This window comes from Phyllopteryx taeniolatus, chromosome 21, assembly GCF_024500385.1.
Source record: "Phyllopteryx taeniolatus isolate TA_2022b chromosome 21, UOR_Ptae_1.2, whole genome shotgun sequence".
NCBI classification, from domain to species: Eukaryota; Metazoa; Chordata; class Actinopteri; order Syngnathiformes; family Syngnathidae; genus Phyllopteryx; species Phyllopteryx taeniolatus.
The window spans coordinates 7,366,005-7,510,183 of NC_084522.1; the positions used below are offsets into that span (position 1 = coordinate 7,366,005).

At 40.2% G+C, this 144,179-nt stretch overlaps 1 protein-coding gene across 3 annotated transcripts; it reads left to right on the top strand.

The window, feature by feature from the left end:
• Positions 1 to 13,936: 13,936 nt before the first annotated feature.
• khdrbs3 (KH domain containing, RNA binding, signal transduction associated 3) lies at positions 13,937 to 105,094 on the top strand. 3 transcript variants are annotated; one of them, XR_009786206.1, is made up of 11 exons: positions 13,937 to 14,285; positions 55,041 to 55,159; positions 60,199 to 60,315; positions 67,151 to 67,297; positions 67,908 to 68,047; positions 69,996 to 70,176; positions 80,747 to 80,829; positions 91,334 to 91,386; positions 92,599 to 92,737; positions 95,388 to 95,428; positions 104,767 to 105,094. XR_009786206.1 is itself a non-coding variant. In XM_061760863.1 (9 exons), the coding sequence occupies exons 1-9, from the start codon at positions 14,195 to 14,197 to the stop codon at positions 92,688 to 92,690; spliced, it is 1,023 nt and encodes a 340-aa protein (XP_061616847.1). In that variant the 5' UTR covers positions 13,937 to 14,194; the 3' UTR covers positions 92,691 to 95,364. The 3 variants fall into 3 exon arrangements, 1 of the variants encoding a protein (XP_061616847.1); XR_009786205.1 differs by lacking the exon at positions 104,767 to 105,094 and adding an exon at positions 96,710 to 100,816; XM_061760863.1 differs by lacking the exons at positions 95,388 to 95,428; positions 104,767 to 105,094 and having other exon boundaries at positions 92,599 to 95,364.
• Positions 105,095 to 144,179: the final 39,085 nt, after the last annotated feature.

Genomic DNA, 144,179 nt, shown 5'->3' on the forward strand with positions numbered 1-144,179 from the left:
CGCACGTAAACACCCTTCCCTCAGCCACTTCTGCAGTGGATTCCAGCTGAGTGTAGGATGTTTACATGAACTGAGCCCGGATTTGAGAGGCAAAGTCGTCTTCGTCGTCGCCTGCGGACACTGGGATTGGAAGTAGCTGGTGGCGGCAAACATCAGACTGAAAGCTCTGCTGGGAAGACAGCTTCCAGTCGGGGATGTTTACAGCCCCTCAACTACCTAGTGCCACTGAACAGTTACACAAAATAAAAAAAGTTGCAAGAACAAAAACCTGTAAAGTAACGACAAAGTCCTAATATTCCAAGAAAACAAATTTAATCAGAATTTTACAAGTCAATGTTATAAGAATAAAGACATTTTACAAGAAAAAGTAATGGGCAAAACTTTATTTACTTGAAAAAAATATGAGAAGTTGTAAAGTCATGAGAAGTCATTATAAGAAAAACGTTGCAAGATTACAAAGTTGTATTTTCCCGAAAAAAAAAAACAGAACATTGCATTCGTCATATTGCAAAATATATTTTTTTAGAAAAGTCGGAATTTTACAATAAGAATACAATTTACCGTAAAAACTAGTAATATGCAAAAAAAAAACAATGAGATGAAAAGTTATTAGACGTCATTTTGGAAAAAAAGTTGTAATATTACAAGAATATGTAGTCATAATTTTAGGGAAAAAAAGTCATATTACAATAAACAGTTGCAATGTTATGCAAATGTTTTTAGAAAGTCTTAAATTTCTGACAAGTCATTCTAAGAAAGTTTTAATATAAAAACTACTTTTTTTAACTTGGAAAAAAAAAGACAAGACATTGAAAAGTTAAGTCATGAGAAAAAGTTGCAACATCACAAGAATAAAGTTATGTTAGTCGTAAATGTATAAGAATATGTAGTCATGATATGAGAAAGTCAAATGTTTTTTTAGAAAGACAGAATTTGAGAATAATGTTCTGCAAATACGTTAAAATATATTACGAGTTTACGAGAAGTTCTCTTATAGTTATACAAGTCATAACAAAAAAAGGGTTGTAATGTTACAAGAATAGTTATTTTTGGAGATGTAAATTGACAAGTTATAAGGAAAAGAATAAATCTGAGATCTTTTTTGGGGGGAAAACAAAGTCATAAAGAGTAGTGATGATATTCAAACAAAAAGTAGGAATGTTTCAAGAATAAAGCCCGTAAAGTTACAAGAGACAAAAGTTATTTTTGAGGAAAAAATGCCAGAATACTATGAGAATAAAAGTAGTAAATGTTATGCTAATAAAAGGTCTATTTTATTTTTCTAGAATAAGAATTATAGTTATGCATGTTAAAATTCCAGGACAACATAACAGTTGTATTTTAAATATTTTATATTGTTTGTACAATTTATATTTTTTCAATTTTAGAATACATTATTATGAAATTATATTCTATTACATTAATTTTGTAATACTAAGTATTTGTTTAAAAAACACGTATGAAACTTGTTACTTCTAACATGACATGATCCTCTTAATATTACACCTTTATTCTTAGTCTTAATTTGCATCGTTTTTTTTTGTTTTTTTTACATTTGGCTTTTTAAAAAAAAATCGCAAAAAAAAAATCTAGTCTGACGTCACTGGCGTCGTTTAAAGCCTTTCTCTGTCACCTTGGCAGCTGTGACTGCGTGACCTCTGCGTGTTTACATACGTTTTATTTTAAATGCTTTTGTTAACCTGGATAAACGTAACATTGGAACGGAGTAGGAAGCTAGAGTGCTCTGACGTCATCGTATGTACACCGCTAGGAAAGACTTGACGAAAGGCCAAAAAGCCACTGTCAAAGGCTTGACCCAAAACAGCCCAAAAAGACCACTTAAACGCTCACGCTCTCGCTATTTGAAGGCGTCAATCAGTGAAAATACCCCGCTCGTAGCGGGTAAACGATCGAAAGTAACTTTATGGAGCCAAACGGCCGCTTAAAGGCACAAAGTCAAAGTGTTAGCTCATGCTAGGCTAACGGCTAGCTCGGTGACTTAGCCAGCTTCAGCTAGCTTGTCCGTGACCCGAACCTTCTGTTGTCTGACGTCTCCTTACCGGGCCGAGTAAAAAAACTCGTTCCGCCAAGTCGACGTCCACCCGAGACCGATGCCAAGTCGTTCAGGATACGTCGCGTCCACTTTGGGCCAACCTGTTGTTTATTTGCCTCCCACCATCACGCGCACACGCTACCATCTTCATTCACTTGCCTTTATTTTGACCTTATAGTTACTCGACACCAACATTGACGTCATTGTCATGGCAACGTAGCACCGCCCACCGCCCCGGTGATTGGATGAGACAAATTTGAGTTTATATTTTGACACCTGGCGACATTTGTCTAACGGCTCAAATAACATTTGAATAAAAATATCAGTATGAACAAAAATAAAATTATACTGTGCATACATGCTTTTAAAATTTGTTAGAATTAGGACATGTTAATAGTAGAAATGTTTTTTTTTTTTTTACAAATATCCATCCATCCATTTTCCGAAGTAAAAAGATATACAGTAATAATAATATACAATGGCATTAAAGAAATAGTAAGCTTTACTCGTTAATAATTGTTGGCTCATGTACACCAAACCAAAATATATTAAATACAATTACAGATAAATGTGCCAAATGACTAGAACTTGACTCAATAAATGAAAGCAATTAGGTAGCAAGTGAGCCATTCAGAGTTGAATACACATGATTTATATCTCCAAAAATGTGTTCTGTTCGACACGGGTAGATATAATGCATGTCCAATATGACATGTCTCTCAGCAGATGCCCATTATTTGTCATTAGCGTCACTGTGACATTGTCACCTGAGTCCAAAAAGCACCCTTCCCCCCAAGGTGGTTTTAAGGCTGTGTGTTATACGATGGTTATCATTTTTGACACATTTAATCATTTGTGCATCCATTATTTTAATTCAGATCTTAATTAGAACACCTTGTTGTCCGTTTTGACAGGTTTGACCTCCTCTTTACCTTTGCCTTAGCGCATTAGTTACCCGATGTCAAGTACATGTCATTGTTCATGCTGCTAGCTAGAACTGTGGAGCCTGCTGCCTTGCCCAAGGACATATTGATTGACAAATAGAGTATTTGAAGGCAGAGGGTAAACGTCATTATTTGATCAGGTAAATAGACATGGCCTCAGTTGAACCGTTTGTGCTCTGTACAAAAATCCTCCACAAGGCGTCAGCCTGGAGCTGATCTCCTCTTCATTTGGACTGGATGGCATCTAGGTATTTTATAGCCAGTATGAGCTTGATTACTTTTCAACAATCATGTAGATGTAAGGCAAGATTAACAAATGCATTAAGTTATCTTCAAATTGGCATCCACTGCGATCCACTGGAGAGGAACGTGCGCTCTGTACCTCTGCTTTTCCCAATATTTCTTAATATTTCATATGACATATCTTCACTCCATCCATCCATCCATTTTCTACCACTTATCCGAGGTCGGGTCGCGGGGGCAGTAGCTTTAGCAGGGATGCCCAGACTTCCTTCTCCCCAGCCACTTCATCCATCTCTTGTGGGAGATCCCGAGGCGTTCCCAGGCCAGCCGAAGGACGTAGTCTCTCCAGCGTGTCCTGGGTAGTCCCCGGGGTCTACTTCCGGTGGGACGTGCCCGGAACACCTCATCAGGGAGGCGTCCGGGAGGCATCCGAATCAGAAGCCCCGGCCACCTCATCTGGCCCCTCTCGATGAGGAGGAGCAGCGGCTCTACTCTGAGATCCTCCCGGATGACTGAGCTTCTCACCCTATCTCTAAGGGAGACCCCGGACACCCTGCGGAGGAAATTCATTTCGGCCGCTTTTATCCGGGATCTTGTTCTTTCGGTCACGACCCACAGCTCGTGACCATAGATGAGGGTAGGAACGTAGATCGACCGGTAAATCGAGAGCTATCCCTTTCGGCTTAACTCCTTCTTTACCACAATGGATCGATACAAACTCCGCATCACTGCAGACGCTGCACCGATCCGCCTGTCGATCTCCCATTCCATTCTTCCCTCACTCGTGAACAAGACCCCAACATACTTGAACTCCTCCACTTGGGGCAGGATCTCATCCCCGACCTGGAGAGGGCACGCCACCCTTTTCCGACTGAGAACCATGGTCTCAGATTTGGAGGTGCTGATTCTCATCCCAGCCGCTTCACACTCAGCTGCGAACTGCTCCAGTGAGAGTTGGAGGTCACGGCTTGATGAAGCCAACAGAACCACATCATCTGCAAAAAGCAGAGATGCAATACTGAGGTCACCAAACCGGTCCCCCTCTACGCCTTGGCTGTGCCTAGAAATTCTGTCCATAAAAGTTATGAACAGAATCGGTGACAAAGGGCAGCCTTGGCGGAGTGCAACCCTCACCGGAAACGAGTCCGACTTATTGCCGGATATGCGGCACTTCACTCGTACTGATGAAAAGCTCCAGTGTCGAAAATCCATCTATAACCTAACCATGAAAATTGATTCCCTTGTTGTTCTGCAATTGCCCGCAGCTATTATAAGAGAGACTGATTTTCTCGGTGCACTGGAATGGAACATGCACTCCTTGTAGGGCTTTTTGCCACATGTGAACAAATTTACTAGCAATGGCAATGTTAAGGAGTCGTGCTGTCTACTCAAAAAGAGGAGAAGTCATGATCTTTTTAAGCCAATGAGATCAGAGACAAAGCGGCATCATTTAGAAAAGGGGTGTCCAACCCTTTTGAAAGAGAGAGCTACTTCACCTGAAGTGCTGCCAGTTTGATACACACTTCCAAAAATAAAAATGCTCAAATTACCTATAATTATCTGTTATTATTGATAATATTCTCGTAAGTGAAGAAACTGATCATGTTAATGATTTCTCACAATAATTATTTAAAGGGGAGGTGGCACGGTGAGTTACTGTTTAGCATATCAGCCTCACGGTTTTGAGGTCTTGGGTTCAAATCTGGCCTTCCTGTGTGGAATTCGCATGTTCCCTTCTTGCTTGCGTGAGTTTTCTTCGGATATTCCGGTTTCCTCCCACATTCCAAAATCATGCATGGTAGGTTATTTGAAGACTGTAAATTGTCTGTTCGTATGAATATGAGTACGAATGGTTGTTTGTCTGTGTCTAGGAATTGAGTGGTAACCATACTAGGGTGCAGCTGGAATAGACGGCAACTCAGGCGTAACCCTAATGAGGATAAGCGCTGTTAAAAAAATGGATGCATGGGTACTTAATGTTAACAAATTCACGTTCTGTAGATGAATCACAAAGGTATACCAATATTTCTTTATACTTTATACTTTATTTACCGTTGTGCATGTGATGCAAGGCCGCGACAACAGAACGTCGTGTCAAGTCGCGTAGCGATGCTTAACGTGGGCATGTGCCGTCACGGCGCCCATCTGGAGTTAAAAAAACGTTCAACTTGGGAGCAGCAACGCTGTGACGTCAGACGGCGTATTAAATAAGAGAGGGATTGAGACGAATATGAGTGAACAATTCTTTTTTAGTTTTGTTGACATAATAAAAAAGAAGCACTGATATAATGTGACTGCCCAAAATCCCAGGCAAGAAGCTTTGACAACTCACTTCCTGTTTTGCCTCGAGCCTCATTGGTCTTACGGATTTATGTTTTGTGTTAAGTAAGTCTGAAGCTACTGATGTTACTTCACTCCATCAATAGCAAATACATTAACAATATCTAGTCGCTGCAAGCACACTATTAATTTACCATGAGTTGTCCCTACAGGGGCCAGATGATTGTTGGAGGCAATGAGGTGTATCTGCTTACCCCTCCACGGGACACAGTGTCGCTCCTGGGCCAATCGATGACCATTGAGTCCGAAGAGGGAAACGGGAAGGCAGGCAGGCAGCCAGGCAAGCATCTGGCTGCATTAGAGGAAGACCTCCTCCACCTCAGTTCGAGTGACGCCACCTTAGACCGAAGAAGGATTCGCCTCCTAACCTGGAGCCTTTTCCTCTCGCGTGGGGACATCATCCCTAAAAGGGTGATATGTTGTATGTTGTACTCACTTTTGTGTCAATACAAGATGGAGCCTTTGGAAAAAAAGATACCGGGGTTATAGACGATGTTCGCCACAGCAAATGTCAACCAGACGTCAGCCTGCAAAGATCATTTACCAGTTTAAACTATGAAACGTGAGACAGGCAGAAAATGGTGACTTTCATTCGTTTTGCCAGAGGCATCACTCGGTTATATTTTAAGAATACCGTCAACAGGAACGTTTAATGGAAGCGGTCTTATTAAATCTTTTAAATTTTGCAGCATTATTTGTGACATATTATGTGTGTGTATGCTTTTTGCTTGTTTGTTTTTTAGCGCAGGGTCATTTGACAGAGCTTTTGTCTTTAGCTGAGGATTTGGTGTGTAAAATAATATTTGAAGTGATTAAAGGCCATCGTTGAGTGGAGCTGACAGTTCTAATGGAGAGCAGAAATGACTGGTCCAGGCCTACTAGCGACGCAGGCCTCCTGACAACTGCTGAGAGACAGCCTGTCAAGGCGAACGTGCTTTGTACTCTTTGTGTTTAAAAATAAATAAAAAATACAAAGACACGATTTGTTGTGATGCAGGTTGAGCCACAGGCAGGTTTTAAGTCAGTTTGGCATGAAGTGTATTAGTGAAAGAAGCTAAACATGGATACAATTACCTTAACAAAGTTTACAATTTAAAGTGCTGTTTGGCTTGCATTAAGATAGAATGCTGACTGTGTGAATCAATGAGACGCACACTCAAAATTAACCAGCAATTTCAGTAGAGTGCCGAACCTCTGGCAAGCTGATGAGCATTTTATTAAGGGGGGGACAGTTTGACATGCAAAAATACAAAACAATTTCCACTCACAAAAACAGCAGAATCACATTTTCACATTCTGAGCCAAACCAAGAGCAATCATGTAAGCAGTCTTTAAAGGAATGTCATTTGGGTGATATGTTTCACAAAATCAAATCAAATCGGACCTTAAAACGGAACAGGAACCGGAGTAAATGATCATCCCTCCCTCGTCCAAAATATTTGGTAGTATGTGTTTATGGTGAAGTTTTATTGTCCTAGCCCCCCTAAAACCAATCTTCAGCACCCCTAATCTAATACTAGTCTCCACACAACTCCATGAAGATTCCATTTTGGGACAAATTAATTTTCCATCATCACCTCAAAACATTAGGTACGAACACCACTGTGAAGGTGCACCTCATGAACTGTCACGTTAAAGTACGTTCATCCAGTCATATATGACTGGTGAAAGACTGCATCAGAAACGGTCTTTTTAAAAGATCAAAGGTTTTTTTTAACTGCTAAAATCCTAATCTTGATTGTGCCTTTAACACCGACGTAAACGATTCACCCACACCTTTAACTCCAAGTTTGTTTGGTCTTATTGCAGTGTGTGAGTGTGTGTGCGCGCGCGTGTCTATGTGTGTCTGCTGTCATGACCTTGGTAGAACCGCTGGGTGCCATTGATTTGTTTACTTGTGCACTGCTGACAGTTTCTCATTAGGTTTCTTTTGCACAACATTTCCAGGGCAGGAGACGTGTGTGTGCACGTCAAATGCGACCATGCGTGATCAATGTAACTGATGGATGGGCCCTGGCAGTATAATTGTGCTGAATAGCTGCTTAATGGCGCCGTTTAGTAGCCACAGCGGTTGGTGACTTTTGTGAGGGAAGCAGAATTTCATGTTTGAACTTGTTATTGTATGAAAATAAATGGATCTTTTTTGGTATTTTGCTATACATTTTGGGTTCAAGTTGCAAGAGAATCTTCTTCTTTACCTTTGGGCTTGTCCCGTTAGGGGTCGCCACAGCGTGTCATCCTTTTCCATGTAAGCCTATCTCCTGCATCCTCCTCTCTAACACCAACTGCCCTCTTGTCTTCCCTCTGTACGTCCATCAACCTTCTCTTTGGTCTTCCTCTAGCTCTCTTTCCTGGCAGCTCCATCCTCATCATCCTTTTACCAAGATACTCACACTCTCTCTCTACTCTGGACGTGTCCAAACCATCAAAGTCTGCTCTGTCTAACTTTGTCTCCAAAACATCGAACCTTGGCTGTCCCTCCGATGAGCTCATTTCTAATCCTATCCAACGTGGTCACTCCTAGAGTGAACCTCAACATCTTCATTTCCGCCACCTCCAGCTCTGCTTCCTGTTGTCTCTTCAGTGCCACTGTCTCTAATCCGTACATCATGGCTGGCCTCACCACTGTCTTAAAAACTTTGCCCTTCATCCGAGCAGAGACTCTTCTGTCACATAACACACCCGTTCCAACTTGCTTGGACTCGTTTCTTCACTTCCTGACCACACTCACCATTGCTCTGGACTGTCAAACCTAAGTATTTATAGTCCTCCACCCTCGCTATCTCTTCTCCCTGTAGCCTCACTCTTCCCCCTCCACCCCTCTCATTCATGCGCATATATTCTGTTTTACTTCACCTAATCTTCATTCCTCTCCTTTCCAGTCCATGCCTCCATCTTTCTAACTGTTCCTCCACCTGCTCCCTGCTTTCACTGCAGATCACAATGTCATCTGCGAACATCATGGTCCACGGGGATTCCAGTCTAACCCCATCTGTCAGCCTATACATCACCACTGCAAACAGGAAGGGGCTCAGGGGTGATCCCTGATGCAGTCCCACCTTCACCTTAAACTCCTCTGTCACATCTACACCACACCTCACCACTGTTCTGCTGCCCTCATACATGTCCTGTACTATTCAAACATACTTCTCTGCCCCTCCAGACTTCCGCATGCAGTACCACAGTTCCTCTCTGGGTACTCTGTCCTATATAGGCTTTCTCTAGATCTACAAAGACACAATGTAGCTCCTTCTGACCTTCTCTGTACTTCTCCATCAACATCCTCGAGGCAAATAATACATCTGTGGTACTCTTTCTAGGAATGAAACCATACTGTTGCTTGCAAATACTCACATCTATCCTGTTTCTAGCCTCCAATACTCTTTCTCATAATTTGATCGTGTGGCTCATTGACTCTATTCCTCTATATTTCCTACAACTCTGCACATCACCCTTGTTCTTAAAAAAGTCACCAGCACACTTTTCCTCCATTCCTCGGGCATTTTATCACCCGCTAGAATTCTATTGAACAAGCTGGTCAAAAACTCCACAGCCACCTCTCCTAGATGCTTCCATACCTCCACAGGAATGTCATCAGGACCAACTGCCTTTCCATTTTTCATCCTCTTTAATGCCTTTCTAATTTCCCCTTACTAATCATTGCTACTCCCTGGTCCACCACACTTGCCTCTTCTACTCTTCCTTCTCTCTCATTTTCCTCATTCATCAATTCCTCAAAGTATTCTTTCCATCTAGCTAGCACACTGCTGGCACCAGTCAACATATTTCCATCTCTATGCTTGATCACCCTAACCTGCTGCACATCCTTCTCATCTCTATCCCTCTGTCTGGCCAACCTGTATAGATCCTTTTCCACTTCTTTAGTGTCCAAACTGGCATACATGATGATGGGCCACGACCGATCCGGTATGGAATTCTTTGGATGAACGCTTATATTTGTTTGGCCAAGTTTTATGCCGGATGCCCTTCCTGACGCATCCCTCCGAATTTATCCAGGCTTGGGACTGGCCTACAGTTTGCACTGGCTTGTTACAAGTTTCAAGAGAATAAGATTATACACAGTATGCATTGGCTACATTAAATTTGCCTTTACAAAGACATTAATTTTCACGTTTGATTTACAGTGGTGTAGAAGTGCACGGCATCATACTAAGAGCTGTTTCTAAGATTTTGCCACTCCCATTTAGCTAATTACGATAATCAAAATAATAGAAATACCTCTCAGTATGATAGAATCGAAATTATTAGATTAATACCTTTCTGAAAGGCAAAATTAGTATCATCACTCATACTGGTTCAGGTCAATAAATGAGAATGTCGTGGAAAAGTTCATTTATTTTATTAGTTTAATTCTCGGTTCATAAAGACTAGACACAGACTAAAATGGGATTTTTAAAAAAATATTATTTTGTTGATTATAGCTTGTTACATACAAAACAATGAACATTTTGATTACGGTGATTGATTGTTTATCTGGAAATTAGGTAGGAATTTGTCTGCTGAAAATTCTATTCCTATATGTGTAATGACTCTACATAGTATGAGTTTCTCTTTCTTCTACTATATTGACATTTATTGAGATGCACCTGTAAATATTTTTTTCATTATAATTGTGGGTAGCAAGCACTGCAACTGCGAGATAAATGCAAACGAAGACTACAATACACCCAGATAAATGCACTTTTACCATTTAGAAAATGAACCTAAATATCGTTTTGGTACCACACGACAACATGGGTAATTTATGAAGGGTTAATAAATCTTGATATAGTTTATGCTTCATAAAGTGTAGTAAATTGCTATAAGTCAGTATCAGTAGGTTAAATGTAGCTACTAGTGAGACAGCACTTAATTTTGAAGACTATAGTAGTTTCTAATCTTATTTTGTTAACCCTTGCAATTTACAAGTACTGTAGTGTAACGCTGCTGTACATTTTTCTCAAGAATCTTTACAGGATTTGACATGGCCACTGAGAGGCAGTGTTGTCACTCTGCCTACACTGCTACTCAGTCATGCATAGAAAGCCACTTAAGGGTGTTTAGAGCATCCCCGATAAGCTAGTTTACACTTATTTTGTGTTACAGAATTCAACGCAAAGTGAGTGCACATCATTTGCACCACTTTGTGTTGCTTCCACAATACAAAGGGACACGGCAGGTTCGCATCTCATGATTCCTCAGATGACAACAATTTGAAGTGAAACAGCCTTTGTTGAAAAACTGACTAGACAAGTGAGTCCATTCTAATCATGCAGAATCCCTAACATGTCAAAGTGAGGAAATTGGATCTTTTGACATCTTCTAGTGGCATGCAGCAGGCTGCGGGTATTAGACTAATACATCTGTTTTCCAATGTTGAAAATAACACTTGGGTGTTAAAGCCTACTATTCTTCTTCCCCGGCACCCATCTGACAGGATATTCCTCATCGGTTCTGTTTGCACTGCTGCTCCTGGCCTTGTAGGACTTAAATAAAAATATCTTGGAGGGGGGATTTGATCAGCGTCTTAGATGGCGACTACGGCGCAAGGGTTTTTGTTTATGAAGACAGGGAGCAACAGATGGCAAGCATATCTATAAATAATGTGCTCCCTTGCACGGGAGATTAGTGCATTTGAGCTAGTTTTTAATGGTCTCCGGGAAAGATTAAAAAGTAAGCTGATTCATAATGCGCTTCTCTTTGCGGTGAATCACTCATGTACCCAAGAGGGAAGTGAGGAGAGAGTGGGAAGTTTACATGGATAAAGAGGAGCATGTTGTCTCCTGGTGGCTGCAGTTTCATTAATCACGCACTGTTAGCACCTGAATGTATTCATTAAAGCAGTTTTACAGCTTTTATTAGTTCCATTCAGACTGCTTCCCCAGATATCTAACAAGCTAAATAAAATGCATCAGCCTTCTCCCACATCACAATTTATAAATAGAGTACTAGCACATATTTCCATCTTGGTTTATGCCTCTGTGTCACATATTCTCCACATACTGTAATTGAATTTTATGAAAAAAAAACAGTTCCAATTATGTAACCGGTGTTGATCGTCCTACATATATACTGTATCTGCCCATCTGAGGCTACATCTGCATCCTCCACAAATATTGACAGGATTCTTATCTCTTTTTTCACACTATGTAACATATATATATATATGTATATATATATATATATATATATATATATATATATATATATAGCTTGTATATGAATTTCCAACAAAACACATGGCTATGTTTGCAAAAAAGACAAGTTGATTGGGGCTGTATCTCAACATATCTCCCATATGTTATCATACTGCTGTCCCATCATTAGAAAACAAGCACATTCCCTCTAAAACAACCTTATACATCTGTCTTCTTATTTCATTAATTCATAAACACGGCCGTGGGTAAAGCATGCATGACCCGTGAGAAGGTGATTGGATTCCCTGAGAACTATTGACAGCATGTACTTACAATTACAAACAATCGATGGTTTCAACAAGCTAAGAGTACAATTACAGCGTGCAGGAGGCTTCTGGTTGTTAATTTTGAATTTTACACGTCGACTGGTTCCTGAAGTTGGTGCATATGCGAAATGTAGAGGGTCATCTCTAAAGCAATTCATCTTGCAAAATAGGAATACATTCACCTAAACCTGATTTATGGCTCTTAATCACAGAGGCTGGATTATCGGCCTAGCAAAGCTGTCCCAAAGGTCCCGATCCGCTGTGTGACCTGTGCGTTTCGGCGCTCAAATAACATCATGTACAATATGTTAACCACCAAACAACAAGTATCTGCCGTAACTGAGTGATGTCATTAGTCAGATGAAAAAGAGTTTTCGAACACTCATCGGGCACACTAGTAATTATAGTATGTCATAATAATTACAACGTAAGCTGGTTGACCTTCCATTATAAATATCCATTCACCCAGCCATTCATTTTCCATAATGCTTATCCCCATTAGCATCACTGGTGAGCTGGAGCCTATCCCAGCTGACTTTGGTATGCCCTGGACTGGTGGCTGGCCAATCGCCATTTGCAGGTAATAAATATCGAACAAATAAATACATTACATTCATAGGACCAGTATATTGTTTTTAACTTGGTGTATTTTATAAAATTAATATGAATGTTCATCCGCCCATCCCTGTTGTGATGTGTTGCTTTTTTCTGCATGGGCACAGCGCATCATGAGTTATTCACTACTTTTTAAAATGCATTGTGGGATACATTGAGGGCATTGGGAGAAGATGCAAATTCCACACAGGAGATTCTAACCTTCCACCATGCTGCTTTATATCATAAGATAATAATACAAACAATATTGAACGCCCCCTCTTAAGGATTAATAAAGTATTTATAATCTAATTTTCCTAACTTGCTACAAGTTCTTTCTTGAACTCTAGTGTGTTTCTAGCCTTCTTTATCAAGTGGCCGTCACTCTCACACTTTTCCGTCATATTGAGTAAAATTGGCTGAAGAGACGGCAAGGTGTATTCCACAATGAAAGCGTTTATTAACAAGTTAAGGCAATAACAAGCCTCTTGGTCTGCTCTGCAACACTGACAAGTTGAGGCAACATAGGCGTAACATTCTGTCAAAAGTCTGGCCTTCAAAATAAAATCCAGTATACTAAAAGATTCACCACACTTTCTTTGTTCCCATGGTGGCTTTATTTATTTATTTATGTAGCAGAAGCAATGAAAACTCTTTTTGTGCTTGCTTATTGATTTATTACTGCTAGATAAGCCACCAAGCGGTCAAAAAGTGTGGTCAAACTGTGTTACTATCCTGTGGGCTTTTATTTTGAAGGTGCTTTGGATAGATGCCCATCGACTGAATGGCAGAGTCACGCGTTTTTTTGTTGGTGTTTTTTGAAAATCGAGCTGATTTCTGAAAACTGGAACAAAATTTAGATGGAGGGGGAATTTTTTTTAAAACCAAATAACACAAACACCAGGGTGTACAAAAACCAAGATTCCACAGTGTAAGAGCACACAGCTTAGTGTAACACATATATTATAGTTTTGGCTTGTGCCAATGTACAGTAAATACATTATATAGAAACGGTTTATTGCTTTATATTGTTTGTATTGTTTTATATTGTGGTTTTATTCAATACAATGCTATATTTCCAGTGGTAAAGATTGTGGTGTCTTGTGGGGGGCTAGAACGGATTAATGACATGTATATACATTTCAATAAGGGGTATTGATTTGTTATACGAGTATGTCGCTGGTACGAATCAGCACCGTGGACAGCTCAAGCCAATAGCCCCGCCTCCTTTACGCCCACACGGTCCAATCAGGAGGCGGCGTGGCTTTTGCCGCTGGATCCGTCAAGAGCGAGCTTCAGGCACACTGTCAGCCCAGAGACGATAGGGCAAGCACGGCCGGGGACCACGCGGCGGAGCTCCACTCGGATGGGATAAATACAACCACATAAAAGCTCACAATTAACCCCACTTTGTGTATTTGTGTGTGCGCACGAGCTCAGGACTGGAGGGGACCAGACATTTGCGTGGCTTTCTCTTTCTTTTAGGACAACCGCTTGTTCAAGTTTTCCTCGAAGTGCACCTGAATAGGTTTTTGATTTGGTTTGGCCAGGGACGACATGGGGAGCGAACAATACTTGCCGGAGCTTCAGGCGGAGAAGGACACGCTGGACCCGTCTTTCCAGCACTCTCTGCGGCTACTGGAGCAAGGTAAGGGCGAACACTTGACACCTCAGATACGCAAGCAGATCCAAGACAAGAGTTGTATCCGAAATTCGAACCATGCTTTTAATGAACCGGGCTAGTATGATTGTTTCATAAAAAAACATAAAATAAAAAATAAATAAAAAGATTACTGCACCAAATTGTGACCTGTGTATTGTAACTTGCATCCCCTTTAAGGCATATTATAAATATAAATATGATGCAGAGCAGTTTTAAAGTTTTTTGATTTATTATTTTCACTGGATCTCATTAGATGGTTGCATGCCTCCCCCTTACTAAATGAAGATCTTTTTGGGTCTTTTAGCCTCACATCTACCGGAATTAGTTCACGTTTGTTGTTTTGTAGTCCAAGTCACTACTAGTTTGGTGATGGTTTACTCACCTGGCTTCTGTGTTAGGCAGCGTGGCTTGCAATTCCCACTCAGTGAATGTTAGTGTGGATGGTTATCTGTCTCTATGTGCCCTGCAATTGACTGGCGATAAGTTGACAGTGTAGTCTGCCTTTCGCCTGAAGTCAGGAATAGGCTCGATCTCATCTTGACACTAATGAGGATACAAGCACTATAGAAAATGATTGAATGGATGGATGGACTAGTGGTTAGCACTACTGTCTCACAGGTTTTAGGTTCAGGATTTCCAGTTCTCTCAGGCTACTCCAGCTTCCTCCCACATTCCCAAAACATGCATGTTATGTTCATGACAGACTCTAAATTGTCCATAGGTGTGGTTGTGAGTGCAAATGGCGTTCTTTCGCTACTTGCCGTGTGATTGACTGGTGACCAATATTGGGTGTACTGTAGTTCGCCTTTTCAGCTGAAAGGCTCCAGCTCCCTGTGACCCTGAACAAGATAAGTAGAATTGGCAAGTTTTTTTTTTTTTTTTTGTACAGTTTAGCACCGTTCATACACAAAGAAAATGCACAATGCTTTACAGTGGCAAAAAAAGAGCGATTAAAAACAAGTTTAAAAGAAAAGATGGAACAAGATAAAATCCCAACATAAAATTAATAAATGCTATTCAAGTTTAAACAGCATGATGGTCCATTAGATGTTCTGAAGTGCCAGAGACGTGGTCCTCCTCATGTCCTACCCTGGTCGGTCTATGCATTAAAATGATAAAAGATATAGATCGTCAAGTTGAAAATGATCAAGTCAAAGCAAGATGGTGAAAGCAAGAAGTATGCAGCAGTGGACCATAAAGTTTATAGGCCAGATATAGATGTACAGACAGTTTGAGGAAATCTCAGTTGTTCAGGAAGTTTGTTCCATAGTTGAGAAACATAGAAAGTGAAACAAAATGCTGCTTCACGTTGTTTGGTTCTGGTTCTGTGAACACTCAATAAGCCAATAAGTCCAAGAACATTTAGATCTTTGTGGGCCAACAGTAAGATTAGAAATCGATTGTTTGAGTCACAGGAATCCACTGCAGAGATTTTTGGAGCAGTGTGATGTGGTCCAGTTTCCTGGTACAGGTGAAAACTTGAGTAGCAGCAGTTATAGAAAATGAATGGATGGAGATTATACAAGTGCTTTACATGTAATGTAGAAATAAGCACAGGACAGCAATTTGGACCAAGAAAATGGCTCACACTTCCCAAACTTTTATATGAAACAATGGACCCTATACGATGGAAATGTTGCATCTGGAGCCTTTAAATTTAGGTTTTGAGTGATGAATGACATGTGATTGCCCGGCGACCAGTCCAGGGTGTCCCTGCGCCCAAATTCTAATAATCGATTGATGAATGGCAATTTAGACAAATGGATTCACATTTGTCCTTAACATATGCCTTTAAAAATTGCAACGCAACAAAGAGTCACTTTGCACTTTGCAGCGAATACAGGAACTCAACTCCAACAAAATAACATTGGTGTGAAAGTGCAGTTTTAAATGGGAAGGGGCAGCCTATGTTCATTTGTACATTGTCTTTCCTAATTGTGGCGTGGCAGTAATTTACTTGGACGTAGCCCTGCGGAACGCCTCATGCAGGAAGCACACGTGCAGTGTAAACATTGCTTTACTAATTCATGCTTACATGCTCTCTGCTTGGCCTGTGTTGCCTCTGCTTTTCCAAGCTGGGTCCCTCATGGGCCATAAAAGTCTCCTGAAAAGTGAGGCAGAGTTATTTGCTTCCTTCCCAGCTACAGTATATGCATATTCATCTTCTTGTATGTATAATTATGCCTCCTAGCAGCATTCCTAACAGATTCCTTGAATCCATATAAACTGCAAGTTTGGTATAAAAAGCTGCCAAAATGTCAATCAAATGTACTGTATTTCTGAAAATAGAGGCCAGGGGCTTTCATTTACTGGACTGCAGATAGCGTGAGGCATCTAACAAAACATTTCTGTCAAGTGAAACTAGAGTTCAAGACAAAGAGGAGGAGTACTATGGAGGAAATGCAACAAAAAGAAAGAAAGAATATAGAGAAAGCACATCAGTCTACTGGAAGCTAATCGTAGTCATAACATTAGAACTGTTTATGTGGTTCGCTTCTGCTGTTCTGGTGAGCAATTAACCAAAACAAACGTCAATGTTAACAATAGAACGGAGATAATTACAGTTACTACCAGTTTAGAGGCAACCCGTGACTAAAGGGATGGCCCCCATTTGAGTAAATATAGTACTTTATTTCACACATTTGTTGTTTCCATTCTGAAAGATACTCACTTTATCAGAGATGAGCTTTTCTCAGGTATAATCACATTTACGTATAAGCTTATCAGAATTCTTGGAAATGCGTTGCATTTATGGTAAGTGATGATATGGAACTTTTTATTGTCCTCTCAGATCAATGGCTTAGCCATAAAATATATTATTCTTACTCAGTGAAGTGTGGGAGTAATGCTTTCATGGCTTGATCATGTTGGGCTAATGCATAAGCAGGCGAGCGTATATCTATGTACAATAAATGTGTGCTATTATTGCAGGAACACTAAAAGGACAACCTACATATATACATATACATGGATATATAAAGTCTACACACCTCCATTCAAATGCCATGTTTTTGTGATGTAAAAAAAGAAAAAAGACACCATATGAATAATTTCAAACCTTTGTCCACCATTATTGTGACCTATACCCTCTACAACTCAATTGAAATTTAAAAGAAAAATCTTTCAAGGATTGCAAAAAAACAACAACCCAAAAAACATACACTAACCTTGTTGTATAAACATGCACACCCTCAAACTAATACTTTGTTGCAACACTCAGCATTTTTGGGTAGGAGTGTATAAGTGTGGCAAATCTTAATGTGGCAATATTTGCCCACTCTTCTTTGCAAAAAAATTTCTCCAAAGCTGTCAGATTGTGAGGGTCTCCTCCTGCACACAACCCTCTTCGGATCACCCCACAGATGTTTGACAGAACTGTTCATAATTCTTGCCACCTTGATGAAGGCTTACAGCTCCAGCTGAACCAAAAAAAAAAACAACCCAAAAGCATGATGCTTGACGCCACCATGCTTCACTGTCGGTAAGGTGTCCTTTTGGTGATAAGCTGTGTTGTGTTTGCACCAAACATACCTTTTGCAACAATAACCAAAACGATCAAACTTGGTTTTATGATAAGACCAGAATGCATTTTGCCACCTTTGGGAGATTTCAAATATTTTCGTAAAATTTAGCTTTGGAAAATAAGGCTTTTGTCTCACCACCCTCCCCTTTAGCACAGACATATGAAGAGGACAGGAGATTGTTGTCACATATACTAAACAGTCAGTACTTGCCAGAAATTCCTGCAGCTCCTTCAATGTTGATGTTGGCCCCGTGGCAATCTCCCTGACTTGTTTTTTTCCCCCATATTTTTCTCAGTTTTGGAGGGATTTCCAGTTCTTGGTCATGTCACTGTTGTGCCATATGTTATCCACTTGATGACGACTGCCTTCATTGTGTTCCATGCTATGTTCATTGCTTCATTCTTTGGTGCACTTCTCCTGACTGAAACCTTGAGATCCCACTGATGCTGTGGAGGCTCTCTGTCCATGGATTGTGCTGTAAGTAGGCCTGTAATGATGATATTTTTTTTTTACAGGGGTGGAGGTTTCCTTTTTTTACAGGGGTGGAGGTTTCCTTTTGTTCAGACGTAAATGCGCGTTGAGTCATCGTTTACGCACAGCGTAAATATGCCGGCTCCTGACGGAGCTCGTATGTGACAGAGACCTTGTTTTTAACTACTTATTTTTTTAATCAAGCGTTTAAAAAAAATAAAAGTATAAAAAAAGTCCCAATTATTGTGCTGAACAGATGATGGACCTCAATCCTGATAAATGACGTGACGTTCACGACAAAGTGCGCATGTCTCTCGGTTGTATCATGTATACACCCAATTGGACGAGATCACGACATGTAAACAGCTGACCAGAGATCTTTAATCAAAATGATTTCAATCGGAATGACAAAAAATGTCTCCATGTAAACCCGGCTACTGTGTTGTTGGTCCGCTGAAAACGATGCCTTCACCTGTCAATCAAATTTATGTTGACGTTTGCTGTCGTCAGCCACTGGCTGAATATCGTGTGCCACTGAGGTTATGCTTAATAAACAGTTAACGTTCCCGTGTTTGTGTTAATTTGGGACTAACACACACAATAACGAGGAGCGAAGCGCTGATGTTTTAAATGACATCGCTGTGGTGGAGTGAGCTGGTTAACTCGCTAGCTCATTAGCTCGCAGGCTAGCTTGCTGTTTAAAAAAAAAAAACAGTTAACTTTCCCTTAAGTGTCTCTGTTGTGTGAATCTATGCCGCAAGGCTGTGGAGTGTGGAGAACTGGACGGAGCCAACACCGGCAAGAGTTTACCGGTCCACCGGCGTTAAATGAGCCCACCAGCGATCAATGACACAGCCGTCCAACTCTGTAGACTCACATGCTTGCTCACCACAACAACGAAAATTTATCGAGTCCGGAAAAACTATCGTGTCCGTTTTATTTATCGAACGAAAAGTCGATATATAGTAATTATCGTGACAGGCCTCGCTGTAAGGAGTGACTACAAAAATGACAGGAAAGTCCACTAAAAGTTTATTTGGGGTTTACCAGAGGCACTTTAAATGATGGCAGGTGTACGCTCCCTCCCATTTAACATGAGTTAATTCTGAACTCTGCCACATCCTCAGTTATAGGAGGGTGTGCGCAACCTTTTCCCACTGTATTATATCTGTTTTTTTTCCACATAAACACAAACAAATTACTTTGCTCTGCAGATTCTCTTCAAAACACGGTGGTGGACTTTTTTTCCCTAAAAAGTTTCAATTTGGAGGTTCCACTGTGGTTTTAGCTTTGGCTGTGAAAGCTTTTCATCAAGTGAGTTTGTCCTATTTGTGTTGGAGCAAAGAGTTCAGTTGGACAACATGGCAAGTGGAAGATTGCATCTGTGACATCTTATGAAGTAAGCACAATTTGCAGCCCAGAAAAATTGTCCGAAAACAGCCACCACTCTAAAACTCGCAAATACTGTTATCTTACTCTTACACAACAGATGGAGCACGCCGCTGTTTTATACAGAATTTCTTCTACACAACTTTTTTTCAACTTGACAATGGCATACCATTGGCAAGAGTAACTGCATTTAGTGCATACAAATGTGGAATATGAGATTATGCCTGGTCCGGAGAGAGATATTTTCAGACGAAATTAAGGGAGTATTATGTATTAGAAGTCCCGGGACTGCTTTGATAGTGTGGCCCTTCTACAGAACTCTTCTCTCACAAGAACCTTACATGTGTCCCTTTAACAAGCCTCAGATGGGCGGCAGCGCCGACACTTCAAGTCAGTGGCCATGTGAATTTCTTGTGATCTTTGTCCAAAGCGCTGCTGCAAAACTGCTTGGTTTCTTATTAATTGTTTCTACAGTCTGCTTTCGCTTCTTTGGTTCCTTCGAGTCAAGTCAAAATGCATCATAAACAAACCAGTAAGCCTATCCCAGCTGACATTGAGCGAAAGGCATGTACACAGTGGACTTGTCGCCAGCAAATGACAGGACCGAGATAAGACAAACAACCATTTTCACTCGCGTTCGCACCCAGAGACAGTTTAGTCTTCAATAAACCCAGCATGAACAATTTTGTAATGCAGGAGGAAGCCAAAGTACCCAGAGGACAGGGAGAACATGAGCTGAGGTTTGAACCTGAGACCTGCTGACTTCAATCTCAGTTTGTAGTCTACAGAAGAACATGGTGTGAGGAAGTCCACACTGACTTCTGCTATGTAACAACTCCTCCATATTAGTATGGAAAGAGTAGTTCAGAACATTCAGATGGAAATTGTACCATCCCATTAAAAATAATGCTTAAAAAATAACAAACTTGATTGTTTAATTTTCTAATTAATTTTCTTCCCTAGTCACTATTAAGATGCAATCCTGTTCAGATCTTCAACAAGTCCTTTTAACATCTAACTGCTAGATTGGATATGCGTTACCTGGTCAAAACCAACATTTTAGATATCTGTAACTGCATTCTTCATACCCACAACTCGCATTTTGGATTTTACATTTTAGTAATGTCATTTCGCCGACAACAAATGTCGCCATTCATGTGTACGGGCTCTGTCATTGCAGATTTACTACTATTTAGTTGCAGATATACACAATGTGAATCACAGATATCTGCAACAGAATTGTAGATACTGTTACTCCAATTTAAAGTATCTACAATTTGATTTTGACGAGTCATGATTCCCTTTCAAGATATCTCTATTTCACCTCAATTCAAGATACCTACATGTACCCGTTCAGATATCTTAAATCAAGTTTTAACTAGGCGAAACTGTAACAGAAATTATGACTACAGAAAATGGCATTGTAGCTATTGCAAGCTAGTGTTACAGATATCTACGATTCAGTTGCAGATATCCGTAATTCACTAGCGGATCTCTGCAACTGAATTGAGAAAACTGTAATGACGAACTTCATACACATGAATGGCAAAAGTGATTGACATTTTTCCTAGGCGAAATGATGTTGCAGATATCTGTAATTCATTTATGACTAGGACAAACTGAATTACACGTATCTCAATTTGTCGTTTTTGACTATCACCACAATTGTCTTTTGACTGAAAATTCCAACTATTCAAAATGTAATTTTGACTAGTCAAAAAGACTTTTTAGATATCAACAATGTTAATTCGGCATAGCCAAACTTATCTTTTAAATGTTGAATCCGCTTTCTTAGATTGCTACTTGGTCTATGCCGATATCTGTGGACAAAGGGATAAAACAAACTACAGTTAGATTAAATCCGAGCCAAAGGGTCCTAGTGTGAAAGCAGAAAACTTACCCAGTTTGTTTGTTGTCACACAAAGTATTTATTTATTTTTTAAATCAGATATTCCACAGCAGCCAATATCCAAGTAGTGCTTACCCAACTTCCTCAGCTCGCTTGCCCTCAAAGCCAAAAAACAACAGCTACTCCTAATCCCTTAAAACTGTCAGTTTTGGGATAAGTATCCTCATTTTTGAAAAACATGCCTCATCGTTAATTTATACATTCCCATCTCATCAACAGAGCAGCGAGGTATTTTTAGCCACGCTTGAGTTTGGCCTCAAGTGAGAGCACTTCCTGGGTTAGGATGCCCAGAAGTGAGCGAGAATCAGCTTTGGCACGGGATCAAAGGAAAAAGATAGCGATTTGTTGGGGGGGGAAACAGTGCTTGCTCATGATAATGATCTTCCGATCCCCTGGCTTGCTGATGTGCCGAGCCACACAGCGAGCAGTCTTGAATGGTCCCTGCAAGAGCGCCGACTGGAGACTCGACCCCCCGCCTGATGTAGTGAACTTGCTGTAAGAGGGCAGACGGGGAGCTCCGACTAGCTGCTTTGCATTCAGAGGAGCTGGGCGAGCGAGAGTGTTTGCACAGCTCTTTGCCTCGCTGGGATCCAAGGGGGAAATGTAGGCCAGGACCAGCAGGCAGCTGCGAAAACCAAACAGAACCTCTTTTACACTGGCACCCTCGCATTGATTTTCCTGCTAATGCGGGTTGCAAGTTCTCCTGTATTATAGTGCCATTAATGAGGCCCAGATATCACATTCGTGATGCGTGTAATTGTTCATGTATAACATAATAACATAATAAGAGACGCAAACGTAGATTTGATTAGAACTTACACATTTGAAAACAATCTTGTTCGGTTTTAACTGAAGAAAGTGTAAAATGTAAGTTTTTACACACTATAGTATTGTAGATTTGATTGCATTCTTGTGAGTACCCAGTTACAGGTCCAATGAGCAAACTTCTTATCTGTAACGTTGCCCAAATTATTCTACATATAAAATCTACCATACCAATAGACATTCCATTTGCTTGGCCTGGTTGTCAAACTTGAACACATTTAAAGTAAGTGCATTAGTCAGAGCTGTGCGCACGTTCGTTTCCTCTTGGAGTACCAATGTTGTTGTCCAAATAATCTCTCATATTGCAAGGATACAATTGCCATTTGGTGCAAGCTTACTATGTGCTCATATTATGAATTCAACTGTCGAGACTGTCAAATTTGCCGAAGCTGCCTCAGGCTGTCTGCAAGAGAGTAGACTCTCAATCAAAGCAACCAGACAAGGCGCCTTAAATAATGCATACTTCTGTGTTCGGACGAGGACCTGCAATATGTTTGTCGTCAGTAGCACATTGGTTTGCCTCAATGCCATTTTAGATGTGACCTAAAAATATGGAATTTGTAATAATTTCTCATTGAATGGGAAGAACAGAACAGACACTTCCAAGACAATTTCCTCATCAGCCTATAATTAAAACTTGTCCAGCACCACCAAGAGCCATTAATCAGACTGCTATTGATGAGAATTCTTGGTTCTGCACTAATGCCCAAGACAAAGACTGACACCCACTACATTAACATCGCTAACTGGGTTTGAGACTTAAGTAGAAGACAAAGCTGGTGATAGTAAGTGCTGTAGGGGTCTGTATTCTGAGGGATTTGACCTACAATGGCTAAACAATCTGCAGAGAGAATGAGACATACAAGTGCATTATAGTGCTTTAGCAATTTGTATTTAGTCATGTTATAGTGAACATGACCAGTATTTCTATATTGGTTTATTTGGTATTCTATCATGTCCTCGTCTTAGAAAATCTGTATTCACATTGAGCAATGCACGCTTTAATCCAAACACAGAATGACAGAAACTGCATATTAGGTGAGGTGCAACAATCTGCGGATATTTGAAATTCTTGGAAATGCTTGAATTTGAATGAAAAGCATTCCAATTTATGATGTCTGGAGAAGTGATCTTGAAGTAGTACTAAGTGCTTCAAGTTGCTGCCCCAAAAATGGCATTTCATGTTGGCCGAGTGACACCACAGATTCCAGGTAATAGACACGTATCATGATAAAGCCCAAGATTATAGTAGCGCCCAAATAGCTCCGCTCTAATTTATTACATGATTTAATCACTGTCATTACTGCTGTGATGAAACGACAAGTTACCCACCCTGACTTGCTCCAAAGGCAGCAGTGGTCTAATGGTGTTATTTTGTCATCTTTGATCGCGAGTAAGCCCCCCACACACAAAAAATAATCACTGTTCCCACAACAATTACAGGAACATTCATGTATGAATAAAAAGAGCTACAGAAGAGGTACAGTACAGTCAACATTTTATGTTTTACATTTAAGGTTTATAATGAATGTGAACGGCCTTCCTGTTGAACTTACCATTTTCTCCCTGAATCACACAATTTTTCGATGATTTTCTTGAAATATCCAGTGTTTTTATTCCATTCACAAAGCATGGGACTATTCTACCTTTTTCATCAAAAGAAAGATCCTTTTTTTCCCCGTTATGCATTAAAAATAAAGAAATAAAGAAATAACTACTTCCTTAAACAAATTCCTTTAATAGGGAGGAACTTGGAAACTAGCAATCTAGAAATCAATCGTGTACGTGTTTACACAGGTATTTATTTCTGATGTTTGACTTTGGAAAACGTCTTCATCCCCCTGTGACAGCCACCGTTTCACCTTCCTTCACATCTTTATTTCGCCCGATTTTTGTGTGGCTGGCACGTCTATAGAGAGGATTGCACTGGATTAGCTTCTCCACCTTACCAACTGATCCCATCCGTTTTGTGTAATCCAACAAAATTTAATTATGTTTATCGTTCCACCTCGCCGGCGCGGTGAAGCGGCGGCACACCTCAGCCAAGATAAACCCGTGTCCTGCGTCTGCCTGATCCTGTTGGTGTCTAAACAGATGTTTAGAGTCACCTACACACATAACGCGCTAAATCATACCCTCAAACATTCATGTGACACTGAGAAGAATATCTGAGGTTAAAGATCATAACGTGACATGTTTGAATTCGGGAATTAGCTTAGGTTAGCAGTTTCTTTGTGATATATAAAGGTTTATTTATTCATTCATATTCATTCATATGTGTGTTTAATTAAAAACCTTGTGCTCTGCTTAACGGATGGATTTATTATGCATTTTTTCCCCATAATTTAAAACTGTTCCCAGGTGTCTTAAAAATGTGCTCTTGTCAAAATACCCAAGGGACTTAGAATTAAAGTACATTTGACACCGCATTATTTAAAGACCGGCTAAAGTGAATTCAGAGATTTGTTTCAAATACATTATAGACGGAAGAGTGAGGGGGAAAAAAAGGCAAAGCTGCTTTAGAGCACCTCGTTGTCTGCCCTGAGTGTGTGCACGTCACTGAAAGAAAAACGGAAGAGCGAGGAGAGGGGGAAATAAAAGTCCAATGTGACAGTCAATGAGTGGACAGTAGTTTTGCACTGACGTGGCCACTAGAGAGTAGCTCGTTGTCGCTGGGTGGATTAGACCTGCGAAGCACAATGGGATATAGTCCAGCCATCCGAGGCTTTAAGTGGATATATTTTCATGGCTCAAGCATGTAGTTATGTGCAGGCATAAGAATGATCCAAGACGCATCCATTTTCCAGGTCATATTTGATTGACATTTGACGTTGAGTGGGGCGTGGTTTCAGCGATTTGGTGGACACGCACACAGCATTTGTGTGGTGAGGGAATGCTTGAATTTTTCATCATTTTGAAGCCCAATTTTATGTACTTAGTGCTTTCTTTGTGTGTTAATCATTCAAATTTGGCAGGGTCTTTTCTGTAGTTAGTCAAATTTAGAAGACTGTTATTTTCTCCTTTGAGGGAGTTTAAGCCTCTAACAATTTAGCCTGTTTGAAGATGTGATCTTGTCTCATGAAAATGAGCGATGGCTCACCCTGCTCAATACACCGCAGAATCAATGCCAAGTATGGCTTTCATTACCGTGACAACGGTGGTGGACCTAGGTGGTTGTGACGAGAAGAGTGGCTACGAATTGCAGATGGAACCCCCCCCCCAAAAAAAAAAAAAAACGAGCACCCCTAAAGACAATAAAAGCATTTTGACTGGTGGAGGCAGAACATAGTGCTTCAGAAGGTATACCCCGCTAGTGGCTTGATAGTGGTGGATCTTCACCCAGCCTAGCTCCAAGTCATGGGCAGAGAACCTTGGTGTGGAAGCAATAGGTAGATGACAAAAAGATTACTCAGTTGTTTCACATCCTTTTTCACACTTATTGTGTGGGCAGACCCATCTATTTGTAGGTCTAAACATGCTTCTCGTTTAGAGAGCCACAAGACAAGATATGTTTAAGTGTGGTGACAAGTTGTAGAATAAATGCTGATTTCCCACCACAACCATGAGACCTTTACTGCATCCTGCTGCTTCGTTGTGTGTCCCGACTCTATTTTAACACCCTGATACTAAAAGCTAATCGTGCCGACTTTTTAAAGGACGTTGACTTTACCCCCATTTTTAACGTGCCGGGCTGCCATCCAAACCATTAAAACTGAGTAGCATGCCAAACACAATATGTCCTTAATTTTTGTGAGGATCTGCTTTATAAAAAAAAAAAATGTTTATTTGATATTTCTTCTGCACATTCTATTACACATTCCCAATAGGACAACACAAGCAGTGTGTATTGTTGCTATGTTAACAGTCGGCTAGAGTTGCAATTGGCTGTAAAACATTCATTAAGTCTTACAGCGGAACCATAAACAAGAGGTCAGATCAGGGAAAACGAGCATCATAACAAGCACGCTATGCACTCTTTCCCCCGTGTTACACAATTACCGTAACCGTTGCGAGTTTGACACTTGAACCGGCAGCTCATATGTTCTTCTTACCGTGCCACTTGGTCACGTCTCGTTAAAATTCCAGCAGGGCTTTGACCAATAAAGGGCTCGTTAAAAAAATAGATGTACATCTGTGCCTGCTCGTTAAATTCCGAGCTGCAGCCACATCGTTAGTTACTGTAGTGGCAGATGTATGTGAATTTTAAGGAGATTTCACCGTATCCCCAGCAAAAAAAATATTTTGCATCTTGCTGTGTGAACAAAATGGACAGGATTTTATTGTAGTGCATTACATGAGGTGAAATGGCAAACAGTGCAGAACTTTGCCACAGCCAAACAATGTTCGTGTAACAGTTAATGTATTAATGTAAAAACTGTAGATGAAATGGGTTATGAAACAACTGGGTACATGGAAGATGGGGAAAAAACAGCAGTTTTATTATTTATTTATTTTTATTTTCATTTTAGCTGGTCAAAAATACTAAAGGAAGTGTGTTTTCTATTTAAATATTTTGTATTAATCGAAAATCCGAAGAAGTCTGCATGGATGTACAGTAGCCTATAGCTGTTTATGTTATGTTGTACGTCTTTAGACAACAAACTAGTTGGGACTGCATCAAATGAGTTGTCTGTTTCAGGTGTGGTGTTCTATTTATTCAATTAGAAGATGACAAGTGGGGGTACGGTGTCAGAGGCTATTTTTATTGTTGTTATTCCTCAAACGGAAACTCAAAGAAAATCGCACACAACAAAAGGAAAACTCTCACAAAAAAACATGCACATTGGATCTGAAAGAAAACAGAAGACTGCAAGAGAATTATTCTTGGCCATGGCAAAGAGCTGCAATGTTATTTCAAATGAATGATTCCATGCACTTCAGCATTCTAGGTCTTGACATGTTTCTATTGATTTTTTTTTTCTTTTTTTTTTCTGCAAACCACAACATCTCCGTCACTCTGGCTGACAGTTATGAAATTACAACCACCCCGCTCCTCCTCCTCGCTTGAAGTTGCAGCTATTTATCAAACACCTCATTCATTAGTGATCGGATCACAAGTATTGCCGCTCGACTCTCTTGTGCCATAAGTAATACGTGTCCGCCAGAGATGAGTGTAATTACAACGGGCGCGCATGTCAACACAGTAAATGTGTTGATGAGAGGCTGTGGGAGGTGAATGGATAGAAATCAACTTTATAGATCTGTGGTCCACGCCCGCTCCCCACTGGAGGGCTGAGGATTTAATTGCTGTCTGACCAGGGCGGGTCCTGTGTGAAGATTGGCCACGTTGATACGAAGCGGGGGGAAGGAATGGCTTTCTTTCACTGCGGTTGTTGTATTGATGGCTTCGCATCCTGGAGCAGCTGATAAGGACACAAGGAGGCGCATCGCTGCTGGGAATCTGAGCTGTTTTATATATATATATATATATATATATATAAAATTGTTTTTATTATTATTTTTTTTAATTATTATTTTTTTTTGTGGGGTGTATGGAAACTTTGAGGTCTTGCACTGGCGGTCTTAAATTTGACAGAACCTAACAATGTTACCGCGAGCCCACAGCCGTCAATGAAAGTAGCCTCGCAGGTGGCATGCATGAGCCAACAATAAAAAAAACTCAGACACGTAGATGAAACAGCTGCCCACACTTGAAGCGTCTTATTTGGGATCAGTGTTGGAAAGCGTATTGATTTACGCAACAAAACACAAACAAAAGGGATTGATGCATGCTTTGTGTTAGGTCAGCGCTTCATTATATAGGATTTTATAGAGGAATGTGTACTCTGACACATTCATAACAACTGTGTACTATAGTCAATTGATTAAAAATTGATTGCAGTGCAATAGGGAAATATTGAGCACTCATAATACAAGAATTTAGTAGGGAATTGTACAAACATGACAATGTAATTTCTGTTTTTTTTTCCAGCAACATTTTGCTGTGGCTGCACAAGCAAAAGCATGCATTGAATCCAAAACCACAAACATGGAAGACATGCTGCATCGAAAAATGCTGTAAAACGGAGCCTCGAGATTTGAATACCACCAAAGTGCATGCGATTTCAACAACAAATAACAAGATTGAAGGCCAACAATGACAACTTTGATGCCGACCATTTGAGCAGAAATGGAACTTATTGCAATGGTAGCATCGCAAGTAACAAACCCAACCCTAAACCTTTTTGTGTTATACTAACAACTGACAGTAGTTAAAATATTACCTGAAACATTCCTTACCTGTACAGTTAATAAAGAGTTTATGACTTTTATGACAATTTTACCGTAAACCGGTTTATGCGAAAATTGTTCAGAACAACGCTATGAACCAATCGGTTGTTGATGTTGACACTAGCAGTTCCACTGTATTCAGCCATCGTTTCACTATGTTTAATTTCGCAAATGTATTTGAGAAAGAAGCAATGCTCTTTCAGTTAAATATATTAGTTTACCAATTACACAGCATTCTTTTTTTCAGCACAAAATCCTACTGTCTCATTAATAATGTGTTGGAAAAGCAAATAATATTACAGAAATGTGACCGTCATGCCTGACCTTTTTCTAGTCAACTTCTATTTGGAACTGCAGGACACTTTGCTCTGTACGTGTCATTGATGTCACTGTCAGAAGTACACGGACCCCCAGTTGCATTCCTGCAGTCACACAGCGAGGGGGAATTGTCAGCCTGCTGTCGGGGACGAGTGCCACATTCAGGGGCCTCCTTTCATTCATCACGCAGCATGGAGCTGATTCCTTGTGTGTCACTGTGGTAATCCCACGTTGTGCGATATCCTTTTTTTTTTTTTACACAACATTTAGGTCCGACCAAGCAATTTGATTGGACAAGAGTCATTGCATGCGTGTTGACTCTGACTTTTAACCTTACATATCACTGTACCTCACAGGTGTTCTAAACAGTTAATTTGGCCGACATCAGCAGTCATTGGTTATCTGCGTGGCAAACAATTTTATCATTTTGGGTGGATGGGTGCCAACAACCATGCAAAATGTTTTTAAAAAGACTTGGAATGAAAACAGCTAACCCGTGCATTCCATTTCCTTTCGACAAAGCCAACATTTTGCAGGTTTTGTATTTGACCTGAAGGCGAAAAATAACCGCTGTTGGTTAGCTAGTTCAGTGGAGTGAATGACGGGCAACTTGGAGCGTAGACTAGCTAGCTACTAAGCACTGCCAGTTGATCGTAGAGTAAACTTTATGATCTAGTATTTTCTGTTAATGTTGCTATTAGTATATGTGGAAGGCTAGATGGCCCTGATTGCATTGCTGTGATGAAGGCGGAACAATGTAAATAGACTGTATCCCTATTAATTAGTTCGTTTCTGCTGGCTTTATGTCAAGCTATTTCATTCTATCCTTTTTAAGATTAAATGGTGAAGAAGATGAGATACAGTGCTAGCTCAACAGCTTGCTGGCTAGCGATAGCGTTCAAATGCTCCATCACCAGTTGTGTGAAACATCACAGTTAACAGATTGCTGTCAGCCAGCTGATACAAAACTACCTCACTGGAATCACACAGGCCGCCAAACTTACTGTTGACAGACTCGTATTTCACTGGTTGGAAGCAGTAGCGGAACCATTTGTGTTGGTGGAGCCAAAATGATGAAATTATCCAGAACGGTCCTGTTGCCATCGATTCAATGCCCTGAGAATGAAATGACCTGGAAGAATAAGAATATTCACAGGCATGATTGAATGCACAAATAATTATTTGTTGTCGCTTATTACTGTTAACTACTAAATGGCACTCGTAGAACTTCGATTAAAGCAAAATCACACCGGAGGTCGTGATGTTGTACTTCGGGGCTGTGATTATATGTGATTATCTGTGATTATCTTCAGCATATGGTCTGCGGCCTCGTGCCCATGACCGAATCACCGCCATGATACATATAGAGTACAACATCATTTCCTCTTGTGCGATATTGATAAATTATTACCCAGCCATCAGATATCCAAATATGAGATGCTTCGGGTGTGTACATATAAGAATCCAAGTTGTTTAAGCTTCAGTCATATTGACAAACTTGACCATGCATGCCATGTTGATGCAAGTTATTTTTAATTATAAGAATATTTTCAAGCCAGCTTACCCCAACCCCCACCCGCATCCACCCTGGCCTTCCAGACACGCTGGTAATATGAGTATAACACACCTTCAGAAATCACTTCTTTAAGGCATATTACAAACAGATAAAACAGTGTGACTAATGTAATCATGGTAATTATGGAACAATCATGCAAATGATTTCAGTATTTAAGCGCGTGCATATTCATTTTAGGTTCACAGTGCTTCTTCCCGCTAAAAAAGTTAGCAAATGCGGATCCAGACACAAAATTCTCATTTACACATAAACAGGGCAAAGCGTATTATTCACTACCAGGCCTACCTACTGTTACCGTCACATATCACAAATAATCCCCTTGGGCAAGTTGCTTCTGTCTGCCTCATTATCATATTTATTTAAAGTATCACATGACCCATTTCATTCCAACATGGGATCCTCTTGTCATGATTGAGTGGTCCCATATTTAAGGACGGTCTCTCCGGAGATACTACTGTGCATAATGGGAGCATTACGATTAAACATAATCTTGACTCTGTCCTTGCCAATGCGATGACGGGAAATACCTCCAAACTAAGAAACTGTTTGTGAAGGAATAGTGGAATTTCAATGCTTATTGCCTTTAAATATGGTATCCTAATGAGTTCGATACAGTGTAAACACGTCCCAAATAATTATGCATGTACAATTTAAGGATTTGACTTTGAGCTTGTCTGGGTTTTTGCATGTTGATCTCTGCTCACTGAGATCAATTCCCCCCAAAATATTTTCCACGCAAGACAATGCATCATCCCACGCTGCAAAAAAAATACAATTACTGTATTTGGCTCTGGCTGCTATAGTATAGGTATAATGGGAGAAAAACTGTAGCCACCATCATTCCCTGACCTCAACCCTATTGAGAACCTCTGAAGCATCCTTAAAAGGAACTTCTATGACGGTCGACAGCAGTGAACCTCCAGACAGTGATTGGGAGACGCTTCTCACGTCCTCAAATGAGATACAGGCAGAAATTGTCTATGGAATTGGATGAGAGTTGTTAAGGTGATATCGCAAAGGGGCTGCTATATAAAAAAAAATGTTTTTTTTGTGGTTGAAATTTGATTTTTTCTTCAACAGAAATATGACAGATTTTATACTGTGGTGTAAAATAATTTGGAACACTTTCGTTTGAGTAATTTTTCAAAACAATACTGTTCTCATCGTGGTAGTTTAAAAAAAACAACAAAATACAGATTATTATAAAGCTAATATAATCGTTGATGATTGAACATTTTTATTCACTGTAAATTGCACTGACTATTCAGGAACATGAACAAAAACAGAATATGCTTTTAATTTGGAAGACGGTGTTGAGTGATGTTGATGAATGTAAAAAGGGAGTTGGGTCCTGCCCTTTGGAACATAAACACTTTAATGGACCGTGTCTGATGATTGCAGCAATAACACACAGAAAAATCCATCCAGTATCCAGCTGTACATGTCAGTGTCAGCCTTAATAGTCAAATTTGTCACTATAAAAAACTTGTAGTGGCTGTTGGCCTGTGGCTGGTAATGGAAGATGAATAGCAATCCAGCCGTCAGGTTCAGCTTGGAGTTATTGAATGGTTTCTCTGGATATGTTTCTCCAGACTAGACCGAGGCATGCCTGTATTGATCTGCCGCTTGGAAAATGTACGGTTATTTGTATACTGTTTTGAACGAATGCAAAACTCTGTTGTCGGTCCTTGACTTCGGACGCGGCAGAAGGGGCCAACTTGATCCGTCCCGCGATCCCGAGAGTTACTGTAGGCCATCTCTTTTTTTCCCCCAAAAGCACAGATGTCATCGCTGTTACACTATCCGTCTAACTGACCGTGACCTTCTCAAGGATTTACATTCAAGAAATGTTTATCGATAAGTGCTAGGCTTTAAATACATCAGAGGCTGATACGATACAGTGATTTGAAAGATTTTGGATACCAGAGATGCCACATGATCCCTTTGGAAACCCTCGTCTAATATAACTAGCTCTCGACTCCTTGGCTTTATCTAAATCAGAGATTTCCAAACTGTGGTGATTCAGTTAAATGACAGACTAGTATGAAGAATATTGCATTGTTTTTTGTGATTTTATTCATAAAACAAAAAGATAAATATGAGCATTTCCTCTATAAAATATCTATATTTTAAACTACTGTGCTCCAAATTCACTTCAGCTACTTCCATTAAGTAGGCATTCCTTCTTCTTCTCATTTCCACCACCTCGTGTATTTCATTTTAGCAATATAGTGAAACCTTGAGCCTTGTGATTGGCAGGTGACCAGTCCAGGATTTACCCCGCTTCTCGCCCATACTCAGCTGGGATAGACTTCAGCTTACCCACCACCCTAATGAGGGCAAGCGGTATAGAAAAGGAATGACTGGATGAATTGTGGTGCCTTTATTGGGTATAAACAACTTTGAGGGGGTGTGCCAACTTCCCAAAAATGTGCGAAAAGCTGCTCTAAATGACGAGGATACTTAAGCTCCAGCCGTCCTCTGTCCTACAGCGTTCCCGTTTAGCTCCGATGCGCAAGGTTGCATTACCCCTGCCTGAGTCAAACGGCCGGGAGCTATGGACTGATACTTCAACGGAGACATAATTAATGAGTTGCGCATGTCTGCTCCGCTCTCCCCCCTCTAAGCAAAATCGTGTTCCGCATCTCCTCGGAGAAAGAATTGTACCTTCCAAGGTTGCTGCGGCAACTGCGATAACAAGCTACAACATAAATGAACTATAGGAGAAAACGAACCTGCTGGCTGTGCTCAATCTGAATGGACTGTCTGGGATAGCTTTGAGCTAACCGTGGCAAAACCTCCGCTAATGGAAATACTGTATTCAAATCTTAGATCGAGATAGTATATTGTATTTGCGGATCCGTGGAAGCATTACCATAACTGGAAAACTGGCCAAAAGAAAAGAGAAAAGCAAATCTCCAGACACTTTAAATGCATTACAGGCTGATACAATCCAGCTGTCCTAAAGCTTGTCAACAGTCATTTTTATTGTTTTGTTATTTTGCATAAAAAAACATGAGTGGACAGTGACAATATGCACAATGCATTTCATATTATTTGTATCTCATAAGGTGTAGGCTCAAGGTTCCATCCCACTTCTTTTTATTTCTTTTATTTTTTATTTAAAAGGGAAATCACAATTTTATTCTGGGCGTATTGTAATTTATCATTGGCTTTTGTGCGAATTTCAATCAAGGGGACGCGAGCGCCAGATCCAGTCGACGCACCTTAAATTCAACAGCTGTTTTATTGAGTGAGGTGTGCCATGATCTTTGTCTAACGGCAGCTCGGCAGAAATCATAAACCAGCTATTCGTCTCTCTTACTGACACAGACTAGTTTTTTTTTTTTTCTTTTTTTGTTTGTGAGCGTGTGGCTGGCATGCGATCATCAGAAGTTGCAAAGAATCATTAATTCTGCAAAGATGGCACAGCAACCTTAAACTTGGTTATTATCAAGCTGAGGTAGATGAAAGCTTGTCTACTTAATTAAAATGTCTTTCAATTCCCCCAAGTCCGGGCTGTGGACCTCTTGAGTAAATAGTATTGTACAAAAGCAAACATTCATTTGGCAGTGCAAAAAGACAGAAATAAAGTATGTTGACAGTCTCTGTTGTCTCTGATGCAGGCCAGTTTTGAATGAACTTGGACATCATCAGGACAACAAAATACAAATAACAGCCAACAAAGCAAAGTGCCTTTAATAGAACACAAGTATGCATTGTTCTATCAAATTTATATGTTGTAATGATTTTTCATTCCATGGAGATTCTTTTTGCATTTTTGCATTCGTTTTGCATTCAACAGTGAGGAAAATAACAAATAATATTTCAATATTTAACACAATTAAAACCTCTATTTATTCATGCCTATATGGCATTGCAATATTTACAGATAGTCTGTGCCATATAAACAAGATTTTTATTTACTTAAACACATTTCCACTATATCACTAATAGTCATATTTAATATGCACTGTTTTAAATAAGGTGTTTGTACTTTAATCCAAAACAGAAAAAAACAAGTGTTTTCCCATGCGTGCACTGCATGCGCCACATGCATTACAGTAATTTACTAGTCTATTTACAAGTGAAAATACAATCAAGATGTTTCTTTTTACTCTCTTTTTTCGAAAGTTGTCCAAATCCAATCACGTGATCGGAAATAGGGGTGAATCACATTATTTTCAGCTGATTGGTATCGGGTGAAAAATATCTGATTGTTTTATTTTTTAAATTTTCTCATTAAGGTCAGAAAGTGACAAAATAATTCCGAGGTACAAATAAATTGAAACATTAAACAGGACCATAAAATGACCTTTAATTCTTTGTCCTTGGCGTATTTTGATGAAAGGATGTCACATACATGTTACTGAGACACCAGAGAACTATTTTAAATTGTTTTAATTGTCCCCTCGATTTTCAAAAATGAAGGCCTTAATTATCGTTCAAATGACACATAATCCTTTAATCCACATGTCTTCTTAAGAATGCCACATTTTTGTCCAGTTGTGTCGAACCAATTAACAAGAAATACTAATTAAGTCAATATTTCATTTTCTTGAGTGTAGATGAATTGGATTTAGGTAATTTACATTCATAAACACTGCCACCTGCAAGATGCAATCACTATGAAAATAGTTAAATTGTTATGGTTCTCAAAATATTGTGATATTGCCAATGTTCCACTCTTTATGGTCAATTTACCGTAGTTAACCATCCAAGTGCCCTTAAAGAAGCACTTAATCTTTTTTGTTTGACTGCATACCCTGTTATAGAGCCTGGAAAAGTAAACAATCAATAGAGCTAATAAATAGCTGAAACGCCTGATATTGTTGGTATTGATTTGATAGTGAAAAAGATTTGCTGAGAAAGTGTCACAATATGACAATTCCAATTGGCTGGAAGTTAACTGCTGTACCAACACAGCACCTTTAACAACACATAAAGTGTGTATGACCTTTCACAGCCGAAATTCCATTATCACCTGCCCACAGTTGGCCTGTGTACTTTAAAAGCTCATTTCGCACCTTAGCCAGACAGCGTTAATTCATTGCCCTGGTTTTTTTTTCTTCATTCTATTCCTGCCCTCGTTCAACGACCCAGATGTTTTGGTGTAGATTTTAAGTAAGCCCGTTAACCTAACAAAATGGCATTCCGGACCACTGCGAAGAACAGAACTCCTGTCCTGAGCCTCGGAGAACTTGACATGGGCAGCCTCGTACAATTACCGGTTCGGCGCTGCCATGCTAATGATGTGCAGTGGGTGGTGACGCTCGGAGGCGTTGCACATGCCTCTGCTGTGGTGTGAGAGAGGATTCTCACTTTCCGACGACACAGAACCACATCTTCGGTGTGAACTGTCATCCTGAAGACGTTGCACACCACTCACACCGTCTCCTCCCCTCCCCGCTTCGTCTCATTTCCACAGCCATATTTGCTCATATTTGCTCAGGTCGCTGCTCTGACATTGACAACGTTGTCAAAGATTACTGTCATGCAATATACCCCCAGCAAGTGTGGTAGCCTACATCTCTGAAGGACATTGAAGAGAGCAATGAGTGGCTAAGATGCTTTGAAACGGGAAAACAATCCATGTTATTCCGATGTTTTCCCTCCTCTTCCTCTTGTTATTCACCCTTTTTTGGATAATTTGATGGAAGCAACACGCCAGTGGGTGACAACAGGCAACAGAATATGGTTAAAATGTTGACGTGACACTTCAATTTCCTCTCCGTCAGTCAGTGCAGCTGCTGGATCTTTCTTATTGCCGGGCTAGACTGACAGCTCCAGATGGATTTGGGTCCTTGGTTAGCAGCAAAAATATGTAATTGCTTGCATGAAAATACTTTGCTTGCAAGCGACGCAAAAACAAACAAACAGACAAACATAAAACAGGATCAACAAGTTATTTAGATAAACAATGTGAGTGGTTTGAACACATTCCAGCAGCACAGTGCAATATTAGTTTAAATGCAGCCTTGCGACATTAAAGATGTACGTTCCTGCTTGTGAAAGAAGAGGAAAATTGATCTTGTTTATTGTAAATCCCGAACAATCACGGCATGAAGGTGATGCCCCCGGGGTGGCTCTATTTGCCCTCTGCGGGCACGGAGAGAGATTGTCATCAAACTGAGGCGTCCTGGAGAGACAGCCGGCGGCACTGCTGAGTCAACAGCCCCGCCGTGGCCCAGAGTAGTCTATTAGCTTTACCTGCCACCTCTCGCCACAGGATCCCCACAGCACTAAATGAAGCCAGGCATATTTTCATCTTCCTGACAGCCTGGCGGCCGCTGCAGCTGTGGGAGATGGAAGTCTGTGTCAGCCTGCGCATTCTGCTAGAGTTCTGTTGGCCACACCGCAGATACAGATACAGTATGCAGATTGCGGTATCAATCAAGCACAACTTCACTAATTTTGGGCATCTTTCAGAAGTTAACAGCTGTTGTCTTTATAAAAAAACATGCTTACTTTATGAGCATAAACCAATGATTCCCCACCACTTTGCCTATTCTAGTCTATCCTAGCGATGTATAGTGATAGGCATAACAATTAAATGCTCTTCCACTAGATTACGGGTGTGTAATTAAAGCAAATAGTCTACTTAATGTTTCTTGATCAATTGATTTGTTCCTTTTATTTTGGCAGAACAGTTTTCACTTTGAACAGATATTACAAGCATTTTAAACCCTTAACATTTGCACCGAAGCATTTCAGTGATCCATTTTTAACAAAACAGGTTTTCTCAAATGTATCTAACCTATTTTCACTCGTTATTGTCAAAAAAAAATAAAAAATATCCGGACTTTCATCCTTGAGTTTTACACCTCTCAGACCTTTTAGCGTTCAAGAGAGTTAATAAAGTTTTTTTCAAACTATTTTCAATTATAATTGCACTTTGACCCACCTATTGCAATTCATAAAAGAGAATAATATCCTTGTTTGAACTCAACAGGCCCAATTTCACACTTGTATGTCAGTAAATTTGTAAATTGAGTAAATTGAGATCATTATTATTTTAGTGTACAGAATATATTTTTTGCGACATTTTTGTTTGGTGGTGGAGTGCCATGAGATTTTTCTAATGCACTGTAACCTGTATTGAGCCAAGGCACCCCCGATGATCACTTGAGGTACATTAGTGTTCTACAGCACCCTGGTTCCTGGTTGGGAATTATTCTTGTAATGTAAAATATGTGCCTTGGCTCAATAAAGGTTGGGAAAACAGTGCCATAAACAAAGATCTCAGCTAAGGTAAATGCGATTTAGTACGTACTAGAGCCGGCTTGGACAAACAATGAGGAGCTAACACAAGTCAACAAAGTAATAAACCTCCCTGATGCGCAACATTTTCTAATATTTAAATGACTGACTTCCATTTCCCGCCCTCTGCATCATCATGTGACTGATGCCAGGCCACTGATCGATACCACCTTCACTATAAATCCTTAGTGTTCACATGAAGCATGGCAACATGTTTACAGAACGTACTGCTTTTCACACTTCAGAAGAACATTAAAAATGTCTGCCCACCTTTATTGCTAAGGTTGCCATTGGTAACGCACACTCAGAGCCGGTAACACAACATTAACACACGCTCCCGTGGTCCTCATTCAAAATTAGGTGTGGTCTATAGAGGGAAATAATTCTTGAGCCCAGTATTTCTACAGCCTTCCCCTGCTGATGACATATCCCCGCCTCGCTCATATTTTAATTCTCTCCATCCCAATATTGTTTGGACTCCTGAGGAAGTTCGTGCAACCGGCGGAGGCGCAGGTGCTGTGATCCAAAGTGCCATTCCCTGTGGCGGGCGGTCGATAATGAAACCGTGTGAGCGATGCGAAGGACTCTGCAAACTTCTTTTTCATTTCCTTAATCTCTGCCCGCAGGGTGGTCCGGTAACACCGAGCCATTATTCTCCCCCACTTGATCACTCATATCGTCTCCCATTGGACGGGATTAAAGGGAAGAGAAATCCACTGCACAAATAAACAACACTCTGTAATTTGATAACCTTAATAAAGATGGTAAACAAATTTCCTTATTCAGTTCTATGTAGGACTGGTAATTGCAACTTGGAGCAGTTGACTATAGGAGGTCCAGACTTTTAACCAAGCACAATGAGCCTTACAAAGGCGCATGCATTTTTAATAATTTTTGCCCATTTTCTTTGTTGATCTAGTTACTAACATGGTTTCACTGTCTCATTTTGGGAATCCAATCTCATAAAATTCGGGCATGTAGGAACAGGTAACTATGTCAGTGAGCTTTGGAATTAACAGACCGACACTATCTCGCAGAGTAAAATGGAAAATCTTCGTTCAGATTTGGCATCTTGCTGCAAAATGCTAACCAGATTTGGTGACCAATCACAGACTGAGTACTAGGGATAGTGATTTTCCAAAATTACAGCCAATTAATCCACCATTAGTGCCTTCAGTCGGGTTGCCCCAACACCGAAACAGACAATTTTGCCTTTTAAATCAAATTTCCAAGTAGCTCTACTGCAAAATTAGGGGTAATGGTAAACTGTAAGTGACGATTAGATGTACTAATTGAAGGAAATTATAAAGAGAGCAGTGCGGGTATCAGTGTGATGGCATCCATTATTTCTTGAAAGGATCGCAGAAACTATTACCCAAAGAACTGACTGACCAGTTGTTTGTACCTCATTGAACGTACAGTATCGTTATTTAGCAATTATAGGGGTTACATAACCCGCAACTGAGCTAGCTGTAATTTGTGTGGGTCCTTTGAGACTCCACACATTTAGTGACCCTTAATAACGTAGTTGGAGCAGCGGGGAAAATGTCGAGAACTTTTGTCGCTGCGACATCTTGTTGACATGGGCGTAATGAGTGGAGGCGCACGGGCGTCGGGTTCATTTGCTCTGCACATTCCCTCTTCTCATTATTAATCATTTAGTCAGAGTACACTCTTTAGCAGCATGACCTTTAATCGCAGGCTAGGCCGAAGCAGCCCCAGCTACCAGTCGGCCCTTCAAAGTGCATCATCCGTGCTGTGCGAATCAGCGATGATCCCTCGTGACATAAGCTGTAAAAGCGCAAGACAAGCTACAGATACGGAATTGGAATCATGGCAGCCTAAGGAGAGAAAAAGGAAAAAAAAAAAATCTGAAATCTCATAACCTCAGATAAAAATCAGACCTCTTCAAAATGTGGGTAAAAATCAGATAGCAGTTGAGTCTGCTGTACTCTGTCATCTAAATACAATAATTGCTGACACATATACAAGCATGTCTCACAAATAATGTAGTATAAATAGTAAATAGTGTCGTGTCTCACAAAAATCCCATCCATCCAAACATACATGGTGTAAATACGGTACATTACAAGTGCATAGACCATGAAATAATGAAAACAGCTGCCCAGGGCAATCCGTTGTCATGCCACGATCACCTGCATCTAAACCACTAGAAACCATTCAGGCCATCTAAATGCTATGCAACATTTACGATTTTTATGATTTATTTATTATTGTTTACACGTGTTGGTGTTGCTGCCCCGTGTTGACACTTATGTAGTTGTCCTTTTTTCGGTGTTTGTGAACTTGGTTTACGTTTAGTTTTCAGCAAATGTAAACACAGTGATATTGGGGATCGATTACTTATTAACGATAATGGGGATGGATTGCTGCTACCCTGTGGCATCTACAGGTATAGGCAAATAAGCTTTTTAGGTGGGCGTCAAATACTAGATTTTCTCTATTTGCAACAGGGCTCAGTCCCCGTCCCCCACAAATTCCTCTGGGGTGGTAAACATGCAAAGTCAACCAAAATACACAATTAAAAATAAGAGTGCTTAGTGAGAACACCTCAAGTTATTAAATTAAACTGTAACAGGACAACTGAAGTGATACTTAGTCACATCACAGTTTACTTTTCTCTTTACTCGTCGTGCCTGGCTGCAGCGGCTTTGTGGCGGAAGCGCAGAGCCGAGCCGGAGACAGGGCTTCAGAAGCTTGGCGCTTGCTTGACTGCCTCCTTCGCTGCTGAGTTTGCCATCCATTTTGCATAATTTGCAGTTGGGTAAAAGTGCTGTCCTCTGTGTTTACTTCAAAGTATCTCTACACCGCTGACGTGGATCATACTCCACCTGATGTTTTTATTGGTCAGGTTGGTAAAGTGATATCGGTGTGTGGGTATCAGAAGTTTTTTTTTTTTTTGGAGTCCGAGCATGAGAACAGATGTATAGTATCAGCATTGGCCTACCCCTGCAAAAATGACTAGAGAGCCACTTCAAAATGAAAGGCTTTCTACCAGAGTGAAAGTTGTTTTCTCTGCAAAGGGGCGGACCATCCTCGTATTCCATTTTTAGTCCTTGTACAGTAGGTGGAATGATCAGGTGTCCAAATACTTATGTTTGTATTGAGCATTTATGAAAACAATATGTGGCACGGTAGCCGACTGGTTAGAGCGTCTGCCTCACAGTTCTGAGGACCGGGGATCAATCCCGGAGTGGGTTTTCTCCGGGCACTCCGGTTTCCTCCCACATCCCAAAAACATGCATGGTAGGTTGATTGAAGACTCTAAATTGCCCGTAGGAGTGAATGTGAGTGTGAATGGTTGTTTGTTTATATGTGCCCTGCGATTGGCTGGCAACCAGTTCAGGGTGCACCCCGCCTCCTGCCCGATGATAGCTGGGATAGGCTCCAGCACTCCCGCGACCCTAGTGAGGAGAAGCGGCTCAGAAAATAGATGGATGGATGGAAAACAATATGGGCTCCCTCGGCAATTAGTCTTGACTCAATCATTGAGCGTCTGCCTTGCTCTTGTCATACACGTGATATTAGATTAGCAGACAAGAAGGATATCAGACTTGCATAGAAAAGCTCTTTTGCCGTTTTAATTCACTGCTCGCGTCGGAAAATGCGCGCGTCTCAGATTAAGTGGCTCGGCTGCGTGTTCACCTCCGTGTTTGGAGACATTTTAATGACGATGCAGGCTGAGGCTTTGTTAAAAAGGGGGAGGAGCAGCGGTGTCCATTTACCCGAGAGGCAGCCGATGTAATCCATCAGCCTGGCCGCTGCCCGTTCAACGCAGTCCACCCCCCAGCTGCCTCCTGCTAACTGCCCCTCCACCAAACTGGTTCACTCACTCCCTCCCACGCTTGCGCCACATCTCTTTGTCTTTAAGTCTCCTCTCAAGGCTTCACATGAAATGATTCCAGAGGTTTTTATTAAGCACTGTATACTCCTCATAAAATTGTCATAACCACAATGTATGTGATGGATCAAGGTGTGAATGGGTATAAATATATTTCCTTGTTAGATTTTGAGGAAATTTAATCAATTATTGTTATTATGTTGGATGTGAGTATCACTCTGAATGGGCAGAATGGTGGTCTTAATGGTTAGCATCAAGGGTCACTTGTTTTCCTTTGCATTGTGAGTCAAAATTTAGTCGCAAGCGAAATTTCGATACGCCGCCGCTCGAGTGAAGTTGAGAATAAAAGTTGTTGATGCACTTCCAGCCATTTATTGAACAGGAACAACAGTTCAACACACAAATACAAAATGAAAACACTCTCAAGGAGAATGGACCAGACGTTAACACTGAATTAACCGTGTGGTAAAGGCCAACATGAGCTGGAGCCAGGACTGCTGACGTCACTCACTAGTACACACTTTTTAGAAGCACACACCGACACACGTATGTCGTACACATTCTGTTTTATCATGTTTTATCATTGCTTCTAGTTATATTTTACAATACAGTACAGTACTATACAGTGCTATGTAACAAAAAATGTGGTGTTTTTTTTGGGTTCGGACTGAATTAATGGCATTTCAATTCTTATTCCGACTATGGGGAATTGATTTGATGTACAGTAAGTAAACTGCGTTTCGAGCTTGGTCATGGAAATACTCACCTCCTCCTTGCCTGTATGCCTCACTCGTCATCTGATTAAAAGGCGTACTTTATCGCTAACGTTTTTGGTGCTTGCGTTCATCGACTTGCCTGTTTGTGTTCCTCGTAAAGATTGGCTGTAAATAGATAAAAATTACTGCAGCTGTCTTGCAGTCTCATACATGGCCCCCGTGGGTCCGCAGTGGTTTGTGCTAGGAATGTGCTTTTTTTTTTAAATTAAAAACTCAAGTTTCCTCCCCCCCCAAAAAAAACAAAAAAAATAAACCCATCATTAAATTTTAATATGTTTTAATTGATTAATTATTCTCCTTTCATACATCCAGTTTGCTTTGCATGGTGGCGTAATGACAAGTAGAACTGCATTCAGGCGGGAACATGTGGTTGGTCAAATAGCGTATCTCAGTACAAACTGTTGACATTTTATAATAAAGTGGTTTGGACAAGTTCCACAAGGGAAATATCCTTTTTGTACCACATTTTTCCCGAGCAGAGTGCGCATTTGGTGCCACTTTAGATGATTTTACTAACACTGGCAATAGAGTGTTCACAGAAAGCAAAATCTGACAATGCAATTTAACACACACTATCAACCAGTCGTCCTTTTCTCTAAAATCTTCAAATGAATGTAAAATATGTAGAATAGGAACACCGGTGAAGCAGGCTGAGCTGATCCATAGAGACATTCTTACAGTTTCTGTCTTACCCATTTTCTTGATGTATAACAATTTGATCCCCTCAGTTCCTGGTACTCAGAACCAGAAGTCCAGTATGTTTTTGTGCTTGTCAAATGTGCTTGTTTAAGCAGTTTGCTTCACTTCTCTTTATGTATGTACTGTTATTCGATTATAAGAATACTAGAGGTGTGTTGTCAAGTCATTTTTTCATATATTGTATGCAAACAAATTATTGTCAACTCGTATAAACAATGTCTGATTCTTAACTAAATGATGCATGGGCTACTCTGAAACGATCTTATAAACTGTTACAGATTAAACCCCCAGCTAGCATCAGCGCCTCACAGGTAGCGTTTCGCACATATCCAATTTAGCACCCGTATTGCATTATAACAAGGCCTAATTGCAAAGTGAGAGGCAAATGAAAAAGTCAAAAACACTGCTTTCAATGTGTGTGTCTCTGGAAATAAGAGCTACAGTATGTATCAAGTTGTGCTCTTTACAAGGATATCACTTTCAGATAACGCTATACCTCACTAATGGATACTAGGCTCAGTGAAGTATGTTGGTCCAAATGATGCAAATTAAATTAATTAGCCTAAAAGGCCCCCAAGAGAATACCCCCTGGCTCAAATGATGGCAAATGTGAATAATCTATGGAATTTAAACAAGATCTAGATTTGTAGAATGGCTTAGGAGAAATCAGCATCATATTCCGATAAATTCCAGCTCTCAAACGATGCACAAGAGACCAAAAATAAGCAGGGCTAAATTTTAGATATCACGTTTGATACATTTTACCCCTCGATAGGAAGCACATCATCGGGACAGTTGTCCGAAGCAATTCTGAAGATAGTGCTAAATCCCCCTTGCCTTCTTAGCGTCCACTGAGACCCGTTCTAAGTTCTCGCTTATAAGTGTAAAACCTGTCACGGCTCCATGACCAGAAGACCATTTTAAGCATCTGGCTAAGCTTTAAAGAAGAAAAAAACAACATCTGACCCCTATCTTTATCAAGATCTGAGCAAGCAGTTCCTCTGCACTTGATTAGCTCTGAATAGTACAAGTCAAAGACCTTATCTGGGAGTCTCTATATTAATTTATTTTTCAACAATTTGAAACAGTTCCTAGGTGTCTTAATAGCATGCACGTGACTTGCTTTCATCAAAAATACCCCAAGGATCAAGCTTTATATCACTGAGTCACACTTAAATTAGCAAGTTTTGAGGGGAAGGTCCTGCCGCAGGTAAATGAGGCATTGCTCACCGTCATGTTTTTTTTTAAGAAAGAAAATAACACTATAATGTACTGCGAGTATTGTTATATTATCTGTCTATATGTGTTTTTGCACACTATGTGTTCAAATATCCGTTCTTTAAAGTTTTATATACCGCCACATAGATGCTATACGTTAGCCCGTCTGTGGCATTTTCCATAGTTTGTTAGAATTAACCTCACAGACTTTCAAATGTTGAAGCTATGTGATTGTTTTAAATACACAGTATGGGATTTTCTTTGTTTAATTTGACAGTAAACTTTAGCTGGGAGTGGCTTTAGACATCTTGAAGCGTCTGTTTTGAAGAATTCTGCCACACTGCTGCTTGTTGTGAAGTGAGTTGAGTTGAGCTCACTGCAACAGCGCTTGTATCTAAAATTTTTGTTTGCGAGTCAAGGCAAAAAATTGGTTGGGCTTTGTTGAAATTTGACTTTTGTAACACCTCCGCTTCCACAATCATAAAGTACATGAAGGTGACTTAATACCAAAGTTTGTTTGTCAGGGTCTACTTATTTAAACGAGCCAGTGCTTCACTACTTGCACAGTGCAGCAGCAATTGGAGTCAACTTTGGGACCTATTATGCTAATTTCTGCCTCTATACTTGTGAAGCTTTGCAAAGAACATCGTTTAAAAAAAAAAGTTATTTTCTCACTCCACCCTATTAGAAAGTTTGCCCATCCATCCATGAATGAAAAAAGTGCAGAGGTTTAGTCTCATTCTCAACCTCCAGATACAGCAAGAGGAAATAATTCCACGATCAGAAGCATTTACTTTCACCATAATTTGAGAAATAGCCATGTACTGTATGTGTATATTGACATTGATGACTTCCAAGCCAGTGAGCCACAAAATCTGTAATCAATACACCTTTGAGCAATGTTGTGTTATGTGTTTTTTGTGTGTGGCCAAGGTATAAATACATAACACGGATGGACAGCTCTAGGCTTGACATAACCCAGCTGTGAAAAAACACACCTGCAGTAAAACAAAATGTTTTGTTTAGTAAAGCTGATCCAGAGTCTGTGTTAAACACTGAGTTAGGCTGACTTAAGACCACTCTACTGAAGAACATCAAAGTCCCCTAATTCATTTGCAATATTGATCTTTTTTTTTTTTTTTTCTCCATTCTCGGATTTGCTGATCTCTAGCATGCAAGAGCGACAATGTAATTGATTTGCCACAGTTAGGAACATGACTTGTTTGAGCTTGTTTTAGTCTCAGGAGAGGAGGAGACACAGACAGAAGAAAAATACTGGAAATAAGAAAAAAAAATACTGCAGGTCATGGAGATGAAATGGTTTGAACATTTCATTTTGACATTATCGTCACCAAAATGATCATGGCTATCAGTGTTATTACGATATTGCTAAAAGAAATTAAAGTTAAATCATTTGTATATAAAACAAATTGTAATAACCAAAATGAACTGTCTTTTCTGGTTACTGGGCAATCATCTTCAATGATTCTATTTCTACATTGTTCTAAAAATCTGAAATAGGCCCACGTCTTCTGGTCCAGTTAAAGAAACATTGGCGACATCTAGGCTGCCTTCCGCCATGGTTCGTATCACTTGCCATATGCTTGATATCTTCTTCGCTATTGTCATGCACTTCTTCTTTCTCAGTTTGATGGGTGCAGGGAAAAGTTGGAAGGTCAGAACACTAATGGTGTAATGGTTCACTTGTCTGACTTTTGCGCACGGAGTGTTGGTTCAATTCCCACTCTAACCCTCTATTGTGTGATTGCGATTGTGAAAGATTTTCTGTCCCTGCGATTGATTGGCTACCAATCCAGGATGTAGGGCAACTTTTGCCCGACGTCAGCTGTGATAGGCTCCAACTCTCCGTGACTTTCAACATGATAAGCATAATAAAAAATGGATGAATACTAACCATCAGAAATTTTAGATGACTTATCTGCAAATCATTTAATCCCCAGTGGGTCGTCGAACCCGGGATGCTGTGAGAGCTTGACTTTGAAAGTGAAGGAGTTACTGCTCATTATGGTGATTTTGCCGTGTATCTTGATAAATCTGCCTGCGATGAGGTCGAGATAATGATGTTCATTAAGCCCCACAGTTTTATCCTCAGATTCCCCCCCTCCCTGACCCGCCCCCTTCTCACAGTTTAATGACGTTTTTATGGGTAACTTCATTAGGGGAAAGGATACTGAAAGCATACACATCAGCGCCTCTTAATAGTGGGATGTGGTGGCCTTGCTGTGGTTCTTTCTTGCTGAGGTCCACAATGGAAGAAGAAAAAAAAAAAAAAAAAAAAAAACACAGTTTGGATGATTTATTATTAAAAATATTTGGGGCTTCATTCTTTCTAAACCTCGCTCCCCACCCATCCAGAACTTTAGCATCTTCTGGCCTTGCTGTTTTGTTGAACACAGTGGTGTGCTGATAGCCTAATGAAGACAAAGCAGTCGAGGCTCGACGGTGCTGTGCTTAAAAGAGACAGTGATTCGTCACCACAGGCCGCTTGTGTAGTATGGCTCTGCATTTTCTCATTGAGTTTACACTGCAACTTTTAAAAAATAATAATAAGCATAATAGTTTCCTAATAGACTCCAGGCACTACTTTGTTGGTTTTGGAGAGTAAACAGTATGTCCTAGGTAAGTGCACTTGAGTGACTTGGAGACCTACATACGATCACATGTAAGGTGTGAAATGCAAAGGATTCCACTATTTTCACCTCTTCAAGCAATCTGTGATTGCTGCCCTACATCTACGTACTCAAGAACCATTTTCATTTTGACTCATTTCTGTGTGGAATTGATTAATCATGCCTTGAACCAATTGAGGCAAAATTAAGTGCAAAACTTAGCCTGGCAATTGTAAGTTCTCTACAAAAAGATAAGAAAAATATATACTCAACAGTTAACCAACATTTCTGGGGTTATGTGAATTTCCATTAAAATAATTCACATAGATACACATGTCCTTGGGCAAGACACTGAACCCTAAACCCTAAGCCCCCTAACCCTCGTCGGCATTGTCAATGAGAAACTGTTATCAATTGCCTCACTTGGTTAAACAAAGTACATTTTAAATATTATCATTTCTAATGGGATGAAAGCATTTCTGAATGGTTTATAAGAATGATGGTGCCCGAAATAGTAGTGCCATAGCAGAAGTCAACAACAACATTCCATTTTGCCTCAATGCCACACAATCGACAAAATAACGGCCAAATAATCCAGTAACTGATTATAATTCCAAATCTACAAAGTCTCAGTTGTACAGCAGGACTCTGTTGAGGGGACAGTTTGCTCATTTCTTGTCTTGAAACAGAATACTTAATGATGCTGTGTTTGGATCGAGACTGTTGGAATACCATTAACCTATTTATGATGCCCGAGGAACAAGCTAATTTCACATTTAGCATTTCGAAGTTTAGTTTCAGTGCTGTTTTTGTTAATTCAAACTAGACTTACATGTAATAAACAGCATGTAACATAAGGAGTAAAACAATTCTGTTTTAGACATAGTAGGCTTTATAATTTCTAGGATTCCTGGAAACATAACTTTTACTTTCACACCTCGAGGACTGGGAGAGGCGCACTTGCTGCAGACTTCCCTCCCATGATCCTTTGCTGCCTCTCATGATTTGGTGGTTGAAGCGCAAGGATTTTGGCAGGTCGAGAACACTTTCAGATAATCCCATTCGCTGAAAGTGTGTCTTCAAGTGAACAGGCGCCAAGAGGAATTCACCCTGCAACTATCGAAATGATGATCAAATAACGTGGCTCTGAAGTTGATGACGTGATGTCGATAGGAAGGGGGTTGCCCGGAGCCATTCTGGCATCCTTGGAGGAGAAGTCGAAAAGTTCGTAAAATGGAAGCACTGGAAGCGAATAAGAACTGTAGGTTTGTACGCACATACGCTATTAGAAGACTGAGAATGGTGTCCATTACTAGCTGGATGTATCCCTGACACTTCACAGGGCGCAGACTGAAATGAAGGAGGCACCACTCAAGGGGCTCTCTGTCTTAATCCGCGGACATTACCGCGACACTGTAAGCGGGTCTTGGCTCGTTACCTCGCAGTCGAGAGCCAGTCTGGCAGGGCTGCAAGAGAGAGACGGAGGCAAAACGAGAGAGGGAGGGAGCGCCTCCCCGGCCGCTCAGAATGTAATCTCCAGATTAGGGGGGCGAGACGAATTCCCGCTGCCAGCCTGACCTTGTCGAGGCATTGGAGGAGTTGGAGTGAAATTAAGATTTCAGCACAGGAGTGAGCTGAGGAGTTTCTTTTTTTAGTAGCGTTTCTCTTTCGAGGGTCACAGCCTTGACTCTGTGATTTACACTAAATGCGTGTGGTCACACTGTCAGCACTCTTGAGACGTGTCCGAGGCAAACTGTGTCTGGCACTGACCATACTGCCTGGAAGCCTTGGCACACGCTATCCCAACAAACAACAGAAACATGAATGCTCATTTGTCCTAATTTATTAAGACACGGGGAAGCATCGTTTTATGCAAATACAGTTGAGTGTAGCATTAATGAGGTTATTACAGCTTGCATTCCCTATAATCTTTCCATATTGATCTAATGTATGGCCTCACTCCTTTTAAAACATTTGCCTTCCTCACTTACTGTGCATATATTAGTTTCCCTTTTGTTACATGAAATTCAATGGTTTGGTTGGACATTTTGGTGTTTACAATAAACTTCAACTGGGAGTGACAGATTACATCTTTAAGCCAGCAGGCTTGGCCTCTTATTTGGAGAACTGTGCGAGCGAGAGAGTGAAAACAGGTGCAGGTTTAAAAAAAAAAAAAAAAGTGTTTCATAAGTGTAATGTGTGTTTGTATTAAATAAGTATTTATTTTATAAATGTATTTATAGCATGTGGAACTATATAACAATGTTAAGACTGGAACATTTGCCCTGCTTAACTGAATATTAACTCGCCATCACTACGAGTAGAATAGTTCTAAAACATCCTTAGGCCTGTCGCATAATGCGGTCGAACCCGATCGGATCAGACCATCGCATAAAAATGAGTTACCAACTCCCCGCTGCACATTTAGCAATTGTTGGATGCCCTGAACAGCGAGCCTGTATGGGCATTTGATGCTGCACATACAGTATGTTGTAATTTATCACATTTATTAAACCATAAAAAAGATGAATAGTTAAAGAAGAAGTGAGTTTCTAAAGAGAGTCAACATGTGCGAGAATAAAAGCGAGAGTGCAGATATTTTAATAGTTTCGGACTCGGTCACTGCTATTCATTTGAATGTACCCAGGGTGGTACGCACCACATTCGTACATTTTGGCTACAAGCTTGTCTTTTTCTTCTACAGGCACATTAGAAATTATAAATATAGATAAGTAGGTAAGTATTGTTGTCAAGCACAATATTTGATGCTTTATATACTATATTTATATGGCTTGAGGGTGGTGCGGCGGCCGTTTTGACTCTTGCTCGTTCAAAACCTGAAAATGTATTTTATTTTGTGCGAGTGAAAGCTTATATGCAAACCCAGTGGCCGACTCCAGTCTCATGAAAACAGTTAGCAAGCGTCGCACACTGTGCGACAGCTCAGTTGGGTTCAGGCGCGTCGCTCGGTGTGCAGCTTTCAACCTCATTTATGCTGAGCACTGTTTTATGGATTCATGCTCGTCTTGCTCCATAGTTGCACCAGGTGGTACAGAATATAGACCGAGTTCTTTGTTGTTTGGCCGAGGTTCAAGCTTAATAATTAATAATGAAGTCATATGAACAGTTAAGAAATGTTATGTTTGTACCAGAAATGTACGTAAGTTCAATGGTTAATGTTATTATCTGTAATTTGTGTCATGATATTCAGTAGTTAATAATAAAAATGTAAGTGATCCTCAAAATACGCACTTTCCCAACTAATTATAATGCATCATGTTTCTTCTAAATTATACACCTTTCTTAAAAAAAGTCCCTTTGATTAAATTTGTTTAGAAGAGCAAACATGATATCAGACATGCCATTTTGTGAGACAAATAGCATAGCTGTGTTCTTCTTAAGCTAGCGAACCATTTGAGACTGCCGAACAGCTCCTCCGCTGGTGACAGCCAAGTAGTGCACTCTTTTGTGCTTCTATTTCTTCAAGATACGATTAATCCAACAATAGAACCAACAGTCTTGTGGATTTATTATGCCCATCACTTGTCTAAAACTTAAAAGGTGCACACAAAAGACAAGATATTGTTTCCAGTGGATCATAATGCCTATAATTGGGTTCAAAAAGTATACTTATGTCTGTGCTTGTACAGAGAGCGTATGTTTTTTTTTCCCCCTCCCTTGAGTGAAGTGCTAAGGTATATCTTTTTCTGCAGATAAATAATAAATGCGACATTTCTGCTCCATTGCAAAACAAGTTAATGAGTCTGTCAGCATCAGATGCACGAAAGTGTAACATATAAACTGCGCCGCGTTTCATTTGAGACTTTTTTACTGCCTGAGACGATTTCCGGTGCACAGGGTGCAACTCACTGTCTTCCCACGTTTGACTCAATTATTTTTCCACAGATGCACGTTGCGTTGATAAAGCGGCTCAACAGCATCAACAAAATAATGTGTCACTTTTGTCACACCGCTTGATTAGAAGTGAAAGAACATGGCCTGGAGGTAACATATGTAACAGCACTTTACCCTTAAAGGCTGTGCAAAAAACAACAACAAAAAAACACCATGGCTGCATTGCTTAATTGAAATGTCAAACCTTTTTCTTATTATTTTAGACCAAAGAGATCATTAATGCTGCTCTAACTCCTGTCAGCATGTCTTTATTCCCGCTGGAAGGTTTTGCGCACGAGGCAGACATCGCCAGAAAGCAGCGCACGTAGATAAATACCACTGTTAGATGAACGCCACCCTGTCGCAGGCTTGAGCCAGTAATGCACAAAACATATGCCATGAAACTCTTTTATGTGCAACTAATTGTAAAGCACCAGTCAGTTCCGCTACATTGAACAACAATGAAGGCCATATGTGGACTACATGCCGCCTGATGCTTTTTGAGCGTTTATTCACACTTGTATTTGTGTGTATTTATTCAAAGTGTGACTTCCAAACTGATGTCACACTTCCCTTGAAGATTAACCTGCACTGTTGCAGTTAGTAGCCTGAGGAATACGGACTCATTATATTGGCTGGCTGTGAACTTTTCCTTCACAAATATAAATTGGCCCCCCAGTTTATAATGTTGATAATTGCCTACATTCATCTTACCACATTACCCTTAAAAATAAATGTCTTACAGGTGACTTGATTTTGCGTGTAAGTGCAAAGGCGGTGAAGATTCTCCGTGACAACCATATCTAAACTTTGTTCCTCCCCAACATACAAAGCTTGTATTTATCACTTCCTTGACACCAATTCCTATTTATACACAGATTTGGCGATATCTTGTGGCAGCTGAGATGGTTGCTGGAGGCCTTAGGAACTCGCAATTGCGCCAGTTAACCATTGATGCTAACGAAGGTGCTCAAGTTTTTATATAGTCGGGGAGCCCAAGCCAAAGTGCGTCACTAGGCATCATTTTAGTCATGCCCCAAAAATCAGGAAAACTGAAAAGGTTTAACGCTATATCTCCACAATTGAGTACTACATTATTCAGTCTTTGCAGATGATTATTTTCAGTCATGTATTAATTAATTTATTTTACAGTCTTTCTGCAGTCTACTTTTTATCTCATAAATTACTGTATTCCATTATTATTCTCATAATTTATGTGGAACCACTAAAGTAATGACATCACAAGTTTAAGCTGGTTAAATTGACTTTATTCTTTTTTTTTTTTTTTTTCGTTGACTGTGGTTCTAACTCGACTTGAGAGGTTCCACTGCATTTAAATTTATTCATCGGTCCCTATGGAGACAATTTCATAACCTTTTATTAAATGTAGTATCACCACTTAGCATTCCAAGAGGCTGATTCATTGAAGGTCTTTGTCGTGCTTCATGTGGCCACATTAGAAAATCGTGCACCCCACAACCCATTTGCAGTCGTGGGAGAGTCTCCTAAAGAAAAAAAAATAATAAATGCAGCGCATTATGCTCATGTGAGCGTTTGGATTTCCTCCTTCTGAACAGCTGTTAATGACGCCGAGGTGATGAAGTTCACTTTTTAAACGACATCTCTGCCCCAAAGAAGTGCGGTTTGTTAGCACCCACTGGCTGGCGACTCATCCGAAGCTGCAGTTTGTTTGCAAATTGCACCTGCCAGGCGGCAATACGAATGCGAAATCTGACTTTCTCCTTAATATGTCAAATTTTCTCGCTCGACGAGCAAAACTGGGCCAAATTGAAGCTTAAACAATCCCAATAGCAACTCATCAGAGCCCGAGTGATTTGAGAGCAACACCTCACAGAGGAAGGAATCTCTCTCGGCATGTTGCTAGGTGATACATTAATATTAATGTTGTTGGGGTTTTTTTTTTTTTTTTTTTTTTTTGCTTAATCAGAATGCGTGCGTTCGCTCCACCCTCAGAATAAACTGGGGCTCAAAGATATCTCTATCTCCCTGATAGCTCAATTATCCTTTATCCCTGGTTTAAAAAAAAAAAAAAAGGCATATCAAAAAATTTGAATTACTTCCTGCAATATTAATGTAGAGGGAGTTTTATCGATAAAGCCTAAGCCCCTTTTTTGCTTCAAAATTTCACTTATTTGGCTTAGCGTAATTGAAAAATATGTGTGTATGTAGTTCATCTGTCTACATGTAAAACATTTGATTTCATCATTCTCATGCTAGTCGTTATGAAAAAAAGATAACATTACAGATTTTGACCAATTATTCGAGTACTTATAATAATAATTTTTATTATGTCATTCAGTTTACTCTAATGAAAGTGTACCGCACGGCGGACGACTGTTTGGCACATCTGCATCACAGTTCTGGGGACCGGGGTTCGAATCCCGACCCCGCCTGTGTGGAGTTTGTTCTCCCCTTGCCTGGGTGAGTTTTCTCCAGGAACTCCGGTTTCCTCTCACATCCCAAAAACATGTGTGGTAGGTTGATTGAAGACTCTAAATTGCCTGTAGGTGTGAATGTGAGTGTTTGTATTACAAGAAACAAATCTGAGATGGAGTTTGCCCTCTGTCTCACCCTTTCCCTTGCCTTGCGAGGAGTTTTTTTTTTTTTTTTTTTTTTTTCCTTTTTTTCTTGTTGCCTCTCAGCATTCACAAGTTGGCCTTTCTGCAAAATAATTTTACCAGCACTGAAAGGCTGCTGTTATCCATCTGATTAAGTGTTCAAGGTTACGACTGTAAATACATCACTGTCTACCGCGGCTACAAGAAAAGGTGTCGGGAGCAACTTTGTTTTTTCTTTTTTTTTTGCTATAGCTTGTAAGTGCAAGCTTTAGTGTCCACCCCCACTGAGTACATGGAAGAAACCCCGTAAAAGTCTGTCCAAGTAAATTAATATCAGCTCAAATGAAAAGGAAATAAGGTTTAGAGTGCCAACACATGCATGAGTGACGGGACCCAAATTTCACTTTGATGATCTTTTATAGAGCTTGTATTTTCAACAACCTGTAAAGCCGCAGCTCCCTCACAGTGATTCTAACTTCCCTAGGAGAACTTTGTTTTAAATAGACGCAAATTGGATATGTGCTTTGCACTATTGCAAATTATTACAGTGAAAGTGTTTTTACATTTTTTTTTATGACCTTTCATGAACCACGCGATGAAGAGAAGATTGTTCCACAGGTGCTAATTTGCTCCATCTTCACTCAATGTGAAATGCAGAATTTAAAGGTCAATGACTAGGAATAGTAATGATGAATAATACAAATAATAATTTTAATTGTTTTTTATGGAGTGGGGTTGTATGGCTACAAAGGTTATTCAAGTAACAATCCCTACAAGTAATAATTACAGTTAGTAGAAAATAATTTCAGTACATTAAATAATACATTAAATAATGGAACCTGCAGGCAGCAATTGTAGAAACTCCTCAAAATGTTCAAACTTTGATGCTGTACTCTGCCCAAATCGAATGGTGTAGGGCAAAATGCTTGGCAATTTAGCACCGCCCATCAGTATAATATACCTGCTTTCAATTTTGGGCTCATTTGGGCAACTTCAAGTTCATCAAAGTACTAGTCCCGGAATTCAGCCAAAATGGCTGCTTCAAACCAAAACAGCGGACTTCCTGTTCAGTTTTGAGCATGTGTCCTTGAGACTTTTTCATGCATCATGTTACCATATACAGATCTGCTGAATTCTGTCTCTATTGTTGAAATTTGCGTTAGGGGCTTTTTTTTTACCACTTTCCAGGTCGTGTGACTGATTACATTTTGGGGAGTTATTTTCAAGACCCCAAAAATTACCTGTAACGACCCACCCCTAATGATAGCTGACTTTGGACAAAAGGCTCAGTACACTGCCGCGACATGGCACTTACAGACAAACAATCATTCCCCCTCCATTCTCACCTATGGACAATTTAAAGTATTCAATGCACCTAACACTGTTTTTGGAAGGTGGGAGGAAGCTGGAGTAGCCGGGAAAAACCCACTCAAGCACGGGGAGAACATAAATTATTCAGATACTGCTTCCGTACAAATGATTTGTAACTATTCCCCCCCCCCCCCCTTCATATTCAGACCTGTCAATGTGTCGCTTACCCGCTCTCTCACCCACTGATCACTTCTCTCCTGTTTTTCAGAAATTGACAAGATTCAGAAAGATGAGGGCAAGGAGGAGGAGAAGTTCATCGACGTCGTCATCAACAAAAACATGAAACTGGGACAGAAAGTTTTGATACCAGTCAAGCAGTTTCCTAAAGTAAGTCGAGACAATGAATGCGCGCCATGCACAACATTTATTTATAGATCATGCAACCTGCTCGAGTTTGGTTCTCAATTCCTCACAATACCTCCTTGATGTTTTTGTGGTTATTGTTGTATTGTTGAATGTTGTTAGATGTAATCTATCAAGAAGACATCTTAGCAAGTATAACTGTGTTAAAGAGTCGTTTCTCCTATTTCCTTTCTGTCACACACACGCGCACACACACACACACACACACATACACACGCACGCACACACACACACACACACACACACACATACATCCTACAGCTCTATTACACTGACCTTGATCAATGCCACTTTGATGTCTCGCCCCATATTCATATGTCTATGAATATTTATGAATATATGATTGAGGAGAATTATCTCACAGCAGATTTAATGTTCTGGCCTCTTGTGATGGATTTCTACTTACACGTGGTAAATAAAAGCCATTTTGGCTGTTCCTAGAGGCATTTTTCGCAAACAAGATATTTCGGTTCACTGTAACAAACCAAAAGGGGCATACAAAGGCCTCACAATAGAACATTTGAAAATTGGAATCTGAGGTGAAGCCACACTTTCTATTGGCCAATGAATGGTCGTGTTAGGTTAATTGAAGATTCTAAAGTCCATCAGTGTGAATTTGAGTGTCGTGAGGGTTCATTGTATTATAATCTTATTACGATAATATACTCCGGACTCTGGACTGACTGCTCAGGCAACATCCTCATAACCGTGCTCAGAATTTGTTTACATCCTAGGTAGTGACTATCATTAAGATTCAGATCATTACTTCCACAGTAAATAAGATGTACACCCAAGAAGAGCTTCACATAATTGGGCAAAGTAATGGTTAGCACAGAAGCTTGTGTTTTCCACGTATTGAGTCTAGCTTCACAGCTTAATGCATTTTCTTTGACATATTTGATAAGTTGAGCCACTGATACGCTGTTTAGAGCTCCAACAAGCCACAGGGCAAAGACAAATTCAATTTGTTCTATTTGGAAGGTAGCGATGGCAAAAGTCATTCATCTGAATTGAATTGTTGTTGTGTTTTTTTTATTTTTATGTTTTTCCTCGTTTGCGCTGCTGAGCATCACCTTTCGGCTTTGGCATTGAGGTGGCGCAACCCTTTCCAAATGACTTTTTCGGAGCGTGTGAGCGTGAGCGTGTGCGTGTGTGTGTGTATGTGTGAGAGCGAGAGAGAGATTCTCCCCTGTCCAAAAGGTGGTCTTTGCTGTCCAGTGTAGTGACAGTCTTTGACTGTTCTCGATATTAACATGAAAGTAAGGCCTGTAAGTGGCAAAAGTACTCAAACTCTGTACTTAAGTAGGAGTAGATATTTGTGTAAAAAAAAGACTGGTAAAGTTAAAAGTACGGATTCAACTCATCCACTCGACTTTAGAGTAGTATTAGTAGACTTTAGAGTAAACAATGTGTTCCCATAGCTTTGCTAGCATTATGAAGCGACTAACAAAAAAGGCAAAATTAGCTAATGGAAAAAAATACACCTTGATTGTATGTGTTTTTTCAGATTTGAAGGAGAATTTGGGAACGCCAGAGGCTGGTGGTTTTTAGGCTGGCACAAGACGCAACATATTCGCCTCGAATTATTTTGGCGCGGACATCAATTATCTTGAAACAAGAACATGAATGGATAGTTTTACTTCTTGGAATCTGTTGCTGTCGTCGTTAATGGTTCTTGGTTCAATTTCCTCTATGTTGCTGCGGTGCCTGAATTGATCTCCTCAGTCAATCAAGATCTCAACCCCAGTTGATGGTCGTTATGGTTGTTTCAAGGACAACAGTGTGAAGAAAAACACAAAGAGGTTCAGACAAACAATTTTAAGAATACAACATTTGGTTGTCTGATCGCAACAGAGCCTTTTACTAGTAGGCACTATTTTATGAAGCTCCAAACTCAGGAAGAATGACATGGTCGATTTGTTTCAGTTCAGATCCTTTTGTTTCAGCACTGTACCCATTAGCAGGGCGTACAGAGTCCCACCGGTTTATTTCCAGCACTGTGGTGTTCTTCCCTGCCTGGAGAAACACGTGATTTATCCCTAGACTTTTCTTCCTGTCCCGCTGTCCTCAGCACAACGACTCTGCTCTGGCTCTCTTTGAACGCCTGGCCGAGTAGCAATACATTCAGTGATTGATGAAAAGATCTCAGCTGCGTATCCACAAAGTACCCCCCCCAAACCACCACACGTTCTTTGCCATTCTTTAGCCTGTTTCAAGTTGATGGTTATAAATAATACCTTCCCTCCATACTCTTATATTTGTGGTCTGCGTGTGTTAAAAGAAAGTGGAGGTTCTTGTAATTTCACACACATCCTGTTTCATAGCGACCGTTTCCCAACATAGCATCACAATCCTCTCCCATAGCGCAAAGACATCATACGAGTCCAGACGGGTCACATAATCCCTCATGATACCGAAAGCATTAGCAAACCCCCGGAGCATTAGTCACAGGACAGATTTTTGTAGATGATAACCAGTAAGGGGATTTATTTTTTTAGAAAACTCCTATATTTGGATCGTTTCTACATGAGAAATGGTATTACTGTCAAAACATATTGGCTGGTGTTGTGTGGTTTTACCTTGAGTATGTCTTAATGCACCAAGGAAATTGCATATACAGTACACCCACTGGACACTCCACATACACATTCACAATTTAATAACGGACATGTTGAGTACATTTTATAAATGGGCATATTGTTCATTTACACCTCTGTGGAGGTGTCAATCAATATAAGCATTTTGTCATACATTAATATAACATAAGTAAAAGCCTTCTGGAGATTATATGAATTTAATGCACACCCACCATAATTAAAACATACTATTAAAAAAAAGGTTATGGTAAGGGCTCTGCCTAAAGGATCAATGCACCAAACCTTTCAAGGAAAATCAGAGGAAAATTCTGTAAATGTCTTTTTTTTTTTCATGAACTTAAAAACATTGCTGATATCACCAGTGCACCATAATTAGAAAATGTGAAGATCCCTTTCACCAGTGGAGTTTACCGTAATTTATGGAATGAAGGTGTTTTTCCCTCATTGTATCCCCCTGAATCCTTTTCTATCTATCACGATCACCCCTTAGCTTGACACCATGTCGGATGTTTCAGAAGAGTGAAGGTGTGCTAAATTACAACTTTCGCTGCAAGTCATTGTTCCATAGTACAATAGCTCAGTGATCAAGGCTGTATCCATGTGGAGGATGATGAATGTGCAGGGTATTGGTTAAACTCAGCACATTCAAAACATTTCCTGGCTCCCTCTCCCTGCTGGAATAATAAAAAAATAAAAATAAAAAAAAGAAGAAAAAAAACATCTGTTGTGTTTACTGTGGTCGTCTTTTAAGCATAATATTCAATATTTCATAATTCATAATATTCATTTCATAATTCATAATATTCCAGCAGATACAGTATCATGTGCAGACTAAACACATTCCCCATAAAGCACATAGAAGTCTGCAGATCTCAAAGTCTCAAATTAAATTTCTGTACTCTATGGTGCAAAATAGTTCAAACAAACATAAACAGCATTGCTGATTATACCTTTAGATATTTAATATACAATAATCCTTCTGACAGACGTATACGGTAATGTACTGCTTCTTTTCTGGTTTCTGAATGTGTCATGTGTGCTCACTGTGTAGCTGTTGTATTATTATCTCAAGACTAAATTTACATGCTAATTTGCTGTTCATAGTTGGTTACTCTCCACTGTAATGTAGTTCAGACTTCTGTTAATAGTGTAACAGTAACACCTATGCATTTATTCTGGTGTTTCGCAGCTCTATATTTCACATTAGCTTAACAGTTAGCAAGCCTTCTCTCTTCCCCTGTTATGTTTTCTTGCTCGGTGTGTCACATGCAGCTACTCCTAATCCACCTTTAGTGATAATGATACTTGTCAGACGTGTATCTTATTCGCTGCCATAGAGGTAGGAATTAGTGACTTACGGTTGAAGAGCCATTGCAGGACAGTATTTAGCCGCAACAGTTAGATAGCTGCACCTCGTCTGGAGCAAGTTAGCTTAGCGCCTAGCATCCCCCCCATCGTTCCCAAACAGTGAGGAAAGCCGGCAGGATAGGTGAGGGAATCTCAGTATGTTGAAAAGTCCTAATGGCTGTAAAATGGCGATGCAAGGTTATTACGGGACAGCGACAATATCCATCAATCAAGAATTCAACAGAATCACTCCATATCGCAGGAGGCCACTTACCCTATTTTGCCAGTGTTAGGTTGAAATTAGCGCTGTGGGTGTACACTGCAATCTAGCCCACCATGTATGTGTGAATTTCGCATTCACAGAAATTGCTTTCATTCTAGACATTTTGAGAAACATACAATGGATCAAAAACACTAACCTTGCTGGAACTGGGGGGAAAAAAACAAAACCTAACCACATGTAACTGTACTAGAACTGAAGCCCTCCTCTCAAAAGCAGCAGCCAGGAATTGGTAGGCGCTGCTGAATAACCTCAGTGAACAAAAGGCACACAGAGGAAAGAGTGAGGTGAGGTGTTACCTCCCGCCAGCTAATTGATGACTTTGACGGTTACAGGAGACGGCGGTATATGTCACCGGCGAAGGAAATGTGGAATAAGGCAGAAAGGCTTTGGCCACCTTTTGTCTTACTTTGACCATCCCCAACTGCGAGTGGAAGTGGGTTTTTCCCTTGTTAAGATTATTCTTGCTTTGATGGGTTTCTGAAAGTAGCGCTGCTTGGCATAGCATTGGCAGAGCATTTGGGTTTTAGTTAGGGTAGTTACTTAACATTCAGAATCTAAAGAGTATAATTCAGTAAACAACTATTTGTGAGAAGATGCGGTTGATTTACCATCCATATTGATCCCACCAAAGAAGGAAAGAAAAGGTTTTATTAGCTTTAGTGAAAAGCTTATGCAGGTTAAAGCTACGTCAAATTGATGCTGACGTCTTTGTGCTTTATCTTGAGCAAACAGTGACTTGATTGATCCCCCGACTCTCTGTTTTCTCTTTCCCGCAGTTTAACTTTGTCGGCAAACTTCTCGGGCCACGTGGGAACTCGTTAAAGAGGCTACAGGAGGACACCCTCACAAAGATGTCCATTCTGGGCAAAGGGTCCATGAGAGACAAAGACAAGGTAACTCAACTCTTCTCTTTACCCTTTAAGATAAACCCACTCATGTCAGAATAAAAGGATTCTTGATATGTGACCAATTCCCATTTGAAAATATAATTGCAGTTTTGGTCTCTCTACGCATAGCACAAATTATCCATCCGTCCATTTCCATCCATTTTCTTCTGTTTATCTGGAGTCGGGCCACGGGAGCAGCAGCTGAAGCAGGGAAGCTCAAACCTCCCTCTCCCCGCTCACTTCGTCCAGCTCTTCCGGCGTGATCCCGAGGCACTCCCCGGCCAGCCGGGCGATGTAGTCTCTCCGGCGTGTCCTGGGTCGTCCCCGGGGCCTCTTCCTGGTGGGACGTGCCCATTACACAAGTGAGGCGTCCAGGGGGCATCCTAAACAGATGCCCGAGCCACCTCAATGCGGAGGATCTGCGGCATGACTCTGAGCCCCTCCCGGATGACCGAGCTTCCCTATCTCTAAGGGAGAGCCCGGACACCGTGCGGAGGAAACTCATTTCCGCTGCTTGTGTCCGCGATCTTGTTCTTTCGGTCACGACAGACAGCTCATGACCATAGGTGAGGGTAGGAAGATATTGTAGATCGACCGGTAAATTCAGAGGTGCACCTTTTGGATCAGCTCCTTCTTCACCATGATAGACCGATACAGATTCATCGATTTTTTTTAGTTGATCACACCAATAGCTTCAGCATCACTCAAGTCAGCAAAGTTAAAATTTGTGAATATTGGGAGGAAGTGTGGCCTGATATAGTATGCAAAATATTGTTTTGTTTTAGTTCAATACAATGTTCCCCCACTATTTTGCAGTTCTCCTATGCTTGCTATGTTGAATATTTTTTTTTCTTTTTTTCTTTTTTTTTTTGGAACTATCTCTACTTATCTATCGCCTAAATCCCTACTGTATCACAGAACTTTGTGATGTCCTCGCATGTGGGAAAGTATAAGGAAGCAGCCGAGGAAAGGGCTTGCTTGCAATTTTTTTGTGTGTTCAAATACATATACAATGTTTAAAAAGTCTGTTTTAATACATTTAGATTTATTTAAAGGGGTAAAACTAAATGAAAAAATATTGTGGACTTTCACCTATTTGGGTGGTTCTGGAACATATCCACTACAATAAACATGGGCTCACTATATGTGATTTTCTTCTTTCTTGATTCTGCTTATAGTCCGTTTAAATGAGATAAATTGCTGATGTTTTTGTGCATTATCCTATTAAATTTTTATTTAAACGGACACTAATGCACATTGTGAAATCAAATGATGTGATTGTGTCAACTGTCAAAGGATGAGAAGAAAGCCTAATTATGCATTTCTTAGGACTAAAAGGCATGCATTGTATGAAAAGGAGAAATTGAAAGCAAAATGCCTCTTAACAAGGCCTATTTATCAATGATTATGTAGGTGTTTAAAGAAAGGATATAAATGACTCCAACAGCAACTCAGAAGGAGCAGGATTGATTGCAGACTTTGTTAGCGGTGGATAAATCGACTCGGCTCGTCGGCGTCTGTGATTTGTCGGCAGCAATGATTATTGTTATCATACAGCCCATTCTTTTTGATTATGATGATCAATAGTCACAGACGGTCCAGAAGAGATCCGTCACGGACATGTGCTGACCCGAGCACCCGCACCTGTCTGCACATGCCCTCTGTGCGATTTAAGACCAAGCAGCTTGGCACAGCTTGTAGTGGCTTCCCTCTTTTATTAAAGGAGAGAGAGTTGCTCCTGTCTTCAGCCTTTTGCTGACTTTTCTGGTTTTGAGTTCGACAGAATCTGTCATTGTAGTTTTCAGGACTTGGAATTCCTGATACTGTGAATGTGGAAGTCAGGCCACTGTACAGGCAAAACACCCAAAGGTTCTTTGAAGAGGGAGTAAAAATACAGCCGCCTCGCTCCTGCAGACGCTCCCAGCCACGCTCTGATGCTTCTATTTATATTATTATTATATTTATATGTTGGTAAAACACATTGCATTTTGCCTCCGAGCTGTACTTTGGGTGGGAAAGTTTCCACCCTGCGGAGGATGGAAATGTCATTGCACAAATCACGAATCTGGCAGTCTATTGAGAAGATAAAAGTGTACACTGCTCGCCGTGTTTCCCCGAGACACTGTAAAGCACCGGGATAATTGCTCTAATATTTGCTGCTCTTGTATTGACAATAATGTCAGTGTAGAAGGGTTGAAAGGCACCGAGCTGTCGGGATCCGAGTCTGTCCGCCTCGTTATGGCACCTCAGCTATCCTGCCGCTGTCAGGGCGCGATGATGGAAAGGCATCTGTGTTGCGCGGCCCCCCTCTTGTTAGCGGCGTAATTAACTCATCCATTCTCCTCCCTGGGACTTTCTCTCACAATCCCCACATAGACCGTAAAATTAATTTACTATGCTTCACTTACAGCGAGTCCAGTGTGATTGAATTCTTATTTTAATTGTCAGGGTGTATCCTTTTTTGGTTTTGTCTTTTTATTTTGACTGTTGTGTTTCTTTTTAAAATAATAGCATACTTTACAGTGATGAAGAAATGTATTAGACCATCTGTCATAAAAAAAGACCTCATGCAGCACCACAAAGTGTTTTAATTAATTTGTGATGGAACACATCACAGGAGGTAAACCAAGAAATTATTGCTTCTATTTATGCCACCGATAACTTAAAAAAAAATTGCAGAAAAGACAAAGGAGTGCTGCTGAATGCCGCATGTTGTCATGAATGCCATCGTAACAGAAAATAGATTGGTTACTTTATTGACCAGTCAACTAAATTGAGGCAAATGTAAGTACAGTAATTCCAAATGCTAGTACTGTACGTTTCGTTAAATAAACTTTCTAAGGACGAGACTTGGAGACTAACTACTAATGATCAAGACGTCTTGATTGCAGACTACTTTCCTGCTTAATGGACATACAGCGTTGCAAAATCAATGAGTAATCAAATCTTTTACTCTGGAGGAATGATGGATTTATTGACGCCATAGTGAATCAGATGGCGAAAATAGTTTATCATGTATCGTTTGTTGTAATGCATTGTATTTTTTGTCACACCCTGCTAACTAACCAACAAATTGCAATACCGCTCATCTCACGTTTGTTTTTAGTGGAGGTAAATACAACTGTTATACAAATTCCGTGAAAAAACCTGATCGTAAATTTAATAAATGTATATGCTAATGTGCGTAGAATAAAACTGGTCAGTGTTGTCTCGATATAACACTCTCTGATCATCTTAATATTCAGTAAAGTGACTACTAACAAAAATATATAATGAGAAGTGTCTGGGCTGTATACTGATGCAATACTACTTACTAACAATTTGGTTACTAACATTTATGCATACAAAATGATTTCCGCGTTAGTTCTATATGTATTTTTTACAGTACTGCCACTAGTCAGAATTTTCAGTTGTGCACCTTCCGTTTAGTAAAACGTTTTGCTGCAGCCCATGGTGGGCAGCATCAAAGTCCACTCTGCCAAACCCACGCCAGACCATCTCCACAGTGTCGCTTTCTCTTGTACTTAAGCTCTTTGTACATTTCTTTTTTTAGACAAGCAGTTTACCTCATGTAACGTCTTCTTTTCGGCTGGTACTTCACACATAAAAATTCCAGCAGTAGAGAAAAAGGCTAAAATCACCATTCAAGCCACTTCCCCAGTTTTTTTTTAATTGCCCTGCATTGGTCAAATGACATGTAAGGGTTTGTTTTCTAGTGATGCCTCAATGAATGATTCCCCATTTGCCACCTGGAAGAATGTGTGACGTCAAAGGGGGATTGGTTTCCATCCATCCATTTTCTGAGCCGCTTCTCCTCACTAGGGTCGCGGGCGTGCTGGAGCCTATCCCAGCTATCATCGGGCAGGAGGCGGGGTACACCCTGAACTGGTTGCCAGCCAATCGCAGGACACATACAAACAAACAACCATTCGAACTCACAGTCACACCTACGGGCAATTTAGAGTCTCCAATTAATGCATGTTTTTGGGACGTGGGAGGAAACCGGAGTGCCCGGAGTAAGCCCACGCAGGCACGGGGAGAACATGCAAACTCCACACAGGTGGGATCGGGGATTGAACCCGGGTCCTCAGAAGTGTGAGGCTGACGCTCTAACCAGTCGGCCACCGTGCCGCCGGGGATTGGTTTATTACGGGTAATTGTACCAACCAACCAGTTTTTTACTTTTCAAAGAAATAGATGCATTTACCTTCTCAGTAAATTTTTGATGCTGTAGTTCGATCATGATTCCTCACCTGATGCTGAGCTGGCAGCACAATATAATCCGTCCTATTTTTTTTCCCAGAGTCCCTTTCCTTCAATATTTAATTTGAAAGTGGATTTAGCTCAGTTATTCCCTTCCCTCCAGCGTCCACCCTGTGTTTCCAGGGTGAACCGCAATTTCTAAGAAGATTTGTTGGGAGGAAAAAAAGAAAAAAGGAAGATACCACCAATAGATGTGAGAAACAGACAGCTGTAATCTGTCGCTGTCAGCCGCTTAGCTGCTGTCGGACGCGGCTGGATCATGGATGCCGCTTATCAGCGCTGATAGTGTGGCCTCCATGGCTCTGGAATCTTTTATAATATCATATGCAGATGGTGGATTCATGCATGTAGACTTAGATATCACTCCGGAATGAGATTTCCACTAGATATAAGAGCAACGTATTGAATACAAGGTATGAAGTTGAAGACTGTATTTTACAGTACATTAGGGGTCATGTGGTTTAAATGTTTTTTGTTTTTTTTAATAACTGCTCCTTTGAGGTTTTATCTGTTCTTAAAATGTCACAGGCTGTATAGTTTCCCCACCATTGCTTTATATTTTAAAGCAAATGTGCCCAAATGACTCATGCTATCATTACACTGACTCATCTTTTTAAGACTACAATGATTGTTTTTCCAAGCTTTTTTTTATTTTATTTTTTTTCCCAATGCAAATATTCCAACACATGAAAGGGAAAAGCAGCGACAGATCTGCATCTCTCCTCGCACCCTTGCTTACACATTCGACACAGGCTGCTCGGTAAAAGCCCAGCTTTATGGAGTTAATTATCATATCATTAACATACCACAGGCACTCTTAAAAGAAGGTTATTTATAATTAGGTGCCATCAGAGGCACTGGGTCATGTGGCGCTGAGGAGGGAGGACGAAAAGAGTAAGTAGCGTCTATAGGAAAGACCCCGCGAACCCTCTTTTAGTGGATAAGGGAAAATGTGGGACACTGAACCTGTTGTTTCATTGTGGGATGTTATCGGATTTGGTTTTGTTGTCCTATTTCGCGCCATCAACATTATCCTGGGCCGCTTCTGTCGGGGCCTAAGTGGTCCACAGCACGCCGCTGTTTACGTGCCGTCATTTCCCATCACACTCCTGAGCAAGGTGCAGCTGCTCTATTTGTGGGCTTGGTAGGGTCTCTTTTTTTTGTAGTGTGCTTAAAACCGTTTAAAAACTTCAACATGGAGGTTTTTAACTTCTGTGGTGGCAGATGATCAAAAATGAAGTTGTGGAGGGATTAAAGCTCAAGTAATCCCCTGGAAGCATTTTTACTCTCTAGGTGGATGGAAGGAAAAGTGACGTGAAACAAAATGGAATCCAGCATATGTTCTTAACAGACTTATATATAAAACATGACTTTTCCAACTCACCGCTACGCTGTCTGAACTGACAAATTGATCAAGGCCCAAATTGGTTTACATGAACCTCCGGCAAACAAATTCTCACAGTTTCTTAAAGGGGACATATAGCAGAAAATTTACTTTTTAATTGCTTATATACAAAAACTTAGATTGGTATTTGTGTGAAATACAGTGTTTTTCCTATCTTTATCGGCTCGCTTTTTTCTTGAGAAAAGTAGCAGCCACTTGCTTCGTCACGGACATTGAACTGCATCCCCAGTCGTCATGGTGATAAATGCTGTAGTCTCCATTGGCCTCGCAGTAGAGGGGGGCGGGGTGAGCAGTGGTTTATTTGCATGAGACTGTTGTCAAACAGGCTTGTTTCAGGCTAAAAAAAGTTGGTTAAAAGTGTCATTTTTTAATCACTGGGGTATTTTGACTAAATATATGCCTTGATTTTTTTTGTAATATTAAAAAAAAGAGGTGTAAATACATATACATATTAAATATGTTATTGAGACTGCTGAGTATGCATTTGTTAACACACATGCGTTGGATACTAACACTAACGTATTCAGTTCAACATTACTTATTGGTGCCATATTTAAAACCCACTCCCAACAGAAGATGCAATGTTTCTTTTTGCACAATTGTCCAAAAAAAAAAAAAAAATGTACTGGCATTACCAGATAACTAGCAACCCTTTACTGCTCAGTGACTGTTTTTTTTTTAATTTTTTTTTTGTCAATGTCTTTCTGTCTCCAAAGTGTTCTGTAAATTGACTGTCTGTTGTCGTACTAGAGCGGCTCCAACTACCGGAGACAAATTCCTTGTGTGATTTTTGGACATACTTGGCAAATAAAGATGATTCTGATTCTGATATTCTATAGTTGAGTTTTTTTTTTTCATTAATAATTCACTTTGTAGCCAAACCTTTTGAATCAATATTCAAAAAGGAATGGAACCAAAGATTAGAAGCTACAAAAAAGTCGAGCAAAGTCTCATTTGAGGAAGTAGCAGCTGTGACTGACAGGACAAAAGCGACCAGACGTAACTGACAGCTGCAGTCTAAATAATTTTAAGGATGAACATTTACCAGAGCCCCCAAGACATATTTCTTCCAATAAAGCATCATTCTGTTACCGTAATGCGAAATCTGGGCCAATCGCGCAAGCTGACAGCTAACTGGCATCCCATTTAGCGCAAATGTTTTCACCTCGTCAGGAAGAGGAGCTGCGCCAGAGTGGCGAGACCAAATACCAGCACCTGAACGAAGACCTGCACGTCCTCATCGAGGTGTTTGCCCCGCCGGCTGAGGCCTACGCCAGGATGGGTCACGCCCTAGAGGAGATCAAGAAGTTTCTTATACCAGTATGTTACACACACACACACACACACACACGTCCTCACAATGAAAAATGTCCTCAACGGAACAAGGATCTTTTTTAAATCAAGTCCCCACTATCACACGCTTACACACACATTAAGGGGGGGATGTTCTCAGAACCTTATCCTCCAAGGTAGCCGCGTGCTGCACTGAGTTTATTTACTCTCCCGCTATTTATTATAGATGATCTCTGCAATGCTCTCAGCTATACTGATTTACATCTCATTAATTATCTGCAGCACCCCCCCACCCTACCCACTCCCAACCCAACCAACCGGCCAAAAACACCCCTGCTCACGGGTACCATGGAATACATCGATACATAAGATACATGTCAAAATACAAACTTAAATGCTTTTGTGAATGTATTCCAGCGCAGTTATCTAGTTGCATGAAAAGGCAAATGGAGGTCTGTTTTTTTTTTTTTTTCATGAACAGCAGCACTGTAAAGTACATTAATTAGATGTTCCTGGTGCTGTAGCCCAAGAGATAACCTCAGTAATTTAATACAGTGTAATTGAAAGCATCTATTTTTATTTATAGTCTATTTTTTTATACTTATGTGTGTGTGTGTGCGCGTGTGTGTGTGTGCAGGATTACAACGATGAGATCAGACAGGCCCAGCTGCAGGAGCTCACATACCTGAATGGAGGCTCGGAGGATGCTAAGGTGCCAGCAGTCAGGGGCAAGTCAACCCCCCGTGCAAGAGGGACACCTGTTCCAGGACCTCCCAGGTAGCCTCATTCAAATTATTTTTATATATATGTGTGTGTGTGTGTGCGTGTGTGTGTGTGTTTGCGCAAGTGGGTTCATTTACTGTTAAGAACCGACTGAGATGGCATTTTCCTGTAATTGGATGCCACATAGCATCTTGTCGCACTTTCACAGTTAATGGTGTCATTTAAAGCTGCAGGACACTTACCAACGTTTAGTTCTGCTTTACAGTACAATAAGTAATTTGCATCAAAACATATGGATGTGTTGCACATAAACTGGGCAACACCTTGGGATGAACATTTGACATTTTCTTGATCGAGTATGGGGGAAAAAACTGTATATATATCTCAATTAAAAGTGGAGTTTAAATATAAATACAACTTAATGTTATGGGAAAATGCAGCCACATAGCAAGAATAAGGCAGACTGGATGAAACATAAGTGGCATAGGTCCATGGACCATAAACATGGATGCACGCAACATTGTGGAGCAATCGCTTGCCAATCTATGATAAAATAGATCAAATAGAATAGAATAGAACCCAGTACTTCACAAAGTCGAAAGACAAACATTATTACCAGATCATATTCAGCAGTCTGTCCTAGTAAATTTCCATTACATGTAGAAAAAGAGATGGCATCTACAGTATTAAATATACTCTACTAATCAAAGTAAGTTATAGTGTATTGGTACAAGTTCAAATTAGAGACGAATCCAAAAGATGTCCTTTGAAATGTATTGACGCAAATACTTTTGAATGTTTTTTTCCCGTTCTCATGTAGAAATATTCACGTATGGCAGGGCTATCAGGATATTTAATCTTATAATCACTTACACTTTTGCAATGAAAACATTAGCATAAAAGCCTTTATATGCAAGTGATCTTCAGGGGTCTGCTTTCTTCTCTGCCATCCCTCTGAGCTTCCAGAGTCCCAGCTCCTTTGAGACTTCACACAAAATAAAAATACTGTTGGGCATTCTAAGATTTTGAGCGCTTTGAAGAAAACCCCACAAAGTGTGTATTTGTTGTTGTTTTGTTTTTTTTTCAATAAAAGGAAAGCGACACATCCAAGGACACACAGATAGGTTGTTTACATTGCTCTGAATTTGGATATAATTTGCTAGGATTTAATTTAAAATGTAATTAGCACCTACTGTGCACAATTTTGGTATAATAAACACAATATACAAGATAGAGATTGGGTGCAGTTTCCTACGGCAAGATGCTTTGTATTTACAGTGGAAGTTTTTTTGTTTGTTTTTTTTTTGCTTTGGATTCAGGGGGCGCGGATTAAAAAAAAGTATGTTCGAGAAAAAGCTTGCCCCTCGACCTGACTCTTCAACCTCCTCAGCGTCAGCCTGTTCTCCCACTGTCCCCAATAGTCTAAAGAAACTGAGATTTCACCGATGCACTGCACACGTGGAATGGAAAGTATAGAAAGCAAATGACCCTCAGAGGAACCTTCTGTGGGTTTTTGCTGTTGCTTCACATCATTTTGACTGCTCTTAAAGGAAACCTAGCTGATGTGATAGAAGCTCTCCCAACATTTTTAACAAACCGCAAGCTCATTCTGCCTTTGACTGCAAACATACAGCAGATGCAACGTTTTGTGTCAATTCATTGAGATGACTGTCCTGGTCCAAATGTCAAGGCCTCTTCAATATTTCACTGAATATGTATTTGAGCGGCGAAGATTGGAAGTAGGCTGAGGCAAGTTGGAGTAAGGCAGCCAGCCTTCTTTCAAACATAGTAAATTAAAGCATCTTATCATAATGGCTGTGATTGTAGTTGACATCATATATGGATGATATACAATAGTATTCGTGTAACAGTATACTTAAATGCTTTGGCGGGATTGTCACACAACACACACACACATCCATTTTCCTTAAGTAGTTGACCACGTTGTGCTCTGTAATGCAAAAATCAGTTTGCTAAAGCTGGTGTTCGTGTGCCGCGTCAGGAGTCGAGGAGGAGTACCCCCTTTGCATGCGGCAATGCCCAGGGGAGCGGCACCCAGAGGAGCTCCGCCAAGCCGCACACCGTCTGCCAGGGGGAGGGGGGTGCAACGAACCAGGGGAGCCCCCCCAGCAACTGGCTACCGACCAGCTCCACCCATTGTCCAGGACACTTACGACGAATATGTAAGTGAGCATTGCGCCAATATCTTTTTGAGTCTGTTTTTAGTCCTGATTTAGTCTCATCAGGTTTGTGATTTCAAGAGGAATATTATGACGTCAGCTGGAAGAATTGTTAACGAGGATTTATTGTTTAATATAGTCCGTCCTTGCTATTCACGGGTTAGTGACCAAGCCTGTGGTCCCGCTGTTATGTATATTTGAAGACTGGTGACGATTACTATAGCCAAAGCAAACAAGACTAACCACTATTCTCATCCACCTACATCAACATCAACTAGCTAATTTTTCTACTATCAGACCTGCACAGATCTAAGAAGACAGTGTCACTTTGTTGGCCGAACATTTAGCTGCTCCACAGATCGTTATAATCTGGCAAGGACAGCAGACGGTCGAGTCGACGTAGTTAGCAATTAGTCGACTAGTAGTAGTTAGTCGGTCCTCAGAACTGTGAGGCGGATGTGCTAACCAGACGGTCACCGTGCCAGCTTCAATTATGTTCTAAAGAAAGATTTGAGAATCGACTAGGGTTGACAGTAGTTACATTATTACCATCTAAAGTTTTGATAATATTAAAAACAGATTAAACAATAATAATTGAAAGAATATTTTGTTACCTGATTCTGATTTAAAAATACCAAATCAACCATTATATATAAAATATTATTATTAAGGCTGCTTCTCCCACCGACCCTGAACAGGATAAGCAGCATCGAAAATGGGTTGGTGCATTATAGGATGAAGTCGCACTGCATTGCATTGCAGCATGAAGTATGGGAAGGAGAATGTATTGGTATAGGGGTACATTTCTTGCCTGCACAGTCAAAAAAATGGATATGGCTGTGACATCTAAGAGACATTAATTGACGGCTTTTGTGCATTTGCCAAAAGAGTCCTGTGCCACTCTGTCAAGGTGAAGTGGCCCAGCTCCTGCATCAACATCACATATTTAAGAAATGGAAGAGTGGAGTTGGCCCAACTTGGGGTATTGCCTTAGCAGCCCGCGCATAAGCACATGTGACAGATTTATTCAGCGGGTTGCAATTCAAATGCGTGGATGTCGAGAGAATGACTCCGAGACCAGCTGTTTCCCATCATTGTCACCGTTGTAAACTACATCCCCCGACGCCGGCACCCGTGTATCTGGTCGGGGACAGGCAAAAGAAACGATCCCGGCATCTGCCAGATGATAAATCTAACCACATCACAGCAAATTAGAGGCAGAATGAGTTGCTCCGTGTTATCTGAATACATCACCGTCGCAGGACAAGCGTTTCCCATCAGGTGCTGACAAACCCCCTTTTGGAGTCATCAGCGACATGACAAAGTGATGTTTCCGGTTTGCTCGCGGTTTAACATGCTTTGCTTCACAGACTTGTAAAACACTTCCCCGCTGTTCTGTTTTTTTCTATTGAAGAAGACATACTATGCATTTTTCCAGGATTTAAAACAGTTTCCACGTGTCACGTTACACACCCGTTTTAGTTGCCCACCTATGAAAAGCTATTTGAGCTTTAATTATATCCTTTATATCCAGTTGAACAGCTTAAGGTCTATGTACTAGTTAGTATGCTCTTTTTCCTCACTAGTAGCGCACTAGTATAATGACTAGGGTGTACTAGTAGAACAAATGTATTACTAGCAATGTTTTTTTTTTCCATTATTAGTGCTTCTTTTGTCCAACTAGTATGCAATTAAACCTTACTACTAAACCGATGTGCTACACTAGTAATACTTTTAGGTCCAAATAGTAGGCACTGATAGCCTTCCTGGACCTGCTAGTAGTTTTCCTTCACTAGTAACATGGAGTTGTCCTATTAGTGTGCTCAATTTGCAGACTAGTTTTCACAAATATTATACAGTAGTGGAAAAATCTGAATTAGTAAGACACAGTCATTCTATTAGGGCGCTGAAGTGACGTACAATTGTACTCATTAACCTCTAGCGCTTCACAAGTAATGTAGTACTAGTAGGGCAAAGTCAATTAACTGTAATATGCCCATCACTCCCCACCAGGCTTCCTCCTGGGCATTTGTTGTGAAAATGTATAGTGTAGATGGAAAAATGATTCTTCCTTTTCCTCAAAGGATTGTGTTTTGCATAATCCACATATGTCGAAGATTCTGTTTCTGCAGGGGAACACCATTACAAAATTACTTAAAATTCAATTACTGCCACGTGAAACGCCATGATACCATCACCCACTCTTTGCAGCTACATCAATCTAAAACACTTGCAGTGACAATTACATATAATACTGAAAGGGGTAAAATATTAATTTCAGAAATATGGTAATTTACAGAGCAGTGGTATGGACACGAAAATGGATAAATATAGTAAATCGAAGCAAGTAATATTCAAGTTTGACTGTGAACACACAGCTCCATGGATTCCAAGACAAGGACACCTCTCGTTCATGGGCATTGGTGTTGCTTATTCAATTCCAATACCAATTCACACACACACACACACACACGCATACACACACACACAGTATTTTCCTCATGTCCCCCAGGCCCAGTTGCACAGCCCTGTTGAGAGCCAAGCAGTACTAATTGCATCCTGTTCAACTGTGCCCCGTTGTCATTTTATTGCTCACTCTTTGTTTTTTCACCTCCTTGCTTACCTTCACTTGTGCTCATTTACTTCATCCTGGATGGATGGAAATGTGAATAGCTGGACAGGCAAGTATGTTGACGCTTAGATGGGTGGAGTGCTTAATGGATGGACAGGCGGGCATATGGATGGCTAGTTGAACAGATGGATGAGTGAGTGGGGTGCATGTACATATAAATGAATGTGCAAATAAATGCACATACAGATGGATTATTGCACCAACTGATGGACACCTAGGTGGGTGGATGATGGCTTAAACTCCTTTGCATTTGCTCATTCCATTCCACTGCTGCAGCACGAAGGTCATCCACTGGTCAGTGTGAGCAAAATGTTACATTTTGATCTAAAATGCCTCGCAGTGTAGGTGTGCAATCGAACAGCGGCCTGTATGGGTGTAATTGATGGGCTGGTGGCCTGTCTCGGATGTACGGCGGCCTGGAGGTGAGGCAGAGGCAGTGCTATTCCATTTCATCTTTTCAGTGCGTGTGGATTTCTGCAGGGCTATTTCATTAATGGCCTGAGCTTCCGAGGAAGCGCAGAGCAGATGTGAATAAGCTTTTGATTCAGATACGACTTAGCCAAGACTAAAAAAAAAAGAGTGATAACTCAAAGAGAGCCAAGAGATTTGTCACAAAATAAGTTTTACTGACACATTTAAGTTTATAATAGGTTAACTTACATATATGTGAGACACAAGGGCATTTTTTAAAACCCATTATCTGATATAGTAAGTAATATTCTATGAGTATGTGGGCTTGTGTCAAACTACCGTAATTCCGGTTGCACACTTTGGTTGCTCAAGGTGCTAAAACTCACATGCTTAGGTGAAGCCTGCTAGAACAGCTGACCTTTATTTGAGGTTAGTAACAGGCACTTGAAATGGTGGCAGGTGTGTTCTGACACTATTTCAACATTTGTCTCAGTTGCTGACATTTGAACAGGGGTGTCTAGAATAAACCAGAGTTCCTGGGGGGGGGGAAATAATAATAATAACCGTATTCCACCGCTGTTGGTCGTGTTATGTGTCGCCGTAGACATCATACCTCATCACTTGTTGTGTTGACGTGGCATATTTAAAGCTGAAATGTATGGTGGGATTTGAAGATGCTTTAACAATGTAAAATACTTCATATTATTTTCTAATAATGAATTTGTGCAAAGAGCAGCCTTCCTTTTTGAGGCCTTATGCCAAATAGACACCTGTACTCTCTTGCAGTTGTGTAAATAAACAACCATGGCTGCCAATTGATGCAATTGGGTGTTTTTCAAAATTAAGTCGAGTCTTGCGCAGGGAACATATCGATGACATTCTATCTGCTGCGGTGTTGTTGTGGAGCACAACGGAGCAGCTGCGATAACGCTGTAGTAACACACAGAAGCAGGCCCTCTGTTCGTCTTGAGTGGCCTCAGAGGCCGCCCCTTATCTTTTAACTACACGCCTCTCAGCCATCCTCTGGCATACAAATGAAAGAGTCACTTAGGGACCGCTATCTGCCTCCCTTTTGCTGTCTCTGCCCCCATCCAATAATTGCCCCCTCCCCAAACCTCTCCACCAGTACTCCCCCGCCACCCCCAACCATTCACTGTCACACTAATCCTGTCTAGTGTTCTGGGGCACAGCAGTGTTGCAGGCGTGTTGCGCTATTGTGCTCGCCAAGATATTTCGACTAAAGCGGGATATCAGATATCTCAATAGCTTCACTCGCTGTTATTTCCTCCGTCTTATTTCAAACAATTTTCCCTGTTTGATACTGAAGAAAAGAATCCTCTGACATTGTGATTTATCAGTCAACCTTAACTCTCGTTTGTAAAGGGAAAATGGCGCTTTAATAAATGACAATAACACCGTTAAAGGTTAAGATGGTCCTTAGTGCAAGGTTGTACAACTGTAGTGCATCATCCAGGAATCGGTTCATACTGTCAGTGCCTTGCTCAGGGTAAAGGGCAGAACGCTAACTACTCATTTTTGGATATTAAAAGGTGTAATGGAAATGTACCAGAATACACTAATGCATCTGATAAGATAATAATAATGCGACCCTGTACATATCTCTGCAATGCTAAGCAATGATCACATGATCACGAGTCCCCTTTAAAAGTCCTCAACACAACTCTGCGAATCAGAAGACCTTGTGTTGCGCACCCCACAACCTCCAATTTTTATGATGAATTGCTGAAATGATCTAACTTTGATGCCATTCTAATAGGCATGCGGCAGTTCCGTGAGCTGTATGACTTTTCCCTTTGTCGAAAAAGGGCTCTTTCTGAATTTTCCAGATACAGGAAGGATATGTAAAATGTGCTTACGAAGAGTGACTGCTAAAGGATGCAATACTTCCAATACGATATTACATTTTATGACAGCGTCACCTATCACTCTTGGACAAATTCAAGATAGCATTAAGATATTAAGACAGTATAACACTGTCTTGAAATGAAAGTTTGCAACCAGCTACTAGAGTGAGAGTGTCTAAGATTGGTGAAAAAAATACAACAGACTAGGTACAGAGTCGGATAACTAGCTAACTAACATGGCTAACATCACCTCGCTTTTGCTCTGATGTTACATCACAAAGCAAATAAACAAATAAACAACAATTCCAAGAGGGCCTTTGGTGTATCACATTGTTTATTATGGTAATACACTATTACCACAACATTTGTTGTCAGAAGTGGGGATCCAAGAATCCACTATCCAGATGTTTTTGCATGAGTTATAGGGGACTGTGCACCCGGGAACATTGAGCGTTCCTGCCTCTTATCTCCAGAGTTGAGAAGGGAGGACCAACATTTTATGGAAACTCACTCTAAAATAGGTCATCACACATACTCCTGTTATAATCACTGTTTTTTGCACATTGACCCACTTAAAATATGCATTGAGGAAATCCTCCACAACCTGCCAGTGAGTCGATCCCACACACAGACTTCACCTTAAAGCATCTCAAAGTACTTACTACCTCAATGGGGATGCAATTAAAGACATAATTTTAAACAGTCGACAGTTTTACCGGTTTTTTTTTGTTGTTTTTTGTTTTTTTTGGCAGCGCAGCATGTAAACCAAAGACACGGTAGACCAATTCATCGTCAGGCTTGTTCTCTCGGGAATTTTGTCCCATTTCGTGCAGCAATTAGTAGAAAGCAGATGTATCTTATGGGTGGAACGTGAAATATGCACAAAGCTCACACAAACACAGCGAGACTCATGTTGTTGGAAAACAATCCAGTTTGAATATATTACATATAAAAACAGTGTAGAGTTTCCCAAATCAGTCCTCATGAGAACACAATGAATTGCTGTGAGCTATATGTCTATCACTAACTTTAACGTTTGCAAACTTGGTTTTATCATTCATGCATTTAAATTCTAACCATGGTCAACTAAAATGAAAAAAAAAAATTAAATAAATAAATAATCTTATTATGTTATAATCAATAGACTTTACACGATCAGGTGTTTGGGGCCTATCAACGATCACCGATCAGCGAGTTTAAAAAAACGATAACCGATCACCGATCCGATCACGTGATGGAGGAATGTGTCTATTTAAATGACCTGTTCAGTTACTGTATATACTTGTGTACTTAATTGCTCAAAAAATTATATTTACAATAATGTATCTTTGTTCCTCTATTTATGCCAGTGAGGCATAGTGACAGACAGAACAAATGAACGGTCTTCTACTAGATGGCAGGAAGTAAATACAGTAATTAATGTATCCACTTTTTGTTGGTGTGCCGTGAGATTTTTCAATTGTAAAATATGTTCCTTAGCTCCGTAAAGGTTGGAAATCACTGCTCTAGTCAGATTGTGTATTCTAATCAGTCAGGGCAAACCAACATTACATGACAGAAATAATAGGTGGTATCCATCCATCCATTTTCTGAGCCGCTTCTCCTCACTAGGGTCGCGGGCGTGCTGGAGCCTATCCCAGCTGTCATCGGGCAGGAGGCGGGGTACACCCTGAACTGGTTGCCAGCCAATCGCAGGGCACATACAAACAAACAACCATTCGCACTCACAGTCACACCTACGGGCAATTTAGAGTCTCCAATTAATGCATGTTTTTGGGATGTGGGAGGAAACCGGAGTGCCCAGAGAAAACCCACGCAGGCACGGGGAGAACATGCAAACTCCACACAGGCGGGGCCGCGGATTGAACCCCGGTCCTCAGAACTGTGAGGCTGACGCTCTAACCAGTCGTCCACCGTGCCGCCTAATAGGTGCTAACTTACTGTAATTAAATTACTTTATTTTTAATTAAATGACTTCACCCACACTGAAACTTTAGAGCATGATTCGACAGAACGGCGGCATGTTTACGTCCAACCGTTCGTGCTACCGCTAGCTTGCTAGGCTACATAACATTTTATTGCCTGCTTGTGAGCCGCATCGTATTCAAAGTACATGAACATACCTCAAGCAAGCCTTAAACGAACGTCCTGAGCACCGGTGACCACCAACACACGTTTTTCCCCATTTTGTTCTTACAAACACACGGTGCGATCCATTATTGTTGTCGTCGCCATGGTAACGAGTGTATCCGGTCGTGTTTCCGTTGACACGATGAAGCCCAGTGATCGAAAAAAACGTGATACGGTGATATCGGAATACAAGATTTTATTGCAGTAGTCTGACATAGTGCAATCGTGAAAGAGCAATTTTGTCTCGTAGTTTGATCCGGGCATTACGTGTTGTCTGTCTCAGATGTGTTGTCTGTTCCACACCGCCGACATGTTTTTTTTTGTTTAAATAACTTTATTGGCCGTCAGATATTTCCAATACTACGTCAAAAGACACGCGACAAGGCTAAAAATAAACTAGCTTTTGGATTCAAATATACTGTGCACGCAGAGCCGATCAATGACGTCATTGATCAGATCGGCGAATTATGACATTAAAGCCGATCAGCCGATCAGCATAAAATGCTAATTATCGGCCGATACCGATAAGTCCGATAAAATCGGTGTAAAGTCTAATAATCAAGTGGCCATATGGAGAATAATCTGGATCGTACATGAATTTTGTATCAAAGCCTCATATTTCCTCTAGATAAAAGCATGAAAATGTAAATATTTCTGTAATGTTGAGCTGTGTATTGTTCTATTTCCAAGAAAGGTTTGACGAGGCAAGTGTAAAGAACAGCATGTGTGCACTTTATTCAAATGCATTCAAAGCGATAGCTATTATTCTGTGCTTATTTTTAAGGACTTTTTGTTTGCATTATCATAGGCGACAACTGACTTTGTTATCTAGTGCACCCTTCAACTTTATACATGTACTGGAGTGATTTTATTTGACAGCTCAGACTATGCTTTCACCACCGTGCTCCATGATTTTACATTTTGTGGCACTGCTTATTCAATATTCATAACAACACTTGTTGTTTTTTCCAGCCTGCACCGAGCGCTGTGTAATAGATATAACTTTAAAACAATAAAAATAAACACGGCTCAGTGTTTGGAAACAGGGGGGAAGAGTGATTTTTAACCAAAAAGATTTCATATCAAACTGACATTTCTGGCATTTTACATTGTTTATTTCAGCAGTCTGTCAAAGTGCCTCGCGAAACGCTGCGCTTTTTGGGAGATAAGCCACTCGCTCACTGGCTACAATTGTGATTGAATATCCAGCTTGTGTTTTGTTCATTTTCGGAGGGAACAGAGAATGGAGAGGCGGCCAATTTGTCAAGGCAATAATGCTAATGGCATTTTGTTATTAAAGTCATAGATTGTCACTTTTTTTTATGTAGCACATCCATTCTTTTTCCGTACCGTATATCCTCCCAGCTCTCCTGTGACCCTAATTATGACATGGAAATAGATATTTGTGATGGATTATTTCATGCAGCTCTGTTGCAACGTGAAAAAAATCATTGCTATCAGCACCATTTTGAAAAGGTTCGCTGGTCAAATTGTATTTATTTTTATTTTTCTGATTGTCAGAGAAAAATGCTGTGAGCTATTTTATTGATCATATAACAGTCACACTTGGCAAATGGCTTTTTGATTAATTTTTGCGTAAAAAGTTAATCTCTGTTGTATAGTTAATGTGCAGTGTACTTCAGTGTTATGGCAATACATAATGTATTTTAGTCAGTTTGGACTCCCGGGACCAAGAAGTGTAAAATGTACTTTTGCTGACTAAACCCATAATTTTGCCAAACTTATTGCAACAACAGAATTATTAACGCATCCATCGATTTTTCTATAGTGCTTGTCCACATTAGGTTTGCAAGTGGGCTGGAGTCTGTTCCAGCTGACTTTGGACGAGAGTTGGGGTACACCATGGATTGTTCCCCAGCCAATTTCAGTTCATAACTGCATGTGAAGTTAAACTAAAATGAAAAAAAAATAATAGACATTTCTTTCAGCTTTAGACCCAAATGTTGTTCCTGCCGAGGACCCAAATGTCCGTCCATGCTGCCGAAAAGATGAACACATCTCTTTAAATGACAAACTACTGACACTAGTGCCTACTCGGCTTATAGTTTACACAAACTGAAAAAGTTTGTACATCTGGGTCACACAATTCCTCACACTTTTTCCAGGAGACTTCACGATAAAAGACTCAATATTAACTTTTTCAAAAAAAAAACTTGGACTTGTAATCAGGCATTAGTACCTTAATAATAAAGAGGATGTGATGAGCATTTCTTGTGCGACTAAATCTTTCAGACATTAATTTCATGCATGCAAATCAGGCGCAGATGGAATTAGCTGAGAAGTGTACGAGGGGTGGGGTGGGGGGATAAGAGACATGTCGCTAAGGGTCGAAACCTTTTGTGCAACATAAGTCCCGTTTATCCCGAATTAGGACGTGTGCGGCAGCGGTTGGCTTTGATGTTCCTCTTGGAGGTGGGGGTGCGCGCGTGATGTGCAGAGGGGTGAACGGGGATACACTGCCAGAGTCCAAACAGATGTTCAAGGCTCAGGCTTTGAGGTGGTGATGAGACGTGACCGCCGCGTGCGTCCTTCCATCCCGCTGTCACTCACTCGACACAAAGAGTATGCAGTCGCTGCTCTAATGGTACGAGCGTACCACGGACTTTGTCCTGTACTGATGGAAAATGTTTCATTATTTTTTTAAGTTTGTTTTAATTATTGCTCATGACTATTGTGTTCTGTCTCCAACTATGTCTACTGTTAGGATATCATGAGACAGACACAATTCTATTATTATTCGATTTTGTGTTTTACAGTGACTTATTGCCAAATATGTTTCATTTATTACTATTCTAGTCATCTATGGTAATGATTTGAGAAAGCTACTTATGAGAAAATTGCAGAGGCATTCCTATTGTAGTGCTAGTGGTTTGTTTGTCTGTAATAATGTTTTATCCATCTATCCGTTTTCTATACTACTTGTCCTCATTCGCGTCACGGGTGAGTAAAACAAATTCATTCAACTTACTTCATGTGTTACCTTAATCAATTTTAATACTTTAACAGGTACATTCGGCCCTAAGATGTCGCTCTTGATTTTTTATTTTTTTTTGCACCATTAGTGACCAAATAATTCTGCAAAGTGTAGATTGCAATGCATTTTCTTTTCGTACAAAAGCTTACAAAATTCTCATGATTCTGATGATTGACCACAGGCAGAATTTTAAATGGAATATTGTCTGCATCCCCCCTCCCCAACCCACCCCCACCCCCCTTCTCGCTTACAATGTGTTACAACATGCATTAAACACCCATACTTGTGCAGTTTGGGCATTATACCTTATACATGAAGCATTGTAAAATGTATTTCATTTGTATGTAGTTTCTCAGTCATCCAGGTCATGGTATTCTGCAAAAGTTGGATTGAGGCAATTGACCACTCAGCTTTTTAAAACAACTTTTTCAGCAGTTCAAAGTCTTCAGTTGCCATCACTTCTCATTTTCTCAGGGTCATGTCTTCAACTCTTTGTTACCTTTTGGGTCGTTGTGTCATTAGCGGAATCCTCTGTTTCAGGACTATGATGATGGCTACGGAACTACGTATGACGACCAAGGATACGAGTCCTACGACAACAACTACACCAATCAAGGACAGAAGTAAGTTCTGCTCTTTCGATCTCCCCTTTACTCATTTAGCAACCCCAGAATGTAACGATTGGGCACGTGGCGAGGTGTCCCGCACAAGTCGATAAAGATGGATGTCATTAAATCGAGCTTAGCAGAGACTGAATGTTTCCAAAATGAGCTGGTTATGTTTAAATTTTGCAAATATCAGTCAAATTTGAACTTTATTTACAATCCGATTATTATGCGTGAGCGAATTGGAGGTGTTTATGCTCCGATGATTTCTGTGCTAATGAAGTGTTTTGGTTTCCAGTTTGACTTTTGCATTGCTTTTTAAAGGTGATTCCTCAGTGATCACTGAATTCCATTTAAACAGTCAGCTTTCAAGATGGGTCTCAAAGCATATAATTTATTATAATTGGTGGCAACTGTATTCATTGTAAACACTAATAAGGGGATGTTTGTCCATTTAACAAAGGGCCCTGGACAGCCAAATGCAGAATATTGATTTCTTTGTATCCAGGGAGCGATCGCTCTCTCCCAGCAACACAAGGTCAAAAGGCTTTTGCTTGGTGTCCTGCAGTAGTTTAACAATGCGCAACAATGCATGTCTGTCGGCACCATTTTTACAAAAATAATTACTCCTGGCCCACTTAGAATTTCCACAATTGGATTGTATTGGCAGCAGCTACAGGGGGTGAAGAAATAGACATAGTTTCCCTTTAGTGAGCAGTTTAATCGATGCTTTCCTTTATGGATCTGTCGGGTTGTACTGTATGTCACCCGGGCTTTATCTTTTTTTTTGGGTGGCAGATAGATCAGAGTCACCACCCTCTCTTTCCCCGACATTCTGAGGTTTGTAACTTGCACAGAGATGCTTACGAAGGCAGAGGTAGAGGTGGATGCATATTTCTATCTGAACACTAAATAATCGTGGGAGTGTTTTGGTAACGTTGGCGGGAAGAGAGATTGAGTCATATCATATTTTAAGAAACTGGCTGAAACGAGGTGGGTCAACTTCAGATTTTCATGTCTGTTATCTGGCCTAAAGACGAGGAAGTGAACATGAGCCAGACCTTTACGCTGTAGAGACAGCTGAGTCACCTAAAACATTTTTTTCCTTCTCTGTCTCCAGATTCCAGTTAAATGTTGAGGCCTACATCTGGATTTCAGTCTGCATTTAGTTAACATTATTTTTAACAACATGAGTCAATTCGTGCACCCTCTAACACTGTTGTTGAGTCTTTATGAAGAAAAATTACGCAACATCTCGATTCTTTCAGAATTTAGTAGTCTTTTGCGCCAAAATCTGCTATAATTTGGCAAATCAGAGGCAAAAGAGCAGAGTTTTATTTCGAGGGGTTTATTTGCCTGTCCCTTTCAAGAATGAACTTGCCATTGGTGTACAACTGTCATGTCAGAGATGTATGTTCAACCAGCCATTGCATCTTGCCCCATTAGGATAATTAGATGCATTGCATTGTCAGCACAGAAATGACACAGTGAGACTTTGGTATTATACTTCACACGATGGTCACGGCTGGTGGTGTTCTGCCTCTTTTATGCCTATGATACTACTTCAGAAACTGGCAAAATCACCGGTTAAATTTGACCCCCCCCACCCCATTGTGCATCGGTATCTAACACAATAGTAAAACAGTCAGTAAAAAGGTGAGAAAAAAAGCTGGTGTGTAAGGGGCTTATTGTATACAGTTTGTGCGCAAAGCTCTAGTATGTCGCTTTAAAAACATCCAGTTAGGAATGTAATGTAGTGCTTAACTCTTTGTACTTACTAAGTTGTCATGATAACATTTCCGTGTTTCAATGTAATATGGACAAAAGGCAGAGGCTGAACATGTCATTGTGGGTCTCAACTGCAAGAAGGCCTTGAGGTGTGTGCGTGTGTATGGACAAGAAGTTTCCCTACAATGTTCCTCTCACCTAAGGAGCTTGCAGTTTCCAATCTGAGTTGTGAATGCTTGGCAGGCTTTCACTTGCCAGAGGATAACAAGCAGCACAATTTTCAGTCTCTCTGCCACAGAATTAGCCCCATGGCTTCTCTTCTCTGTTCTTCTTGTGAGTGTGGAAGAAAAAAAAGAACTGGGAGACTTTTTTTGTTTTGTTTTTTATAGTGAGATTGTAATGCCGCATACTGTATGTAAATGTGGTTATACGGTGCCTTAATAAGTGTTAGATTTCTCCCACATTATGTGCATTTCATTTAGCAGTAGGATGTGATTCTCGCTTGACATGGAGGAGTCTTGAATAGATCCAATATCAATTCTTTTTAACTATACAAAGCAAACTCTACTTGACTTCTCCATTGTCAAAACCTGGTACTTTTTAGTACCTGTTCAGCCAGGGATCTGATCTGACCTGATCTGTTCCTGCTAAGGTGATTCCATATGCGTGACCACTGCTGGTAACTGGTTGATGAACAACTAATTTTACAGGATTTGAATGGTGCCTCGGTAGTTTTTTACTCCGCACTTTTGCTCTCAGTCTCCTCCTGAACAAAGTTTGTCTCCTCAGCATAGCTGAGCTGCCTGTTCTGTATCAAATTGGCTGTCCCGCTGAAACGTACAACACACAGTAAAAAAACACAGAATTAGACGTGGGCCTGGGGCAGCCTTGCAAAACCTACGTCAGCGGTGGGTGTTATACTTACTACGTCACAGCTTCATCTTAACAAGTTTGTAAAACACACAAGTTCTCCTGGCTTCTAAGGGGAGATCACAAACTGCTTGAGTACCACTCAACACTTAAGGTCAAGGCGGCGACTCTTGAAACTTATGAGCAAATATGAGGGTGGCTCTTTCTATCAGAAAAATTAATGGATAGCACCTGGCTGATCACTTGGGGTCACGGACCAGCAATCTTCCTCGGTTAACGTGTTATTTCGTGCTTCACACTTGAGAGAAATCTTTTTTTTTTTTTTTGACACCTCACACCATCCCCTTTACCTTTGCTTTGCTACGTTATGGATCCCAGGGGCACGCCGGTGCGCAGATAGCTGTGTGACAGTGTTTTAAATGGCAGCTGCATCCCTTGGGAGAAAGTGTAAATCTTAACACAAGACCTAGACAAGGGGAGCGTGTAGGCACACAAAGCACCTTTCTTGGCGTTAATAGATTACTGTCCTAAGGGCCTCTTCAAATGCATTCACACCTATATAGAATCAGTTGTTTCTTTTTTAACTGCAACATAATCCAACTGAACACAAATCCGAGGCAACAAAACCACATTGATGTGTCGCTCTTGTCTTATTGGTCGAATGTACAGGTTGACCATTATGAATTTTGTTGATTGTGTGGAATTGATTGTTGATTAATTGCATGTTGAAGAAAACAAGGAAAACTGAAGCGCACTACTTGGCTGCAGCCAGCAGAGATGCTGTTGTTTCAGTCTCAACTAGTAGTTTGCTGCCTAAAGAAGATAAATGTGTTGTCAGCTGTGGAAAGTTGATCTAAATCCATAAAGACCTCTGCTACTATTTTGAATCAAAAATATGACACTGGCATAGACATTTTTTTTTTTCATGTCCCTTTAAGGGCTCCGTAACTTTCCATCATAAACAATCAAGAAATTACGTTTATTTTCTGCATTGACTTTTAAACAGCTTGAATAAAATCAGCATGAAGCAAAATTAGGGTTTGATGCCATTATGCCGCTAAAGTTCATAATATGGGTTAGATCTGTAACCAAGTTCCATTCATATGGAATAAAAAGCATTAGTGTTAAAACACCCTTATACTTAAAATCAAAGTAAAGCTGATTATGAGGACTGGCAGTCCAAATGATGGTAACCAACATGATTCCACGCGAATTAAGAAAAAAAAAGAGGTTTACATAGAGTTGAAACGCGAGTATAACCATGCATCCATAAGCTCCGTGTACTAAACATATATGGAGTATGTGAAACCATGCTGATCTGAATGTGCTACATTTTGGCGCTAATATTGATTTAAAACAAACATTACTGTGTGAGCAGGCAGTTGGATTACGGGGCTGACCTCATGATACAACCGTAAATTGGAAGAGATTGACTAGGTCCGATGTCATGTCAGCCATTAAACAGATGCGACCTAAAATAGAATGACTTTTTACAGCCTTCCCAAATAATAACTTTGTAGTGGAGGACAGACGCGACAAAGGAAAGGACACCTTCCAAGAAACACAGCTCTATACTTTTATTTTTCTTTAGTGCTCTTTGCTAAATTCTTCATCCCCCTTTGACAGAGCCATTTAGTACAAGGGTAAGCTTGATTATTATAATTTTTTTTTTCCTCACTATAATTTTAGCCGATTGACTGTGCTAGCTGTCAGCCTCCGGGACACCTGCAGTGACGCTTTGTGCCTTGATGCTGTTTCAAAGTTGACAGCTTATCAAGAAGAGTGACAGTTGCTGCGGAGGGAATTTGACCGCATCTATGGTGGAAGGGTGAGTTGTAGCAAGGGGGAAGGGTTTGAGAAACACACCTCTAGTCAAAGAAGCATATTGAACATTTATAAAGCTGGTTCGATAATGTTTTTTTAACAGATGTCAAAAAGTGAGTGGCAGTGTTTCTCCTCAGTTTCATGCGCTCGCTTAAAAGGGTTGGATGGGAGGTAAGATCCGCTTCAGTGTTAGCTTTGCAATCAACTACCCCATTGAGCAATCAGCACATCCGTAAGGAAGGTTTGGCATTTGAATGTGTGTGAGCTTCATTTCACATAAAACTGGGGAACAGGAAATGGTGCTGCTTTTGCCTCAGATGTTTTCTTTTCTTTTGAATTGTTGTCCGCAAAAAAAAATAAAAAATCACCACCGGGCTACAGTAATCAGAAGGGTCTGTGTGGGGCATTTGCACTCAGCACTTTCCTTTGCAAGCCGATGCCAGATGAGAATGAAAGGCGTGATTGCAAAAAGGAGCATCACAGAAGTGTGTCACCCCAGGAAATATGGTCTTTTCATAAAAATGGGCTTTTTGGAGGAGAGAAATGGCTGGCCTTTTTTTCCCCGATTTTTAAAGTGACCCGTGAAAAAGGATGCAAAGTTAGAAAACCTTTCACAACTAAAATGCTGCACTAACATTTTTGTGCTGGTAACAAAACGAAACACATATTGTGCTTTATTGTCCGACGCCCTCGCCGCTCCACTGGCTTTTTGCAAAACATTGCTTTTCGGGCTGCTTTTGAGGCCGATTTGCCAGGGCTGCAGTGGACAAATGTGCAAAGGTGCACCACACAGACACTTAAGAGTTAATCACCTGACCAGAGGAGAAACATTTGCATTGTAAAGATACACAAGTGGTGACAAACTTTTAATTGTCTTCCATCTGGAGCTACAGTATAGTTGTTAATACAGTGTGGACATGGTTTTACTACAATTGATTTGTTTTGCATGTAACATGCAAAACATCTGAGTGTGCAGAAGACCTCTGAGCTGTAGGTGCACAACACTGGTTGTCACCATCATGCAAAGAGCACTGTACCTATGTGGAGGAGGCTCGGTTATGTTCAGGGGCTTGTTTGTTACATCTGGTACAGAGTGTCATAAATCTGCGTAGGCTACAAAGAAATCTCAAGACTAGCAAGGCCTTCTGGAGAAAAATCTGCATCCCAGTGTTAGAAAGACTGGTCTCAGCAACTAAATATTGAAATAAGGTTCCTATAAAGTTTGTCCAGGCAGTTTTAGTAACTCATTCACTGCCATCGGTGTTTGTATTCATCAACTGGTATCCAACTGGTTACTGCCAGTGACGTATATATTCGTCAAGTATATTTTTCAACAGGGAGGTGTGGAAGAGAGTCTAGCCCAATTTGGCTGTGAGATTCAGGTTTTTATACCACTGTAATGGCTAACAGATCCCTGTAGATGGCACTGTATGCATAGCTTCGGATGCGAGATCAGCACCGGTTTTGAGATTAGGGGTGACTCTTGGGGATTATGAGGGAAATAAATGCCAACACGGAAGTTGGTAAATTTAGGCACCTTGCTTGTTTTTTTTTTTTTTTTTTTTTTTTAATTGTAAAATAATATTACATTTTAAATGTTTGTATAGATCATCCAAAAGCTTTTGTACATATAAAGGCTTCATCCCTGATCAACACCTTGCTCCTTACAAGTGGTACTGTGTGAAGATAAATAATATTAACAGGATTGGAGCAGGTTCATCCGTTAAAATCATACTCTTTTTGTACATGTCCAATAGAATACCTCATGCCATCTACAACAATTCATACTTTCTCTTTCAGCAAACAAGAAAGAAAAACTTCAGCGTGGCAACATGAGACTTGCGCTTTCTTATTTCTGCAGCTTCCTGTCCTGTGAGGTCTCTTCAGATTCATCACAGTGGACGGCAAGAGTAATGACGGCGTGAGAAAACACAGTCCACTTGGGACCTGTACTACATCATTCAATTTTAACACCCCCTTTGTTTCGCCCTAACTGCAACATCCGGGCTCAGGATGAGGCATTTACAGAGATGACAGATGCACTATGGTCGCAATCTTTTTTTTTTTTTCAACCTGAGGGAAAGTAGGCTTTGAATCACATCCACAATGAAAGACACTTGCTGTGCTGCTGCTGTTTTCTTTGTGTCTCGTGGCCCAGACCAGAATTTCCAGACAGATGTGCATCTCCCCCCTTCTTTTACTAGCGATGTAACACAAAGCAGCGGTGGCCTTCTGCTAATGAATGTCGAATCAAAAGCTGACCTATTTAGAACGCCGAAGCGCGGTAACCCCTGTGAAGCGCCACATCTCAAGTGAGATAGATCCCCGTGCAGTATGACAGACTGAATGATTCCAGGATGGTCAGAATGGTTGCATTACCATTTTGTTTTTTGTCATCTAGTAGTGTCTTTACCCAATATTTCTTAAACATTTTCAGAAAAAGTACCACTTAACCAATAAATCTGCTTCTGATTTGGGCTCTTGTGCACAATTTCCCTTTTGAGAGTTTGTCAAAGTACGAGCCCCGGAATTTGCCCAAAATGACCGACTTCCTTTTATACAGTACAGACATGTCCACCGGATTTCATGTCAACTAATGAAACTGGTGTTAGTGGCTAATTTATTTGAACTTTTCCGGAGACCCTATTTAGCATTATGTTTGGTACTCCTCAAAGAAATACATTTATACCAGGATACACATGCTTCCCAACGTAGTTGAGTTTCCAGGCCTGCTCAGGCCCCCAAAAAAGGTGAATCAGTCGTCGGTAGAGTCGTAATAAACACAGCCATTCTTTGGATGGCATTTACCCTGGCTTGTACCAGTGACTCACGAACCACACTTAAAGATCCACCACTGTCTTAACCTTACTGTTAATTAATACCTCTTTAGTGCAATCCAAAATGAGGTTTGTTGTGTTTGTGAAGTTAACATTTTTGATCAGTTCTGCAATGGATCGAATTACAAAGTGAAACAACTGAATTGTGACATTGAAGGGTAGTTTTGTCTTCCTGCTGTCAGCTGCACTTGTGTAACTTCGAAGAGGCGGGAGGTGCAGCAGTGGCAGTTTGGCGCTCAACTGACTAGGAAAGATGCTTAAAATAAATCAAGATCAAAAAGCTGACAGCCTCCACCATGTAAGGGGGTTAGTACTGTCGAGAATCCATTTTTTTCATTATTATTATTTTTTTTGTTACAACAGGAAATATATATATACAGGATACAGGAAAAGCCCAGCATTCTACAAAATGTGTCTTCAAGATTTTTTTAATTAAGACGAATGTATTCTCTGAAATTAGAATAGCGTGCTGTTTATTTTAAGAAAATAGAAAAAAAACTCAGTCTCATAGTGGCTGTCCAAATGTTTTTGTTTTTGTTTTTCCTCTTGTCCCCTCTCACGACTCCCTCAGCCAATGAGTAGTGCCAAGGATATTCCAGTGACTTGACATCAATGCAAGATGCACATTGGCACATATGCCACAGGCTGATTGGAAACTACACATACGAAAAAAACAAAACAAAACAGCAGCTGGCCTCACTTTTTTGGCAGAAAGTGGAATTAACACATTGTCTCTGCTACATTGATTGTTGTCGCATTATTAACAATGTCAAATTTATGCTAAGCCTTGCTTAAGTCACAAACCTCTGGAAGGAGCAGGCTCGTGTCACTGAACCGCCAAAAGATGATTCCTTCCAACTGTCCTCAATTTACCTCATTGTCTTGCAGAAAAGAAGAAAAAAGACCTCAATTAAAGATAGATGTCACTGGATGTTAAGTGCAGCTCTCAAGGCTGTAAAGTATAAGAATTGGTTGCAGGGCCCGGTGCATTCGTGCATTACGCCATGCATTTTGTATACGCTACAAAGCATCATGCCAACCAGAGCAAGAAAAAGCGTGTGGTCACGTTGCACACTTATCACAACAAGTTTAACATTTACAATTGTCGGCCCAGAGCCTTTTCAGAGCAGGTCTGGGATGATAAATCACACACACCCCACTCCACAAGATAATCACTCAGGAGAATCATTTAGAGACATCCAACAATCTGAGTTTTGCTGACTTTGATCGGATGAGAGAAGAAAATGCTCAAATTAGACTCGATTATCATGGGTGTGTTTGTGTGCACACCACACCACAGGATAATCAATCAAGATAATTATTTAGAGACATCTAACAATCGGGCCTTTGCTGACTTTTATCCTACGAGAGAAAAAATGCTCGTAAGGTCTGATTATTGGTATGTGTGTGTCCCACTTAGCAGACCCCAAACCATAGAATAATCGCTTACGATAATAATTTATTATCAGTATCATTAGCAGTATGTGTGTACCTTGCTTAACACACCCTACTCCAAAAGATAATTGCTCAGCATAATTATTTTAAGACATCTGACAATCAGACAATTGGTGACTTTGATCGGGAGAGAGGAAAAATGCTCCTATTTCGATTAGTGCCTTGTATACACCCCGCTTTAGTTGTTGGTCCACTTTTTTTCCTATATAGAAACACCAGCGATGTTTCCAAATACTTTTACACTATAATATCCATCAATCAGTACATGCTATCTGATAAAAAAAAAATAATAAAAAAACACACACAAAATAGGAGCAATCATTTTGCTTTTTGGCAACGGTTGCTGCCAGATCTCCTCCGCTGCAGTCACACCGGGTTTAAAATAAACTGTTATTCGTTACTTCCAATCTGTCACCTCTGCGCCCAGAGCGGTCGCACGGCGTCAAGCTTTCAGGTGCTTTCAGTCCTCTAATCCGTGCGGCAGTGAGGCGCCGCTGTCAGACGCTGGCCCACGTGACAGACAGACAGACAGACAGACAGGCGGCGAGGGCCGAGGTGTGACGGCTGGTGTCGACTCCGTGGCAGCCTTATGATGAATTGCCTCCACCACATCTGAACCAATTGTTCTGTCAGCGTCTCGAGTGCACGTGAACCAATTTGCAGCGTAACTGACTTGCCCCGTCTTTTTGTTTTTCATTAAGGATGCCGCCTCTCGTAGATCTCCATGTTCAGTTGCGGGGAGCCGTAGAGCTGCATGGAAATATGGTGGCACATCTATCCTCGCAGAACCACAAATAAGTAACACTGCAGGGCTGATTTATTTTATTTATTTTTTCAGTTTTTTGTTGTTCTTGTTGTTGAACATTTACACAGATTACCGGACAATCAGACAAGCACAGTATGGGACAAGCGGCAAGTACAAAACACAAAAACAAACCAACAATACAAGACAAGACATAACAAGGTACCTGGGATGGTGAATTTAGTTGTGCTAAGGGATGCTGAGCACATTGAAGGGTTGTGAATTTGTTGGAGAGAGAGAAGAATGGAAAACAAAAAACATTTTTCCCCATTGTCCCTGTAAACTAAAAATATGTCTTTTAGATTTGTCACACCGCAAAGAAGAGTGTTGTTACCAACACTGCCAAAATTAAATGATTAAAAAAAATCAAAATAATATAAAACGAAGCTTCAAAATCGTCAAAGAAAATCAAGCCATTGTCTTCGCTGTCAGATGCTAAATGTACTGGATGCTACTTTGTGTAGCATCTTTCTTGTGCCTAAACATAACTACACGTTTGAGCTGTGAAAATAATATTCCACACTGTTACAACGAGGCACTCTACAGTGGCCATGCCATCCAGAAGCCCGGACCACACAATGGCTGTCAATTCTGCGTGACATGCATTCACTCACGGCTAACAACAAGGCACTCTAAAGCGGTGGGGGGAGAGAGTGACGCTGACAATCTCTGATAGCTCTCCCATGACCCCTGACCAACAGTGTCTAACTGCGGGGCAGTACCAGAATACAGTTGAAGTCCAGCGTTTATGAATCTGGAATAGAAGTTTCTTAGATTTTAGTAGGTTGATTTTCAGCATTATAGGAGAGTTTGGTTTGTGAAAATGTTGGAAATCCATTTTATTTCTGCTGTATTGTTCTCATGTAGCAATAAAATTAATACAAAAAACCTGAGTTGACTGTGTTAATTATTTTATGATTGAATTGCGGTGTGCGATTGTGTCAATGTTGACAAGAATAATTTGAAACATCACTGAAATTATGCTTTTTTTTTTGTCCGCTTACAGCTCAGATGACTACTATGAATATGGACAAGGCGGTGAATCGTATGAGTCATACGGTGAGGTTATTTATTATTATTATTTTTTTTTTGACAAAAAATGTCTGCTTATCAGCATCTTGTCTGCCCTTGTGTCGCTCACCCGTGTCCGCCAGCTACTGCTATTTTACTAGTTGACTTTTCCCCCCTTAAGTTACAGATTGAATAATATATTATAATGGTATGACTTTTTATCATAAAATTCTGACACTATAGCACAATGTTTGCTATGCTTTAGTAAAATATATATATTTTTTAGTAAATTTCAAACCACATTATTGTGCCTGGGCAGCTTTTGTCCTCAAATAGCAACTTTATTCTACAACCCCAATTCCAATGAAGTTTTTTTTCTCATTCATTTACAACAACATTATTGTCCTGCTTCCATTTTTTTCCTCCCAAGCATAAGCCATAATGATACCATACATCAAAATATCGATAGTTTTTCGTGCCCTTATTTGCTACAATGTTAGACTTGTGACTCCTGCGGCTTAGTTTAGTTTCAATTTTGACCACTCTTTGGCACTGTGGTGAAAAACCTTTGTTGTATCATTAAGTGTTTAGTAAACATTATATATCTATTTTTAGTCAGAGCGATTAGCAAACAACTTTCCAATTTGACTGGCGCTGTAATCAAAAGAAGCACGCGAGTTTAGCTCGTTAGTATTTTGCATGGCGCCACATAAGATAAACCTGCCAAGTGTTTTACTTTATTACCTCGACATGGGTCACCCAAAGGGCGACAGCGCAAAGAAAGCAGATAACAGCGTCCATGCGGGGGCCTATCCTTGGTTTCAAAACCCAAGGTTAAAACGGTGTATTTCTTCAAAGTGACACTCAGCGAAAGGGTGACAGGTTTAATTAAGGGGTATCGGCTGTGTGCTGCCAGCAGCTTGTACACAGAGGAGAGGGCGGGGGGGAAACACACACACAAGCCTTGGTGAGTCTGAGCTCCAGGGAAGTCTCAGCACTGGCTCCAGATCAGACAAAAGGTGCCATCGATTGTGCCACTTTCACACAGAGTACCCACGGCTGATCTGGGCTAATGGTAATTGTGACCATTTTGCTAGAAGCCTCTAAACGGGCCCTTTTCAAGTTTGACTTTTGATCGTCTCGTTCAATTATCTGAGATGAGTCATCCCAGGTATGAGTCGAGTCAGTGGGCCGTCTTCGGAAGTGTGAAAGGTTTGGATTTGTGAATGTTTCAGCAACTTTGCAATCCTGTCTAATCAGGTCAAGAAGAGTGGGCAAACAGTCGCGGCAAGGCGCAGTCAGCGAGGACGATCAAGGGAGCGTACAGAGAGCAGCCGTACTCCAGATACTGAACTGTGTCATGGCCTACGCCCGAGTCTTCGTGGCAGTTCCAACCCAAGTAATGGATTTTTTTTATGGATGTCCCCACACTAAACTGCAGAATAAAAAAAAAAAAAAAACACATCTAAAGAAGGACTTTGAATGTGTGAAATCTGGTTGTAAAAATGGAAGCCCCCAGCCCCTCACAAAGGAATATTGGAGCTCCACTGAAAAGTTAAAAAATATATATATTAAGGAAATAAAATCGTAATATCATTACGACACTGAAGTCACGCAAAAAAAAAGTTTTAAAAAGTCATAATATTACAATAAGACTGTCCCCCGCTATGCTCAGTTGGATCGACCCCTCCCACGAATCATTGACGCCCCCCAAAAAGGTTTATCATTGCCACAAGATGGCAGCAAAGCACGACTAATGAAGCGCCTCAACTCACTTCAACATAATTCCTTTGCGCCAAGATGCCATAAGATGGCACGAAATAAATATTTCCATATTAGACAAGTTTTGGCCTGAGCACAAAAACAATGAATTGGTGAAATGTTCTGCAAATAACAAAGTGTAACTGCCTCATGATCTCGCCACACGTCTCGTCTGTAGACAAATACAGTGCAGCTCAGCCTTTGGCTAGCGGATGCCATGACTAGAAATATGCTTTGGGCAGTACATCAAACTTTTAATTTAAAATGACCTCATGAGAATACTGATGCAGCTCGCAAAAAAAAAAAAAATAGCCTAACCTCATATGTCGGACGGTCATAAACTGACCCTACCCCTGTATTGTAGTAATAGTACGATACAGTATTTTGCGAAAACAAAATTCCAACACTAACCTTTTTCCCCCCTTAATGTTGTGACTTCTTGTAATATCATAACTTTGTCTTGTGGGGGGAAAAAAACTGCAACACAAGAAATTTTCCGCACCTTTATCATCACATCATAACTTTTCTTGATAAATTCCAGCTATGTTACTGCACTAGTTACTTTTTTTTTTTTCTCCTAAAATGGTGTCTTTATTTTCATAATATTTTCTTCTTTTCGGTGTGGGCCTCACACTGTTCTGATAACAAGAACTTTGCTCCTGCTGGGTCATACAACTCAGGAGCCATCCTTCTCTCCTGCCAGAAATCAACAGACATAAATCAATTTGTTTTTCAAGTTTGTCACTCAGCTATGTCAGGGGGACGAAGAGTTATTTTCATTCATGTAGTAGTCGCGGTGAGCTATCGCCATGGCCGCCGGGTGCAACTTAGTGTATCACCCTCGATATACTTCCATGAAAACTTGGTTCATCGCTAAAGATGTAATGGGTAGTACTAGGACGTGCGGTATTGTAGATATCTTTTTCTCGAGGAGTAAGTGGAAATGTGTCCCTTGTAATATATGCATTTTCAAAAAAAAAAAAAACATAAGTCATACTGTATACACATTGTATTGCTGTCTCCTAATTTTTGTAAGATACTAGTACGTCAGTGTTAAAGGGCTTATGAAAGCATGGCGTGCAATGTGGATGTTGTCAGCTGTTTTGTTCATTATACAATTGTGTTAATAAACCTCTTCTTTAATGCGTCTAATAAATAGGATTTTAACATCAAATACACAAATCTGCAAAATAGTCCACAGGTTTTGTCGTTTGTGATTTTTAGGTTATTGCTTTTTATTATTTTTAAATGCGCTTAAAAGGGTCCTTTTGACATGATTATGGAACAGAAATTCTAAGGCCTAATTATGAACTTGAGTAACTCATATGCTTGTGAATATGTTCCCTTTCCCCCCTCAAGTTCGACTTATATGGATTTTTTTTATTATTATTTATTATTTTTTTCATTTTGAGCTCATATAAGCCCTTTAATATTTCCCATCTTGTCAATGCTGAATAAACTTTTGAGGAAAAAAAAAAAGCCCTGGTGTTATTGACTCGATAAAATCCAACTTTAATTTAAACTAAAAGGCAGACAGAGAGGAGATAAAACAACAGCAAACAAAAAAACAAAAAAAAGTTGCATGATATTAGAGATTTGACTTTGTGGGGAACGCCTCCTGCTGAGATTTTGAGGATTTAGCGCCAGTGCCGTTGCCTCTCCTCTCTGTTTGTCCGTAAAATGACGAGCAGCATCCGTAAACACGCATTAACTCTGTGAGTGTTTACCCTGACAGACATGGCTCGTAGCCCTGCATGAAGGCCTCCTCGACACCCGCTCAGGCCAGTTCACGTTCCCCGGCTGGGGAATTGCATCTCTTCCTTTTCTTTTCCTTTTTTATTGCTCTTTCTGCTCTACTCCATGCGGTCCATGTGGCCCTGGCCCAGTCGTTTAAAGAGCCTGCCTTTGCCCCGTCCGTTAGAGACTCTAAATGACCCCCAGCTGACCTCAGCAGAGGGAGGATGGCAGTAGCTGTTTAAAAAGACCACCGCCCCACAAGGTAATACAACCAGACCCAGATTAACCTCTCGCCTAACATAGTTGCACATAAACCCTCTCTAAACTTAAATGTAACGTGTTTATCCTGTCTGTGTCTAGGCCGCAAAGCTGAGAATAATTAGCTATCTTTAACAAGAAATGTAAACGATGTGATAAATAGTTGTAACATATCAATGAACTGTTTAAGGAAACACATAATGAAGCCATAAACTATAATATGTCTCGTATCAGTGTTTTGCTGTTATCAGTGGTAACTGGTGGGCTAACGGTGTTGCTATATTCCACTCTAGGTTGACCTACCGGCCCATCCATGACCTCACTGGCACAGAAGGTACGTAAAAGTGCTCGACTAGTCATGTATGGTAATGCATTTTTGAAGCCAAACTTGTGTGCGGCTATCCAAAAACATCTCAAATAATACAAACATATTTTGTTACGTTAAAATAAACATGGCGATATGGTATTTAATAGGTACAGTAAATTATTATTATTGTTACTATTATTATTATTATAGTAGTAGTCGTAGCAGTCGTAGTAGTTTGCATGGTGAATATGCTAATTTATTTTTGAAATTAATACAAATTTCACAATACAATTTTTTTGTATTAACCTATTAAAAAACGCTGATTCCGCAAGAACACAATTCACAAATATGGCCGACCTGAGGCACTAAAATAACTATGACTTGCCACAAAAAAAATATTTAAAAGGGTAAAATTTACCCATATTATTTTCTAAAGATTTAGTCAGTTTCAATTTTTACGTATAAATATACAATATATATGAGCACATTCCCCAGCACAATAACAACACACGCTCCACAAATATGACCAACATTCTGCAGCAAAAACAACTTTTTTTTTCCAATACAGTTAAAGAGCTAGGTACAGTAAATACAAAAATGACCATTCCTTTTTTTGTTGAAAACTTAAATTCTCTTGATTCAGTGCTTACGTACAATATGGTACAATATTCCTACAATTTGCTATTTATTGAAAACAAATACTATCCCAGGAGTATTTCTATTTTTTTTAAGGTTTTTCTTTCTGTTTTTTCTTTGTGATAAAATGAGATGGATGCCCATGAATGTGTGGGTTTTTTGGTGAGTACCGACTTCTTCAAACCTTCCGAAAACATTCAAGTTAGCTTCATGTAAGACATTGAATTGTCGTTAAGCGTGAATGTGAGTTTGAAAGGTGTTTGTCTGTGCCCTACAATTGGCTGAGTACCAGTTCAGGGTGTACCGCGCCTCCGCCCAAAGTCAACTTGGATAGGCTTCAGATCAACCGCGACCCTAATGAGGATACACTGTACTGGATAGAAAATTAATGGACTTATTTATGTAGAGTATAAATACTTAAAATCTAATTATTTTGTTATAATTGTCCCAATTTTTGTGGCATAAAATAGAACTAGCTGTACGACAGTAATCAAACATGGTATTATCAAGTAGTAATGGTATTAGCATATGGCCTCTCTTGATGCTAGCTGCATGATATTAAAGTTAATGACGTGATGAATTATGCTGTCAAAAGAGGCTGCGAACCACAACGAAAACTGCAGCTTATATTTTGACTTTAATGACTTTCCTATTCTTTCTTCCCCCCCACAGATGTGATGAACCGTACAAAGAAAATGAAACCCCAAAAGGCTCACAAAGGATCACAAAGATATATCTCCCAGTTGGCAAATGTGTTGGACGAACATGTTCACAGGTGAATCCTGCAGGGGAAGTTGAGATGCAATAAAAGTGGTGAAAAGAAAAAAGGCATTCTCTGCGAGAGTAAACCCGTCAGCCAAATGGAGTTCCTCATTCTCTCGAGGTGCTCTGTCTGTCAACATTTCCCTCAGATTTCCATGGCCGCTGTGTATTTGTTACATAGACGCAGGAGTGCTCTGCACTGACTGTGAACCAGCTCGTTTCATTAACACTGAGCAAGGGTGGCATCTCCCTCCCCCATTAACATAACCTGCCACTTATTAGCTGAGAAAACTAAATAAATGATGCTTTATATGCAAAGGTGCGTGACATCACGCACTTGTGGTGTGCTAATGAACCTCCACACCATCCACTTACATACATAAGTGCCTTACTGTTGTATTGTTGACACTTTTAGAGGTTTAGTTTTATTAAGAGTGTTAAAAAAGGGCAGCTATTTTTTTCTTTCATCTTGTTTTTTCCCCCCTTGGAATTCTGTACGCATTATCATGCTGTCAGAAAACTCCACCCATCTATAGTCTATTCCGCCTGTACCTCTTAATAAGAATCGACTTCAATGGCTGTTACAAATCCAAAATAGCTTTCAGTGGGAATTACGGGGAGGTAGAACATTCCGCCTGGTGCATAAGTCCACAAAAGCCTGGCCTTATTCCTTTGCGCCGTGTTATGTCCTGGGTGCCAGACAATGGTTTTCCATTAGAGGAGACGAAGCCCGCCGGAGACCCTGGGCCGAGCCTCAGACAATAACAATCGACCTGACGCTTAGATCCCTGCCTTCCCACCTTCGGGGACTGCCTGGCTCTCTGAAGTGACTTCAAATGACAATGTTATCTGGAGCAGGCTGGTACCAGTTCATAAAGTAAACAGGGCTTGTTTGATTAAGAATGCATACAATGAAAGCAGGCTGTGCTGCCTTTATAATATGTTCCCGGAGGCTACGGCAGCCCGTTTCAGGCCACCGTGGACAAAATGGGATGGTCATGGGACGGAATGGGCAAACATGGAAGGCCGTTTTTGCCTGGCGAAATTTTCAAAGTGTCAAAACATTTGACACGGCGGTCACGATGCGGATGAGAAACAGAGTCGGACGAAGTAAAATAGGGTGAACCTGACAGTACGTAATAGGGCATATCGACAATGTCATTCAAAGACTCATTGGCAGCTCACAAAAATGTAATTGTATAATTTCACACTCACTGGTTGGGCAGGCATTTCAGAGACTCAACTATTTGTATACATGCAGTTGAAAAATCTATTTTCCATGATATGTCCCCTTTAAACAAACAAGAAGAAATTGTAGCCAACAAATCTTCCAATCATTTTAAACACAACGTAAAACTAGGTAAGTGTCTCCTGCCTCTCCAATAAATGGCTTTTATTGTGACGCATGTATTTCCTCCTAATCGTGTTCAGGGTGTAAAGTTGCACCCCCTGCCTTTTGTTCTGTAATTAACTGTCGGGCTCTTAATGTGCTGATGATGAATCAATGTCCAAGTGCCTTGGAAGTGAGTGTTCATGTGACCCGGGGTCGTTAAGTGGGAAGTGGGATTGCCAGGGATCGATCAAGACGACGCTTTGACTGAAGCAGAACAGAGGAGGGAACGGACGAGTGGCATAATGCTCATGTTTGTAAAATCAAATGATAATCACTGAGCGTTTGTGTGTGCTCTTTGCCAGTAGCTTTAAAGTAGCGGTGATATTAAAGCTAGGGTGGTAGAAATACTGTTTTTACACTAATAGGTCTGGTGGTCTTTATTTTTGGATTAATATTAAACAATATTAATTGGTATATTACAATTTGGTATATTACAATTTACAAGTCGCATTCCTGATGGCGAAAGGGAAAAATAAAAAGTTGCCTATTATAGGGAGGTGTTTATTCGTCTCAAGCACATGACAGGCTTGACGTCTTTTAGAGGGATGGCCACTATTTGAGGAAACACGGTATGTAACATGTCGATGTAAAGATGGGAAAACATTTAGAAGGGGTGCAGAAGAACAGCAAACAGCGATGGTGCTTTGAAACAAAATGTATGTAGACAATCATGCCATATGTACATTGGAGTACCGTGCAGTCTCTTTAACGTGTTGTATTTTCACTTTTATTTCGTACGAAACCTTGTAAACAATAAATATTTTCTCTTGGTGATGATGATGATGTGATGCTTTCATGTCAAAGTCACTGTGGTAGTTGCCATAGTTAAGTACAAGTTTGTAGAAAGTTTCAACAGGTAGTATGAAGAAGTGGATATAAAAAGTGTTCAAATGACAGTTTTCTGTGCTATAAAAAAATCAGACCAAGAAAAAAAAGTCAAGTGGGCAACATTTATCACACGATTACGTTGCCGTACAATGTTAATTAAACCAGTGTCCATTTAATGAAACGAAGTGCAGCGGGTAGACACCTTCGCTTGATGCAAAATCCTTACAGCATCAACTTCAGTTCTATCATCGCCACCTAGCCACCTCTTCAAGCAGCAGAGCAGGTGAGGAGGAGGGAGGAGAAATGGCAGTAAAACAGGCTAAAATACAGGTGTCGGGGGCGGGGGCAGGGGCAGGGCAAGAGACTCGCTGAATGCTACGTATGGTTTAACCAAATGTGAAACACTCGCAGATGAAACCCTATCTAGTGGGGAAGTAAAAATTAAAAACTGAGATGTTGTTGCACAAGTGTGCACACCATCTTATAATTGGCAGATTTGACTGTGTTCAGAATTAACCAATCACATTCATGTTAAATGGAGTCAAAAGTCTGATCGACCCCCAATAAAATTCAGGTGTTCTAATAGTATTTACCAGACATTCTTTTTACGTAATCCCAACAATGTGTATACCTCCTAATAGTGTTTCACTTTTTGTACAAATCCTCCAAAATTCTTGTTGGAATAGACTCTAGGAAGAGATTATAATGTGGGTTCTCACTTATCTACAAAAGCCTGGAAATCTGTTCCCTGAATTTTAAAAATCTGCTTTGTGATCTGTTTCCTGATTTTCTGATCTTTTCAAGTTTTCTTTTCATGAACACAACACAACACTACAAAATTATTTAGGACAGCCGGGAAAAAAAAAGGTATGACCCTAGAACAAACTATTATTTCCTATGGGAAATTGTGTTTGGCATTCAGCCTTAGAAGTTCCACTCCATATTAAATACATTAAAGTGGACCATGACTCTTTTAGGCTTTTAATCCCCGATTTGGGCTTTTGTATTATCTTGGCCTTGTGTTCCCACGAGATCCATCCATGCTTTTCCCTCAGGAAAGCAGAAACAATACCATGTCCCGGTTTTTGGAATGAGCTGTAAAGTAACGCTCTAATAATGCAAACACTCCTGTGAATAGACTGGTAAGGCCGAGTGGATCACGAGGCGCGTTCAAAGTGTTTACCTTAACACCTTTTACAGCCCCCCTCTCATGGAACGCTGACCTTCTAAATGACATTTGCCTCCAGTTAAGCCGAGCATGTTTGGCATTTCAAGCGGCACTCCTCGTGCAGCCACCGCACCTTTGATAGCCGCCGCGTGGCGCGCTAAATAAATAACGGGAGGACAAGGATCAATGCGCTTGTCTTGTCGCGGGAAAAGTCGGATTACTCTTCCCGAGGCTTTAATTGCTGTTTATGAAGTTTCGCTCTCGCCGCTGCTTAGATGCCCATTGCCAGCGGGTTTGGGCGTTAAATCAGCAGGTGGTTCGCTTCCCTGCTCATTACTTTGAAGAGCCATTGAGCAACACTAAATGGCTCTCAGGGTAATGTGCGAAAAATGTACCTGTAATTGTGCTATTGAAGAAAAACACCAATGATTTGCTTCTCCAAAGGCACAGTTGAGCAATGAATACAGTTTTATATCAATAAGTGAAAGTATGCGATAGAGAAAACAAAGGCTCACTTAAACAAAAACATATTTTAAAGTATTCCTTAGTTCTTTTTCTCACGCTCTCGCTGTCAAGACATTGGAGATTATCATATAACATCACTTTGACAAAATGAAAAAAAAGACTCGCTCGCACAGTTCTTTATTTTCTATCTGTTCGTGGGTGCGCTACTTAAAGTGTTTAGGGGGGAGGGGGGGGGAGGATTGTGCCTGGTATGCCTAAAATGTGAACATTTTTGGCCAGGATTCATGTATTTTGTATTCATGTATTGTCTGGTTTTTTTTTGGTTCCCCTTTTCTGCTTTGATCTTATTTCATTTTTTACCAGAGGATGAAGGATACATACTGTACACTTTTGCCAGGATGTTTTTTGAGTACGTAAAATACTCCAAAAAGGCTCGGACCCTCATAAAATTTCTGAGGATCCACCCAAGAAGAAAAACACTAAAAAATTTTATTCAATTGATATTGACACATATTTGTCCAATCCGTGTTTCGTATTTGTCATAAGTAGTATTGGGAATTATTTCTGTACCTAAATAATGAGTCAGTTGTGACAACCTTGGGCCCAGGTTGCCCCATGAAGGGATAAAGAGGGGCTACAGCCCAGGATAAACGGATGTGCTGTTTTCTTAAAAGTGTCTACATCTGCAGTCTGTCACCGGCGCAGCTTTTTTTTCTTTCTTTTTTTTCTCCCGGCTTGTGAGGTGATCCCTCGGGGACCGGGCCGAGCACGTAGCGGCTTTACCCTTACATCAGTGTTGGATGGGGAGATAAAACCACAGTGTCCTCGGGATAAGACCTGCACCTTGTGACCTCTGATGCGGTCTCCCTTACAAGAATCTTCCTGAAGGATTTCATGCGATTATTTCTTTAATTAATTTATTAATTTATTTATTTTTTTGCTGCTTCTGCCCCTCATTTGTAAGTCCTTTTGTTTGCGGAGTTAAGCTCCATGTAACTGTTTAGCAGCCAAAAGACGAAGTCTACTGTATGTGTGTTGTCAAAATGAAATTCACGACTCCTATCAGGTAGGAGACAGCGCTTGTACTTAATATTTTATTACCACTGCCGAGCGTAGGGCAAGAGGTTGTGGTTTGATTGACGTATGTTGTTTGGTTTGTTCGTGGGGACTTTCAGGGCAGCACTGAAAAAAAAAAAATAATAATAATAATAGCAACATGGCGAAAGACAAAGTCATGATGTTAAGAGAAAATGTAATATGAGAAAAAAAGTCTTAATTTTATTAGAAAGAGAAGTTGTAAGGATCAGAGTTTAAAGTTGTAATAGTAGAGAATATTTTACGATAATGAATTTGTATTACGTAAAAATGTGTAATATGTCATGGTATATTTGCAACTTTTTCTTGGTAAACTTTGTTTTTATAAAGGTATTTATGTTGAAATTGTGTCCTTTCTCTTAGTATTACAAATTCGTTTTTGCAAAAATCTTACTTTTAAGAAATTCTCATACTAGCCATCAATCAATTCTCTTAACCGCTTATCCTCACGATAAAAATGTCAAAAAGCCACTTTATTCCTTACTATATTTACTCTGTATTGTTGTATAATTATTGCCAATGTAATCTGACTTTTCTATATAATTTGTGCCTTTTTTCATATTTTTTTATAAATCAATTTCTATAAAAAAGGGATTTAAAGGGCCCCCTTTTTCCTCATAATAATGATATTGTCATACAATTATTGCAAATCTATTTTTCTCAAATTAAAATTATTTGTAATTACAATTTTATTTTCAGAAATACAGGACTAGGGGTTAATACGAGTAATTTTGCTAAATTTTTGCTGTTACAGTCCGCTCGCATTGGGGCCAATTTGGGCAGTGACCCACCATATGGGGAAAATTATTTTTTTTGACCAATTAATTGTAATAATGAATATGATAAATAATACATTGTGGTGGAAAAAAACCGTAAACATACAATTTATTCAAATTTTACCACGTATACTAAAAATAACAATGCGCACTTTTGATTGACACTGTCAACGAGGTGTGCATTTTTCTCCTTGTAACCGAGTAAGGGTACCGACATATTGGAAAGCGCTCTCAGTTTAATGCATTGCATTTTTTTCACCGCTACAAACTACAGCTGCACTGATAATAAATAGTTAAATTGTAGCCTCCCTAAGTGTTAATCAAAACTGAGCAATGTAATCTTAAAAAAAGGAAGTTTTTTTATACAGCTCTTGTATTGGATCTCATGACATAGTACAGATGTAAATGAGTCTAATAGTATGTTGACGCCATTCTTATACATCTTGCCTCGTTGTTTGCTCTCTCGCCAGCAGTTTGATGAGGAGATCAATATGGCGCTCATGTACATCCATTAAACATGAAGGCTATAGCCAGCAGTCAGCCGGTTGCCGTAGCAACTAGAGGGAGGCCACACAGCTAGCCTAAAACCCCAAAACTCCAAGTTTTTTGTGATTAAGACTAAACAGTAGAATGGAAAAATCCATCCATCCATTTTCTGTACCGCTTATCCTCACAAGGGTTGCGGGCGTGCTGGAGCCTATCCCAGCTATCTTTGGGCGGGAGGCGGGGTACACCCTGAACTAGTCGCCAGCCAATCGCAGGGCCTGGAGAAAACCCACGCAGGCACGGGGAGAACATGCAAACTCCACACAGGCGAGGCCGGGATTTGATGTGCTAACCAGACGGCCACAGTGCCGCTAGAATGGAAAAATGAATTAGAGACTAAGTTATGCAATACAAATTGGAGTAAAGCCCAGTGGAATAATACTATATGTTTTATAAAATTTTATAAAAGTAACAGTAATGTGGAAATATTTGTCAATTCAACGCCAAAAGCTGTAGCATAGTCATAAAAAAAAATGCTTCCCGAGACAGAATCTCCAATGGTTCTCCATCAGTCCTGGGAGATCATTATATGTTATGATGGGTCAAGCACAATGAGGTAATGAATTTTAGTTTAATTAAATAGCACAGCTTAATGTGCAAGGGAGCTGTTGGAATGGTGATGATAATGTGTGGGAGCGCTCGTAAATCAGCTCTGTGGAAGTTTCTCCAGATTCAAGAGGCCCGATGTTAATTTGTCACACGGTTGTGTGAGGGGAGCTGATTGCACCAATGACCCCCCCCCCTTTTTCCTCAGTTCATTTTTGTACTGATGGACAATTTAACAAATGACTTGGTGGAGAGGAGCACATCCCTGAGGTTCATCAAACAGGAGGACTCTAGCAGGGTCACTTTTTTTTTCTTTTTTGTTTTTATCCCAATGGGGAAAGAAAAAAGGTTTGTTGAAATGACTTTCCCAAACGACATTCAAGGGTCTTTTTTTAGCTTTTTTCAAAGGGCAACTATGTCCTAATTTTACCCTTCCTGTCCATCTCCTGTACAGTATTTATTCAGCTTTGCAATTACTGCAGATGTGTGGCATAAAATGGATGGATGGAAAAAATTAAAAACATTTTTGGGAGATACTGTACATGCTTTACATTGGGTAGTGACCATGTTATTCTAATCAAAAAAATAATAATCAACTATCAATGAACTTAAACCAAAAAAAAAAAAAAAATCAGATCCTTTTAAAAAATCCCTGTAAAAAAAATTACCATTTAATTAATGATTACATGTTTGGGTATTGTTAATTGAAGAGTCTAAATTGCCCGTAGGTGTGAATGTGAGTGCGAATGGTAGTTTGTTTCTATGTGTGGCCTTTGTGGCTGGCGACCAGTTCAGGGTGTAACTCACCTCCCGCCCGAAGATAGATGGGATAGGCTCCAGCACGCCCGCGACCCTAGTGAGGATAAGCGGAACGGAAGATGAATGAATGTTTGGGTATAATGTAATGCACATGGTAGTGTCAGTCACAGTGCAACCTTCCTACGGGTACTACTTTCTTTGTCATAATGGAAAAATGGAGGTGTGGCATTTATAACTTGTGAAAGTGGTGATTTTTGACAGTAGGTCAATATTTCAAGATTGATGCAGCCTCTTATTTGTTTGACTAGTTTTGCAAATTCCCAATATTTAGGTTTCTAGCTGTTGTACGGGGGTTTTGGGGTCATCACCGCTGCTGTCCTCCACGTTTCAGATGTTACACCGATCCCCCTCTTCAGCCTTCCATTCCTCGCGTGATTCCACAAACACATCTGATGGGTCTGCTCCGTGTCTCACATCTCTTCGCCAACACCAACTGTTCTTCCAGATGTTGCCGGTGACTAATCTGAGCAACCCAGTCACCACGCTTACTGGCTCAGAGACTCTGGTTGCATCTACGACTGCACTCCCACGCCACACCTGTGACATGGAGCATCTCATTGGCTCCTATTATGCACGATACGTATTGTTTGTCAGGAGGCAGGGTTCATATAAAAAGTCTACACACCCCTGTTCAAATGCCAGGCTTTTCTTTTTTTATGTACAAAAATAAAAATGACGGAGATACATAATTTCACAACTTTTCCATCTTATTTAACCTTTATTTATCCATTTAAGGCAATTGAGAAGAGATTCTCTTTTGCAATGCCGACCTGGCAGCAGACAGCTGAGTAAAACAAAGCAAAATAAAAGCAAATACAAATACATAGACAACCAACTGCACAGTGTGATATAGTTAAATATAGATACAGTACATTATGTCATAGCATATGCTGTATAAAATAAAAAATAAAAATAAAAAGGTGCCCACGACCATGTACAGGCCATGATCCGTCTCTCACTTTTTAAATGATGACATTGGGACCAACAAGGTGAGTTATATAATTTGTTGCAGTGTTGCAGTCATTTGGAGCAGAACATTGAAATGAAGAAGTGGAAATGATGTGAATAAAAGTGCTGGAATGAAGAGTGTGGGTGGTGGTATGTATGGTGAGCATAGGTCAAATATATTGAAGGTTGGGGTCTTGGCAATGAGTGTTTAATAAATAAATACGGACCAGTGAATTAGTCTCTTTTTAAGCCAAGTGTAAAGAAACAACCGCGATAATGTGGTTGCACATGTGTGCACACCCTCTTATAACTGGGGATGTGGCCATTTTTAAAATTAACTAATGCCAGCACACGCGCGACGCGACCATTGTAAGTGCCTCTGATTATCCCCTAATAATCTGCCATCTTGTTTTGAATTGACCATTTTTAAATTTGTCTGAGACAGTTTGTCATCCATCCATTCATTTTCTGATTCGCTTCTCCTCACTAGGGTCGCGGGCGTGCTGGAGCCTATCCCAGCTGTCATCGGGCAGGAGGCGGGGTACACCCTGAACTGGTTGCCAGCCAATCACAGGGCACATACAAACAAACAACCATTCGCACTCACAGTCACACCTATGGGCAATTTAGAGTCTCCAATTAATGCATGTTTTTGGGATGTGGGAGGAAACCGGAGTGCCTGGAGAAACCCACGCAGGCATGGGGAGAACATGCAAACTCCACACAGGCGGGGCCGGGGATTGAACCCGGGTCCTCAGAACTGTGAGGCTGACGGTCTAACCAGTCGTCCACCGTGCCGCCCACAGTTTTGTCATATTGCTAGGAAAACATTTTTTCTTATAATGTGTAGTTGGAGCATTGCAGCTAGGTTTGACGAGTTGCTATAAAACCTGAAAACTCCAAACCTTTGCGTACCTTTTGCGGGCCCGGGGTTACAAGAGCCCATTCATCGCTTGCTCGCAGCTTTAATTTTTTGTCATTAGCACTTGCTGAAAATGCAATCACATCAATGCCAAAGAACGAATTAGCTGCTCACCAAATGTAATTAAACAAAACAAAAAAGCAAATGAACAAAGAGCCAGAAAACATCGCTAAAGACTGGAATCCCCCTCTGGGAGTTTTGGTTCTAAACTGAATGACTTCAGCCGATCTGCTCCCATTCGATAGTTGAGACATGAGAGGGCCTTTGCGGTCTTACTGAGAGCTTTTCCATTCTTCGTGAGCAAAAAACATACACAAAAAAGAAGGCATAGAACAACAATGCAGATTTTCTAATATGTTTGCTTTAAACTAATCGCTAAAGCTGAACCATAAAACCTCCAAGCCAAATCAAACCTCTCATAGACCATAACAACTAATTGTGACAAGTACAAGATAACAGTTTTCAGAAAGAACGTCAAATTCAATTACATCGACTTGTTCTCTGTCATATCACACACTGCAGAGAATTATTAGTATTTTTTTTTTTTTACTAAATTTAAGGGTGGTCTTTCAAAGAACGTAGTCAGATTTTGTACAAAACATAATACACTGTACAAAACTGGGGATTACTTACCAAGAGCAACTTGTCTAACTTATGTTAATGAGTGCGTTGCACAGCAGCCAGCAGCTCGGCGGTGCGATGGAGGAAGTGAGAATCAGAACTGTCACTTTTTCAGTCGCCTGCAGGAGGACGGCTTGTGGCCTGACTTCTTCTTCTTCTTCTTTTTCTTCTGCTTCTTCTTCTTCGATCACATTAAATCAGCAGTATACACACAATTGTAAAAAAAAGCTGCTTTGACCTCATGAACCCTGCAATTACACCAAACTTTGATAATCTTGGTCATCATAAGTGACAACCATACTTGTTGATGTGATGTTTATTCAGTACAGTTATCATTTTGTTATTTTTTTTAATTGTTTTTGTCATTAGAATGACTGAACAAGAAACATGTATTTGCATGAAACCCACAGCTATTGAAATATAGCATTTAATTGTATGCAGTGTGATAATTTGGTTTTGTGCCATATTAAAGGCAACATGCCTCTGACCTGCGGTTGCTCAACAGTGGTGTGTGCATCCATATTTAAGTTCCTCCTGCCTGAGGAAGGATTGTTTTTTTTTTCATTTTGTTTCATTTAAACCACATTTTATTATCCAATGAAAAACATGTAAATCACAAATTGTTTATCACAATCTGAAAGACAAAAAAAAAAGAAAAATATCTGAAATTAATATTTTATTTGGATTGAAATAAACTTCCATTCCATCCATCCATCCATCCATTTTCTGAGCCGCTTCTCCTCACAAGGGTCGCGGGAGTGCCCCAGCTATCATCGGGCAAGAGGCGGGGTACACCCTGAACTGGTTGCCAGCCAATCGTAGGGCAAACATATAAACAAATTTGCACTCACATTCACACCTACGAACAATTTAGAGTGTTCAATTAACCTACCCTGCATGTTTTTGGGATGTGGGAGGAAACCGGAGTGCCCGGCGAGAACATGCAAACTCCACACAGTCGCGGCCGGGGATTGAACCCCGGTCCTCAGAACTGTGAGGCAGATGCTCTAACCAGTCCTTCACCGCCAACTTCCATTCCATCCATCCATCCATTTTCTGAGCCGCTTCTCCTCACTAGGGTCACGGGCGTGCTGGAGCCTATCCCAGCTGTCATCGGGCAGGAGGCGGGGTACACCCTGAACTGGTTGCCAGCCATTCGCAGGGCAACTTCCATTCCATCCATCCATCCATTTTCTGAGCCGCTTCTCCTCACTAGGGTCACGGGCGTGCTGGAGCCTATCCCAGCTGTCATCGGGCAGGAGGCGGGGTACACCCTGAACTGGTTGCCAGCCATTCGCAGGGCAACTTCCATTCCATAATATGAAATAAAATTTTAGTTTCATCATTTGAGAATGCCTATTGACGGATTTTGGGGGGAACTCACGTCAAAACCATGTCTAATATAAAAATATTGCTTTGGCACCATCTTGCGGCATCTTGGTGCCAAGGAATTACTGTATGTTGAAATGCATTGAGGAGTTTCATTTAGTCAAAAATAGTGCTCTGCTGCTATTGGCATTTATAGGCAATTATAAACCTTTTGGGGTGCTCATCAGTTACTTGGAGAGTGAAGTTATTCATGGCAGGGCTCATCCCATCCCCCGGTCACTGTATTTGCTTTTTATTGGACAAAGAAAATCTATTATTTTAATGTTGTTTTAACCAAACAACATTTTTAATGGTAGACTTTTTCTTTTTTTTTTTTTACAAATCTTGTTTTAAGTACTGTTTAATATATCGGCACCCCTGGCAGATTCAAACAGAGACATAAACCAAATAACTAAGTCATTATTTTTTTAGGTTGCGCAACATAAAAAGTTGTCGTTGTAGCATCATTAAGGGGACCAATAAACATTATTGTGGGAATTGGAGCGTCCAAAGATTGATACTGTGCGACTAGTAAAAAGCGAGACAGGAGAGCAAATGTGACCCATGGTTTTCTTTTCCGCCAACCAAGCCTCGAGACCCGAATACGTTGCCATGGCAGCGTGAAATGAAGGCAAGGTTGACAGGGGTGCAGCCACTTATTGGCATCGCCTCAAAGGTAGCACCTCCCGCTGCCCTCGCCTACAGCTGCTGTAGCGCCACATCAGCGTCAGGCGACCGCTTCCCCCGAAGGAGGCCGGCCGTGCTGGACCGGCTAGGACTTAATTGGAGCTGGAGGACACCGCAACACCCCCCTCGCCACCCGCCCCCCACCGCCATGCTGCTACAGCTGCGCCGCCGCTAGCTTGCGGTGGAAAAACCAAACCCAGTGACTATAGCCCCGCAGGTCGGAGGTTGCCGCGTGTCCACTCGGCAGACTTCTCGGGCCCTCCTCCCTGAGTGCGGTGGACACGAAGTCTGATTGAAGCCCTCAGCGAAGCAGACTGTCTCTTTCTCTGAACACAAAGTTAAAAGTGAGGCGAAGTGTGCATGACAGCACACGTCGCCATCTGAGATGCGCACATTGGAATCGGGCTTGACTCTTTGCATTGTCGTGCAGACTCAGACAGCACATGCATGCGTCTGACGTACAAGCAGAAAATTAAGATATTTTTAACCTCTCAAATCCATATTAGTTTAAAACTGTCACAATCGTTAAACAGACGCCGCCCGCCTGATTTCGGTCGGACTCCTGACATTACTGAACAGCAGGGTCGGGCCGTATTTCTGGCACCTGGGCCTTCAGTGGGGATCTCAACATCACCTCGCAGTTTAGAAACTAGGCGATAATGTACATGTAAATCATCTGGAGCAGTTCAAAATCAATATTTATCTAATATAATGACAAAAACATTTGAATAAAATAAATTATACTCAACAGAGATGCACCTTATTGAACATGTTAATGTGTGTGTTGCTAGTTTCTAGTTAATTAGCCTAAAAGTACAGAGCTACAACACACACACACACACACACACACAAATGACACATGTTCCGCTAATGAAATTACTGTTTTTGGGACAAACATTTATCTTACAGGAGAAAGAGAGAGACTGGAAGAATCGCAGAAAGTAAACATTCTTTTGGGGTCGAATAAAACAATTGTTTGAATTTTGTCTTTCAGCTCTTTGTTAGAGAACAGCAAGCTCCACAAAAAGCTCTGAAACATTGAACAGTTGTGCATTCAAAAGTTTAGAGAAGGTCACATAAGTTCACCTGTAAAGGTTATAGTGCATTTTGGGTTCATCTTGAAATTTCACCCAAAAGCAAGCCCAATATCGTTTCCTTTTTGTATTTATTATTATTATTTCTACAGCAGTGCTCAAGGTCTGATTGGCATCTTTTCAAAAAACTGTCCCAATTAGTTTTAGCTGCACCCGTATTGGAACCTTCAAGCTACGGGTCCTCCAGTGATGGCATTTACAAATCATGTCAACAGTCAACAATGCACTATCTTCTTCTTTGTGGAATTCCTAAAAGTGCTGTAATGTCACACTATCGTCATCCCAACACCAGACAGATCGGGTAAAAGCATTCCAAACCGAACTGAACCATACCCCTTGATGCAAATTGATCTTTATTTATGATTTCCTGCAAGTATGTTTAAACACAAGAAGCAACATCACTCAACGCTGAGCAAATATTTCTACCAAGAAAGCGTTTGGCGGGTCAATGGCTATTGCTGGTGCATACATCATCATTCTACCCAACTTTCAAAACAGAAAAATCTCCCGTTGTGTAGCGCAAGCAGACGGCCGTTGCTGAAACTTCATCTTCTTCATCATCTACTTCCAATGAATCCAGCCGAGTCGACAATCAATAAGAAATAAATGTGAAAAATACATTTAAACTTGTGCACGGGTCATTGAGTCTGAAAATTATTCTAATGGTAATAGTACAGGTGCCGCCGTGTGAAAAACACACAGTTGAATGGCTCATGTGATAAACAAATTACCGTTCAGATATCATCTTATTTTTTTTTTAAATGACAGTGGAGAAACAATTACAGAGTGTTATTGAGACTTCATTTCCATAGTAAAGGTAGGAGTGAACACGGCGTCACCCCGACGACAGCTGCTTCCTCCATGCCTTCTTTTCACCAGCAGGAATACATCAGTATTAAAAATGGAAGGAATGCTTTATCCTTTCACACTCTTAATTAGATCTACTGTATACGCATGGCCCATACAGTGTGTCCATAACACATATTTCACTGTGACACTGATGCAACTTCTGTTGTACAGAAACACCAAATGATGCAAGCAGCTCCAATTGCTATTTTTCTTACTTTATATACAGCACACTGCAATCACGTTAATTTATGGGACACACTCATTCTAACTCCAGGTCCAACAATCAATCGATTAATTGACAACTAATTGATTCCAATTCCAACAACTGGGATTCCAAAACTAGAATGTATGGGTAATTGCATGGTGGACGAGATCCAATGCTTCAAGGACCCTTATATGGCCTACGGACTACAGGTTTGCAACCTGTTTTATAGCATTTAATACAGTGATTCTGAAAGTGTGGTACCACTGAGTACAGGTCAGTTGTATTTAACTTTTAAGTTCAATACATTTGCAAATAATAATAAAGAACTGCTTGTTTTTAATCATTGTTTCGCCTAATAGCATAATTGCCCAAGTCATTTCTAACTTACGATCAAAATATAAATTAAAAAATACCGATGTGTTTGCTTCAAATTGTGTTTTTTTTTTGTTTTTTTCTCACAGTCTATGTAGTTTCTCAGTCATCCAGGTCAAGGTAATCTGCACAGGTGAGAACCACTGATCTACTCTTGCTATTGCACTGACTAAACCTATTCATCAACAGTTGGTGACCATTTTTTTCCTTGCTATATATATATATATATATATATATATATATATATATATATATATATATATATATATATATATATATATATATATATATATATATATATATATATATATATATATATATAAACATGAGTGCTATTGATTTTCTACGCTGTACCACGCACGATGTTTGAGGTAACAGCCCGAGGGGCATGTTGCAGGTTGGTGCCCCCGCAGCTGACCTGGGATCAGCCCTATGCAGGGCCCACAGTCATCATCCTATGGCTCTTTTAGATGAGGTGTGCATAATGGGGAGGTTTTTGCTCTCTGAAGGATGAATCAATGTGGCATGAAGAAGAGAATTTCCAGCCCATTTCCCCAGTCTGATTACCCCCCAACACATACAGCTCCTTAATAGCTTGTTGTGTGTCATAAATCTCCTTTTTTTACCACTGCGCCATCACAGAGGTACCAGAGCGTATGCCTTGCATATTCAAAGGAAAGCGACATTGAGATTTGATGATTTGCTAGCAGTAAGCGCGAGAATTCGAACCGCACGTTCCATTTGTCGGCTTAGTCAAAAAAAAAGGTATTAGCTTGCGTGACAACGAACTGTAATGTGCAACCGGTGCAGTTGTCGTCAAACGGCTCCCTGGTTCATAACAAAGATGGCGGGTTGCTTCTCAATCCTCGTCCGCTACTTCACTGGACCAAAAGTAACTTGAACCACCAATCATTACTCCATTTGTTGTTACAGTTCTGTAGAACGGGGAGATAGAGGAACAAATGCGCTTGGCTAATTAATGCCAAACACGAATCAATGAATCACTAATGACAATTAATCACCTCGACATTTGTGCCTTAATATAAACAAACAAGCAGAGCAACTACATTATGCTTGTGCGTGAAACGGTAATCACGGAATAGCATTTTTTCTTTTAAAGATGTCTCTTATCCTCATGGTAGTACGTTTTATTCCTCCCACATCCCCAATAGATGCTTCTTGGGTTAACTGAAGACCCTAAATTGCCAATAGGTGCCATTGTTTGTCGATATGTGCTCTGCCTTTGAAAATGCTTCTCACCCGAAGTCAACTAGAATAAGCTGATCTCACAGTGTCATTGAGACGTTTTCGTTAAAATCATAATGCACAGGCTAATGACTAGTTTAGCTGATTTTCATGTTATTGTGGATCAAAAGTACACCACCTCCACTCCACCTAAAAAGCATTGATCAGCTGGTTTTGTGCTAACTTGATCTAAAGTCGTTATTTAGGTATATATTCGGACTTGCCTGTATACTATAAAATAAAAAAAATCACTTAAAAATCTTCTATAGAGCTGGACGATGAATCATGATAAAGTTGGGAAACAGAAAACAGTTTCGATCAGAAGATGACGATATTCAAGTTTATAGATGGACTTTGTATGTCCTTGCCGGTGAGTTCAAGGTCGCTCCCGCAAATGAAACGAGCCGTGAAACTAAACTCCATGACAACAAACACACGCCAACTCCCAAAGATGAAGGACGTGTTTCGAGTGCGGACAGAAGACATGTCAGCGTTAGCGCAGGTACAGCGTTTTTGTTTACCGTCTTCTTTCTTCTTGACACTTTGCGATCAAACAGCCTGTGATGTAAATCTTGTTGCTTGGCGGCGCCTCGTTTAGAAGGCGACGGGGAAATCTCCGGCATACTCACGCGGGGACATGAATAGACTTGTTTTTTTCTCTCTTTTTTTTTTTTTACATTGCTGTCAAGAACTTGGCACGCAAATGTGAAGCAAAAAGAAGTAAAGCGGTCATGAAGAGCAGTGGGGGAGCACTGAGCATTAGTCATCCCTGCACACAAGCACTAATTAATAAAAAAAAGGAATGATTTTCATTTCGCTCTTCCACCATCGAATCATTTTATAATAGAGTTTTTGTCCTCTGGGAGGAAAATATCTTCCCCCACATGGCTGCTCGATTTGACATTAAAAATGGTGAGGACAATGTTCCGATAACCGTAAACACTTTATTGATGAGTAATTAGACACACTCAGTAGAGCGCAGAACTAAGAATGAATTGTTAACAAATGCGAATTACATTCATTTGTTTGTTCATATGTATGCAGGATTTGCTGGTTCACATTTTTTATTCTGGGTTGGGGGAAGCCATTCTATCATAACAATATGTAACTAAAAAGACAAAAAGAGAACAGTGAAAAAGTGGAAAATATGTGTTTGTTTCTCCATCCATTTGTTAGTTAGCAGGCTAGTTCCTGGTTCATGCAAGACTGTGTAAGATGTTTGATTGTTACTTTTGTTAGTTAGCATTTTACTAGTTCACTAGTTTACTAGTTTGTTTATCTGTTTTTTTTAGTTAGCAGTCTACATCCTGATTGATGCACACTAAAGTGTACCATTTGAACTTTTGTTCCAAATGTCACTCAGACAGTGAAAAGAAGCAATCTGTCTGTATTTTTATCTGGATTTGCAGAAAAATATGGGTTGTGCCACCCCATCCCAAAATATAATGGAAATCAGGTTTGTAGTTTTGCGTTATTCTGCTAACTAACAAATCAATCGGAAACTGTGCCTATGGCCTTCACGCTATTTATTTCACTTGGTCAGGAGAATCATACTCAGTTTTGAGATACAGTGAACCCCTGTGGGGTATGTGTTACAGACCCACCCGCAATACGTGAACATTTACAATATAGAGAGACAATAAAAAAAAATTATTTTTAATTTTTATATTTTTTTAAATGTAACAACACATTAAAACAGCGCATAGAACAATACTCACAGGCATACAGTATAGTGTCTCTGCTCTGTGGGAACAACTACTACTGGAGTTTAGTTCGAGACCCTCTCTGCCTCTTTTTCTTCTATGACGTAGCATCTTTTCCAGAAGACCTCAGTGCTGCCTGGCATGTTGTGGGAACACGTGATACTATACTGAAAGTGGAGTACTTGGTACATGGTGCTCATCCTACTGGCTACACATGAGGTTCAAAAATAGAAAACTTGTTCTTATTCCTTTTCTAATGGCGTATGTGTTGAGAAGCGTTCCCATTCTTACTTCCTCCTCCCAAGCAGATTGTCAACTCGTCCCATATTCCATTTACTCCATTTGCAGCATATCGAGCAAATCCAGAGAACTGCGGCACTAAATCCACTTTCCCATTTCACTCCAAAAACCTAAGCCCCGTGGTGACGGCTATTCTCTGCGCTCTCTTTGATTTGACATTCCATTTTATTACTAGTGGCCAGTGGGCTTGCCGCGCTGCCACGGCAAGCCGATGTGGAGGGGGTACTACTGACACAAAGTGCCCCTCCAGTGCGTCAATGAGCAAAGCGGCGTAGAGACAGCGGTCAAGGTTATGATGCTACGAGAGCCATTTCTTCCGTATCCTCGCGCTGCGGGGCCGTCGGGAAACCATTTCAGAGCTGCGTGGCTTCATCATCCCTTTATCCTTTTTACATGTCATTTAAATTCACAAACTGAAGCCTGATTGGGCAAGACCAGAAATTCATATTGATATAATCTAGTAGAGAGCAGTGTATGCCTTCAACTGTTGATGGATACATAATAAAATGTTCTTCTAGATTACTTTCTTAATTAAAAAAATATGGTCGTTAGGCTTCTCGGGAGTACTTGCAATCTTATTATTATGATGCAACATTATGACACAGAGTTGCTTCTGAGTTCATTCCAAGTACTAACTAGTACTCATATTGGAATACATTCATGATAATATTTGTTTTCATTAGCTAAATAGGCGATCACATCACAGTTCCTTTTTTAACATTTAAAATATTTCTTTTTCTTTTTCACTAGTTAAGATTTTGATTCATATTTAAGCTGTATGGTTTGATTAATTATATTATTATTATTATTATTATTATTTTAATCATTATAACAAATTATGTAAATATTGTATCATATTTTTCAATTACCCTCATTGTTTTTTGTGAACATCTTCACAGTTTAATTCTTTTAGTTTCCTGGCAAAAAAATGAAACAAATACCATACAAAAGTACATTTTTGAACTCCTCAATTAGGAGCTATTTTCTTCACGTGCAAGTGAGATTTTTGTTTTTGACAAAAAGCTTGCTTTCCAACAGTACATATTTGTTTTATAAAACATACAAGTTTAAAAAAGCTGTAACAATAACTTTTTTTGTTTGTTTTCCTCATACAGGGCACGTGCCTCTAGGCTCAAATCCATTGCTGGCTTGGCTAAAACTCTTGAAAAACCACACTGTAGTTCTCTTCATTTTCTTTTGTCCATAATTTCCCTTTTTAAATATACCTCCATCCATCCATCCATTTTCTGAGCCGCTTCTCCTCACTAGGGTCGCGGGCGTGCTGGAGCCTATCCCAGCTGTCATCGGGCAGGAGGCGGGGTAGCGGGTACACCCTGAACTGGTTGCCAGCCGATCGCAGGGCACATAGGAACAAACAACCATTCACACTCACAGTCGGGCCATTTAGAGTTATCAATTAACCTACCCTGCATGTTTTGGGATGTGAGAGGAAACCGGAGTGCCCGGAGAAAACCCACACAAACACGGGGAGAACATGCAAACTCCATACAGGCGTGGCCGGGGATTGAACCCCAGTCCTCAGAACTGTGAGGCAGATGCTCTAACCAGTCGGCCAAAGAACTGTGTGGCAAAGCATCCTCATTGATCAGAGCCCAGTATCAAATGCATGATATCCGATCCACATCAGTGGACCACACTGGGGCCTGTAAACAGTACCCTGTTTTAACCTAGCCATGTAAATATGATCCACATGATTTATTAACCTGCTACCAAAGGGAGAAAAAAATGGCTTCCCCCGGGTACTCTGGCTTCCTCCCACATTCCAAACACATGCATGTAAAAAAAAAAAAAAGCAATGTTGTACTGCTAACTACTGGCCTGGAATGCATAGTGCATTATTATTATTTTTTTTAACATTTAGTAGTTTTACCCACTCCTGGTGGATAATACTGATTCAATTAAAATGGAGGAAAATACCCCCCCCCCCTTAAAAAAAGCAAACGATATAAATCGGTAAAAAAAGAAAGAAAAACAGAAAAAAATCCAAAGAAAATGTCTTGAAATAACCTGATGTCTACATTTGCAAAAATATTTTCTACATGAATTAATATCGAAAATCTAACAGCTTTAATGCCCCTTTTCTTAGCTCGTAGTTATAAAACATGACATTATGCGTTTCTAAGCTTTCTTCCTTGGACTACCCTCCTCACCGCTTTTTTGCTTCGCACACACCCACTTGCTCCACTCACAAAGCACCTCTGAATGAGCCTTTCGAGGCCTGCATACATGTTCTCATGTTGTCTTTTGGTGTTTGAGGGGCGTACCCGATGCTCAACAAAACAAAACAAAACAAAAATGACCAAACGACAGCTCGTAACTTGGAAAACTTGCCAGTTGGGGCATTTGTAAGTCAAGGTATCACTGTAGTCAAATAATAAGTCTGGGGCCATATAGTCAGGTACCTACTGAGGGCCCCATTTTCTGAATTTAATTGCAAGAAATACTGGTTAGGACGATGTAGCTATTACCAGCCACTATCTATCATTTTTGCTAAAAATGTCCTTTTCCAGCACAAATCTTTGTGTAAAGGCTTTTAGTTTTCCATGTATTTATGTTGAAGAATGACTTTTGAGCAATCGTAGATGTCTGTATTGTTAGTCCTTTGCCAGCAATAACTAGTCTCGCCTTATTATAAAGCACCGAGGAGTCCTCCATTATCATTGTTGAGGCGCGGCATATGTTTAATAACCTCCCCATGTTCAGGCTGATCCCCTATGCTCTGTAGATTGGTTATCGACCCTGCTTGTCCTTAAATGTAGCGCCGAGTGCACTCGTTCCCTTTAACCCAGGCGTCTAAGCGGCGTGCGCTACTGTATCTTGTTGCATGAAAAATGCTGAACGGGATGAGCCCTGTCATCTTCTCCGGCAGCCCCCCTCCTTATAAATAATGATTATTTCACAGGCCCATCAATTCTGCTTTGTGGAGCAATATTTTCATGCGCATTTATTTTTCCAATTCAATAGCTGCTCATATTTCATTACCTGAGGCAGCGTTCTTTCTCTCTCAGAAAGCGGACACCGGTTGCTGTAATCCACGTTGTGCAGCAACACAATCAATAAACATGATAGAGAGTCTTATCAATCAATAGCACTGTGCCTTCGCATCAGTTAGGACATTCGAGCAACTAGATAAACATGCCATTGGATAGATTTAGCATTATTATCGGAACCTTATAGTTAATTTACCGCTATTTCCCCGCAAAATTGAAAAGCTAGCTAAGATGAAACTATTGTGACGCTCACTGCAGCTCCGCTTAACGTTTGGCTTTGACACTGTAGTACCAACATCACTTGAAAGTGGCTCTGGATCTTGGCCCTGCCTAGCTGTGAGCTCATGGGCGTAGAAATCCGGTATTATGTATATCACCTGACGTCACAATTTGTCAAAACACAGCACGGCTCGCTCACAGACACAAAAATATTGACTTGGTTGTGTAATTTCACCCTTGATGGGTGCGCAGGCGTGGTATACAAAAAGTTGGCTCACTGGAGACTTAACTATTTGTATACAAGCAATTAAAAAGTTATTTTCCCCATATCATAACATGCATCCTATCCCTCACCACTTTGAAATCATACCAAATTTAAAAGAAGGCACTTGGGGGGGAGTAGAATAGTGTCGCGCACACTGCATCTCCGCCAAATAATGAATGCGCCTGTGCTCGAAATGAGCGGAGCGATGCATGTGTGGGAGGACGTTCTTGCATTTCCATATGACTCTCATGCACTGTAGCAGCAGCCATTAAAATGAAGGGAGGGTTTGAGTCACTCTATTTTATTTTATTTTTTTTGTCCGTGCTCAATTGCTGACTGAAACCAAAAATGTTTTTGTCGTTTTGCCTCAAAGGCAAATTTGGATTATATTTGCAATTTGTATTTGGATTAAATACAGCAGGCGCTTGTTATCAGGGAAATCCATCCATTGTCCATACATCCATTTTCTAGACTGCTTATCCTGTTCAAGGTCACAGAGTCACTCAGTGGGAACTGAACCAGGGGGGGATTCCAGGATCAGAGGTTTAAGAGTCCTAAGTTCCCAGTCTGGCACAATCAAATTTGCATTTTGATGCAATTTCATTCCAACAGGAACGAGAAGCATACACTTTTTTGGGCAAGTCTGTGACTAAACCATCAAATCTAGAAACAGAAATGGACTTTTGTGAATACTTTGAATACTAATATCGCTCTTTGTTCCCCCACATGACACAACAGCTCGTTAATCTCATTCCAATTTAAACAGTGAACAGTGCTGCTTTCTCTGACCACCTAAAACGTTTCCTAGCCAGAAAAAAAACATCAGTTAACTCCTTCCTAACAACACAGTAAGCTACGATTAAATAGAGCAAAACGAGGAATTGTAATGATAATAGTGTATTGGTATTGAGGGGTAGAATTTATTTTTTTTCAAAATATCCTAGTTTACACCAAGAACTTTATACCAAGACAGCATATGGCTCTGTTCGTACTCAGTGAAATGAATGAATCCATTCCAGTCCCCCCACCCCCAAAAAAACCCACCACCATTTTCTGTTATATTTTCAATTGAAAAGTAATCGCAAAATGCAACGATAGCGACCAGCTCCAACAAACTGGTCAAAGACAAAGTACAAAGACATTTGGTTATTTTCCATTCTACTCGTTTCAGTCAATGCAGGGTGACAGTCTGCCAGCTGGTCGGCATCAGTGTTCTCTCAGCCTCCCTCCTTTTCAATCAATCATTTAATTAGCAGTTCCAGCATTCGCAGGGTGAAAATAACACTGGGAATTAGCCAGGAATCTGACACATGGGTAGAATGATCTGGTCCCAACAGGACCACTGCAACCTGCCTGGCAACTGGCTTAGTCTCAGTCTATATGGGGACCATCGTCACCACTTTGTCACCACACTCGCCGGTAACGACGTTTGACGTTCTACGAAGACATCAATTATTCACAAAGAGCTCTATGCAACCCCGAAACATGGCAGCGGGGTGTCACAGGCACAATACACTTACACAGGGTGGAACTCACACAGACTCAGTAAGTGCTTGATCCCACTGTTTCGGCGAAAGACGGCGCTACCAGGACCAAGCTTCCCAATGGTTAAAAGCGCAGTCTCGCTAGAACAGAGTGACATTGCACAGCAAGCAGGCCGCCGTGACTCTGAAAAGTCCTCTGCGCAGCTCCGACCGACTTACCCCGACTGTCTGCGTGCACGCTCGCGCTTCTTTCGAAGACACTGCGGCCGCAGGGGTCTCGACGGCTGGTGAATGCTGCTTTAATGTTGAGGGGGAATGAGGGAGGGGGGGGGGGGGGGGGGGGATTAGAAAGATTTAAGTGCTCAAGATGACTCCATGTCAGGATTGCGGTGGGAGCTGCAGGGCTGCGCTAAGACTCTTTTTTTGTTTGTAAATGACAGGAGCAACTTTGCTTTTCCAACAGAAAGCAGCAGAATGTTGCTTTTAAAACTTTGAATGCCATCGTAATGACAGCTGGTATAGTGCATTTTGCTCTGAGGTTAAGACATTGTTAAGACTCGGGATTTCCTCTCACATCCCAAAAACACGTGTGTTAGGTTCAATGAAGGCTCTAAATTGTCCTTAAGCGTAAATGTGAGGTTAAATGGCCATTTGTCTATACGGCGTTCCCTCACAGCAGGACTCGTAAATTGCGAAAATCTGCAAATATTATCTAAATTTAAGATAATCAGGTAATAACTTCATAAGTTATCGCATTGAAACGTGAAATTGATCACTTCATAACATCATACTGAACTTTTTTTCCTGGTGTGGCAGGAATATGCTTCAGTACTGAACTCGAAGGACTAACAAAACTTTTTTTTTTTTTTTTAAACTAATTTTGAATAAAATATGTCAAAATAAGTGCTTTTGAATGAGGCCGGAATGTGAAAAAAATAATCTAAATTCTCGTGTTGATTAACTACACAATATGACAATAACTACAATATGAACTAATATTGACAAGCAGGTTGCTATCTGTATCGCTGGCAAGGTAAGCCAGCGAAGCTAGCAAGGTTAGCTACATGCTCCTGGTTGCAAAGTTTGTTTCGGTCAGTTGCTTTCTATTGTTGCTATTATCCTGTTTTACAGGAACACTGTTGCGCCTAGCTACTAGGTGAACAGAGAGGATTTTATTATCTACTTAGTGCTCTTGTGATATTATTCCACCTTGCAAAAATTTTGTGTTTTCCAAAACTCAAGGCAGGTGATGCAAAGTTTAACAAGAATCTCCCGACTCTGTGAAAGGCAAGAAAATTGTCACGCTGCCTGAAGAAATCTCGGTCGTTACGAATGAAGGGACATATATCATCGATCTTACGGCTGCAAAATGTTACATTTATCTCGACTGAGGCGCTCTTGCTTTTTGCTCTGCCTCAATCAAATGATTATATGTGCACTGGGGAAAACCTATTTGTTTCCCCTCACTCTAATGGCCCCCTACATATGGGCCCTTTCCAGTCCGGTGATCACAACCTTCACTTTTATACATGCCTCTCTGCGTCGACACCGGTTGTATGAATTGAAACGGGTCAGGCACATCTCGTTCAATGTTTCATTATTCATTGTTCTCATTTTCCATCCTCCGAGATTCATTTCTTTCAGGAAGTCATCTAGAAAGCGCTGAATGCCTATTTCCTGCTTGCCGCTCTGTGGAGCGGCTGTGGGAACAGCACGGCGGGGGGGGGGGGGGGGGGGGGGGTTCGGGGTAGGGCGGGGTGTTTGTTGGGATATGAAAATGCACTACATAGAGATAAAAAAAAGAAAATCTGCCTTAACTCAAATTGCTTTCTTTGTCATTGATCGTAATCACAGCATATATTATGCTACTCATTTATTGATGCAGATGCATTGGAACCCTCATACATCTCTTTGCTGCTGCGTTAATTTACTTACTTATTCATTTGTGTGTGTGTGTGTGTGTGTGTGAGTGTGTGTGTGCGTGTGTGTGTGAAAATAACCCAAACAAAGGTGGTGATAATGCATTGTTGTGGTCAGCACGCTCAATTTATGGCCCGCCGGCGCCTGGCTGAATCTTATCAGCGGCTCTTGCCAGCAGTGTGACTGATGCAATGTGTGCACAATGCACAGCCAGGTGACAAGACAAGAATACATCAGCTGATATGAAGGTTTTATGGCGCATATTGTCACTGCCAATGAAAAGTGTGCGTTTTTTTTTGGGTTTTTTAATTCTCCTAAAACCAACAGACCAACGCAATCAGTGTGGAAATATGGACTTACATGAATCATAAAGTGGACTTACAAGATGTTCAAAAAGCTAGAAGGTCTTCTTTGAGATTTTTCTAAGCAGAGTTCCCCATATTGCCAGCCATTTTTTTACCATTTTGACTGGTCTTTTATGACCCCCAGAATATTGTGTTCACAATATAAGCACTGAAGCTACCAAAAGAAAGAGTAGACTAGAATAAAATCAAATCTAGCTTTTTCCATTCTTTAGTATTCAGCAGTAGAACATGAATTTGTTTCAGCTGAAAAGAAACATGTTAAGTTATTTACAGATATACAACTATGAACTCACGCTGACTCACTGCATGGCTCGATTAGAACGGCAGTCGCATTTTTACATGGCATCCTCTTTTCTCACGATCGCGACACACACTTTCAACTTCAGTATCGTTACTCTGTTCGAGTGTGAGGTGCCTAAACTTGTCCGACTTCCAAAGTGTTGCCATTTCTCTCCCTCATAATCAAAGCCTAATCTTTATCGTCTACTCAAAAGTTGTTGTGATCTCAAATCCTAAGTGCTGCAATGCCACCATTTCCAGGGACAGGTAATCAAAACACTGCTTTAGAAACCTGAATTCTGAATTCATAGACAAGCTGGACAAGACCCTCTCTTCCATGCCTTGAAAAACGTACTTGACGTACATGAACGTCGGTGGCAGTAAACGGTTGGATTCCAGTGGACGAATAAAAATGTCCATGGCAATGAATGAGGGTATTGGGTTGTGGTCCCCACTGCCCAAAGTCAGCTGCGATAGGCTCCAGCTCCAGTGCAAGAGAAAATTGATGGAATCTCCCAGCGTACAGTCAAGCATACCTGCTGATTTGTTAGCATATTAATGCGGGTTAATTAGCTCTAAGTAGCTAATAATAACGGAGACGTTCTTCAAATTTGCTAGCCTATGTGGCGCAATTACCACTGCATAAGCTGTTAGTGCTAATTAGGTTGCTGTTTCTAAATTTCTTTAGCGTATTGATTCATCCTTTACTGTATATTTTCAGAGACAACAGTATTTTTGTTCGATATTACTTTGTTTCTGTTTTGCTACTCCAGGCATTTTGGGAGTGTCTCTGTCTCTTTCACTTTAACTGACACAATGGTCTTTGTAAAATATTAATTTTACCTTACACACACAAGACTGCTAAAATAGATTCAACCGAAGAAGAAACATCTCCCTAATAATCCATCCATCCATTTTGTTTGCTGCTTATCCTCACTAGGGTCACGGGTTGCTGGAGCCTATCCCAGGTATCTTCGGGCGGGAGGCGGTGTACACCCTGAACCGGTCGCCAGCCAATCGCAGGGCACATAGAAACAAACAACCATTCGCACTCACATTCACACCTACGCGCAATGTAGAGTCTCTAATCAACCTACCATGCATGTTTTTGGCATGTGGGAGGAAACCGGAGTGCTCGGCGAAACCCCACCCAGGCACGGGGAGAACGTGCAAACTCCACACAGGCGGGGCCGGGATTTGAACCCCGGTCCCCAGAACTGTGAGGCAAATGTGCTAACCAGTCGTCCGCCGTGCCGACATCTCTAATAATAATCTGTCAAAATTGAGTGACTTGACATAACATCCTGAATGCGAAGTAATGAGGTGACCTCTTGGTATCAAAGTCTAGTGGCATCAAATATTACATGACGAATAAAAGCTTGTGAGTTCTTTTTCCTGTGAACTATGTGAGCCTGATATCAATCAAAGTCAAGCTGAACAATGTCAGCTGATAAGATTTCAGTGGAGTAAGGAGGGGATGACATTACCGGGATGCTGCTGGTGTCAAAAGTTGTGTGGGATCCGTTGTCACATCTCCCCTTCGAAGGATGTCATCTGCCATTTTGCAGCGATCGTCCGATCGATTGACTTTTTCGGCGCCACATTTGGAGAAATCCTACCCAAGGTGACACAGTGGGGGAAATGAAGCATCCCTTTTACCAAAGGAGCTCTTAGATGAGTTAATTGAATCTGTGGACGAAGCAAATTAGCGTTATGATGTATCATGTTCTCTCTCCCGAGCCCTAATGGCCTCGTTGTTTGCGAGGCGCCACCAGAGAACACGAGAGTCCCTTTGCAACGCCCCACAAAAGACATAGCGGCCGTTACTCAGACAGCTCTAATGAAGAAGCCACTGTATAAATAGCTAGTAAGGGTGACAATTAGCTATTTCAAATGAACAATTTCCTATTTAAGTGAAGCACCACTTTAAAATGTTGCTTATTTCCACTTAACGACTATGTTCATTAGGGACACAGTTTCATAAAGTGCAGTTGATTAAACTGTTTGCAATCAAATAACTGGGTCACCCTCAAGTGGGAAACATAGGAAATGCTTTGTTAGCTGAGTATTTTTGAAATGCTGTTCGTCACACCACAGTGTTACCAGTGTTACCTTCAAGATGAGAAACTACACTTACACTTAGCGGTAATATTATTGTAGGCCACTGTAACATTGTGCAAAGACAATTGTACTTAAAAAGGCTGAATGGAAATTGCACCAAAAATAAAATTGCACCTAAAAGTTACATGCAGTATTGAATTTAAACCTGAAATACAACTTGTTTCGTTCCAATTGGTGAGTGATTATTTTGCCAATTACACTTTGAGAAACACTGCGCTACACTGACAAAGTGCAAGTCCGTGACTTGGTAATGAAGTGTTTCTTCCACCAGTCAAAATACAATTTAATCTTTATTGCCAGGGTCAAAAAAGTCAGTAAATATAGCTGATAGAATATAGATGCTAAGTAATCGACATAGTACTCAGACCTTTGTCGCAACTTACTAGCTCAAGCCCAGGTTGTCATAGTACCAAAAATTGTACTCTTACTAAACTTTGTGCTAATTCCTTACACTTTGTGTATTTTGACAAAACATTGCCAAAAAGCTTGCATTAATACACTTGGAATCTGTTTTAAATTCCGGAAAAAATGACATCTGTGTCCATTAATGTCATTGTCATAAACAATTTTACACTCATGAAGATCACATATACATTTTCCTATCTGAAAAGAATTAGATGGATGGGTAGATTATTTCCACTCAAGCTAGTATGTGTTGTTTTATTTAGCATCATCATCTTCATCATCACTTGCCCAAAAATAGGCTTTCATGTTGAGTAATGTCATTTTTTATTTCAACAACTTTATTGACAAGCTGAATCTCATAATCTATCTAAATTATCACTTCTTGTTCTCTCTTTTGCTGTGAACTTGCTTAAAAACCGCAACACTTATGTTTAAATCGTTCCACCTTTATGACCAGTGATGGAAAGAAAGACACAAAATTCTCAGTTGTAATTTTTTTTTTTTTTTTTATAACACCCATACGACAAGTTTTATCAGTCCTCAGCTGAACTTTAGCCCCAAGGCACAAATTCCCAACAAAATCATTCGCACCTTTGCCCTGCTCAAAATGTCACCGTCTCTGACAACTTTAAGCAGCTTTCAACATCTTTCCCCCCCCCCCCGCTTAATTCTCGACCGAGCTGACACCTGCCGTCTTGATTAAAGAAATGAATCAGCTTCTCATATTCTAAAAATATGTCCGATGAATCTTAATGCCTGCTCCCAAGGATTTATAATTAATGTGGTCACATCCGGTGCGAGAAGGAGAAATTTGATGCCCCCCCTCCCTCCTGAGACCTCCTCTGCAACCAAATAATTCCCAGGAGAAAAAAAGCGAGCTGCAAAAGCATAAATAGAAGCATAGTATCAAAACTCTCTGCTCGTTGCCATTGCTGTTCTGACAGCTGCCTGCGCTAATTAGCCATCAAAGCTCTCCCTCTTCTACCAGCAGCTAACACCCCTTCAATATCATTTCTGCTGTCAGAGCTCATCGTCGCTGTTTGTTTCGCTGTTAACAAGGTTGCAAAACTCTTTGCGGAAAATGTTGGAGTCGTTAAAAAATAATAATAATTCTAAGCCCAAACCGCTATTGAGCATATATGTCAGTTCAGTGAGCATCTAATAGATATAAAGTTATTTTTTTTCTCACTCCAGTATGTAAGTGAATGCGTATGTTTTAACTAGGCCTCGCATTGACATTAACGAATGACTAGTGAATCAGAATCGAATCGTTACTCGTTGTACTATTCTGAAATAGAGATATGTCATTATCCAACAAATGAAAAATCTAATTTTATTACTTGAAAACTATCTATAGTTCCGTACAAAATACTATTTGTATAAATACTATGAAGTACAAATGAAAATAGTCTATAGTCTGTAATCCTGTTGTTCTTTGAAGCGTCATGAGGGAATCTCAAAACGGCCACAGAAAAGAACTGCATAATGCATAATGATCATATGAAACATAAGGAGCAGATGTTATAAAAAGGTCAGAGGGTACACTTTCTTTTTTTCCCTGCACCATCGATTATGGATTAATCAATTTCATCTAGTGTCAGACAGGCTATTGATACATTTTGAAAAGATCTATAGTACATATTTAGGGGTAAAAATTAACCTGGAACTGAAACGTGGCCTATAGTGTAGGCCTGATTTGCTAAACGTTTGCGCTTTCATGACAGATATAAAGTTGATTGCTCACCCTAACTGGTTTTAGCCTTGAATGACAGTTAAAAATGCTTTTATGGTCACTGAAGTTCTTTGAAGGAACTGATTTTCCTATGACCATTATTTGGGGAAAGGAAAATTATTCCTAATCCAGACAGATTGTGTTTCTTTTTCCGCTGTATTAGATGCAATGACTGGAGCTTTATTGGGTCTTTTTGTCATCGCTGACACGTGACACAGCTCGCTCTCATGGTTTATTAATTTGCATATCATTGTCAGCGCAAAGCCAGTGTGTTCCTTGTTTGCTTCCACTTTTGATCAAAGTCTTCCCCATGTCACCACTGGACTGCGTCCGTTACATTTGTCACTGATGACAAATAAAGCCCATTTAATCCCACTGGCCCCCTTGGAAGGCAATGATGAAGACAAATGACAGAGCGGGAACTTGTCTTGTTTGTTGGGGTACACAAGTGGCGGTTTTTGCATAGCGCAATTGGCTCCTTGGGAACCTCCAATGGTTTATTTGAAGCTGAGGCCCTGATGTGGGGGGGTGACACTATTGCGTATAATCGCTCATTTTCAGAACTGACACTTCCTATTAATACAATCTGATCAATTATGCAAATAGTGTGGGATGAATTACAGTAAATGCAGTCGCTGTGCAAGCGGCTTCTCTGCTGTTGCCTTGTGAGCTGCGACGCATTTGAATGTTTTAATGCATGGGGGGTCAAACTCATTTTCGGCGCCACAAATGGTTTCCCTCAGAGGACCATTATGAATTGTGAAAATCACAAACATGTACAATGGCCTCATCATATTACATATTCACAATTGCCCCCGCATTTGATTGTTATTATCTGTATTATTAGCAACAAATTGAATTTGAAATCAGCAGTCATGGAAACTAGTGATGAGCAAATCTTACTATTGTGCAATTATATTTAAGAAGGAATTTGGTAAATATAAATGCTTATTTAAAAAAACAAAAACAGTTACAGTGATGAAAAATTGCAATTTTTTTGCAGTTTATATGCTGCAGAGGGCCACATAAAATGATGTGGCGGGCCAGACCTGGCCTCCGTGCCTTGGGTTTGACACCAGTGTTTTAATGGATTTGTACTAGAATTTCATTGAAAGAATTACAACAGTATGTAAGAATTACATATTAGTTCCGCCCCTCTAGTTTCACTAAAGACGCATTGTATTATACGGCCATATCTTTCAATATTATTCCCCAAAATGTGTGTAAATAAATCGATCGCTTCCCCTATATGAGTAAGTGAGGAACGCTAATCATCATTAAAATGCAAACACTCCTCAGTCCAATTGAAGAGACATGTGAGTTCACGTCGCCCATGGCCTCCACTGCCAAATACGCCCTTACAACTTTTGTACATAACACATTCGAGACGTGCTGACAAATCAGTTTAATGACCAGCAACGGGATAAATGTCACATTAGGCACGCTGATGTGACCTGTTGTGATGGTGTTCAATTAATTCATTCTTCAGTCGACAACAAGGGGCTGACAATTTCCCCAAAAAATAAACACATATCGCCCGTTCCCAACTTTAATTTGAGTCTGTAATTTTAATTGTAAAGTCACAATTGAGCTTCTGCGCCATTGATTGGGCATGATCTAAATTCATACAAAACATAAGGCTCACCCCCATTTTCCTTATCGTTTGTGTGTTTTTTTCTGTTTTAATTGTCCTGTTTAATAATTGTAGCTCCAGACTTGTGCAATATTTTTAAATACAAATTCATAGGCAATTCTTGGAAATGCAATTAAACTAATTGTTCAGCAAAAAGGGTTATATTGTATGCGAGGAGTTACATTTGCACATGATTTTCTTTCATCCATAAGAAAATTGGAAGCTTTCACACTCAAAAGCAGACATCTCCATTTTTTTGTGAATTTAGTAAAATGATTTTTTTTTATTTCTGTGTTCCATGCTAATAATGCGTATTTAGGGTATGTCAGGTTAATATAAATTAAGCAATTAAGTCACTCAAATCTAATGTGTCATTGTTCTAAGCATATAATGATTTACTTTCCTCATCTTTCTTTCAGCTCATGCTCTGTCTTTTGTTGTCTTCTCTTCCTATACTATTTACTATACTTGTCTTTTCACGATCTCTCCCTTTTGCTTTGTCACCCCCCTTTAAAATTTTGTTCCGTCCAACTGACATTTTCATACGTCCAAGTGAAATTTTCAATAAATATCCATCAGAATACAAAGATCCACAGTGGCATCTTAAAAACTCCACTCTGGCAAAGTAAAACTATAAAACTGTTCCAGCATAAAAGGGATACAGAGAAGAAAAAAAAAAAAAAAAATATATATATATATATATATATATATATATATATATATATATATGACAAAAAAAGCAGTTAAGAGGCTGATGATTGACGAGTACGTGATGACGTAAATATGTATGGCTTGAGATTGTCTTTAAAGGAGATGACACTAACTGCAATAAAATTTGTATGCCTTTTGTCGGTTTCTGGAATAAAACTTTTATTTTCAAAGAGTATTACATAGGAGTTGTTTGGTTTTGTAGGGTTAGGAAATGTAACATTCAACAATGTTGGCTGACTTCAGACCATACTGTTGAGTGGTCACCAGTCAATCACAGGCTTTAAAATTCAAACCAAAACGATGCTTTCTGATGAGCTTAATTTGCCCCCGAGCACATCAAAAGCCAATCTTTTAGCCGTTATGGCTTTTGGCATTTACCCGCAGGTCATGCGAGCGCAGCGCCTGACGACGGCAGGATGCAGCTCGTCAGAGCATAAAAGCTACGCTTCTCCGATGTAAGTTGACACGCCACTCATTTGCTTTCAGAGGTGAGAAGTCCTCAACGCCATGGTGCCGAATGACCTCGGCAGTCGTGTCCCCCGGGGAGAGAGGTGAATTAATAGCTAACCTTCACATGATATTCTCAACTTCTTTCTATTTGACTTTTTGCTGATGGTCAGCTCAGGCGTAGAGTGAGAGAAAACTAAACACATTACTTAAGGAACCATATTTGTTCAATTAAGAGGGTTTCGACACGGGAAATCTGAAAAATCCAAACGTGACCTGTCTGTTTATTTTCTTGCCACAAAAGACAAATAAATTCTCATTGGGGAAAAAAAAAACAGTAACTCTGAATGATCTCAGTTCAGAGACACTGTCGTTCACACACAAACATTAGTTAACTACTAAGACCATTTGAACCCTGTTGCAAACTGTGTTGCTCATCAAAACAACACAAAAAACGCACCGAAGCACGTAAGTCTCAAGTCAGCTGAACGGAATTAGAAGTCTTTGTAAACAAGTTTCCTGTGCAGTATTAAAGATGATATTACCTTATGTTGTGACAGCATTTTTTAAAGAATAATTAATGTTCCTGTAGATTCCGTTGTGTGCGTCTGTGTTAATGTTCTGGCGCGCAAGGTTGCATATTTGTTCTGCCAAGGTATTGGCATTTCTCTGATTTCTCTGCATGAGTACTTTTTTGGACTTGAATAAATAATAAAATAGAAATACATTTAAGTCTAATGGTTAGCTGTATGCTCAAAAAGTGCTAACGTGAAATGTATCTACAATAGCAGCACCCATTAGTGTTCGGACATAAACACTAGCCTGATTCAAACTGAACCAGAAACTTCACTCACTAGTTACGCTAATCTGTCAGCAATCAGCAGAAGTTCACCGAGGTTCACGGAAAGTTTCCTTTCAAGTTTCCCTGAGAGGTGCAGATGAGATCTTCTTTCCATTCCTTATTATGCAGTCAGCAGCATTAGAATCTGGATCGGTCAATTACAAGGTGAGATTTTAAAGCAGTTCTGCTGACTATAGCAGTATGGCGTCCGTGTGTCAATGTGAATCAGAAAAAAAACTATGTATGAGAGGTCAAATTCTATTATCTACTCTTACTGAGGTAAGCTCCTGATGAACAAGCTGTGTAAGTATTTACCTTCATGGATAAACCATCTTGTGCTCCTTTGTTTTGTTTTACGCCTAATGGCACAAATGCAGTCATAAGATCGCCATCATCCTCAACATTGCTGCGATTGGCTGGCAACCAGTTCAGGGTGTACCAGCACTCCCGCGACCCTTGTGAGGTTAAGCGGCTCAGAAAATTAATGGATGGATCCTCAACATTGATTCAATATGCTCTCATTTCCTGGTGTTTGAATACCAGGGCATTGGCAAAAATATCTCAGCATAAAACAGCACAATATTAGGTGGTTACTACATTTTCAGCTGGAAAGACATATAAGACAAAGAAAAACACATAGGCCTCAAACCTAACCCAATTACTAACACTGACAACATGCTTGAAAGTGGACTTGTGGTAAAAAAGGTATTTTGGGACTCCTGAAATGGGTAAAGATGGTCCCTGGAAAGGGGCTGTGGCAGCACCTGCAAACACAAATTTGCCCTGATTAACACAAACTTCATCCCCAAACCACAAATGTCTAATCCCCTTACCAAATCTCAAATTATAAATGCAACACTAACCTAAATTTCAACCCTAACAGCAAACACAACACAACACTAACCCTAACCTTACACTAATGTTAAGCCGCAACCCTGACACAAACCCAAACCCTCTACTCTAAGCCAAACCACCCCTAAAAAAAAATAAAAATAAAACTATAATCAGAATCCCTACACAAAATCTAACCAACAGTTAACCTCATAGTTGACCTAATGTAACAAAAAACCCAACTATATCCTTTCCCCTACCCTAAGTCTATCCTTACCCTAACCTAAAGCCAAAACCCTTGGCCTGTAACACAAACCCAAACCCAAACCCATCCATCCATTCATCCATTTTCAACACCGCTTATCCTGGTGAGGGTCGCGGGGCGCTGGAGCCTATCCCAGCTGACTTCGGGCGAAAGGCGAACTACACCCTGAACTGGTCGCCAGTCAGCCGCAGGACACATATAGACATGGACAACCATTCGCACTCACATTCGCGCCGTTACTGAGTGAGAACTGAACCCACGCTGCCCGCACCAAAGCCAGGCAAGTGTACCACAACACCATCAGTGACTCCAAACCCAAACCAATCAACAATAATATAAGAAAAACCTCAAACTTAACCAAAACCTCCTTACCAAACATAAACGCTAAACCTGACTAAAAAAAACGAAATGAAATTCTAACCAAAGAAAAAAAAAAAAAACAGCACACACTAAACCGTGTACCTGACCATACCCTTACACCTCATGCAAACCTTTTACCCTTAGCCTAACCTAAACCCCAAGCCTAACCCCAACCTAAATCAAAAACCTAACCATACCCTAACCCCGAATCAAAAGTGTAACCCTCACCCTGAACCCTAACCAAAAACCAAACAACCCCTTATCTTAGCCCCTCTTTTTTTTTTGTTTTTATCTTAAAAAGCGAAAAAATTTCAAGACGTGAGTGAAGACTGAAGATTCGGCTTGAGTGTACTGTATGCCTCTCCTCCTCTCACACTCCACTGGAACATTTGCAGAACATTCTTGAGGCCGGCTCTGATGAGTAGGAGGTCCCGCTCAGCGAAGAACATTGCAAGCCAAGTGTGAAATAAAGCACTCGATGGGACTTTGTGATTCTCGCAGCTTGTCAACAGCTTGTTCCAGGAATCCAACTGGAATACATTTCTCTGCTGGAAATAGAAGAAATGTGTCAAATCAATAATGTAAAGTTTGTATCTTTCATCTTACTTAAAAGTTCTTGTCAAATGTGTTATGTATTGTAATAATTCCTAGCCAGTGTGCAGATGTCTTGCCTGCAGCTCAGGTCATGTCAGGTGAAACTGGAGTTTAAAACTAAATTACAACTACTAGAAAGTAATTGAAAGTGTTACACTACTATTACATTTTCAATAACTTTCAGTAACTTTAAATTTTAACCAACTACATTTACAAAGTAATCTTCCCAACACTGAGCCCTGGCACATAAACACGGACGTATACAACATTGTGGAGCGATCACATCAGTCTACTCAAATATGAATCGTCATTGAAGACGTTGTCACCAAATTAGATAAAATTGTCTTTTATAGTGCAGTGGGAACTTATTTACACGTTAATTAACAAGCGGTAGGACTCCATGCTTATATTTTTTGGGTTCTGCTGTTTTTGTTAGCAATAGAGTTCAAATGGGTTAAGCAATTTAATTCTTGATGGGAAACAGTGTTGAGAGGAACAACTAGACTTCAGCAATTGGGTATTTTGTAGCTACCATACGCAGTATGTGTGTGAGTTTACCGTAAAGGAAGGAATTTGCCATTTCCCAGTTGATAACTTTTTCACTCTGTGATGTCTGAATAAATCAATTTTCCATTGTACATTTATGTAAGCAAGGAACATAACTATTCATGACCATCACTGACTCTCAATGGGAACGTTCACAGTTCATTATTTTCCATTTGGAAACACCTTCTTCACCCTGAACTGCACTTTATAACAATATGGTCACTTGTTGAATAGTGTGGGTGTGGGGGGGAACAATCTTTCAAATGAGGTGTTGCAAGAAATATTTCCCAATGGAAAATAGTAGTTTTTGGCACAGAAAAAGGACTTACCAGTTCTCATGAGAATATTGTACAAAATTTACCAATTTTTTAAAGTTGAAATTACAGTGGTGCCTTGAGATACGAGTCGTTCCATGTCCATGCTCTTACTTAAGAACAACTGTATCTCAAATCATCTTTCCCCATTGAAATGAATGGAAATGCCTTTAATATACTATATTCCAACCTCCTTTATTTAAAAAAATAAATAAAATAAAATAAAATAAAGTGTTTTTGCCACCTTTGTTGATTCAATGCAATGAATATTGTGGTGCTCCTTCTCGTGTGTGCGCCTTTGCCACCTGGGGGCAGTATAATACAGATATGAATATACTGTGCATGGTGACATTCTCAGCTCCTCTGTAAGCATCAGTAATATTAATCATAAATAAAGAATGTATGCCTGTGAACATTGTTATATTATCTGTCTACGTGTTGCTCCACTTACGGCAAAGTTATGCGTGTTTTTTTTTTTTTTTATATAATAGACAATGTGTACTTCTTTGTTTGATTTTTTTTTTTGGACAGAAAACCTCAACTTGGAATGGCGTTTAAAAAAAAAGTGGTCTATTTTCTTTTTTTGATAGCTTGTTCACTAATTTTTCAGTTTTTACCTTATGCTGGAGCACAAGTCTCAGTAATTATGTTGTCAGGTTACAAAAGGTCTAATTAGAGTGTCACGCCATATCACTCGCTTGCCAACGCCGGCAATATTTTTATCATTAATTCCCTCAAGCGTGTTCGACGGCAATCACTGAGGAGTTGTCATTTGCACTAATGGAAAGTAAAACCTGGCTTCATGCTAGACTTCGATTTCTAGCCCAAGTCTTAAATATTTCCAGTGCAATTCAGCTAATCTCTATGAAGAGACATCAGTAGGTGGGATCACAATGGATATGTGACTCATGGACACTTATAGTATATTTGCAGTCTTTCTGCATTACCGGGTCGCCACTTTAGAGCCGAGCGTGCGGAAAGCGAAATAATAATCATCATACAATGGATTTCCAGTTACTAGTAAGTCACATATGCTAAATGCTGTTGTTGATCAGTGTACTTCAAGTGCAGGTAAATGTTACATTGTCTTTACAGGCTGCCTCTTTGTTGTTGTTGTTGTTTTCATTAGATTTTATCCCAGGATTTGACTGACTCACACCTCAGACTGAAACTTAATAGGCATCTAAGTTTAGCAGCTTATTATTTTACATTGTCTTATTTCTCTTTTTATTTCAGATCACCCCCTAAATTATTCATATGAAATTTCCAAATCACTTTTCTATGAATATATGAGTGACTTTGTGAGGGATGTTCACATTTCTAATCAATCTCTCCAGACACCGTCATTAGCTTTCTTAGCAGCTGCTTTGTAATGGGCCTCCCTGTGCGTCGTATCGTACAATCGCAAGCTGCCGTAAAAGTAACACATCGCCACAAGTTGGGAAGTTGTGACCTGCAGCAAACCTGACACGAGGTTGCAAACAATAACTTTGAATATAGATGAGGCTGGCAGCCAGAGGGAATATGCGTCGACGTAACTTGCTGTTCACCTTCAGCTGAGTGAAATAGCCGCTGGCGTCACTCCAGTTAAGATGAGATTCAGGACGAGTTGTTTGGGTGAGCTTTTCTTCAATCGTTCATCTATTGCAGTCAAGTAAAGCCGAGTGAACCAGATATTGGTCATTCTTCCTGTCAAAGTTACTACATAGATGAACTGAATTGTTTGTCCATGTTGTAACAGACATAGACATTGTTACGCTAGATCCAAGTGACTGGAAAATCCCATTTTTGTATTCTTGGTCAGGAGGGACGTTTCAATGATGACTTAACTGTCAAAAAGACAGTGGTGGGTCGTCACTATCGGAAGCACTGACCTTCATTAACAAGAGCAATCCTACTACTTGTTCCATGAAATTGTATTCATTTATTCACAACAGTCTATTCCCTTCATTTCATAGCATTTCTCATGGCTGCACTGCTTCCAGTTTGTGTATGGAGATGTTGGAGATTTTATTTATTTTTTAGGTCTCATCAGATTAGAAACCTCTATGTTTTGCATGTCAATTTAACCTTAAGAACCAGAAGTGTTGACGGATGTAATTTAATCTATATTAGCAATGGGACTGTTTCTTTAAACAATCAGATTTTAAATTTGCATTAGTATTTTCCCGTCCTCTGATTGAGCAAGTTCGACTAGCAAACCACAATCTGTGCGCATTAATACATTTTGTCATCAGCATCTCTGGTGAGTTTGATACATTTCATTAATTTTTTTTCCTTTTTTTTGTCTTGATATTTTGATAAAAATGTATTCTAAACTGCTCCTGATGGTGCTGTTATATTGCATTTTTGTTTTAGTTTCTGTTTCTTGGTCTGTCCATTTGTTAGTGAGCATTTGTGTACAACTACTAAACACCCAATTTTCTATGACACCTTTAACAAAAAATTGCCAAGTAAAGGTTACAAAATCATAAGTTAAGAGAGCGGTATGCAGGTAGAAGTTCCAAAATTTGGGATTTTTGCCGATAATGTTTTCCATATCACTCGAGCCCACGGTATAAAAGAAACGCACCCAAGGTAACGAGATATTTTGCCGGCTTACTTAACCGGAAGCACTGCTTGCTCTCTGTGGAAAAAAAAAAATGTCACAATGTCCATCAGTTCAAAGTGACTGCTGAACCTCCGCAAGGTTCCACACTGTATGTGACCGGCCTGCTTACTTAGTGTCACATGAAAATTAATAGACATAAATGTGCTCTGCAGCTTTGGATAATCACGCCGTCGCTGCGGGCAAGTGAGGGAAAGCGTAGGGGGGTTGGGGGGGGGGAAGAGAAAACCTCCTCCTAAATAGCTCATTAATTCAAATACAGGGAGGTCACAGCGAGATTTTGACTTTGTGGTGCTTACATTTTAATCAGAGGTCCGCCAGTGTGCCCATTAATAGACATTTGTTTTACAGTAATAGCAAGCACTCAAAAGCCACCTGTGAGATGTGAGGGCATTGATTATAATACTTTGACATTCCTGTTATTGCAATTACAGTAATTTACCCTTTTTGCTGTAATCAAGTAACGTAAGGCAAGTATAATTGTATTTCTTTTCTTATTTATACATATACATTATCTAACAAAAGTGACAACACTAATCCCTCATTTATCGGGGGCGTGTTATACAAGCTGTACACAGATTTACGTTGTAGAAAAGTGTCATTTTGCGGTCCTTGAAAAGAAACCTTTCCTACATAAAGGGTTCCTGATACCTCAAAAAGTTTGAGAATCCTTGCTCTAATAATCCAATTTGTCTATTTGCATACATTATGCACCAGATGAACATAAACATTCATTAGGAGTCATGTTTGCAGCCACCTGAAGAATGCGAGTGTTCAACACTCACTCCGTTTACGGCCATATGATGTTTGCTCTCCTGGGGGCAAAATGCAGTACGTGCTTCATTAAGTGCTTAATGCTCCGTCATGTATGCCGTCCGTCGGGTCTAGCTGCTAAATTTGCACCGCAGATTTCCTCTGCCACTGGACAGTTGGCGAGATGCCCGCTGTGTCTGAAATCACACAAAACCCATTTTGAAACGTTAGAATTCATTGTGTACATCAGACAGCCGAGCCATGCAGTTTGAAAGATCATTCGATTATGTTTAATTATTAAATGTTTAAAATTTGTACTTATTAAAAATCGGATTTGAATATATGCTTTGACAAATGGGACATTTTTTTTTCCCCAAGAGGAAGAAAAAAAAATTCTTTGCAAGTTGATGCTGGGAGAAAACAAGCTGGAAAATAAATGTTTCAAAGTTGGTTGGTATAAGGAGAAATAAACGAAATCCCAAAAGGGGGGGGGGGGGGGGGGGGGGGGGGGGGAGACTATGAAAAAAAGTTTTTTCATTGTCATGTTCTAAAAGCGAAGGAGGAAAAAATACGATTAAAATCGGATTTTGCTTATTCCCTCTTAGGGCCATATCGCTCAGCAAACTGTATGTGTTAAAACACGTCTACATTCTAACTAGTGAAGAAAATGCAGTGGAGCAAAGCAATGTGATCAATCCAAAAAATAAAATTAAATAAAACCGTCTGCTTGATTTCCCATGTGGATATCAACAAAGAGAATTCATTTCTAGAAATGAGAATCAGAGGAAGACCGATGATGGCGGAAAAGAATACCTTGACACTGAATGCGAATGTTGCCCATTAACATATTTAAATTTGACAGCTTCGTCAATACAAATGTCTTTTCTTTTTGAAAGATTGCACACACAAAATGTTAGATTTGCGTGCATGTGTAAGAGAGGAAGAAACCAAACTTGAGCCATGGGAACAACACATTTGATGAAGTGCCAGAAGCTTTCGCTGCCATCGTTTATTGCGGCGACGCAGGAGGAGACGGGGACGACAAAGAGCCGTGACAAATAGCTTTGACACTCGAGCCAGTGATACAAACATCAGGCTTTGTGTCGGAAACCACCGAAGACTTGCCAAAACCTTTCTTGATGAATCACATGGCACCGAAAATCCGTCTGCCGGCTCAGAAACTTTCAGCTTCTCCGATATCGAACACTCAGCACTTCGAGGAATAAACACCACACTGTGTTCCTGCATTAAGTCATGTTAAGACATCTTAAAAGGTCTGCAGGACCTGACAAGATGGAGGAAAATTGAGCCCCCGAAAATCTTTTTCACATTTTTTTTTAAATTTTCCTGTCATTTGTTGAACAAAAGCAAAATATTACAATTTTCAGGGAGGCAATTTGCATTTGTTTATTCAGGGCTGCGGCTGTCGCAAACAAAAAAAAAGTTTTCAACAAACTAAAAGAATACTTTTAGGTCCTCGCAAAACAGGAAACCCTTCCAAACTTGCCCGACCCACAAATGGCTAAATAAATAATTAACTCAATGCACTTTTCGGGGGTCGGGGTAGACATTTGTCCATTTCATCAGGTCCCCGGTAGTGGTACATTTTTCAAGCTGCTAAACTTGGCTTCCACTCACCTCACTTTTCCCAGAAATGAAAAAGAAAAAAGCACATTTGTAGGTAGTTCTGTTTGTTCAGTTCTCCAGCTGTTGCAAAATTGACAATTTTTCAAGTTAATCAAAAAATATTTTCGGTTCTTACGGGGTCAGTAATTCACTTTTCGGGAGTTGATACTATATTTGCCTGTTTCGGCAGGTTTGCAGAACTGCAAATTTTGCTTGCTTGAAAAAAAAAAAAAAAAAGGTTTAGGTCATCTTGCGACGGACTTTGTTCCACAGACAGGCGAGGAGCTTGGCCTGACCCAGAGACATCGGGATCCATTATTGCCTCTCAACTTGTAGGATTTGAATCAAATCGAACCTTTGAAAAAGTAAAAAAAAACATTTTTTCTAGCACTTCACGACTTAAACGTTTTTGTTGTGAGTTTATTTTTATTTTTATTTTTTTTAATTTTATGACAGCCACATACTTGAAGAAATTCGAGCCCCTGAAAATGTGCAGTTTTTTGTCATTTCTGGGACTATTTGTGTGGGTGTCTGTGCATACCTGTGTGTGTGTGTGTGCGTGCGCGTGTGTCCGTGTGTGTGTTCTCACCGATCGTGGAACTGTGTGTGAATGTGTGGAAGGCAAAAGTGTATTTTCGTTTTTAACAACTTGTAAAATGGACTATTTCATGACAGTTGCAGACTTTATGAAAGAGTCTGCATGTGGTCTATAGGAACATATGCTCCGTCTATACCAGACACATGAAATGACTGACTGCTCATGAATGGAACAAAATGGTCCTAAGTGACATTGACGCAAAGCTACTTAAAATGAAGGTCACATTTGCATATAGTCTATCTCTATGGAGTTGTTAGTGCTACAGCCAAATCTCACATCATTTTCTTTCGGGGGGGTTAAAAGTCCACCTGTGACAAGTTGTGCGGTGTGTTGTTGCAGAAATGTCACTGCAAAACATTTGGCTACTGAAGAAGAAAAAGAAAAACTTGTTTCATGTTAAAGGAAATTGCCTTCTTCTGTGAGGCATGCATCTTTGACGTCTGAATTGCAGCCAAGAAAACAAACATATTCTCCCTTCTACAATGGCCTGGATCTTTGATTAGCCCACCGAAGATAAGTACCCATAATACTATGGCACTTTATCAATACTGCTTCCACTATTCACAAACGGTTCCCTATAGGACTGAGAAGCGAGTGATTAATTTGATTGGTTTTCCCTTTGGCGCTTGATTTTCCGACTTGCGCCGAGAGGTTTCCCAGCGAGCCGAGCAGACGGGACCGCTACACGACTCAAGATGACATTTATTTGCATGCGCAGTCTCTCCTGTGTGTACACTTTCAAATTAGCACTTCCTGTTCTTGCTCGCCACCAATCCCGGTGGCATTATTATTCACAAATATAATAGCACAGATAATATCAAGTCATTTGCTTTTATTTCACACCGACCGACTACGGCGCATTTCATTGGTTCCAATTTATGTGAGCTTCCAGCAAAGCAAAAATACTGCACTTTTCCAGACGGTTCACGGTATGAAAGAAAATCATAATTGCCTCAAATAATGCATTTTTTGTTTGTGTCAAATAACCTGGGTTGTCATATTGGAAATTGCAATAGAGCAATCATCTGAAAGCATGAGTCAGGCCTGTGTAATCCTAATATCATTGTTAAGGTACGCCTTTAAAATAATGTTAAAATAATTGTAGAGTAATAAATAATGTATTACTCAGTTATTAACTAGGACCAATAATAACAACTATAAAATAAGGGTAGCCTTTTGAATTCTTTATAAAGGTCTAGTTGTTTACTAACTACTTATTACTGCCAAGATGTCGTGCTATAACCCATATGAGGAGATTTCGATGGAGCAGTACCTTAAATACACTTAACACTCAATGTTAAAAATTGTCGTTTGTAACTGTGTGATAACAAATCACAGAGTTTAGGGCATAATCATTTGAGGACAAAACCCTAAAATACAAGCATATATTTTAAAGTAAAATTGATGGAGGCTAGATAGATGGATTTGCATTATTCATACGGTTAAACCTAAATCTATACCTAAATAACTGATTATACCACACTTAATCCTTGACTAGAGTTTGCGACGTGAGCAGTAGGTTGGAAATTTTAAACTCTTTTTTTTTTTTAAATGAAGACAAAACCAACTTTTTGAGCTATTATCGTTTAACAGTCTTTGCTCGTGTTTTTGTGTTTATAAGAGAGGGAACGTGATTACTCGTAATGACTGTGCTTCTGTTTGATGACTACAATCAATGTTTTAAGTATACTGATGGCAACATATCATTTAAAATAAATAATTGCATATGCTTGTATTAAACGTGATTTAAATTGAATGTTTGTGTTGATTACTAAACTACAAAACACAAAGGGCTACCTGCATTGTAAAGTCATGCGCCTACGTGGTTGCATATCTCATTAGGCCCGGCCTCTTCCTTGTAGTTAAATATGCATTCAAAAGAATGGAGCCATTGACTATATTTGACATGTATTTAATAAATAAATAAAGGTATGACCTCATCATTAAAAATCCATGTAGGGCCCTTCAGAGCTGAGCAGAGATGATTTCACGCTTGGCTGCGTCATTTGCTAGGTGAGCCCCCCCCCCCCCCCCAACACACAGACACACACACACACACATACACACCGTCAAAAACACCCACCATATCAGAGTGTGACGTCCTTGGTTTGGTCTCCTTGTGTGATGCTCGGTGGGATGGATATGATGTCTGGACTAATGGAGCAAGGAGAACAGCGTTTCATTGATAGTCTCGTTTAAGTCGAGTCTGAGCAAGGAAGACCCCACTTTACTGTAACTTTTTCTAATCCCTTTTGTTTATATTTAGTATGGCCTGATGCTCATAAACAGTAGATATGTAAAGAAATGTTTTCTGTGGAACACGTTGTCGTCTAGCAGCAAACTCAGGACAGTCGTAAAGGGTACTTTACGATGAACAACACAGCACGTAATCCATCGTAATGTTACGTAGTACCCAGACTGACCTGTGGGAGGCAGCAACTTGCCACAGTGAAAATGAAGAAGAAAAAAAGCTAGGCTAGCTATTATCATGACGCCACTCTTCCACTTTTATATTTCTATTGAAGTAAAAGACATGGAGTATGCGTTTTACAAATACATAACTTGAATACCTACCATGACTTTTGACTGCCACAGTTTTCAAGTTATGAGGTGTTGCTTGGTCGATTTTTTTTGGCTTTGTGTTGCAGGCCAAACTTTGAAGATGGTACAAGGGATAATCTGACTAAATTTCCTTGATGGACTATCAGGAAAGAATAATATAATTGATAATTAATTGATAGAATTGATTCATTGTTTTTCGGAACTCCTGTTCGATGAATTGAGCAGAATAATGCTGCCAATGGAGTTGTGCCACAGCCAAGGTATTTACGTAGGGGGACTCAGGATTTTTTATTTATTTGTATTTTTTTTGTATTAGCTTGCTTAACTGAAAACGCTGAAAGGTGTGACTGTGTGAATGGATGTTTTAATGATGTTTTGAGGACAAAGCAGAATGGATGGATAGTTGAGATGAGATCAACTGGTCAACTGCTAGGAGGAAACAAAATTTCGCCTCAGTGGCCTGAAGATATGTTGAATCAACAACCAATTCCACACAATCACAATTCAATTAATTGGTTATTGAAGGTTTTATGTGTTTTATCCATCTGCGATGTTATTCTTAGGCTGATGTGATATTCTTAGGCTCTCCTTAGCAAACCAGCAGACAAGATGTTCAATCAACTATGCATGACTTGACCTTAATGGGTTTTTCACTAGGAGGCTTGGCTTGGTTATTAGAGAACCAGCTCGTGTGGAACAACCTTGTCACCCAGGGAGGGAAATTACAATAGTGGGGAGGAAAACCACATTATGGCGAGAGGAAAACGAGTGGGGGGGTAAGCGCCACGTATGCTCTTGGCTGACCCGCACAATTCTGCTTCCACTGTGCCAACCGTGAGGTCTCAAAAAAAAAAACAAAAAAAAAATCCATCTGTTACTTTACAAACAGATTTCGCTGCATTGATTGTTGAAGTTCGAACGCCGCAAAAGTTGCTTGGAATTTGACCCAAATGTTAATGCCCCAAAATTCTAACTCTTTTTGGAGTTCAAACATAATCATAGGTGACATCTGCGTATAACGTCAGCTGTCGGTGCACCTCTATAGGATTTCTTTCAACCAGCACCATGCTTATATGCTGTTAATCTTTTGAAAAATCACGTAATAAACAAGATTGCTGTGATTGCCAAATGTGTAATTGGTCTGACCTCACTGTAAAAAATGTTACATACATATTTAATCCAGCCATCTTCTCAAAACCTCCTCTAATCCCAGCTACATTACGCTACGCTGACAACTACTACTTTCCTATTAGCTAGTGCTTTGGTGCCATCTTGTGGCATTTTAGGCCACAATCCGGTCACCACTACTTCACACTACTGTACATTCAATGGTCATTTATGCCGTCATACAAACACACAAACCCAAATGCCTTAATGCACAATCTGAGATATTGTTTATTCATCATTTAAAGCAGCCGCGGTGGTAAAATGGTCGCGTTGCGCGTCTGCTTAAAACAATGGCAGCCATTTAGGAGAGACAAGGCTCAATCATCAGTGCTCTGTTTACCCTCATTCCAAGTCACGCACGTCTGTAAATAAGCAAACAAAATGGCCCGGCGGAGGATTAATTTTCTCCTCCAGCTGTGTACTCTAATTGCGATAATAAGCCGAAAGGTTATCAGTGCTCCATGAGCCAGCGGCATAATTCAAGCACCTCGTCCAATATCGCTTCTCTCTCCTTCGTTTTCTTTTGGCGACCCTCCAGTGCGCTTAAGTGGATCATAAAGGACACTAAACATTCAGTTAAGGTTACTAATACTTAATAGGACTGAAGCAGCTTTAAAATTGAAGTGCAAAAACATGAAGTCAGCAACACCTCGAGAATAAAGTCTTACAAGAAGCTAAATTATATTTTGAGTAGATTATATTCCAATATCATGAGATTCAAAAATACCTTCAGTAGTGTACTCAAATAAATGAATGTACACATTTGCAGTCAGACGTAAAGCCAGTAGTAGTGAGAAAAAAAACAAAAATTTTGGACAGTAACTCACTGTCTCTTAAATACAAACAAATCAAAATCACATCATTGATTTCATTTAAAACTAATGGGATTTTTTTGTAATATACAATACAATACTAAAAAAAAGGTCTTTTTTATTTTGGTTTTTTTTATGTTTCTTTTATGTTGGCTTATTACCGATTGTAAATAAAAATTACGAACATAGATTTTTCTTCAAAATCAATAATACTCAAAAAGCTTGTTTTATTTTTGCCTTTTTGTGTATTTTGCAATTTTATTGTATTGGCTCCCTACCATCAGCCAAACGCAAGCATCACAAGTAATTATTGTTCAAAATAATACTGAATAATACAAAAGAAACTGGATTTAGTTTTATTTCATTATTTATTAATGCCTTGATACCATAAAGTTAAATCTAAGTAAATCCTATGTTATTAATATGGATTTTCCCTGAAAAACCAATGCAAGTTTGTTAAGTAATATTGAATAACATACCCAAGATTTAGGTTTTCATTTTGATTTTCTTTATTTTTCAGTAAGTATGTATAACGCGTTGCATTTTTGAGACAGGATGGGGCACCAGGATGCCGTTGAGTGGACAACATTTATTGGATGGGCATCTGCTCACAGGTCACGGAACTCAATGTTTTGTATATGTTTAGCATTTTAATGCAACAGAGCAGAACGGCTGCGTGATTTGTCGTAGTCCGCGTCATCAAATGTGCTCATCGAAATGGCGACAATTACATGTCGGGGATGGCTAAAGCAAAAGTCATTACGAGATTCACTCACTGAACTATTCTAACAAATTGATCTCATCAGCTCTCCTGCGGTATTTTTTGGGGATTGTTTTTGTTCAATGTGTAGTCACATTGTATTTAACTGAAAGTGGACTTATCAAATCATCACTTATTCAGCGTGGAACAGTTCAGCTTCCCTGGATGGTTATCAATTTTATGCTGAGGGGAAGACACTCA

Coding starts and splice junctions, on each gene's coding strand:
- khdrbs3 (XM_061760863.1), top strand. CDS start 14,195: ATGGGGAGCGAACAATACTTGCCGGAGCTTCAGGCGGAGAAGGACACG. Junction 14,286..55,040: donor TCTGCGGCTACTGGAGCAAG/GTAAGGGCGAAC, acceptor CCTGTTTTTCAG/AAATTGACAAGATTCAGAAA. Junction 60,316..67,150: donor CCATGAGAGACAAAGACAAG/GTAACTCAACTC, acceptor TCACCTCGTCAG/GAAGAGGAGCTGCGCCAGAG.